We start from the raw sequence: 144,179 nt of genomic DNA, 5'->3' as shown, positions 1-144,179 counted from the left end.
TCCTAGGACCATGCCAGAGTAAGGAATCTGTCAGGGGAAAAAAAAACCCAAACGTATGATCTTCAAAGGTGGATTGCACCCTGTATTGCCTTTGGAAGCAAAAGCCTCATTGGTTCCTCATCTGATTCTAATTTTCAAGACCAGGTTGGATGGCAGCCTGAGCTGGTGGGGGGCAGCCCTGCCCATGGCAGGGGGTGTGGCTGGGTGGGCTTTGAGGTTCCTTCCAACCCAAACCATTCTGTCATTGTATGATTCTATGATTCTAAATATGTGATCATCTCAGTTCTTAGTCTGAAGGCCAAAAAGATCACCCTGTAGAGAGGCTGCTTGCTTCTGCATTGAGTATGTTGGCCTTTTATCCACCTCATCCACTACTGCTGTAGCCAATCTCCTCCAGAAAGAGAGGAAACATGGAACATGGCCTCTTGTCCAAACCTTTCCTATTCCCACCAGCTAAAATGAGCTTCAAGGGAAGACACAAAGGACCAGGAGGAGCTGGGAATTAATTAATCTTTTATTCCAACCTGGCAGGAGCCACATTCAAAGGAGAATTTTGTCAGGGAATCTGTTTCTGAAGATCTACTTATGTTTTCATGGTTAATTTTGGTATGGAAGTTTAAGTCTTAAGCTATTTCTGACAATTTCATACTGCACTATTGAAGCTTTGGAAGTTAAACATGCCAGCAAGGGACATGATAGCTAGCAGGACTATTGTTTGCCAAATTATCTTATTCAGGGAAAAACAGTTTACATCAGAACCTAAAATCAGGCCATCTTTGAAAGTTCTTTAGCTCTTGCTCTATTTTCCTGACTGATGTCATGTTCTTCTATTTTTGAGTTGACAAACACTCTCACAACAAAGATTTTGATGTCACAAACAGAAAGTGATTCTAGGGGGAGAGAGAGAGAGATGAAGCAGGAGCAAATTCTCTCTTTAAAATTAATATAATAATGATAATAATAATCTTTTTCAGTAAACACCTCTGATAAGAAAAAGTCTGAAGAAAAGCAGAGAAAGGAAGAGATATACAAGTCCCAGAACTGTCACTGAGCACTCAGTTTGTTTTAAAGCCTCCAAACAAGACATAAGTGGGTCTCTTACCCTGCAGCTATGGCTGCCCCCAAAAAAACTCCAAGCCAAATCAATGAATGTTCCTCTTTCTTCTGCGGAATTCGATCCAGAACATGGTCTTAAATACTACATCAGTGCAATTCCCACAAAAGACAAGTTCGAGTTCTGACCTTTCGCTTTATTTTTAAACACACTTCTTTTATTTATTTATTTATTTATTTACTTACTTATTTATTGCATTTAAACATGTAAGAAGCTATGGTTTAAAAGGGAAAAAAAAAGTCCAAATGCTTGATGAAATGGCAGCAGGGAATCATCAATTGCCTCTGCTTCATCTTGATGCATTTAATGTCACAGAATCACAGAATGGCCCGGGTTGGAAGGGACCTCAAGGATCATGAAGTACCGTCCTCCCTGACACTGGCAGGGCCACCAACCTCCCCATTTAATACTAGACCAGGCTGCCCAGGGCCCCATCCAATCTGGCCTTGAACACCTCCAGGGACGGGGCATCCACAACCTCTCTGGGCAGCCTGTTCCAGCACCTCACCACTCTCTTGATAAAGAACTTTTCCCTGACATCCAACCTAAATCTTCCCTCCCTCAACTTAAAACCATTTCCCCTTGTCCTGTTGTTATCTACCCTTTCAAAGAGTTGACTCCCCTCCTGTTTGTAGGCTCCCTTTAGGTACTGAAAGGCTGCAATGAGGTCACCCCACAGCCTTCTTTTCTGCAGGCTGAACAAGCCCAGCTCCCTCAGCCTGTCTTCATAGGGGAGGTGCTCCAGTCCCCTGATCATCTTTGTGGCCCTCCTCTGGACCCTCTCCAACAGCTCCCTGTCTTTCTTGTACTGGGGGCTCCACACTTGAACTCAGTACTCCAGATGGGGCCTCACAAGAGCAGAGTAGAGGGGGACAGTCACCTCCCTGTCCCTGCTGGCCACCCCTCTTCTGATGGAGCCCAGCCCATGTCCTTACTGTATTGGTGAGATATACCACAGTTTGCTTTCAGAGGGCTGATCACACCAATTCACTATTTCATTAGTATGAATGTCTCCGAAAATGGCAGAATTGAAAGAAAAGAGAAAAGAATGCAAACTATGAAATTAGGACAGATTTATGACCTGCCTCTAGTCAAGAGAATACATAAGATAAATCAGGGAGAATAGAAAGATGCTATTTGTGGTTCTGAAGGTGGGCAAAAGAAGACGTTCATTGAAGTGCCTTGATAGAAAAGGAGATTTTGCAAAGAAAACTTCTTAAACATCAAAAGATAAAGGGCACAAATCAGGCTTAGCAAGCAAGTCTTTGAAATGGTACCAACCTCCAAGTCAGCAAAATATGCATAGATACAACAGCACAGGGTTCGCTCATACTTCTGAAAAGTTACTTTCACAGATGAGGCTGCATGCCACTATTAACAATTCTTTTTTTTCTTTTTTTTTTTTCTTTTTTTCAGTGTGTGTTTCTAAAAATAAAGCCGTAAAGCAGAAAATCCTAACGTTGAGAGAAAGCAGTAGGACTTTGCCTCCAACGCCTATCAAGAATCCAAGGTCAAAGATATCAGCTTGCTTACATATACTGGTGCACACCCAGTGACTGCAGATGACACTGTGATTCCAGCATGTAATCGAATGCATGTGCTGTTTAAATGATTGATTCTCAGAAGTGGGTATTATATGGAACTCTGCTGAGTGTAACAACCTGTATCCTAGGTGAACTGCATGAGGCCAAAGTCAGGGCACCTTCCTTGCAGTGCCGGACAGGAGGGTGTGTCAGTGCTAGAAAGCAGAGCCTGACTAGACAGTAGGGGAAGGAGAGCTGCAGGGCAGGTTGTCTTGCTCAGCTGCTTTGGGACCAGATGGCAACCAAAGAGGTAATACTTTTGAAACCACCACACCCAGCCAGGTGCATATAAATCTGCAACACTGGCTTCCAGGAGACAATAGGAGAGAAAGAAAACACAAATTCATTACCATCTTGCAGGGGACAATGAGAACAGGTAGGCTTGGTGAAGTGATGAAGCGTGTTTTCCAGAGTGATCATAGAATCACAGAATCACAGCATGGTTTGGGTTGGAAGGGACCTCAAAGCCCACCCAGCTCCACCCCATGCCACGGGCAGGGCTGCTACCCCACCAGCTCAGGCTGCCCAGGGCCTCATCTAACTTGGCCTTGAGTGCCACCAGGGATGGGGCATCACAGCTTCTCTGGGCAGCTGTGCCAGTGCCTCACTGCCCTCTGCATGGAAAATTTCTCTGACATCTAACCTAAATCTGTCCTCTTTTAGGTTAAAACTGTTCCCCCTTGTCCTATCACTATGAGTGTAAAAAGTTGGTTGCCACCCGAGCAGAACCCTGGTGTGGGAAGAGCACAGCCACCTTTAGGGAGGTGTTTATGGAAACCATCCACAAACCCAAGGGGCTGGAGAGGGAGACTTGTTGTCTTTCCTGTTTTAAAAAGAAAAAGTTATTATAATTCTTCTTTTGCTCCCTCTAATGAAGTCTGCATAAGGGAGGGACAGAAGGAAGATATTTGCCTATTAAAAATAAATGATTCAGATGTGAATTTTTGAGACTTGCAACATATGGCTGGAAAACTTCTCAAGGAAAAAAATACCCTCCTGAGACCAGATTTCCTTTTGATAGGAATATAAGCAAGGATGTGCTCACTGGGGGCCTCTTACACAGCCCTAGTCAAAACAGATGCCCGGCTGCCCACCAGCAGCAGGGACAGCTGACTCTTCCTTTTATCATTGATTGGGTTTGGGCATTCGGGATTGGGCAGGGAGAGCCTCTGCCTTCCAGTGGCACATTAGGGAACATGCAGCACACTCTCTGCAGAGGGTCCCTTTTACTGCATCCTTTGGTTTGCTGAGGAGAGCACCAAGGTTTGAATCAGATTCAAAGCACCCTTAATGATGCAGCCAGGGAACTGACCAAGTTCAGAATTAAAACTTCTGAATACCAAAAGAGATGAATTGAAGGGTTTGGGCATGGAGGACTGCAGCAGGACGCACCCGGAAGGATCAAAGCCTTAGTATGGGTTTTGGCTTGGATGTTGGCCTGCCATTCTATCAGCTCTTAGTGCAGGTGGGGGAAGGTGGCAGCAGGACCCACCTGGGGAAGCAGATGCAGCCCTGCATTTCAGCAATGCAGGAGTGGATATGGGGTTACCCCAGCAGCTGTAACAAGTTAATTATTTTCCAAACACAGCGAAGCACAGGGAAAGGAAGGGTGGCATAAAGCCCTCTGGCTGTATGAGCTAGTTACACACAATTCTTTGAAAAGAAAAGATAGATGAGAGGTCTCATGCTGGGTCAGATTGCCCTAGCGTGCTCTCTCGGGGATGACAATTAATCTGTTATTGGCACACACACACAGACAAGAAAGTAGAAAAGGAAAAGAAAAATAAAAGGAAAAAGAATCAGGACACAGGGAGGAGGAAGATGGGAGGGCACCAAAGGCATTCTGTGCCACACTCCTGGTCCTCTGCTGTGTGATGCCCAGCTGTGCTTGATGACAAGTAGACCTACAATGGGGATGGTTATGGGGATGTTTCAGTCCCAGGGACACAGGGATGGAGGTCTGCTTAGTGTGAACAGAGCACAGATCCCAAGCAACTCTTTGTGCTGCAGAATCCATAACAAGGACATTTCTATTGACCCCTGCTATTACACCTGAACTTACTGGACTATAAAGAACTGTCATTGCTTTGTGCCAGCTCTCTCTTGTGTGAGCTCTCTGCCACAGCAGCCAAACACTGAATTACCACCCATGTCCCTGGGCATTCGGGTTTTCAGTAGGGGTATCTAGAAGCCAGAATCTTGATTGGAAACCCTCCTTCTTTGAGGCATCTGGTAAACATTATCAGCTAGAGGTCTCCAGGCTTTGATTCAGGTCAGCTGGCATCAAAGGGGAATCAGGAGTGTTTGCTTTCCATTCCAGTGCTGAACAAAATAATCTGTTTTAAAGCTCCAGCCTCCACTTGCCCTTGATCAGAGGTCATTTCTCACAGGAGGAAACATAAGAGAGAAGGAAAGTTGTGCTGAGCAAAAGCTTCTGCTTTGTTCTAGTGTGTTATGGCTGGCACAAGTGGGCCTCCAGAAGAGGGAGTGACCACACCACCACTTGTTTAAATATTTTGAATAATAAAGATATTAGCTCAATAAATCTCTGGCAGCAAGAGTAGCATGGGTTCAGCATCTTCCCCTTTGAACTTTGAGTGGCTGTGACTAATGGTTAGTGATCTCAGAGGGAGAGCAAGAGCAGATCAGGACCAAGGCTGAGTTTTTTGTGAGAGGTTTGCTTTGGTTTGGCTTTTGCGTGTAACAGCCAATGCTGTCTGTTGTTTCCCAGCTGCTCCCTCCTAAAACCCAGGGTGGAGGCATGCTAAGAGTGAACGATTTTTGATGCTGTCCCATCTCAGCCTCTGTTTCAACCCAAGCATTTATCTTCCCAATTAGGTAATTCTGCATCTCTGGGGAAGTACATTCAGCCCTGTGGAAGGGCTGCAGAGCACAGTGACACTTTTCTGTAGCTTAGATGAAGGCAGCAAAACATAAGGCATGAGCGAGCTGGGACCATTCAGCCTGAAAAGAGAAGGCTCTGGGGAGACCTCAGAGCTGCCTTTCAGTATCAAAAGGGGAACTATAGGAAGGAAGCAGACAGACTCTTAAGCAGGGTCTGTTGTGATAGGATAAGGGGAAATGGTTTCTAACTAAAGGAGGGGAGATTTAGATTGGACATGAGAAAGAAGTTTACTACAGTAAGGGCGATGAGACACTGGAACAGGTTGCCCAGAGAAATGCTGGATGCCCTGTCCATGGAAACCTTAAAGGCCAGGCTGGACAGTGGACCCCTTGGAGCAACCTGATGGAGCTGTAGATGTCCTTGTTCACTGCAAGGGACTAGGTGACATATAAGGGTTCCCTTCCAACTCAGATGATTCTGTGATCCTATGATAAGGTGTACCTTACATGCTAGGTGAGCCTCCTGCTCACTTTATGAGCTCTCCAACAATTAATACAGCAGGACAACGGGACACATAGGACCTCTGGACGTAAGCCTGATTTCTGCACTGAGAATGGGCATGCTGTTTGCTGTGGGTATATAATCCACTAAATTCACCTTCTTTCCTGTCCTATACAAAATGTTCCTCAGCTGATTTCATCCTGTGAGGAGGTTGTGATCTTTTGTGAGCATTTGGGAATGCTGCTAACTGAAATGCATCACACCAACTATTAGCAGGCTGTTATTCCTATTGCTGCTACTCCCCTGTGTGAACACTTACTCAGGTTTGTCAGGATCACGAGCTTAGTGGCAGTGCCAGCTGAGGCTTCCATCTCAGCACAGCCCCATCCCCACCAGTGGGGTCAGCACCACTGCAGAAATCACTGCTTCACTAGGTTCTTGTTAATTCATTTATATCACACACAGAAGTGTTTTGGCTGTGGTGAAAGGATTAGGAGTAAAAAACACAACTTGCTCCAAAGCGTTCTATTCAAATGCAGTACATTTCAGGATGCGACCATTTGATGAATAACCCTTTTGTCATTGACCTAGCAAGCAAATGGAACAGCCAGATGCAAGCTGGGGCTGAAGATTTACTGCTTTCCAGTACCTCACCAACTGCTTTATTCCATCACACATTATCCACTCAAGGCCTTTCCCATCCTTGTCTCTCACAGCCAATCCTCCAGAACCTCCAGCCTCTTCACATCCTCCATTGCCCCCTATTCCTTTCCCATAGCATGGTAAACTGCACAACAGCCCAGCGGTGGACATGGCTTTGGTGTGCTGACTTGATGGTCCTCATAGATCCTTCTAACTCAGGATATTCCATGATTCTATGGTTCTGTTTCACTGCCTTCATCCCTTGCTCCTGCATGTGGATTCACGTATCTTTCTGGTTTTCAGCTCCAAAGAGCTGGAAAGATAAAAATGCGGTGAAACAATAATTGCTTTTTCTCTTTTAAACTGAGACACATGGATTGTTCTGGTTTGCTTTTTTTTGTTTCAATAATTTACTACCTTTGGGTAGACAGTTGTGATTTACTGCTGGTGTCATGGCAGCTGTGCAAGCCTTTGTGCAGTTGTAGCTATTGGTTTGGAGTCGTTCCTGTCCATGTAGCTTTCTCTGCTAAGCACATGGGAATTATGTCCTGTCAGTACAACTGCATCCATGCCAAGGGCTGTCCTGGCTTAATTATAACAGTTGCATTTGAAGCACTACACAAAGCCATTCAGGTAAGCCCCCCATGTGTCAGGTGAGAGCAAAACAGGGCTGTCCCACTGAATGAGGATGCTCTCTGGTACTCTATTAATTTCCAACCCACAATAGCCCATGAGTGAGGCCTGGGCAGTTACTATTCATCAGCACCTGACCTGGTATTTTCCTACAGGAATCCTTAATGCAGCATGTCAGTGAATTCTTCCATTCTATGTCCATCTTTCAGATTCTTTTTCCCTTCCTATCAATCCTTGATTGCATTCACTGTAGGCTTACCACGACCTGCATAGCATTGGCCTAAGTTCAGTCCTACAGCTTTGTGTAGTGATTAGTAGTGATTAGAGACTCAAAGACATAAACACAGCTCAAGAACCAAGTTTCATTGTTCTGCTAAGGAGGTAAGAAGCTAGAGGAGATAATTTTCATTTTTTGAGCTATCTGAAATAATAATCACCATAGGTCACACCAACAGAGCAAGTAGTTGTTAACATTTGCTGTTCCATTCTCCAGACATGTGCTGCATTTGTTTTCCTGATATGAAATATTTCTCTTAATGCTTGCTTTCGCCTTCTGACTACCAACCACTGTCTCTTTCATTCCCCCTCCTTCTTTTTTTTTTTTTTTTTCAGAAAAACATGCATCTCACAGCCCTGGAATTTGATCCTGGAAACAGAAGACGTGGCTTGCAGAAGTACATAAGATTTTGTGATTTTCTTGCAAGTGAGAGAAGGTCTCTCTGGTGATGGTGGACTGACAGAAAGCAGCAGTCTCATTAGGTGACAGGGATCACAACTCAGAATTTGCCAACCAGAATGCTCCATCTCAAAAAGGACCAAACTTCTTCATAGCCCTGTTATTGACAGGCAGAATGGAGATTTTAGTATTTATTTGTCCCAGTCTTCCTGTGCGGCTAAGGTGGTTACTATCCCAGGTGAGAGCCGAGGTTTCAGTACAAGGTATTGGGGTAGATGCCTCAACTTTTCCAGTATTAAAGCTCAATGGAGAAAATTGTGAGCTTAATCTAGAGGACCCCAGTTGGACTCCTGTGCCCTAAACATGGAACTACAAAAAGTAATTATCTCCAAATATGGGAATCTTCTTATTTTATTATTATTATTTCCAATGTGGGCACGCAGAGTTGAAGAGGGGAAAGGGAAACTGCCTTCAAGATATAGATGGCTGGGATCCATGGTTTGCTCCAGTTGATGTGTGGGAGATACTGTGCGTAAACAAATACACTGTCTTCCCTTTGGCTCTACCAGTGGGAACAGCAAGACCCAAATGCAAAAGAACAGGGAGCTAGATGGATCCTTCTGTTCTGTGTAGGTGAATGCTGGGATAGCATATTTGAGTTGGGAGAATGATGTTTGTCCTGCATCAGAACAGTCCAGGTGGTCACCACCGCACCACAATGCGGTATCAGTCCACATATATCAGTGAACAAATGCACCTATTTCACAAAGGTGTCATCTGACCTTCCATCCTCCCCATAATTAATCACAGACACAACAGTGCTGCCTGGTTGATGATTTATCTGCCTATCTATTTACTTAATTAGAGAGAATGAACCATAAGTAGCAGTTACAAAAGTATTACTGACACATGGCTCTGTTAATCATCTTGCACTGTGTTCTAGCATAACTGTGAGCTGTAATACTAAAAAAAGAGTCCAAAGAAACACAGGCCTTAAAAAATCTCTCTATAAGTAGAATGAAGGTTAGAAATCATCAGCATCTCAGCACCAGAATAACCTGATTATCTCTTGAGTAGCCCAATCTGTGGATAGGATGGAAATCAAAATTTGGGTTACCATTAGCAGTTTGGAGGGGGCAAAGCCTAAAGGTCCAGTTGAACTGCCAAAGCAATGTGTTAGGCTGAGAAAAACTATCACCTCGAGTGATAATGTTTTCTTTATCTTGTTCTTCCACACAGCCTTTTAGTAACTCTGTCTCAAGCCTGCAGCATTGCATGGGGTTGTAGTGGCCAAAGTGCAGGCACTTACTCTTGTTGAAATTCATCCCATTAGCCTTCGTTAACTCCATTCACCACCACACTCTATGCCTGGCCATCCAGCCAGCTCTTTACCCAGCAAAGAGTGTACCTGTCCAAGCCACAGGCTGCCAGCTTCTCCAGGAGAATACTGTGGGAGACAGTGTCAAAGGCATTGCTGAAGACTAGGTAGACTCTGTCAACAGCCTTTCCCTCATCCATCAGACAGGTCACTTGACCATAGAAAGAGATCAGGTTGGTAAAGCAGGACCTTTCATGAGCCTTTCATGAACTCATGCTGGCCAGGCTTGATCCTCCAGCTGTCCCACACGTGCTGTGTGATCTTACTCAAGATGATATGCTCCATAACCATTCCTGGCACTGAGGTCAGGCTGACAAGTCTGTAGTTCCTCAGATCCTCCTTATGACCCTTCCTGTAGATGGGAATCACACTGACAAATCTCCAGTCCTCTCCAGTTGACCAGGAACTCTGATAGATGGTGGAAAGTGGCTGAGCTATCACCTTCACCAGCTCCCTCAGGTGGATCCCATCTAGCCCCATGGAGTTGTGGCATTCCAGGTAGAGTAGCAGGTCTCTCATGGTATCTACTTGAACTTGGCTGTACCCAGTCAATGCTAACAGCATTTCAGAGGAGGAAAATATCATTGATGTGAGGTAAATGCCATAAATAACATCATGGGTCTGACAGTTCTTGGCTACTCAAACCAGTGGATGGAGGCTACAAGCAGATTTTGGTCACAGCTTCATAGTTGCAACCTCATTGAGGTTTACACTGATGAACTAAGCAAGTAAGTCCCACCTTGCACAGAGCAAATTCAACAGTCTATTGCCACCACAAACTCTTTCGTGTGCGGTCATACGTGTAAGACATTCATTCAAACAGGCCACAGTATACTTGCTTGGGCAGGTCTTCTGGCCTCACATTGTTCTCTTTCATTGGAAGGGCTCAATAGCCCTAAAACCTGAACAATATCTACTGCGTGTGTCCAAGGAGGGAGTGGAAGGAAGCAAAATAATTAATGGTGTGCTCTCACAGGCTGGTTCTTGCCAAGAAGGTGGTGAGGAGGGGCAGGACTCACTTCGAGGAGATAGTAATTTGAGTATGAAAGAAATCCAGTTGAAGCTAAATAAATCCTCCCTATCAGGAAAAAAAAATGGATTAAGGAGAAATGGAAGAGCAGTAGGAAGGGTGAAATTATTAGGAAATAAATTAGTAGTGGTGAAAGAAAAGGCCAAGGGCTTTTGTTTAGGAGAAGTGTCAGTGATTGGAGTGGGTATAGGGCAGAGAAGACCCCTCGGAGCCACTGCTGCTTCTCACTGCATCTGCAGCAGGAAAGGGGATGAACAACAACGCTCTCAAGCTGATGGTGAAGGAGTGAGGAGCATGAGTGGCCTTGCGGGACAGGAAAGGATGCTTGTGTACTGGGATGCATGTCAGGCACTTACCAGGGAGGGATGGAGGCAGATTTGATTTCTAACATGGATTTGAAGGTATTTAAACCACTGGGAAGCAACTGCGCAACATTTCCATGACAGACAACAGGTCTATGACTTCTTTATCAGAAACTGCATGCTCCAGGTATTTAAAATGCTGAGCACAACCACAGTTAAACGCATTCAGGACCACATAACTTCCTTTATCTTCACTATGCCACTGCTGTATGTCACACGCTCACCTACATAAAGGCAGTAATGAGAAATAATGTGATTCATAGGAAATCCTGTGAAAATACACTCACCCTTCCCTGGCACTTCAAGGATGACACCTGTCAAGACACCTCCACCCGTACCTGCCACTGGCAACCTCTACCATGTGGATCACTGATGGTGCAAGTGTCTCAAGTAGCCCTACATTATCAGCCAAACTGTGGTTGGGCAGCTGCAGCTGTGGGGCACTGAGACACAGGAATGGGCTTCTCTTATCATTCAAGAAAACTGCGCTCATAGATAAAGCTGAAGTGTCACGGGCAATTCCCAGTCACTACAAGCATCTTCAGGGGTCAAAGAGAGCACTACAGGGACTTATACCTTAAATTGGTTGGCCACAGGATGCTCACAAGCCCAGCAATAATAAAGGCTGGGCTTGGCAGGGGCAGATGTGTGCAAGGGTTGTTTTGCAATTTCTTCTTCATTGAAAGCATAGCTTAACACACAGTAAGATATGCTAGTAGTAGTTCCTTCTTGTGCTTGCACCTGTGAGCACTTAAACAGTTTGTTGGATGGAGGCCACAAAGAAAATATTTACTGGGATGAAAGAAGAGAAGGAGTAAGAGCAGGTGATCAAAGCAAGGCCTCAAGCAAGGGTTAGCATCAAGCATTTGTTCTGCAGCCAGGCTTTTCCCAAGAGTATACTGAAGGGGTGGAGCACTGCAGCCAGGCACAGCCTCCCTGGGTTGTTGCTGCAGCCACCTCAGCCACCTCGCAGGCACCAAACAGAGCAGTGGGGCTGAGAAGCTTGAATACAAAGCTAATGCAAGCTGAAGGCACGTCAGCTATGCCCTCACTCAAGATCACCACAAGAAAATCCTATTCAGAGTTAACCCCATAAAAATCAGGAAAACTTAATAGCTCGTGTCAAAATTGGTCTCACTTCAGGAAAATTCCTTCTGCCTTTGTAAACACAGCTGAGTCTCCACTTTTCTCCTTGCTATCAGCAATGTACTCCTCCTGCTATATGAAGATATCCAAACAATCTCTCTTTGTACTATCATTTTTATACTTTCCCCTTTGGTCTGTTTCAGTCACACTCCATTCAGCACATCACAAAGCAGTGCTCAGAGCATGCGTTAAAGGCACAGGGATTTTAGTTCAAGACTCTTATGGGAAATACAAAATAGCATGCAATCCAGGGTAAGAGAAAGCCCCTCTTTCATCATGATCACAAAGAGATAAAATTCTGATACTATTTCCATGGCAAAAACCTCAACTTTCTAGACGAACCTGATGGCACAAGTTCATTTCAACATAAAATATTGCATTTGGAATCTTGCATAAAATATTCCATTTAACATCTTAAAACCATCATTGCTTGAAAAACTGTAGCTTCTTCCACAACACAAAAACATTACTACTGAAGAAAGCTGAAGTCCCAGAAGCTGGGGACCAGAGATGCCCAAGCTTGCAGAGAACTAGAACTTCCACTGCACACAAGGATAAGGTGGACATACGAGAAACTGTGGGTGCCCCATCCCTGGAGGCACTCAGGGCCAGGCTGACTAGGGCCCCAGGCAGCCTGATCCAACAGCCCTGCCCACCGCAGGGGTTGGGGATTGGGTGGGCTTTGAGGTCCCCCTCCAATCCAAACCACTCTGATTGACAGTGAAATTTGTTTTTGCCTTTCCTTGGGACCCTCTATAACTAACTTCCATTCACTCTCGCACCCAGAGGGGATCAATCCCTGTCAGAAGCATCAACCTGAGGACAACTGAAGATGGGCAGCTTTCTGCATCCCATTCTTCCAGGCTTTACATCAATGAACAGAAATCCCTGTTCAGTTGACTACAGCTGACATGAAAGGTTTTTGGATTAGGACTTCGTAGAGGACAATCCAGAAGCAAGTATTCAAAACATTTCCATCCAGAAGCCTCTCTCAGGCAACTTGCCACGTTTACCAGTGGCCAAGAGACAACAGCAGCTTCTGCTGGCCCCCCACAAATGAGGAACAGAGCATCTACTACTGTGTCACATGAGAAATCCCCACTTCTAGCAGTCAATGCTGTCAGCTTGTCCAAGAAGCTGAGCTGTCACATAAGCGCAGGCTCTATTCTGAGGTTTTGGAATGCCTCCATAATTTATACATGGAGGTGTTGGGATTTCAGAGGGCAGCTGAGGGAGTCAGTGCTACACATTTCTATTCATTGGGATGTTTTGCACTCAAGTCTTTGTGTTTTAGAAGACTGAGGGGATGACACGTCTTGTATTTCCCTAGGCGGAATTACATTTGGCATAGGTTCGTGGTGCATCCAGCCTGAATTTCTCCCAGAAGCAGATCCTAAAAAGCAACACCAGCAGTATTAGCTTTAATGGGTAGATGAGCTAGGCCAGACCCTTCAAACCAATCCAGCTTTAGTCTAGTAAATTCCCATGTGTTAAGCCAACCCCAGCTTTTTCCTAATTATAATCACTAGATGAATAGAAACCTCTGTAAAACTAATTGTCATGCTGCTGGCATAACCCAGTCCCTATTAAAACAAAAAGGAGATGATGATGACATGGCACACGCATTGCTAGGTTGAGAGGGACAAAAACTGTGTGCTTACCAAGGGTATTACCTGAACAGCAGCGTGGGCTCTGAGAATGATATATGACATTTTAGACACGTGTGAGTCCCTGCATGCTGCAGGGAAACAACAGCTCCTCTGAGACTTGGGGAAAGGGATTTATTTGCCTCCCCGTGCTTCAGCTTACAATAGTACACCATTAATTCAGTTTTGAATGACTTTGAAGACAGCACGCAGTTACTGCCCAATTTGATCAAACAAGTTCTCTGGTTAAAAGAGCTGTAGTCATTCCCACCTGGGAGCAACGATGGGCATGGGGAGCAGCTAACCACTTTCAGGCTGTGGGGCTGAGACTGTACTGCTCTGTTCCAGCTGCCAGATTTCCTTAAAGGAGGTATTTTTTTCCCTTTTCTGGTTTAGACTGAGATTTGGCTCCTGTGCATGCATCCCAGTGCAGAAGCAGCCCTCCAGCCCCACACCTTGGTAAGACATAGAAGAGGGAAGAAGAACAGCTGTGCAGGGAGGAACATCAATTTTTTCATCATGCTCAATTTCAAAAGAACAGTGGAAGGAATTTTTTCCCCCCATAGGAAGATAAAAAGAGCCTAGAAATAAGTACTGATTATTGGCTCTATTTGCACTCATTGCTGGAAATAATTCTGAATTATAAACGTACTTAGAGCAGATTGTGCATGAATAAAAGCAGCACTGTCCAAGAAGGATTCCAAAGGAAAAGGTTTGGTTTGGCTTCCATGTTACACTCACAGCTTAAATAGATCTCCATTGGGATTCAACCTTATTATTTTTTTTAATGCTAGAAACAAGAAAATGCATAAAATTCATGAGGCTTAAGAATTAAGACAGGTTTTTCTCATAGTAAATGTTACTGACGCCAGTCCAGAGAGCTGGAGAACAGCTCTGAGGAAGGGTTAAGGAGAGGTTTTTATAGCCAGACATAAGGACAGAGGTGGGAGGAGAGCAGTGCTGCCGTTTAGCTCACTGCAGTCAGCTGCAACACTTGGCTTCATGGACATCCATGCTCACGCTGAAAGCACAATTGCTAACATTCCTTGCTGACGTGCAGTTTTCTTTGGATCAGGGCAGAGGTGCTCAAGTGAAATTAAGCTAGCAGTTTAATTCTGCTACTGCACCGTGCCTGTGTTACAAGCCGACATCGTCTGGAACTGTCAATATGAAACCTCTAATTTACTTCAGAGCCAAAAGCAAAAAAATAATGTATAAAAGAAAAAAAATAACACAGCAGGAGGGGTGTAGAATGGCACACTGCAATGCCTTGCATTACAAGCACATATCTGCAAAATTTTAATAAGAATGCCTCACTCTCAGTGCTGATTTTACACAAAAGTAGGATGGCTCTAGAAATAAAAGAGAACCACGTGTGCTTTTTTTCTGATTCCCTTAGTTGCATTAGACATGCAAACTACATGCAAAATGTATCTGCTGTTTCAGACAAACACAGAAAAGACAACAAAGCAATCCTGCCTGCAGCAGGCACTGGGTGCTGATTTGAAACTTATTCCTGAGGCAGGAAGGAGAAGGACTCAGACTTCCCGCAGCACTTGAGACACAAGATTGAAGAAAACAGAGGCAGCCACACCAAAAACACCACACAGCATCCTGGCCAGCCAGCTCCAGGTAACACTGCTGCTGGTTTGCTCACCCATGGCTCGTGTTCACAGAATCACAGAATGGCCAGGGTTAGAAGAGACCTCAAGGATCACGGATCTCCAACCCCCCTGCCACGTGCAGGGCCACCAACCTTCACATTAGAGGTTGGACAAGATGATTTTAAAGATCTGTTGCAGCATTAATGATTCTATGACTCTACGTGTTAGCTGACTGCTGGCATGATCTGGCTCTGTGGGGCTTTGCTGCTGTGTTGTACATCTTAAATTACACACACAGTGCTCTGCAACAGGAGAGGAGCAATCAAAGTGAGTTATTTCTGGGTGAGCAGAAAGCGTCCCTTTTGTCTCAGTGCAGTACTTAGTGCAGGCCACATTCCACCACCATCCTTAGGGAAGTAAAAAATGACCAGAATAGGGACCATTTGTGAGTAAAGTATTTCTCAACAAGTCTGAGGATGTAGGTTTTCAGCCCACATCTTTAATTATTTCAATGCGTCTTTAATCAAAATGCATAGCTACAGTGCCTTTCTCTTTGCTGATAGCTGCTCTCTTAGATACACAGAAAAGCAATTAATTAGTGCAAATTTTAGAACAGAAATAGTTACGCAGATATCTGAGAAGATGCTAAAAACGTCAGGAGAAAAGTAAGATAAATGTCAATGCTATTAAAAACAAATGTCTACTTAACGCAACATTTACCTAAATGCTGGCTGGGAAAACATTAAATGCAGAATGGTAAGTCCTGCTGTAGCACAATTACAGGCTCAAAGGGCAAACTCCACCCCTGCACTGGGAGGCAGCCCAAGATGAAAATCTCACTCAAAACCTAGATGTTATCTGTGTTAGTCTGCTTCACAAAGATGGATCTTATCCAACAAACCACGGTTCTGCAAACAACCCACTTCCCTTCACCAGGGCTGAATTTAACTTTCTGATGGTTCTCTCCATATCTACAGCCGTGCTTCACCAAATCTTATGTGTTGGTGAAATGTTGGGTTTGCGCTCTCTTCTCCGTCTGCCAGATCTCCCATTCACTTCCCATTCACTCCTCCATGAGAACCAGCCCCCACAGACCTGCTGCCTTGATCTCTAAATACCAACCCGATGCTGGGCAGCAATAAATGAGCATTTCCCACATTCTCACAGTTTATCAGATAATCCAGATGGCTCCTCCGGTGAGCTGACTTACTCATCGCCTCGGCAGCCTCCAGTCTGTGTGCACATCTGCAAGCATTATCAGTAATGATTTTATCTTTCCTAGCAAGCTATTGGTGCAAGCATTAAGCAGCAGAAAGGCAGCAAACGATCCCCGAGGAGTCCTGCTAAGCACTCTACCTCTGATAGGATTCCCTCCATCCACCTCCATGTGGAGATCCATCAGTGTCAAAGCCACTTTCTGTTGGATATTGCTCATTTCATCTCTTGATCAGGACGTGAAGGAATTGCACTCAAATGACTACTGCATCTTTTATAGGTCAGGCTTATAATCACAGTAAAACACGTCAAGCCATTTTGACAAGATCTGTTTTCCTTAAGCTCAGGTAGATGGACCTGAGTCCATCTCAGGTTAACATAGTGGCAATCCTTTAATTCTTTATTAAAGAGCCTTATTTAAGTTGTTCCATTATTTAACTTTGGATCAATGTCAAGACTTGTATTTACCACCATCACTCCATCCTCACAACATGTTAACAAACAAGCTTTCTTCCACTTACTAGCTAAAACACAAGACTTAGAGGTCCAAAGAGCTTGCCCCTCTAACTCTTTCATACCCATTTCTTGGATTTGAATCTAAAATGACACTGCAGCTGTCATGCAACTTCTAGTTGCTCTGTCAAAGGAAAATACCTCACTTTCTTCTTCTGTGATATCTCTCCCATTTGCTAGAATATCACAGAATCACAGAATGTCCTGGGTTGAAAAGGACCACAATGATCATATGGTTTCAACCCCCCTGCTATGTGCAGGGTCACCAACCACCAGACCAGGCTGCCCAGAGCCACATCCAGCCTGGCCTTGAATGCCTCCAGGGATGGGGCATCCACAGCCTCCTTGGGCAACCTGTTCCAGTGTGTCACCACCCTCTGTGTGAAAAACCTCCTCCTAATATCTAACCTAAATCTTAGTTTAAAACCATTATGCAATATACAAAACCATTATCCAACATGCAAAATTCTGTACTTTAGTGTGGGCTTGAATGCCAATCTCAAGAGAATCCAATCATGGGTGAGTCAGCATTTCCACCTGAGAAGTTGCTGGGAGGTGGCTCCAGCACTGCCCAGCCTCAGGAATAATGTCTGCTTTAGAACATCTGAAAGCATTTCTGGCTGAACTTCTTTGACATTTGTATGATGGCGTAAAAAGAAGTCTGAAGATCTTTATGCCTCTTTTCAATTACAATAATAGTTTTTTTAAAAAAAAGCTTTGCTTTTCTTAGTTTGGGTTACAAGCAAGACCTTAGATTACTGATCACTTCCTGATTTGAGCTGACTGATTTACTCACCCCAAAAAGCTGTGCTGGCAGGGATCACTGTGACACCAGATCATGCACATGACACCTGCTTCACACACATGGTGAGGAATCTGGCAGAAAGCGACGAGTGTCCCCACATGCACCAGCAGCTCTCCTAAGACCACAGCGGTTCTATAGCCTGGCAGGACCCTGGCACTGCTCACACTGATGAGCACATGCATGACTGATGTGAAGAATAATTGCTATCTGCATTATTCACCTCTGCCATGTGAAAACGGTGGCAGGCCAGTGATTCTGGAATAACAATAGAGGAAATTCGAGATGCTGATAAGTGCTGACCCCTCGGGGGGTCAGGGTGCACAGCTCATTCTGGTTTTCCAACCCGACCCCTCTGTTGAACCCAACCCAACTTCTGACAAGGTAACACAGCAACCTGATTGTCTGTGAAGCAAGAAGTAAAACCTCATGTTCCTTACGGAGGGCAGGAGGAGATATTTGCGCACAGTAAAGGCTGCATTTGTGTAGTAGCCAAGATACGATCAACTAATACCAAAGCAGAATGCTTTCCCTTGGTATCCCAGCACCATCTAACCCGCCCTGATTTCCTGTTGTTCCTTGCAGCAGGCTGCAGCCAGCACTAAGCACACCCTTCAGCGCATGGGAGAACTCCTGCCCTTCTCACTGAGCCTGATATGTGAACATAAAAATGTTCAGAAAGAGCTGAGAGAAAAGCGTGCTGAAGTTTGTGTGCTGAAGATACAGCTGGCAAGGCACCCTCCATCCCCCACTGCATTTAGAACCCAGCGCAGGCTTTACTGGAACCACTCTCACTGTGACGGAAATCATGCTGTCAGTATAAAAGATGAAACTGCAATTTCAACAACAAATGAATGCCTGCTTCTGTGCAAAAACACAATCCTAGAAAGCTACAAAAACACATTCTGAAACAAGAGCCCTTTCATTTGGCTGTGCCACGGCCTGCTGCTCCGTCCCGCTAACAGCCCTGTGCCAGCAGAGAAGGGCTGAGGGAGGCAGCTCCCAGGAAGGCTTCTTGCGGGCTGATGCTGAGGTGTTTGCTCAGCACATTTCTGTGGCTCTGGGACATGGCCAGCAGCCCCGAGCCTCCTGAGAGCCCAGCAGATGAAGTCATGTTGGCCGGATGCTCCAGCAGGAAAATGGATGGCGTGCATGGGGGGTGGGGAGCTTGGACACGTTCAGCATTACCGCATGAAAAAGGAGGGGAAAGATACTCAATTTTCAGCAATTCTGCACACGAACACCACAGCTGCTGTTGCCCATGATAGCATTTGAAGGGCCGAGCCATATCACACGGGGAGAATGTGGGCTCTCAGATCAGTGCAGCAGAGTCTCAGCAGCGACACTTCAAAAGCAGGCCGGGGTGAGCTATCGATAACTGCACAGCAATCATGAAAGAGGCCAGTATTTTAAGGCTCTCGGGTTTGGGAGCTCAGCTACTTACAGGAAATAGATTTGCAGCCCTTTCTAGAAAAACCTGCACCAGTCGCCTGGTAATTGCAATCTTTGCATTGACCTGCCCCTGACCTCCCACACCATCCTTCTGCATTCGTCTCTGCTCTCCAGGGAGGGACCTGGGCCCAGCAGTGCCTCATGGTTCTGGGGCTCACATCGCAATTGGTGCAGTGGACAGCTTTCTTCTCAGGCTGCGGGTGAAATCCCTTTCCATTCGCATGTGTTTTTAATCACTGTTTCTTTACACACACGTCCTTCTCAAAAATACATCATTCCCCTGCCGACAGCACAGCAGATAGCACTGCTGGATGGGTACAGCTCATTTCTTTCTTCGAAGTTTCTTTTCCTTCAAATTTCTTATTTTTAACTCTTGCTTTGTTCTTCCTTCTGTATGTATGGAATGAAAGCTGAATAACACTTACTACATGCCAGTTATCTGCTGTGTCTTACATACAGCCACTTCTGGATGAAGGGGAAAACTGCAGAGGGAGCATTTTTGGATGCAAAGCCCCTATGAGGTAACACTCCAGAGTTTCTCTCTGCACAAAATAAGCAGCTGTAGTAGTGAATAATTCACTCATACTTCCACTGTCCCCATGCATCAGAGGATGTGGCAGGATGAAACTTCATCAGCAAAAATAGCTGAGGCTCGGGCACTCCAGCTGCAGATAAGACAACCAAGTATCTCTGTTGTTAAACATCCCGCTGCCTCGCGCCGCATTGATTTCAGTTCATGCTGAGTGTAGCGGCAAAACTCCCGCGCTAATGAACTTAATGGGAGTCTCACAATTGGATGCGATGGGCTGGGATTTCACTCAGGCTCTTCAGTTGTAAAATCACTTTTCTGCTCACCTCTGAGCTCAAGGACTGTGCCCGCTACGCCCAGCAAGGAGGACCTGGGGCTGAGCCAATATCCCTTCCCGTTAATGGAAAGCTCCCACTAACTTTAATGAGGACGGAGATGGATGGTTAGTGGATGAGGACGTTTTATTTGATAAAAGACAACACAGCTCCACAGCCGCTTACATTGCCTTTTTAACCCCTCATTCACTTTTTCCTCATCTCCCACGTTGATCTCACTTGTTGCCTATCAGGATTTTACACGACTGGGGGAAAACAGCCTCCCAGCACCATTTTAGTCTTTACTCCTCCCTCTAATAATTTGCATTTAGTGTGATTAGAAACTGTTGAGGAAATCAGAATAGCAACACAAGTATTCAGCAGAGAAAAATAAAAACATGCAAAAATAGACTAGAAAAAGCCCTACCTTACTGTAGTTGAGAATATGGCACAGCCTCAGTTATGAACGCTGCTTTGAGCAATCTCTCAGCTTTAAAGTAATGTCTTTATTAGAAGGAGACATTAGTAACAACAGCTGTCACTGCAGAGTTGTGCTTAAGGTAAAAGGATTACTTTTGTACCAGCACCAATCAATAGATCTGATCTAAAGCTCTCTCCTTTCTGTGCGAGTATCACTGCAGATTCATTCTTCCTCCTGATCTTTCCAATCACATCCCTGTCCTCCTCACTGCATCAAAAACCTCACCTTTTCCTTATACTATTTACATTATGCTCTATTCTTCTTTGGCTTTCCTGCCTTCAAGCCCTGACATCTCCATTATTTTAACTTCTTTATTTTTTGGAGGTTCCAAGTGTGGTCTTGGAGCAATGTATTCAAATGGAAATGAATAATCACTAGCTTAACAGAAGTCATTAATCCCCTGTACATACACTCCTGCATGAATCTATTAATTCTCATTTCCAACTTTTCAGAGTTAAAGCATTTGATATAGTACACACTACCTATTCTTTTTAATTAAAAAATGCTCCCACTGTTGAAGGGGGGTGAAATATTTCATCAGCCAGCATCACTCGCAGTTGTCATGGAGAAAATTTCTGGGTTTGTCTGACACACACTAAAACAATGAACATCAGCTGAAGTTTCTCAGTTCATATTAAATGTCATTTGTGCCAGAAGCAGAATTAATTCCCTTGCATCTTCACAATATATATCTACAGAGAGAACTGCACAGTTCAGATTTATATTGAATACCCTCTGCATTCTTCTTCACCATCTGAAGTGACTCTGCAGTCAACAGTGAAAATAAATGATTAACAACAATGCTAATTATCTGCATGACAGCAAATCAGCAACCTATAGGAAACAATTTTGCAACAAGTGCAACTTCAAGTGAGTGGATGCACGTTCATTATTGCAACTCATCACCTGGAAGGCAAATCTTGCAATGAACTTGTGTGGCTGAGGGATACACCTCTATGCAGTGCTGAAAAAGGAAGAGACCTGCTATGGGATCTAGCAGTCTCACACAGTAAGCACATGGGTACAAGAGAAGGCCATGCTAGTGAAAGCATCAGGGATAGAGCACAGACACTTGAGGTCATCAAACATAGATGCCTATTTCACACAGATGAGGCAACCTGTCCAGAAGAGCTTGGTCGTGGAGCAGCAGTGCTACAGCAACTCACATTTTGCAGCCCAGAATAGAAAGCTGATGATTGCTTTGAGACTTCTAAGCTTTTAGGTCACTTTGAACAAGCTTCTTTTCTGTGTGTGCAACTCAAGCCATTCCCCAGAGGCCTGATACCATCGCCTTGCTGGAATCAGATTGCAAGGGAAACTTGGGTCATCAAGGAACAACATCTAATAACAAAGTCATCTCTGACAGTCCCAGGGGACCTCAGTGTAGGAGGCTGTGAATCACTGAAGACGTGGGAAAATGGTAGCAAAAGGAAGGAAAAAAGACCAGTTTGCAAGAGAAAAAACAGGTATAAATGAGCTGATCCCTGCATGAAAATTCATTCCTTTTAAGTAGCCACACTCTGATACCACGCTTTTGATAGCAAAATTTCTACAACGAATTCTGAAGCAACTAGTGCCATATTAAGGTGTGAATCCAGGTAGTTCCAGGAGGAACCGCCCTGAAGCTGCAAACTTTGGCTAGGATCATAACAAAGATAAAATCAACAGGAGATAAATAAAAAACATCATTCATAATATATATTTTTAGTTCGTTCTTACATCAGTAACATTTTCACTATTCTAATGCAACTAGTGACTACTCTGATGAAAAAAAACCACCAAGAAAATAAGAGTATTCTTTTCTTCTCCAATCTGAGGTCTGTATGTTCAGAAGCAGCCTGATAATCTTTAAATTCTTGATAGTAAGATGTTTTTGTCTAATAATAACATCTATCATTTAGAACACTCTCCTCTAGAGGATAAAATAGCATTAGGAAAGGGAGCACTGGAGTTGGAGGGCTGAATTTTAATACCTAGAAAATCTGGAAAAAGCCATAGTGGTTCTATAGCTTAAAGTCTAGCAAGTCAGATTCAGTTAAAGAATGCTGCAACAGTTTATGGCAAGTAAGCATGAAATCCTCTTTTATATGATATTTTCTTTGCAGATTTGGCACCATCTCCACTTTTTATCCTTTCTACCCAATTGGTGAATATACTTCATGTATGATTGTTTAGAAAACATCAGCATGCGGCTCTGGGAGCTTCTCTGGCACAGATGCCTGTATTCCTGATCCCCTCTATCATCTAAAGTTAAGCCTCTTAAAAATTATAAAGGTAAGTGCCCTATTACTTTTGATATCAAACAGAAGTCAGTAAGAAATTAACTGTACTGGAGTTAGATCCCAAGCCAACTACTTTGATGTTTCCATTCAATTTCAACCTGCCTTGGTGTAAACCTTAGAAAATTTGCAAAGTAAATGCTGATGCTTTCTTGCAGTTACTGCATAAATGTTGTGAGGCTCTTTGCAATTTTTTTTTCCCCACATTATAGTTCACATCCACTGCCCATTAAAAAACTGAAACATTACCTAACAAAATTGAAGCATTACCAATCAGACAAAGGATGTCAATCTGGATGAAGCATTTTAAGGAGAACAGCCACACTCAGGGTGGTTCAGCTAGAAGTCTACAAAAACATGTCAAGAAAAGAAAATTGTACTCAATCATGAAAAAAAAAAAAAAATAAATCCAACCTACTGAAGGCAAGGAGAAAGTTTATAACAATTACATTCTCCTGCTTTTATAAATCCACCACGGTGGATTTCAGTGCTTTTCAGGCCTTGCATTTCCCTAGCATAGCTATACTGGTAGGCACGCTCTTACAAAGGGATGGTAACAGGAGGCTGAGCACAGCCATTAAAACCTCTGCACTGAGGAGAGCCAATTCAGAAATGGCATACACTGTATTTTACTTCTCCTCACCAACTTCTACGCATCATCTGCTTCCAATCCAACTCATATCCATGTGGGTCACAATTCTGCTCTCACGCTGCCTGTAAATCCTTTGTCTTCTAGATGCTAATAGCAGGCAACACATCCATCCGGTTATGGCAGTGGAAAATCAGGTTCCCTGGCTGGGTATGACTACAGGTACAGTAGTTTTTCATGCCCAATGTGAAAGACCGGTGCAAGGAGAAGCAGGATCAAAGTCTTCTTCTGTGTAGCAGCTGTAGAAGTCGGAATAAACTTGGACAAACATCAGGGCTGTCAGAGGGATCAGAGAAACTGAAGGGCTGTGCAAGCAAAACGTGGGAAGGTGGAATAACAGAGGACTTTTAATGTAATTACCGGCACAACTGCAACTGTTCCAGTGCTGGCTCTCTGCAGAAAGCACTGAGCTCATTCAGGATTAGTCATTGGTGTGCAGTCTAGGGCAAGTCTGAACACAGGTTCAAACATAATCAAACCTTTCCCCAGTGACCACAATGCTGCAGAAAGTCGTATGTGGATTTTGCTCAAATTTGAAGAAATTTTCTAAATGGAGGAAAGCATGTGTGTGTACACATCTGGGACAGTGGGAATTTCCTAGATGTCTTCATTTCCTTCTGCGGGAGCAGAGACTGATTGAATATTCAAGCCTACTGCTGTTTATATCCAATCTGTATCTCAAGAGGAAAAGCACGAACTGCTTCCCAATGAAGCAGCCTCCCGCATGAGCCCACGTCACCTGTGCTCTTAGCAAATGCCTGGTGCAACCACTTGAGCATTCCCCTGCATGCTGGTGCCAGAACACAGATCACTGCGTCCACGTGGGCTGGCATGCTCCTAACAGCTTCATCTGTCACCAATCCTTTCACCATACTTCACTTCCGTGGCTCCTTGGTGTATGCTCTGTCTGCTCTCCATCATTATTGCACAGAACACTGCAATTATTTGGGCTGCTCTCTTCAGTTTGAGCTGTTTCTTCCTTTTGTATGTGGGCTGAGGGCATTTTTTTTTTTCCTTCTTAATTAAAGGTTTTTGTTTACAGTATCAGTTTCCTGAATGAAGATTTATGGCTGACCCCATAATTATAATAGCCTCAATAAACTGCACAAACTGTCATTTACAGTTACAATACAGTGTTAGAAGTTATTTATACATCAGCATAGCATCTCTGCTATGTAAAACTACGCATCAGTGCACTTGGAGAATATCAGATCTCACTTTTGTGAGAGCTAGTGCTGAACTGCAGCTCTCCTGAAGGACTCCCTCCCATTTCATATCTTCAGGACCAGCAAATAACCAGTAGGTTAAGGAGAGGAAACTCATGCAAGCAGAAAGAGAGGAGTGAGCTCTGAACTCTGAACACCTTTCTCCCAAAAAATACAAACAACTTTAAGAATTTAAAAGCTCCTATTTTGGCAAGCATGCTTCGAGACAATTGAGACAAACATGCAGATATACAGACCATGTCCTATTCTCCCCCTGTATCAGAGCTGCAGCTTCTTCACCTGTTTGGGCACCAACTAGCACCTAACAGTGCCAACATATGCACTGAAACCCTCAAGTCAGGTTGAAGATTTGGGCTGGAATTCTATCATTCAGTGAACCACCTTTGTGAGTGATGAGAATAGGTCTGCTCTAGCAATTCAGCCTTGCTGTGCCCACAACACAAGCACAAGTCAGGGAAGTGGGCCTGCTTCCTAGCAGGGACAAGTGAGGACTAGAGCAATCTTTTCCTGTCCATTATGTAAGCTCTAAATATTAATGATGAAAAAGGAGGGATTGTCCAGACTATCAAAAAAAGGAAGGAGGAGCTGAAAAACTTGGCAAACTTCAGGGCAAAGGAGATAAAATAGAGGGAAGGAGAAAAAGTGGACTGGGAGAGAAATGGGGCAGGAAGCTGGAACAGAAGAACAAGAGAAGCAGGATTACTGGAAGCTCAAACCACCTCAAATGAAAGCAGTGCCAGACTAACCACACCAACTACATTAGAGAACACAGAAAAAGTTAGTCCTCTAACTCATCATAAAAATAAAATCATTGCAGAAACAGAAAAATAAGAAAAAAAATTAAGCTAGATGACTGCATGATGCTCTATCCTCAAAGATTCAGAACTGCATTTATTGTGCAAAGCCCGGTTTTGGGTATGTTTCTGAAGGTGGTCAGTTGTATTTTTCAGAAGTTCTACTGCCACTGAAGAATTAACATTCTGTTAATGCTGAAGAAAGCAGTCTTTCCCTTTCATTGGTAATTAGAGCAGTTCCTGCCATGGCAGCATGTAACAAGCATCTCCATTCTTACAGTTTTAAAATGATTCACAAGCGTTTAAAAAGTGTTTTGATTTAAACCAGAAGTGAACTTGTTCCCTTTTTGTTTCCTTTCTGAAGACTGGCCAGAGTTCATTCCATTAGCATGAAGTGCTTCAAAGAACCAGCATTAAGTAGGAAAGCACCGTCAGTTCTTATTTACCTCCCCACAGGATCGCACCATTCATCACGAACGGCACTATTTCTCATTAAGCCAACATTCAGTGAGAACTCCATCGTTCCAGGCGGTCCACAAAGTTTCAGAGCAGCCAAGGAGACTTTCCAGGAAGCAACAGGAACGTCAAAGACAGATGCGTGTGTACATTCAAAGAAAAGGGGGGAATAAGAAGACAAAACAAACCAACCTAAATCCGATGTTAATTCAGGGATTTGAAGGTATCAAAGATGACAATTTAAAACATTTCACCACCAAGACCGGCACTCTGATAAACATTCATCACGAAGCAAAGGACTGAGATTGGTAACTTTTGAAATGTGCTCAGACTTCTCCCTTTTGCACAAGAGTCTGCACCAAAGAGCACCCACAGGCTGGCAACATGGGTGCATAATAAAATGCATCAGAACTAACAGTTTAGAGGAATGATAATTTTTTAAAAACTATCTTGAACTTTACAGCATTATGATTTCCTGGAGAGAAGCCAGAGTACTGGCACATGTGATCAAAGCTGCCTATTAGCACAAGAAACAACTCCCTGCCTTGTAACACAGTACAGCCAAACACTGACAGTGTTGGCAGCCACTGCTCAGCTAGCCAGGGCAAAGCAATGGGTTAGAAGGCTCCTCGGTAGTACCCACCTCATACTAGTAAGTGCTGGTTGCATTATGGCCATCTGTTCTAACATAACCACAGTTAATTCTGCAGCAGAGACAGGTTATGCCAGCAAGATCAGGCTGATGCTGGTGCTAAGGCAGGTAAACACTAAGCATCACACTTTTCGCTGGGATGCAAACATAAAGAGATTTGCAGTAGGAAAACAGCCACAAATACCAGCATTCTTTGCTTTAATTAGGACCTTAACACCTACCTTGTCTCCTGCAATGTTCATTTCTAATTCCTGGAATACTTCTGAATAATCATACATTAAAAATAATAATAATAAAAAAAAGGATTAAGATTCACTTTCACAAATTAGCTGCCAGCATTCAAATTGGAAAGAAACATTCTTGAGAAACCTTCAGATTCTTGTCTTGTGATCCCAGAAGCCTGTTTACACCACCTGTCTGCTACTGCCCTTACCCTTGACTCCTGCTTTGCTATATTATCATCTATAGATTTAGTATTCCAAACATACCAGTTGCCCACAATTGAAGAGTTTCTTTGCCTTAGAAATTATAATTGCACTGAATGCACTACTGGTTCTGCGACATAAGAAGGAATAAAAAAAAATAAAAATCATCAGGATTATTTTAACTTTACAGAGTTGAACTCAGGTGAAAAGCTAAGTCAGTAACCCAAGATACCCACTAATTAATTACCATTTGGATGAATGCATCCTATCTGATGGAAATCAAAATTAAATAATAGTAATAACATAGCCCATTATTCACCACTGCAGTTTCAATTACAGTTGGGAGACTAATTTCAGTTAAGGCACTGTGTGGACTGGCTCACTACCAAAGAGATGCTTCTGAGTAAAAAGCTCAGAAGCAAATCCTGGTTTGAAAACTGAAGCAAAAAACATCTCTTTATAAGTATTCCCTGTAAAAATAAAAAACTTGCTCACCTTGTCCCCTAGTCAAAAAAGTCCCCAAACCACAGTTGTCCCCCTTGAAGATCACCACTGTTTTAGAGACTACAACACTGAGAATAACAATTTTATCCTAGTATACATAGTGTTTTCTCAGTAGAATACTGATATTTTTTGCCTTGATAGTGACCAATACCTTCACGATGCTCAAGAACCACACCATGTTCTGCTTCATCAATAACAGATGTTTGAGCAGTAACAACAGATTCAACTTGTGACACATGAATATGTTAACCTTTCTAATACTTCATGCACAAGTGCCATCTGATGTCAAGCCAAATTCATTTCAGGAAAGAGAAGAAAACACTTCTTACCTCTAACTTTCCCCTCATAACTGTGGACTCCCACTACTGAAGATAATCTGTCAATTTAAAGATTCTTTTTTTTTCTTTTATCTCTTTAACCTCCCACTCCTAAGCCATTTAAATATTACCACATATGAAAGAAAAAGCAAGGAAAAACTTGTCTAATATGAGAAGGGTTACATACCACTTCTTTTAGTCAGCTTCTGTATGAGATTGGGTAGATACCCCAAACAACAACAGAGGAGACAAAAAGCTATTTTATAACAGGAAAAGAAACATTAAGTAAACATGCAAGAAAAACTTGCATTCCAAATTATAAAAGAAGCATAGGGTTCCAGAACAATGGAAAGGACCAGAAAACATTATGGCTTAAAGCATGTCATCTAGATGTCATATTTCACATTAAGTCATTTCAGGCCCATAAATGTTCTCTGTATATAAGTTACATCCAACAACCATAGATATGAATATACAACTGAACAGACAACCTACTGCTTTTGCAAGACAACAGCACAAGAACATATAAAAATGCAAGATGCTTCTACCATATACTAAAACTGGAGCACATTTGGGTTGAAACTGCAGTATGAAATGTGCTTACAGCGAGAGCAGGGCTGGTCTCTTCTCACTGGTGACAGGATGAGGGGAAATGGCCACCCAAGTTCCACCAGAGTATGCTTAGGTTGGATATCAGGAAACACTTCCTTTACAGAAAGGGTTGCTAAGCACTGGAATAGGCTCCCCAGGGAGGTGGTTGAGTCACCATCCCTGGATGTGTTTAAAAACCATTTGGATGTGGTGCTCAGGGACATGATTTAGCAGAGGGCTAAATATGGATAATACGGTTAGGTTGTGGTTGGACTCGATCTTTAAGGTCTTTTCAATCTGTGCAATTCTATGATTCTATGTTCTATGATTCTATCTTTTCTACAACATTATTGCACAACTGATTTACTTGTTACTGAAAAGCCTAATCCACCTAGGAGCAACTAATGAAAGGAACGGTACAGTTTACCTGTGTCCTTCTTTTACCATGAGACCTTTTATTCACACGGTCCAGGTGATCTGTAGTACCAGTGGGGACTGGGCACTCTGCACTCTTGCTGCTTTATGCTTTTCCACTTCTTAAAAAAAGAAAGTACCTCATTTTGTTAGGACTGGAAAGGCTCACAGTTCCTACTGTAATTGTAAGGAGCTGAAAGTCACTTCTTCAATACACCTTTCACAGATTACTGGTATAAATATGTTAACAAGTTTCCATTTGAAAATGAGTCATCCTATGCTACTGGAGGAGGAACGCAGAACTCAACAGATTTTGGGGAGATTGCACATGTTTCCTTACTTCCAAACTGCAGAATAGATCTGCTTAAGACCAAGAAGGAACAAATGCCCTTCCAGTTATGTAGCAGCTTTTGCCAAATAAAATGTCAGACCAAATCCAAAAGAAGCATGGTCCCTTTTCTAGATTTTTTTTTAATGTTTTTGTTTGTAGTTAAGGCAAGGTTTGCTTCATTCTTATAGGTAAAATTGTAAAATGGTTTTAAACATTTCACCTTTGTCGTAACAAAACTCATCACTTTAAGCACAGATCTCTTATTTGCCTTTAGTGAAACCATTACATTAGGACATTTGTTTTACACTACAGGAAAGCTACAGTAAAGGCCTGAAAGCATAGCTGTCAACTACTGACTGCTACCTTAATTTCTGAGACAAAAAAAATTGACTAGAGAATACTAAATAGAATTATTCAAGACCATGATTTTTAGTCCATTCATACAGCTCACATTCATGTTAATTACCCAACCACCTTTTCTCTCCTCTCCCCAAAAGCAAAGGCAAAGCAAAGCCTTTGCTTTTACAGCACAGCAGGACCACACGAGCTTACCCAGCATGCTCTCTGTTTACTCGTAGTTTAATCCTTCAGTAATCTGCCTGCAACTAGTGTGACTACTTTCAAAACTCAATCGGTCAGCTGTGGCTATCTGGAACCAAACTGTGTCATATTTTGCTGACAGGCACCTTAAATCAGCTGAAAGCTGCACTGCTTTATTTACAGTTTCTGTTGTACTCCTCTGCAAGAATTCCAGTTTAAGACTCAGCATCGTGCCATAAGTTTACGCTTTTTCCAATTTGGAGCTGGCAAGTAACTGTCTGGCTTGGGAGCTAAGAAAAAGCTTGTGTGCATTCATCTGCAAGAGAGAGTAAATCCTAAAGCTCTCTGATTTTTATTTTTTTGCCAAGTATCAGCATGGGTAACAGCAGCATGGCAGTGGAGGCACTGACAAACAGCATCAGTTCCCAGCTATATACAGTTGCAAAGTGGCTAAATAAGAGTAGCAAAATGCCCCCTCTAAATCTTCTCTCAAAAAATAAAAGACTAGTGATAGCCAGGACCTCCTCCCTGCCTCTCCGGAAACTTCAGTCTGCAAGAGTGAATAGCAAAAAAGCAGGGACCAAGAAGGACAGCAACCACAGCATTCTAAGTAAAACAGCCTTAAGAAAGGACCGGTACAGCCTGGAAGGATGTGCAAGTTCAGAAGTGACAGGATTTGACCACCTTTTTGTACTGTGTGCTTGGTGATATCACAGTGGTCAGGATAATCTGAAGAGGGAGCTCACTGACGAAAACCTGGAGCTAAAAGGAAAAGCATGGATCTCAAATTCCTGCTGCTACAAAGGAAGTACAGCAACTACTACAGATTCAGAAAACTCATTCACTGTCCTATGTAAACAGTATCAATGCAAGAAAACATTCAACAACTGTACAAATGTAATACCTCAAAACAAAACAGATGCACCTATATGAACCAGGTATGACAAAAAAAGCCAGGCTAAATATCATTAAGAAAAATCACCACTTCATCAGACATTATTTGAGCTTTTAATGAAAACTGCAGAAGAAACTCAGGTAACCACAATTCCTATAATCTCACAACAAAAAACACCCCCTAATTCCATGTTTTGACAAAGAGGCTTTAAGTAGTCAAAAAACAAAGATTTCAGTTTTGTCAAAAGATAGGAAGCATAGGTATAAAATGAGAAAATGAGAAAACAAAAACCCATGTAATACTGTCCTTTATTAAACTGTTATCACTGAAGATTTTTAATGCTTAAGGCCCAGTCCAGAAAATGAGGTCAAAAAGGCAGTAAAACTTGCAGAAACCTATCTTAATTAGCAAAGACTGGGAACTGAAGACCTATTAATGAGCCTGCTGAATAGACTGCATGTTGATTAAATACAGAGTGGGCAAAAACAAGATGAAGCTTGTTTAAAAAAAAAAAATTCAAGCTAGTTGTTCATACTGCTGGGTCATAAATTAACTAACTGCTTCCAAACAAAATACTTCAATGGTTGGTGCCTCAATATTAAGAAGCTGTTCACAAGGCAAGAGGTGGAAGAAGAAAAAAAATAAAAGGATTGTAAACCCCTTGAAATATCAAGCACATGGCAAAAATTCTGGAACAAGAAATACAATGAATGTTTCAGAAAAATGAACATGGGGCACAAAACAGTAACTGTAGTCGTTAGTTTACTGAAATTCTTAACATCTTTGCCATATTCAAGGTACATGCTTACATTTAGCTAAATGAAGAACTAGATATTAGACAGCAAAAGACCTATGGTCTCTGCAGAACTCACTTCAAAGGCTAGGAAGAAACCAACTGTGATGTCCTGGCAAGAAGACTGTAATCAAGGGACACTTCTTGACAACTCTGTAATGAAAACTCTTCTGCTCCTAGAACCTAGCCATGGGTATGTTCTTGCCAGGATGAAGAGTGATTGTTCTAGTCTGCACTAAATCACTACTTTCCTTCATGAGGCTGGACCATGCAGAATTTTCAGTGCCCAATTTTTGTTTACCCACATACAGAAAAATACAGCTGTTAATTCATACACAGTTCTTATTTCTGTGAGATCATCTGGATTAGAAGAGTGGTGGGTGAATAACACGTGTATAAGTCACGAAGTTGTATGTTGGTTGCTCTGAAAGGAATGCCTCAATTTACTTCCATGGAAACTACAACAGATACAAAGAGCACAGTAACACTATTTGATAGAACAAATTCTCAAAACACTTTTTCAACAGAGTCATCACCGCCAGCTATGCATTTTTACCAATGATGAAGAAGAGCCTGCACACCACAGTCACAAAAATCTGCATGGCCATCCAGAACATGGCTTGTCTTTGATGTTGCTGTCACCTCTGCTGAAACGCACCATTCGTCGCCTCACTGTGCTCACATCCACTGTCTGGTCTCCATAAAGTTCCAGCAAATGTTGATGAATGTCAATGGATGCCATTTTTTTTCTGCATGGAAGAATTCAATGAGACACCTTTGTTTCATACATAGTTTCATGTCAGACACCATTGTGTCGGAGTGCCCCTCTGCTGCCACCTGTCACACAGCAACAAAATGTTACAGGACATTGGTGGGAAGGTTCAGCCTCTACTGCCACCCCACCAACATTCACCTCTGACATCATAAGATGAAATAGGAGGGATTACTTTGAGAGCTGGTGCCCGCTCTGCCTACTCTGGAGTTGCGTACATATCACTACTGGCTGAAATACAAAATCTGTAAGGAAGAGTTAATAGCAAAAAGGTACCATAAAAGAGCTCCATCTTGCAGTTTTCATTAAAGCTATAAACAAATCACAGAGACAATCAACGTGGAGCTCATCAGACATTGCCTCATATCAAACTGAACTCTGCAGTTGCAAATATTTTCTTCACAGGCCACACGCATTCCAAGACAGACAAATTCAGAATTTACTCTATTTGACCTTTCTAAAACCACACCAGGACTACCACCCAAGGATAAACCCAGTACTCCATCATGACATAATACCTTTTTTATTACAATATCCAAAAAACTGAGTACGCAAGATTTTGAGATCTCAAGATCCCTTCTTCAATCTCAGGAGTGTGCCATCTAAAGTCTGTATATTTAAACCATAAAGGAGTTTAAATGTAAAGAAAAGAGAAAAAAAGCATTTTCTTCATAAACATTCTGCGTGTCTCTTCCTACCAATCACACCATCCTCTGTAAAACCTGAAGATTCCTTTCTGTAAAGCAAATATATATATAGTGTTGGTAGCCCACCCCACCCTGTCCCCTGATCAGTTTTTATTAATCTTCTGTATTAGTGTCAACAATCAGCTACAGATACATATTACTTTGAGAATTAAATACATAATTGTTTAATTCAAACAAGCAGAAGGGCAAGAGGAAAAAAGCATTATGTGGATGGCACATTTGGGTGTAGATTACCAGAACATTCAGTCTTTACAATTCAATGATTCTCTCTTTAGTAATCAACTTTCAAATAAAATTTCTCTTTGTTGCAATTACAGACCAAAATACACTAGATAGTTTTCTTTTACTACAATCTTACCATAGTAGTTTAAGAAGTACTATTACAAAACGCTTTAATTAGTGTACTCTTTGCAAAGAGTCAGAGAGGCAATGTAATAGCAGAGTACAGTGTAAAGAGTGCTTCTAGGAACTAGGAGTTTTTGTAATATACTACCTGGTAAGCAATATAGCTACAGAACTCACAGCCACAACTGTTATGTCTACTATATCTCACTTACTTAGCTGCAGCCTCAGTGCATTCAAACTGTGCCCGATGTCTCTTAATGAAGAGTTCTGTCTGTCTGCGTGAGCAATTTGAACAGGTTAACACTGGATTGAATTGCAAACCCCCCTCCTTTATCCGAGCTAAGTATGTAAACGTACACAGAAGAGGGGAGTTTAGAACTCGGACATGGAAGTGAGTGCTTACAATGGCCACAAAGGTGAACTTCTCAACCTGAAGGGAGGTGATCTGAGATTAACAGAACTGAAACACAAAAGTAGGCAAACGAAAAAGGACAAATAACAACCAACAGAGCAAACACGTTAGAAAGAGCCTACTCTTTAAGCCTGTTTCGGATATTGCTCTGCTCTATAAAAGTGATTTTAGGACCTAAGGCTTGGAAGTTAGAAGAGGCCTGGGTGGCCAAGTCCATCTTCATCGTCACTGAAGTGCTTTCACAAGATATAGCTTTTCCCCGTGTTCACTGGTGAAGATGGGAGCCTTTTTGTAGTGTTCCACCAACTCATCCATAGTATTAAAGCGACGCTGCCCAATACAATAGACATTGTCCACGAGCTGCACCTTGAAATGTTTGTTCTTCCCCGATGCCTTTAGAGATACTGAGAAGTCACTGGGCTGTTGAGAAGAATTCAAAGAGAAAAAAGAGTTACATAAAAGCGAACAAAAAGAAGGCACAGTATGGTGGTTTCAGGAACAAACTGAAATACAGTTGACAACGTAATTTGTGCTAGTCTTTGTTCCACAGCTCAGTGCCTTAGCTACTTAAGAAACCCAATAGTCTATTATTCAATAAATAATTGCCATCGTTATTAACGTGCACGGTTAAGTCATTTAAGTGAAGCTCCCCAGATGCATAGTCTGAAGCTGCCAATTACATGACTAAATTGCAAATATTATCTTAACTCCTCCATGCAGAAGCACGAGAATGTCAAGGAGAAGAGAAAAACTTTCATCATTTTGGTTTCTTTGCTTGAGAGCCCTGGAGAAAGCTATTATTGTCGTACTGCTTGGGTGAGATGAAGCAAACTCCCCGTATCATTTCTTTAATTATTTTTTTTATTATTATTTTTTGAGCTGTGACCACTAGAGGGCCATTCTTACATTGTATTGCAAAGGAAAAAAAAAAATCAGAAAAGATGTCTTTTTATCTTCATCCCCACATGTATGGGAAATGTCTTCTACCGCACACACCTTTCTCTTAATAAGATAAAGCTACAAAACAAAAATATAGTACAAACCACACCATCAGACACCAGCCATGAAAGACAAATTTAAACACTAATTAAATCATCCAGAATAGAGCAATTTTGCATGATAAACCTTGATAAATCTTTTAGTCTTGGTGAGTGGCTGCTTTGAGAAGGCTGCAATCAGAACAGGCAGGACATGAGCTCACTACCCATCCTACACCAAACACAGCTGGCAGCATTGAGAACCAGATCACTGCTTTCACTCAAAAAAGCAAAACCCACGAGGGAGCACTCGGTTCACAGTATCATGGACAAGTTCTGTCCCAGCACAGCTGCAGCACAGCGGGGGAGTGGGAACCTCCCAGTGTCAACACAGGCACCAGCTCTGCTTTGGGAAGATGTGCTGGGTGTCTTGTACACACTGGAGTATCTATCCAAAGTGATCCATTTTCTTTTCCTGGAGCAATGTGGGTCTCTGCCACACATATCCTCCACAGCCTGTGCTGTCCCAAATCCTGTACCCTGAATCCCACCTGTTTTAGTATTGATACCTTCTCTTTCCATCCTACTTCATTCACACTGCTAAAAAACAATTAATAACCTGGCAGCATCTAGCTGAACCTCCTGGATCTGCATAACCTCAGCATACAGGGCTGTGCCAGTCAGCCCTGGCACAGAGTCTGTACTTCAGCAGACATCTTCCTAGTCCTAATGAACAGTCAAAGGGTAATGAAAAATCTGGAGCTGAAGCATAGGTCTTCACAAGCACAGCTCTGAACATGTCCCAGGGAGCTGGACTTGCTGCAGAGAAGCTCAAGGCATGAGCTTGAGCCACCTTGCAGCTCCACAGAATCCTTCAAAGGGACAGCATGGGGACAAGTACTACAGGACAGGCTGCTCGAGGTGCAGAAAACAAGATCAAGTCTTGCTGAGCAAATTCTGAGGCTTCTGACAGTAAGTCTCTGTTAAGTGAAAACATCTTTTGTTTTTAGAAATAGGAAAAGTCTTTATGACAAAGGTTAAAAATGGAAATCATCACTTTGTGTTTCACAAAGTTTTAATGCTTTTCTAACAAAGCACACTTGTTTACAGCACATCAATATAATGAGTTTTCAAAGTTCCTGGTACTTGCTAAGAATCATCACCTTCAGCAGGATGCAGTACTGACAGAGATGCTGGTTCTGGACCTCTGTCCCAAGCACTGGCCATACTTAGTCATGAAGTGGTCTACACAACACCATAAATAAGTTTCCCATCACTTTAGTTAGGAACTTTCATGAGTGGTCATTTTTCTGAACTACGGTCCATTTTTTCAGCCTCAGAGCTGCTCATTAGTTTCCTGCATAAAGAGGAGACATCAGTATTGCTTATCTTCTCCAGAATATATGTTACAAAGTTTACCCCTTTCATGATCTAATTCAGTTACAAAAATAGCGGAAAGGCTGATCTAACTCTTTTGAGAGCCACCATCCGGTGCACGGAGATGGAAGAGCTTGAACAGCTGTTGCAGAAACCCTGAAACCCTTTATTGGCCTCAGATTAATAAATTCACCAGGATGCAAGAACAAACAGCATGATCAACCAGACTTACAGCTACTTTTATTTTGGTATTTCCCCACTGTATCCAACATGCAAGATGGTTTAAAAAAATCATTTTAAAAATATATCTGCAGATTAATTAGAGCTCTTAACATTACTGCTCTAAAGTATGCTGGTTTGATGCAGCTTGAATTGGTTCCCTGCTGTCCTCCTTGGATTTGCTCCAACTCTGTTTATTTTATTTACTATTTAAGCTGTTTTATTTCAACTGCTGGCCATTTTTTCCTCCCTTGTCCCTCTTAAATTAATTGCTGTATTTGTATGTTTGCACGCTAACTTTTCCAGGAATAAAAGCCTCACATGCCAGTAAACAAAGGCATATCAGAAGTAAACTTTAATCTCAGAAACCTACAGAGTCATTGATGACTCTGCCACAGAATCACAGAGCATAGCTTCATGGCAGGGAACCTTTGAATATTTCTGTGCTGCCATAATTGGGAAGGCCTCAATCTGAAGTCAAATCCATTCCTAAAAATGAAAATTGAAGATCGGCTGTTACGCATTTGCAGTTCCTCAGTCCCCGTGTAAAATTCTTCAAAATTACTTCAGAAGCTGTTAATTCTTTCTTAATGACTGACACGACTGTGCCTACAGCTCATGGCAGATATACATGCAGGAACATGTTCCTTCAGTTTTATTTCTTTCATCATCAAAACAGACTGAAAACTTTGTCATAAAGACAAGCTACGAAGCAATATGAGGGAAAACAAGGCAAATCAGGATAGAAAGTTCCCTCTTTAAAATCCCCATTTGACGAAAGTGCAGGACCCTTTTACTTTAAGTGGCATTGCTGGGAAAAATAACTCCCCTGAAAGCCTTTTACTGATCCCACAACTTAGCTTTTTATTTCAATCCAGCTTCACCCAGCACTACCTCTCCTCTCTAGATGATTTTGTCATTTTTCAGGTTATTCTGTGAGCCCAATCTAGGGCTTCCCAATTCCTTCAAGTTCCAAGCTCAGGTTTCCCCTGTTCTTCCCTTCTACTCAGCTACCTCAGCAACAACAACAAAAAACCCAACACATCACAACTCAAAGGTCTGTGGTTAGGCTGGAAAGAACAATCTGGCAGGGTTAAAATTCCTTTATCTCATCCTATTGAGATACACGCAAATCTTCTATGTGACAACCAACATGCTCTCAAATCAACTTTAGGCAGGTCAGAAACGTGAATTCTCTCCAATGGTCTTCAAGTACAGCCCTAATAAAACTCCTATTCTTCCATTTAAAATAACCCACTAGGCTATTTCCTGAAGCCTGTTCTCAAGGCTAAACTTACTCCTTCTCTTACTGTAGCTGTCAATTACAGCATGTCACAGAATACGACGTGCTGCAGTTTCTGGACAGTTGCCACATTTAATAGCTTCTATCCAAAGGATTAAAACTCAAGAAAAATATGGGACACCCTGAGAGCTACAGAATTAGCACCTCAAAAAGCGTACAAGCTTTGCCTCCTTCCTCTGTTGGCACAATTTCTGGGCAAAGAACAGAGGAGCTAAATGAAGCCTCAGAGAACTGGCAAAAGTCCAGCCACACCTACAATCCTCAATCACTGTAATGCACCTGCATTTTGTGGCATCCCCCGATACCAACCCCTGCCACCCCAGGGAACAGTATTAAATTGATTGCCATGGGACTATTGGCATAACATCCTAATGAATAACTGCTCTTGGAATGGTTCAATGAAGTCACATCCCTCATTCTTGCTAATAAATGTGATTGGTCTGGAAAAAATAGCTGCCTCTCTGCTTCATGTGAGGACTGAACTTGTAAAGCAGCTTTTCTAACTAGATATGCTCCACTTCAGTCTCCTCATTCACAGCTCCAAAAACTAAGGTTACAGTATCTAGGTGCAATGGAGTTTGCAAAATCTATCAGCCAGTAAGTGTGCCTGTTACATAAACTATGGGTTTAAATGGTTCAAACAGGTTTATGATGCTAAGAATAGTATTTCGTAATTAATGAAGCTAATCAGACGCTTAGCTACCCAACAGGGTTCATCTCAGGGTATTCTCCATGTGGCAGCACCCATCCAGTTGAAGTGTAACTGAGGATAGAATTTGTAGCTAAGGGAATCTAGCTGTGAGACCAACATTTGATAATCAAATTAAGAGAAATATCGTAAAATACTACATCTAGTGCAGTTTTAAATGACAGTTTCCTGAATAAAGTGAATGCAGAATAACACAAAAACTCCTCACCTATGCAAATAGAGCTCTACATAGCTCAATAATAAGCACAGATCTCAAAGAAAGATAAGGAAAACTTTTCCAAGGGAGACTTCCCGTAATTATACTGATAGAAGGCTACAAAAGCACTTAAAACAGCTCAGAGATGAAGCACGAGATTACCAGGACAACTCAGTGTTTTATCTGTGGGGCTTTATTAGAATGGAATAACCCTTATACCTTCAGTTTCAGCAGGCAGATTCATAACACAGTGCAAAGGCATGTGCTGCCTAGTACAAAAATGAGTGAAATGGGAGAGTTAACAACTCTGCTCAGCCTGGCCTCTCCCATCAAGACCTTTGGCTCTCATGCTGCAGAAGCTCTTGATGACTTTTAGGCACAGCTTGAACAGCCTCTGCAGTTGTGTGTGTGAAAAATGGCAACAGTCATGAATTTAGGAGTTATTTCTAAAATCTTTGTTCTACAATAAGCTTGAAACATATCTTTGTTATTGCTTTCCTTTGATGCTATCAGGTATGCTCACTAGCTTTTTAGATAATTCCTGGTACTTGAAAAAAAGAAAACAAACTAGTAATCCCCAGTGTTTTTATAATTAACATGTATAAACAAATTATGTGAGTATATGATATTTGAGTAAATTTTCTGGGATAGATACTGGATACTAGATACAGATACTAGATACTGGATTACTTTTCCAGTGTTAGATGCTGGAAATAACTTAAAAACTGTACTCTGAATGAATCTTCTGCTTTAGAAGCAACAACTTCCTCAGTAACAACAGAGAGAGTGAATTTGGAAATGCTTTGAATACAAGTGTGTTTAGTGTTATGATGACATATTAAATTAAAAGGTCCTTTCAAGCAAATTAGTTTTACTCAAGATTTAGACTCTAAGAGCAAGGAAATGAACTGTAACACAGTGGGCAGTGTGACACGGTATGCACTGAGAAACTGGTGCATATTCTTGAATTTTAAAATAATGCATTAAGTTTCAAACTGCCCTGCTGGCACCTTCCCAGGATGCAGAAGATGACTAATAAGTACCAGTCAGGATAACCCAAAATGCAGCATTCTGTTCAAAAAGCAAGCTTCCATCTGCTCAGACCGACCGTGGCTATTCTGCATCCAACGTACCCTTCTGCCCCTGGCAGACAGGATGCAAGGCAGAGGGGACATCTGCACAATTAATTTAATGATTACCATCATCCTCTGGTAGCTTTCTGTATTTTGGAAAACTGTATGATCTACCTCAGTCTTGTCTCCTGTTGACCAAGCAACTTGATTTTGGCAACCCCTGTTTATAAATCATGTTTTCAAACTATTTTTCTATCTTCTTCGGGTTTATTTTCATTAAATATCTGTTTTCCTTCCTGGTCCCCTCTGGTTTATTTGCATTTGTCTTCCTTTCGTGATTATACTTAAATAGAAGCAGAAATAGGAACTTAAAAATAGAGCTTTGAACAAAGTAGTCTGACAGTTTCATGTCTGCTGCACAGAAAAATCAATCGAGAAAAGATGCCTGAAACTTACTCAGACAATTTTCTGTAACCACAAAAAATATTATGGAATATTACACAACTGTACTTTATCAATAATGTCAAAATTTCAGAGAATAAAGAGACATCAATCTAACTTCAACAATAATAATGCACTACCAATGCTTTTCAGAAATTAAAATGCAAGGTTTAATTTGTATTTAGAATATCCTAGAGACTTAACAACTCCCCTGGCTTTTTCTACTTGTTTTTTTCTACTGTCACTAAAAGCCTCTGTTCATCTCCCTCACCAAGTGATAATGTGTCAGCCAATTCCAAATTTCAGGCAGTATATTAAAAATGCCAACTTGTACTACTGACTAGTAAGTGAAATCACTTACGTAAGGAACAGGACAGGGGAACAGTTTTTCTTCAGTTCCACAGGCTATTGTGAATGCAGACTACCACCAGTTCTAAGCAGAAGTGATGTATGCAACCAACACAGTCTCCTGAGGACATGCTGGAGTCAAGAATTTGACCCTTCTTTAAATTAAGTTTAAAGCAGTTCACACTGCTTTAATTTTCATTTGCAATCCACATTAACAAATCAGCTTAATTCACAATACAGAAAAAATGTGAGACAAGTGTTTCACAGAGATAGATGCCTGGAGCTGACTGTTTTTTTTAAATAGTACTGTACTCTCAACTTAAAAGACCAAGCTGACACAACCATATGGATTTTGAATTTTAATACCTGAACTAACAATACTTGGATGGAAGTCTGTACTAAACAGTTTATCCTCATGGAATAATGGTCCTACAGTTGAAGCAACAAATGCAGAAAAACCCTGATGAGAAATCAAGATTCACCTTTTTGTAATGTTTCAAACGTGACTGGGGAATTATTAAAACCTGCCACCTTTTAAAAATCACAGTGACGTGATAATTAAATTCAGAGCACCCTAATGATGCTTTCTCTGGCCTCAACATTTGTGAAAGGCCTTTCAGTGTAATTTCAAATCTGAACTTCCAGATTTATAATAATCCCTAATCAGCATTACTCATATCCCCTCTGATGTCACCAAGGCTCGATTTCCAAGTAATATGAGCCACTGACTTGATCTTTTTTGTTGTGCATTATAATCTTAACAGTTAGATACAATAATTTCATCCTACTACAACCTAAACAATCTAAGTAGAAGTACATTAGATTAGAAATTCAATCAATAATTTAAATGATCTAATTTAAAGAATCTGTTATTAACCTATGTTAATTAAAGGCAAAACAAAACTGACTAATGCAAACATCCCACTTTAAATTGGCTTTAAATTAATGTCTGAGCTTCTAATTCACAAGATTTTTTTTTTTCCTTGTAGTGCTACAAACTTGAGAAGGGTTGCATATGAGGACATACATGAAATGTCAGACAGAAGCTTGAAATATCTAGCTACTTGTCTGCTAATTAAAAAACCCTGGATAATACAGTCCGCAGTCATTAAATTTCAGTGTAAATGTAAATGTCACTGTATTTCTGTAAGAGATTGATTCTCACAGAAGGTACACGGATCAGTTTGTAGCACTAAAGCACTGCTTGTTTGTTTAGGGGTGAAGAGTCCTTCTCTGGGGTACAGCAATTATGAGCTTCCACACTTGCTAAACCATACATCACATGTTTTAATATAAAGACCACGGTGCTGAGTATCACTTACCGAAGATTCACTATCTCTAACAAGGAAGTCTCCTTCCACTCCCCTCTCGTTTAGGGCACATTCTGCTTGATGTCGGGTAACATTCCCATAATACCACTCTCTTCCAGCAAATCGTCCGGTAGAAGATGGTCCCGTGTAGCTTATCTGAGGTGGATGGGAAGTGTTAATGGTAGGACCATCGCTAATGATTACTACATAGTTTTTAGGAACAAGACCAATTTGCCCTCTGGAATTTTTACATTTCCACCATTCTGGGTCGTTTTCTGGCTTTTCAATGACTTCCATTGTTTCCCCCTTTTCAAAATTGAGCTCTTCTTCTGTGACGGAGCTGAATGGATACAGTGTCTGAACAACGTGGAGTACTTTGGTGCCCTGGCCGTTACTCATGGAAGCGCCTTTCCTCAAGCTCAGAAAGCTCGGTGAATCTGCTGTGGCCTCCTCAACTTCCTCCACCACATAGTTCGAAGGAAACCAGCCAATCTGTCCATTGTAGCTCCCCCTCCACCAGCCATCACTGCACTTCTCCATGACAATGACCCGAGACCCTTTAACAAGGGACAGTTCATCCTCTCTCTCCGCCAAATAGGCAAATTTGACGTAGGCAGGAATGTTGAGGTCATAGATGCGGTCTGCGCTGCTGCCATTGGAAGGGTACTCTGCATCTGTGCTGGGAGTGGGCGAGGCGTCTCGTGCGCTCGTCTTTCTTTTTGTTTTTCCTAAGCCTGTTCAATAAAGACAGAAGCGGAAAGTGGTCACTCAACATCCTTCCCACACTGCTGACAATGTAGCAATGCATGCCTACGTCACTTCAAATCTCATCTCTCAATAAGGGAGATCTCTCTCTCTGACGATGGAGACTGTCAGAACAGCAACACCTTTAAGAGATGATCTTTGACATCTTGCTTAAACACCATTATGTACGGCACTATCATCACTCTCTTCCCTTCCCAATAGTACCAGAATCTTAACACACTTAAAAACACCGGTTTCTTCACCACGGAAACTTCCATAAATCTCAAGAAGGTTTGCACAATTATATCTCCTAAAAATCCAGTTAACCTATCATGCATTTTCATTTTAGTGACGATTTTAATTTGACTCAAGTAAAACATGAGAAAGAAGTATGCAAAAAATAAACCAGCAGAGGGATAAAACCTTAGTTTCTCTACAGATAACATTCTGCTCTCTTCATTCTTCACTTCATTACCCAGGCAGCTACAGCTGCAACCATTTCCAGCTGCAAGCCCTCTTGTGAAACCTGCACCTCCTCCACCCAAGTTTTGCCATGTACCACAGAAGCTCTGACCTCACAATGAGGAAGATTATTGGAGTACATTTCCCTAAAACCCCCAAATTCTGCTGTACTGTCATGGCTTCAATTACAGAATTAAATACAATATACAAAAGCAACAACAGTACCATTACATTCTTTTCTGGGGTGTAATGTAGAGGAAAAGCTGCAACAAAAAGATAAAGTTAATAAGTAGCCATCTATTCTAAAATTCAGCTATAAAAGTTCTGAAGATAACACAAAAGATGAAATCTCAAAGGTAAGCAACACCCAAAATATCATGCATTGGACAGAATGCAAAAAAAAAAAACCAAAAAACATAAAAATCACAGATTTTGCACTTTTCTCCATGCATCTAGATCCTTGGTGGGAGGAGAGAGATTCACTTCAGACACTATGAATACATACTGATTATGGGAAAATGAATGAAAAAAATGAGACTTTGTTCTTGTTTCTTTAAATAGTCCTATTAGAAGGAGAAACACGCAATTTCATTTTAACAATTCAAACACTTTAGCTGGGCCATGGCAGCACTGAAAAATCTGAGTATTATAGTATATATATATATATAGACACACACACACAATATATTAAACAGAATAACTCAATCGAAAAGGGCCTACAGAGATCCAAGTCCAACTGCCTGACCACTTCAGGGCTAACGTACAAGAATTCAAAACTATGCTTAGTGCAGCTATCTGGCATACTTTGCAGGTTTAGCTGAACAGCACACAAACAGTGCAGAGGTAACCACATCACATGCAAGAAGAGTTAAAGACGTTAATTTCTGCAGCCTTAACATCTAGGAAGATTGCAGAAAATTCCGATGAACCTAAGTGTTTCCTGACCTTCTCGAGCAGCTCCTTGCTTCCTGTTGGAGCTTGCTTACATCCTAATGTAATTCTAAGTACTTAATTTGAACTGAGAGCCTGTGGCTGCCCTTTCAGACAAAATGACAGAGACCAGCTTATTGTGCAGGGGGAGACAATTGCAGGAAAGCAGTGCTTCTATGCCAAGCAAGCTTTAATCAAAAGTTGGCTGGGGCTGATCTCCGCCAAGATTACTGGAATTTTTCATCAGTGTAGAGATCATTTTCAACCAAAAGGCAAGGATGTATATAGTATGAGAATTAAGGAGCATTAAGTTAGGATAATATAAACAAACACAACTTAAGGGTCATTTAGTTAGAAAATCCTCGTTACAACTTCATGCAGAACAAACAACTGTATCTCAGCGGATTCATCCTACAATAAGCCTTACAGTAAGATGGAACCTTCTCAATTAAAAGCCCAGGTTTTGTTATGCTTTGTAAGGGAGATATAAAGCACTGTGCCTTGGATTAGAGCAGAACTAATAAAATTGAGAAAAGGAGCAGCTGATGAAGCAGCTGACCAGAATACAACTGGTTAAAAAGAGCACTGAGATAATGGAAAATAGAGGGATGCAATGTGATAAGAGAAATGTCATAAACAGAAACATCTACAGAAAAAAAAAAAAAAAGACAAAACTTGCCAACAAACCATCGTGAAAACACATTTGTAAAAACAAATAAAACAACCACCATCTGAAGTCTAACGAAGGTGAGTAAAGATTTTGGAAAAGGTTATCATGCAGGCACTTTCTTTTACTTGGAGTTTCTGCATCTTTTCCCACAGATTTTCCAATGCTGTGCTTGACATTTCAAGCATTCCTTTCCATCCTCCCCGTTCAAAACAAACCATGACAGTGCAGGAAAAGTCAGATATGTGGCTGGTTTTCTTTATCAGTAAAGGCAAATACACGGACTTCCTCACTTTGAGCTCTAATATTTAATGTAACTGAATTTTTTAAGGATGATTACAAGCTACCAATGAACCTTTCAGAATACCAGTGACATGCACCAAAGCTCTGGTCTCCAAACAGCTTAAGGTAAGGAAGTACTCAGAGAGCCACCTGCAGCCAAGCTCAGTGAAGTGTATGCACAACATTATCTACCAGTCATTGTAATGTGAGGTTTTAATATCAGTGACTGTATCTCTATGGGAGAAGAGGATACAAGTTGTTCCAAGAGCAGAACCAGGGAAATCTGTTCCTGTTTTTCTCCTTGCACCTCCTGCTGCACCATTCCTCCCTGCCTCTGCCAGCTCCTGCAGCACCCTCAGCTACAGCCCCCCCTTATCAGATGACTGCTTTTGCATCTCAGTTTCTTTTCACACCTGTGAAGCCTGGTCTATCTCCCAACCACGTGCTGCCCTCCCTGGCCAGCTTTGGCTGCCTGCCTGGTGATGCCCATCTTGCTTGGGCTCCCACAAGGTAGGTATGCACTGGGATCACTGGGGTTCCTCTCAAGTGGGGGAACATGACAGTGTCCCTCCTAGATCCTGAACTGCAGAGAAATAGCTCCTTTACCTCCACTAGTCTGTCAGGTTTGCCTGAAATTGGCAGTTACCAAGGGTAGACAGATGGGTGGACAATGACAGCTGACTGTGACAGCACGACTTTGCGCAAGCCTCATTTCCTTAGGAAACAGTCTAAAAATATAATTTAGTAGGATGTCTGGTCATAGCTAAGGAACAATTAAGTGAGAATTGTGAAATTTATAACACACGTCTATAACAAAAATCACAACTCCATTAAAAAGCCTACAATCTACAGAAGTTATATCTAAAAGAGTAAATACTGCACAGTTCTATCTGCTACTGTAAGAATTTTTCATGTATTACTATTTATAAGTGTACTGCCCTATTCCTACTGCCAACCCAAATGAAGTCCACATAAGGAGTTTTGTAGGAAACGGAACATTTGGGCACAATTGGAAGAGCTGAATACACTTGTTACTGTAGCTGTAATTTCAGCACTCTGTCTCCATTCCACTAGTAGGTATGTTTGCATTGAAAAGCAACCGCACGTTCACAGTTCAACTCATTGGTTACAGTTCATCTAAAGCCATAATCCTTTGCTACACAACTAATCGTTGTGAAGAGAATTCCAAAACCATGGATTAGCTTTCAAGTGAGTGGAAAAAGAGTGGGAGCACATGGAATGCAAAGCAGCAGAAAGCCTCTTTCATCTTATGGTGCCTGGTATGAACAGAGTTCTTTCCTAACTTACACTTGGCCCATGCTAAATTATTTCATTTTTATCTCTTACTAAGTTGCCAAGTAATGTGAGTGGGTTTAATATTTGGTTGGATGTGTTGCTGGAAAAAATAAACAATACAAAAAAAAAATCCCAGCCACTGGTTAGTATATCATTTCCAGAGAACAAAAGCAATCCACTGCAAACCTTTCTTTTCTCTACAGGGAAAGAAATCCTTTGGCCCTGACTAAGTACCACCAGGGAAACCTAGAAATGTGCCTCTCAGCTTACCTTCCCTCTTCCAACGTCTCAGTTGCAGCTTTCAGCCCAGATTATATTCTAAGCAGCAGCACTAAAGAAGACCCGTTTCCTCTGAATTTTTGCTTCCTGTCTCTGAAATTCTCATTGTGAAAGCACCCTTCCACCCTCTTTCACTTCCAGTTTCTCCCTGTTGCAACACCATGGGTCCTCCAGCCCCAACCCACGCTTTGCAACAGGGGAATTTCCTCCTGTTAACCCCCGTGGCCCAATGCTTTGGCACTGCCACTGCCACTTCCCCAACCCTCCTCTGCTGCTCCTGGCCAAGCACCCTGCCCAAAGCCTTGCTGGCTGGCAGAAAGCAGAGGTGCTCCATACCTGAGTAGTCCAGCCTTCTCCTGTTAAAACCAACGGGAGGATTTATCTTTCTTCCTGCCCCCACTGAAGGGGCTAAAACCAGGCTGCTTGGCTAGGAAAACTACTGGTGCTTGGGATAGAAAAGTTTAACAATGTTTAAAACTTAATTAATTATCAAATACTTAGAATACATAACCTTTCTGAAAACTTATGTTGTATTTGCTAATTGCAATTTTTGTTTTTCAGCATCTTTGCCCGACAAAAGCCCATTTACTAAGTAGATATTAGTTTCAGTAAGACTTATTTACTAACTTTCATGCCCCGCAAGCTGGAGTCAACTTTCTGCATTTAAACTGCTTTTCCTCATCCCCAGAGCTGAAAAGAGCAGACTCACTGATGTGGCTGTGTAATGGATCTCCACAGGCTTATCAATACTCCATATTATTTTGTTGAGTTCTTTTTAAGAACATGCATTTATGCATATTAAAAATTTCAGTCAATTCACAAAGCCCGTTTCTGAAAAAAATTTGGCAAATGAAACTAGTGCCATCTACATTCTTACAACCTACTTTTTCTAAAACCTTTTCTGATTTCAATACACATATCATGGGCAAAAATATATTCAGTAGCTTACTTACGATCAAATCAACTTCATGGGATTAAAAAAAACCTCACAAATCTAAACAAAGGCCTTTAAGAAAAAAGCAACAATAGAGGAATATTGTATCAAGTAGAGGCAACACTGAACAGTTTCCAAACAGAACTCCTCAATCCAGAACTCCTTGAAAGAGACATCACTAAATATGCTACATATGATCATTTGAAAAACCATCAGAAACTTTTATTAAAATACTGAAAGCAATAAGGGATGAATTTCTTTTTTTCCAGTTCTGGTTCCACAGCAACTTATTTCTAATCTACAAAAGAAAAAAAAACCACAACAGAAACAAATCAAGAATGCACTGCCTCAAAACAACTGAGTTCTCAGAAACTACTTCCTTCACATGATTAGATTTTTACTAAATGTCAGTCTTCAAATATCTTGTACCAATCACAGACTGGCAAGGCCCTCTGTGTCCTTCAGGCCCACCCCATCTCCAGCAGGGCCACCCAGAGCAGGGTTTCCAGGGCCATGGCCAGGCTGCTGGAGATCCCCAAGGAGGAGACCTTACAGCCTCTGGGCAGCCTGTGCCAGTGCTCTGCCACCAAAGATTAAGTAATCACACGTGTACCCCAAAAATCAACACGTTATGCAAGGCTCTGTCAAAAGCTGCTCATTAACTGGCATAATTTTAGTGGGATCAATACAATCTCCCACTGATTTTGATGCATCAGCCAAACATCAAAATTCTCCTTGGTTCCCTGCTGTCATCAGTACTAGTGTTAAGTTACCAAAGCTGTGGTTTGCATGGCCGGATAAGTTGGTGATCTCATGTGATTGGAGCTATTTCTCAACTTGCTAATTTGGACTTCATGACGTCTTTTAGAAAGATGTTTAATTTCAACATCCTCACTCACAGCTATTCAATATCAAACTGACTAAAACATAAAAAATAAAGTATGAAAAGAAAAGGAAAAAACGAGCCATTCTGGAAGATGGCCCTTCAGCTACTGCCTTAAATCATACCCACTCCACCACAGCTCCACGTAGGATATTAAAACATAGGATTTTAAACACTAGGCAGGACAATTTGAAAAGATGATGGCTGCTCTGAAAGAAATGCTCCCTGTGTTAAAATGGTGGCCCACAGTTTCAGAGGTGGATGTTGGTGGGACGGCAGTAGAGGCTGAACTTTCTCACCAATATTCCTTTGCACATTGTTGCTGTGTAACAGATGGCAGCAGAGGGGCAGCTTGACAGAATGGTGTCTGACACACAAGTGCATATGAAGCAAAGGTGTGTTACTGAATTCCTCCATGCAGAAAAAATGGCACTCACTGACATACATCAATGTCTCCTGAATATTTATGGAGACCAAACAGTGGATGTGAGCAGAGCAGTGGGTGGTGTATTTCAGCAGTGGTGACAGTGACATCAAAGACTAGCCACTGTCTGGATGGTTATGCAGGCTTTTGTGACCATGTCATGCAGACTTCTTGTTTAGTGCTGGCAAAAATACATAGCTAATGGTGGTAACTCTGTATATTTAAGAGGAAAAGAAACACTTTAAGAAAGAATCACTGGCTTTCCAAATAATCAGTTACTGAAATTTCTACATGTTGCCAGTAATTCTCTGAATTTAAGATTTTTTTAAAAAAAGTTTACTTGTAAAATTCTTCATACATCTTTAAAGGTATTTCAATGTGTGTGCTCTCCTTTCAGAATAAAATACTTTAAACAGTACTGCTTGCTTTATTGTTAAAAACTAATCACAGAAGCCACCACCAACAAATATGAGAACTGTACATGTTTTATGAAAGTATTTTCATTTTAATCCAATTTTTTTTTTTTAAATAATGCTTTTCTTGAAAAATAAACATATTATAACTCAAATTGAAACTGGGCCAGAAAGAGCTGAAAAATGTACTATTCAGGCAAAACACGGATGAGGCTGAATAATTCAACTAAGACCAATGTGTGAACAGAATTCCTGGTATAAATACTTAGAAAACAGCTAACAAATACTTCAATATACTGACAGAGTTAGTAAAATACTCTTGAGAAGACATTTCAGTCAACTTCAGTGATTAAAAAGTTAAGAAATCATACTCAAATATAAAACCAGGGCAAATCTTCCAATTAAATCCTTGAAGGTACCAGAGACTGCCACTCAATTTACTAACTAAATATTATGTATTAAATGTAGCAGAAGGGACCAAATTTATCAAACCCCATTTTTGTTTATTCAACATTTTAGCTTATTTTAAAGGTACTTAAAATGATTTCTGTGCATTTTAAGAGGACTGCAATTCCATGTGGTTTCACACACGTGGAGTAAAAACAATTGCCCTTTTCTGTTTACCAAATAATTTATTCATCTCCTTTGACTAAGGGCCTGAATAAGTACATGTTAATGCATACAGCTAATAAGTATGCAAAATGTACAGTGCCTTCCTTAAACAAAAAACGAATTATACTAAGAAAGAAGTAATTTTCAGGAAAATTCTTAAGAAAAAAGATTTAAATAAAATACTTAATTTATCCAAAACAAAAGAAGTAAATATGTAACTTTTTGACAGCTGGAATACGCAGATCACACATTTATGCAGCTTTATGTTAGTATTTTATATAAAAATTTAAACTAGCTTGTTTTTGCATCAGTATTAAAAGGGCATTCAGGAGGCTGAAGTTTCTTATATTGCACAGAAAGAAAAAACAAGCCTGGGCATTTTCAGCCTGCAACCTCCCACCCCTTCTTCACTGCCTCCACACCTCCACAATAGATTTCTGAAAGAACCCTCAAAGGCTAAGCGTCCATACAGAATACTTGGTTCTTCAGAAGATCTCCATTCACATCACTCCTCTAAGGACACTGCTGTAAATTCCAGAAAACTTTCACCTGAATTTGTGATACAGAAATGAAGTCTTACAGTTGTAACAGTGTTGTAGGTTTGTAGGTTTCCTTTTTTCTTTTTTCTTTTTTTTTTTTTTTGCATGCTCTTTAAGAAGCTCAATATGAAGAAAGGCCTCTCTAGGAAAAAAAAAAATCAGAAAATGGAAACTCTTCTTTAAATGTCGAAGTAAAATTCTGACATTTCTAAAACCAGGCTGCTTTATCACTAGCTTTTTTTTTTTTTTCCCCTGCAAATACAGGAAGAAGTACTGTCAAAGTTTCCCATATAGCAACCACTATTTGGTACAGAGACTTCCATAAGAAATGAACTCAACAACTGCATTAAAAACAACTACTACGCTAATTCCTGTAATTTAGATATTGTTAAACGTGCTTATCTCTTACCAGGAAAAGTACATTCAAATTTCACTGCCAGATAATCAATTTCCTGTACCAAGAGCATTGCAGAGCCAAGAGGTTTAGATGAAAGATGTTCTGCATGGAGTTACATAGAATTTTTCAAAGGCACCAAACACAGGAGGCAAAGGCTTCCATCAGTACTCTCGTCTATTTTCCTACTCCAGTGCAAAAGCAAGATACAAGAAATCTCACCTGGCAAAATTGAAAGAGCCCTGGGATTTTAAATCCCATACAGAGTATAAAAAGCATACAAAATGGATGGACTTTCTCAAAGTCATCTGGATCCGTGGTTCCAATTTCTGTCTATAAATTCAAAGGACAATACACTTTACATATTCTCTTTACTTTCAAACAGAAATAGTTTAAAAATGTTTCCACCCACATTGTAATCTTATTACCCCACTGAGTTTTGCAGCATGCCATGATAAGTAAAAATAACCCAAGGCAACCTTAACATTCTAAGAAAACATTAAAATAAGAGTTGTGTCTTCCCAAATCTAATTAAAAGCAAACAGTCATGTTTACTGTTGAAATGACTGTCAAGGAAAGCCATCTTTGCCACTAGGAATCCTATTCCTTAAAAAGTGATAGACACTGTCTTTGGCATAGCAGGTTTTTAAATCATTGGATGCCTGCATACATTGTTAGCGTTGAGATTCCTGCTCAATGCTATACACCACAAAATGAATCATCTTTGAGACTCGGGCAAGGAATGGAAATCTCCTCTTGTACATGCTAAGACAAAACAAATTGATTTTTGGCATGAGTACTAATTCAGAAGTTTTGTTTGTGGAGCTGTGAAAACTGATTAAGCCTGAAGAAACTGAGAGACCCTGGAAGATGAAATGCTCAACAGCCAGCTTGGAGGGGTGGGGAGGGAATCACCGAAGAGATCCAGTGATATTGAAAGAGCTATTTGGGGATGCACACAGGAGGAAATACTTGCATCTGAATCAGAGGAAATCCTCCTACACTGCTTTCAGTAGAAAGAGCAACCATTGCCATGTCAATACAGAAGAACAGTTCATCCTCTGAGTCACCAAAATTTTTCAGAAGTGGTATCACCAAGAGCACTGTGTGTACTTCTTCTGCCAGCCATGTTACTTCAGTGCATGTGTGGGTCACAGCTGTGTACAGCAAGCCAAGTACGGGCTGCAAGAGGGTTCAGGAAAACCCAATGGCAGCGGGATGACCTCCTGAACAGGAAACTACAGAAGTACTTAGTACTGAAAATGAGACATCCGAGGCCAAACACAAATGCATGTTAAAACATCAGAAGCTAATCAAGAAGCAAAACCAAGACCCTCAGACTGCAACAGCTGAGGGCAGTAATACCACCAAAGAAAGCACCACACGCAGCCATGCACAGTTCAGGTGATCGTCATATCTTTGCAAAGTGTGGTTACGACTAAAACAAAGGACTGTTCTGCAGTACAGAAGTGTCAAACCGCACCTCCAAGCACAAGCACACAGGCCGAGAAGGGGGAGGGGAAGACCCCATTACACAAAGCCTCCAGTACAAAGAAAGCGTTCTTTCTAAACAAGCAAAGGTTTCTTTATACCCTCATCCTTGCAACATTTCACTGCAACTAGATTAGAAAAAAGCTGCTGAAAGGTAGGACGCATCCTGGTTCCCATCTTTTTTTGTTTGGTTGGTTTGTTTTTTTTCTCCCAAGTTATTAAAGCAGCGAACCCTTTAAATAATCCATCCCAATAAATAATTCGCATAGAAGAAACTTTCAACAGAATGTAATACGTGCAACTAAAAATTGAAGTAACAGCCAAGCTGTGTTCCAGGTGCCAGCTGGAGCTCAGGGGCACTGCAAGAAGCAGCAGGTTCTGCTTTCACGACCGCCGTTTCTGACTTCACACCTAGGATCAGATAAAAAGGCCTACGGTACACATCCGGCACCGCAAGCCTTTATTGAGAACAAGCAGCAGCATTACCAAATGATGCTTGGTGTTTTTTTTCCCCATAGCCTGCTTCGCTATTTCAACATACTTTTTTTTTTTTCCTTTTTAGCACAAGTTCTTTTAGAAATTATAACATAGTATTTTCGAGGTCTAATTTTAGTTCCTCAGAACACAGACAATTTGTTTAATACTTTTATGCCTAGTAAGCTTTGTCCAGTAAAAGTTACATAAACTTTAACATATACAATACAATATGCCCATAACCATAAGCATGCAACTTTCTTTTGCATATCCTGGGTTATTACTTTATCATACATAATGTAAAACCAATGCAGAATGATTAAATTCTTCTGCTATTATTCATATATATATATATATATAAAATCAACATTCATATAGCAGGCCCTTCTTTGTCAACAGCATCTTCCTGTATTACGTTCCACAGACAGAAATACTGCTATTAAATGTCTCTAGACCTTCAAAGATCATCAGTGGACTGCAAAAAGCAGATTAACCCAGATCTAGGTTATGATGACGATCATAAGGCAGATATATTTCCAGGAAGTAGAAAAGCAGTTGAATTCCTTGTTATACCACTCCAGTGGCATTAGCACCACTACTTACTAAACCTGAATGCTATAGATGAGAACAGAAGAAACGTACTCCCAGTGTTATTAAATCCCTGAGAGCATATTCTCCTTCTGTCTTCTTGGCATCTGCTAACAGCAATCCACTATCAGACTGACTTATTATTGCTCTGAAGACACTAAAAATGCAGTTGTTGAACCACCCAAGAAAACATGCCTAAACAGTTACTATCAGCTTTTGTTACCACCACAAAATCACATTCCTCAATTTCATCATCAGTGAAGAATGAAGACTTTTGCCATCCTTATTTTGAGCATGGCAACTTAAAAAGAGGATGTGGAACAGTAGAGAAGTGCTTTTGCTGAGCAGATGCAACTATGAAATAAACCATATTAACTTAATTAAAGATTCTGGAAAGCTTAGGATCAATTTGTACTGCATATGAGAACTTTGACTAACTCCTCTATATAAACATGAGCTAAATTTCAGTATAGATGTTGCGTATAAGTGCCAACATATAGGTCCTCCAAGACACACAACACACATATCACTATTGTCATACCTACAATTTTTGATAAACTAGAAAGCTTAGAAGAAACATGAAGCAATATAGGAAAAATATTTTAACTTCTGTTGTATTCCTAGAGGAGGATTTTACTGTTAATTTCAGCTAGAGATATTTCACAGAAATTATGGAATCATTTAAGTTTGAAAGGTCCCTTAGGATCATCAAGTCAGCTATCCACATAACGCTACCCAAGTCCACTGCTAATCCATGTCTCTTAGTGCCAAGTCCAAACCTCTCTTAAACACCCCCCAGGGACTGGGACTCCATGGGCAGCCTGTTCCAATGTCTGACCACTCTTTACATGAAAAAAATTCTTTCTGGCATCCAATCCAAACCTCCCCTGGCACATCTTGAGGCCATTACCTCATACCTTATCACGTGTCACCTGAGAAAAGACCAACACTCTCTTCACTACAACCTCCTCTCAGACAGTTGTGGAGAGATAAGGCCTCCCCTCAGCCTCCTCCACTTTAGATTCAACAACCCCAATTCCCTCACTTCTCGTAAGTCATTTTCTAGACCCTTCACCAGCTTCACTACTCTTCTCCACACACACTTGAGCAACTCAATACCCTTCTTGTGGTGAATGGCCCAAAACTGGACACAGCACTTGAGGTGCAGTCTTGCTAGTTCTGAATACAGATGGAAAATCAATTTATTTGGCCTTCTGACCACACTATTTTTGATGCATGTTCAGATGCCGCTGGCCTTCTTGGCCACCTGGGTACGGTTGCTGACTTGTGTTCAGCCAGCTGCCAAACAGCACCCCCAGGTTCTTTTCTGCCAGGCATCTTTCCATCCGCTCTTCCCCAGGCCAATACCACTTTATGGGTTTGTTGTGACCCAAGGGCAGCAGCCAGCATTTATCCTTGCTGAATGCCACAGAACTGGATGCAGCCCATCAGTCCGGCCCACGCAGATCCCCCTGCAGAGCCTTCCTATGCTCAAGCAGCTCAATGCTCCTGCCCAACTTAATGCTGTCCTCAAACTTACTGAGGACACAACTGACCCTCTCATCTAGATCACTGATAAAGAAGATAAACAAGACAGGCCCCAGTACTGAGCCCTAGGGAACACCACTCGTGACCGCAGCAAATCTGATTTAATTCCATTCACAACAACCCTCTGAGCCCAGTCATCCAGCCTGTTCCCCACCTAGCAAACAGTACATCCATGCGAGCCACAAGCAGGCAGTTTCTCTGGCTGAAGCCTGTGGGAAATAGCACAAATGCTTGGCGAAACAAAAGACTTCCTATCATTCTTTCTTTGAAATCTTTATATACGATTTAACACTGTGAGAAGTAGCTACACACTGTAGAAAATTCAGAACATTCTTCTATGAAAAACAAAAAAAAGCTACAGAACCTAAGCAGATTTAATAAATGACTATCATTTCTTACAGGTCTGCAATAAGGAAGTTCAACAACACTGGAAACTCAAAGTTCTAATGAGATAAAAATAATTCACATTGCCTTACAAGGCAGGGGTATTTTATTAAAATGCACTCCATAACGTTTAAGAGATTGTGACATACATCAATGACTTTATTATACAGTAAGAATGTATTTATTCTTATAGCCACTATTTTTTTATTCAGTAATAAATTTAACACCCAGAAGGTGTCCAGAAAACACTGAATTTGACAACAACTAATTAAGAACAAATAAAAATATTTTCAAAATGGTACTTGATCATCCTGTCATATTACCAATTTAATGTGCTTTCTGCAGTAGTAAAGCTAATAGACCTATGACAGTTTGCAGATAAATGAACAAGAATTTATTAAGCCAAGTTTATGGAAGACAATTTATAGCCAAAACTGTGACAGAACTACTATGCATATTTCTCATGATTACATTTTTTTAAAATAGTGCTGTAAAGAACTGGGAAAATTTCAGGCAAAAAACACAGTAAGAGTCAAAGTAAGCAAATTTCACTGGTGAAATATTTAAGTAATAATCTGATTTCAGCTCTCAGGAAAAGATTTAGGTGTGATGCTATCAATGTCAGAACACCACCGTGAACAAAGAAGAGCTTTCTGTTAGTACACAGCTCTTAAATCTAGCAGAAAGAGTTACACAAAGTGACAGCCAGATGGAAGCTAGAACAAATCATGTAGGGCAACAAATTTTTACATGAGATCTAACTACAGATGGAGGAGATGCTTTCTGGAACCTTGCAATCAGGAAGGGTCAAACTTCTGAAAGGTGTTTTGGCCTAAAACTCTGCAGCCTACCTGGCTGATCACAAAGAACAGACGATGGTTGTCAGAAGGTAGACATGGGAATAATCAAACACACAAAAAAGTAGGCATGTGCTCATGGCAAAACGTTTGGCTGCTTCTGGCATTTCTAAGAACTGGATAGAAAAAAAATGTGTGACATAACAGAACTACCTGAGTTCTTTTTTTCAAATCCTCAAAGCCAAAACAAGAAATAAAGCCCACTAACCCACACACAAAAATAAGACTGATGACTTCTTTGCAGAATGAGTTTTCATGACCATATTATGCAGAGAGAGGTTAGTAATGATTTAGCTTTGGAGTTGAAACGTATCAAAAAAGAGTAAGCAGAGCCTCACAACCCACAGTGTTTTCCAATACTGAAGAAACAATACACTAGAAATTCTCTATTTCAGCTTTTTACTAAAGCTAGTGTTTAAAGAAAAAAGAACCAGCTTTCCCTCTAGTTACTGGAAAGACATGGTAGAATGTATAAATTTGCTCTCGCATGGGAAAACATTAAGTATAAAAGTGGGAATAAAAGCTTTTCATATAAATGTACATAAACATATGAAAGGAAAAATACATGGGAGAGAGGAAAGGTGTAAAACCAATGATTTCTGGAAACAATAACATACAAGCAGTCAGGAACCAAAGCAAAGATCTACAGATTGATCAAGTTAAACAACTCAGAGGTTCATAAACACAGGACATTGTTTCTCTACACTCAACACTTTTAAGTAACTCTAGAGGAACAGCGATGCAAATAAGGACTGTTTTCTCTCCATCTCATTTGACATTTCCTTTCCATGTGGAATGTCCAGCATAACAAGTGAACTGCATTTGAAAAAGTTACTGAAATGTTTTACTGATGTATTAAAGCTTAATAAAGAAGAAATGTGAGGAGTCTTGTAAAGCTTGAATACTTCCGTGACATCTCATCAAGTTATCTGCCATCACTATCAGCACTCATCTCTAGACAGTTTCTTTTGTTCCTACATTGTTTGTAAACATCTCTTGTACTTTTAATGTCTGCTAATAAACTTTTTCTTTCTTTTGTTGGATAACTGCTAAAAATATCAGAAACTGAAGCGTCTTTAAAGGTTTTCTGTTTTGTTGTTGTTGTTTTTTTTAATGCAATTGTTTATTAAAGGGAGTAAGATGGGACACCTTTAAGAAACTACCAGCACAAAGTACTGGTTGAAAAGCAGAAGTGACTGTCAGAAAATCACAGACAAATGAAGCACCAGCACAGTGCTTCAAGACCACTCTCACCACTCACTGTTCGCACTGTCTCAGGAGCCATACTGGTGGTAGGAAAATGACTTGTAAAGTAATGAAAAAACGTAGGACTTTTATTTTTGTTACAGATACAAGCATATTCTTAAATATTTTTGCTTTCTTTGGATAATATTTCTATGCAGGAAGACAGAGTTGAAGAAGCAGGCATACCACTTTTGCTGCAGAAGCAGGATCCTTTGGTCATGGATGCAGAGATCTCAGAGGCAGCTCTGGGGCATTACTGACAAGCATCCATTCAGATCCTGCCAGCACCAGGATCCCAACACGTGGGAAAAACTATTACAGAAGATCTCTGCTTGAGAGATGTATGCTGGAGGTCTTTCATTTAGCACTTAACTGAAATGTATAAAAAAATATCGTCCCCGCAAAAGAACCACTGTTCTGAGGAAACTATTTTAAACTTCATTATAATGGATAAAGATGAAATTTTAATCACAGGCCTGGAAAACTGGCTTTTGCCTAAAGAATAGTAATAATTACCAGATTTCATTCAATATGAGCAAACAGAAGACTGTAATTTAAAATGGCTAAATTGCCATTAGCTTTTTACTTTCAGTATCACTCAGTTAAGACAAAAAAGGCAACGAGAAGTTGAATCATTGAAAATACTTAGTAGGTGGCCTAAACTCTAGATTTCCTTCGTTAAAAACAGTCAGTTGTAGCTGTGAGTCTAGGAAAGTTCAGTTGAGAAAAAGAGATTTAAGAATACAGAAATGGTATCGAACAGAAAGGTGACAAAACCAGACAGATATCAGCACAAAAATAACAAGTCTTGAAATCTCTCAAAGTCGCTTCAGGAAAGCAAGAAGTTCCGGAAAAATTCCCAGGTGAAAGGACTAAAAGAGGATACAGAACAACAGAGTAAGCCCTTAAAAGGAAGAAAAGAAAGTTAATGGTGCAGAGAAGACTATTGTTTTGCAAAAAGAGTAAGACAATACAAGAGCATACTTCAGAAGTTAGTGGAGGTCATCTGGGACTTGAGGTGAGCTTGTTTTCGGTCCAGAAGTAACTGATTTAATGAACATACGCTAACAAGTGTTAATCAGCCTTTTAATTTGCATTCAATGCATTTAAAAGAGCTGGCTCTGAACATGTTTTATTTGCCAATGTTCTTTTTTGCAAACTACAATGGAAATTCCAGAAGATCAACATCGTGCTGAAAATAGGCAACTATCTTGGAATAGCAAGCTGCACGTTCCAGGTACATACAAGCTCATTAACCTCCTTTGAACCCCAAGCCAAACAACAGGAAAGCTGATGAGATTCAATTAAAAATTATTAAAGGTCTGAAATTCAATTAACGACAGTCAACAGTTTTAGGAAATCAGTTTTCATCAAAAAAGCACGAGTTCATCTTCTGATGAGATTAAAAATTTTCTTGATAGAGGCAACAGCAAATAGGTAATGAAGCTTCCACAGCATACTTGTTTTTTTCTACACGACATACCATCGTACTAACTGGTACCATAAGCTTTCATTAGAACACACATTACATGGATGAAGAACTACTCAGCTGCTGCACCTTCAACAGTGAACTATGGCGACTTAATTAAATAGTTACGGTATCGATTAAATAAGAGACAGGGAGAAGCAGATCTCCATTGGATCAACAGCTTGCTGGACTGCTGCAGTAGGTGGATCCAGGCACAACTCTGTGGTCACTCTCTTTAAAGCCCATTACCCTTGCCACAGAAAGCAGCTAAGGACCTGCAATTTCTCTCTGGCGATTCCGTAAGATTTACGATTAATACATAACATTGATTATTAAGTCTTTTTCTTTCACACCCCTCCTCCCCCAACCACTACTACTATGGTGATAGCTTCCAATTTGAGGTTTAAGGGCTAACACTCATGACCACCAATTCCCATCTGTGGTGGGTTACGAGCTTTTAATTTAGACCTTAGAAGATTTTTCTTATTTCTATAAAGAGAACACGAGTATCAAATAAATAAATATGATCACATTCTTGCTGCTTACTCAGCACAAAGCATCCTCCAAGTTAGGACCCACCCTCTCCTTGTTCTGAATGGGAAACTACTATATAAGACATGCAAAGCTTAAAGACAAAATTATACTGAGGAACTCTAACTGAGGACAGGTAAATAGAAAGTTGTACACAGGTCTGGTACACAGGACAAGCTTAAGCATCACCACACTGAACAGTTCATATTACTTAAACCATGAAAAAAAAAATACTCAAGCATCTGCATTTTTGCATGTGAGAGGTTGCCAGATCTAACTTCAGCTGATCTTTGGGTTATCTATGGCTTTGGCAGATTCTTATCACCACAGGAAGGAGGAGCATAAATGAGCACAAGAGATGCTTGAACACTTAGCAGATACATGTGGTCACTCCAAAAGAGAAACCTGGGTTTTGTCATGTGCTATTTACTGACTCAACAGAAGTATCCACAGATAAAATTAGAAGATATACAGAAAACTGACACATTGCAGCTATTGTCCTTTAGAACTGTGAAGTGTGTCGAGGTCCGAAAGACACAACAAGAGGGAAGGTTCGTACACAAAACCACCAAGCCTTCCTCATGTTTTTTTTTGGTCACCACCGTAGTGCAGTGAAAAACCTCACAGCACACAGCTTTTGTGAGGGTCACGGAGGTAACCTTGACCATATGTGAGGACACCAGTTTCTTCCCTGTATTTCTGTTGGATGTAAAAAGTTAGTTTATTTAGATAAGTGCTTTCCACATTTTACACAAACACTTGATGCATTATCACAACAGAAATGCAATTTTTTCATGAAATAATTTTAGACTATATATGTATATATATATAAACAAAGTCTATGTAAAGGAGCTTAAAATTATAATTTGGATTTTGATCTTAACTAGTTCATTTATCTTGGAAAATATTCTTCATACAGATCTTTGAAGAGGCATACTAACATTTTCTGGCATTTCAATCCAAGAAAAACTGCAGTTTTAAACATTATCCCTTTACATTTGGTTATAACCTTGTTTGACTGCCTGTCATTCTGCTAACCTCAATTTCCACATTCTTTATTGCTGCTCAGCAGTGAATAACTGAGTAATGAGAAAGGGACAAAGAGCTGTTAGACACAACGCTTGCACAGAACACCTGAAATACAACTACATGAGCAATGATCATGACACTTCTAAGAGAATTTCTTTGTTTTCTAACAAGTTTAATCTCAAACTCTGATTTTTCTGTTGAGTTGGTATTTTCTACAGAAAACTGAAGCAGAATGAGTTTCCCCTACATAAGAGGTTGCAAATCATAGGTAAAAACCCAAACAACAAGTAAAAACACTCCCAAAACACCTCCACACATATTGTTCTGTTCACTACATTCAAAAGCACCAACTAGCAATTTTTTGAGCTCCTATAAGCAATCTGACCATTTATCACTATGTTTAACTTAACCAACCATATGCAAAACCCTTTATTTTTCAATAAATTAAGTCACTAAAATCATTGCAAAAATAACAAAAAACCCTCATTTAATCTGACTTCCAAATACATTTCTTCCAAATGCAAAGTTTTTCAAAGTTACGTTACTTGATGATACACTTGTGAAAAAAAAAAATGCAAACATAAAACACAGAGCACATACTAAGCTTGTAAGCAGAAGAATCATCACATAAGACAACAGAAGCATAACCTCTTAACACTGCACACAGCCACACCACATAACCCTATTTATGAAGTGACTGAACTTTGCTATCATAGCAATGCTGAACAACCCATTTACACCCTCGTATTTCTGAGAGGATCTGGCATAAGAGGAGAGGACTCAGCAGTTCCTAACTCAGTGAAAACACTGATCTTCAAAATTCTTCACTGAAAATACATAACCTCTGGAACAAAAGTAAAACTTTACTTTCCTTTATATGATGTGAGAAAAATAGGTTACACACCATCCTCTCCTACCCCCATTCTCTCCCTCCTCCCCTCTCTCAGTCATTATCTAACACATCCCTGAAAGAAAATCAAAAAAAAAGCACACAGAAGTATTTACACATGTTCCCAATCTGAAGCACATCAAGCGTATTAGACTTCAGGAACAGAAAAGGACTTACCCAACGTGTCTTTCAGATTTTTAACCAGAGAACCTTTCTTCAAGCTGTTTTTTCGCTCCACATAATTTGATGGCACATATCCCGTTTTGTTGGCCGCGTTTCTTACCCTCCACCATGTTTTGGAATCATCTAATAGCCAAAGACGCTCATTTTTCTTGATGTCAAGTTCTTGGTCCTGCTGTGCAGTGTAATCCCACTTTGCAATAACAATAACTTCTTCTGTCATCTTTCATGGAGTCCTTCTGTAACAAAATATTAAAACACATTCACCAATCAATTATTTTCTGTAAGTCTTGCTCAAATTTTTCAAGCAGTTCTGAAATATGCAAGAAAGGGGAAGTGAAAATGAGGAAGTGCCATAGAGAAAATAAATCTCAGGACGGTAATCCCTTCTTTAGAAATAAGGAAAGTCAGTGACCTTTGTTGCTTTTTCAGCAACTGAAGTATGAAAACATCTTGATAATAAAGTATAGTCATAAAGTTGCCTCTGTATGTATATGAAATATTATTCAGATATACATTAATGCAGTAGAAGTTATAAAACCCATTTAGTTTTTTACATTTAGCATTATAAAACTATGCTGAAGTTAGCACTCAAAGTTCTGATTTGAGAAAAAAAAATAGCAGTGTTTCCTTCCATCCTGGTTATGATACTTAGTACATAAATTCTATACTCACACTCGTATAGACAGATTACTTGCAAGTTTTCTGCATTTGAACAGTTATCCATCTATACTAAAAAGTTAGAAATGCTTCAGAAAGTAACATAATTCAGTGAGGAAATCTCTGCCATCAAGAGGGTACTGCTCCCATAAGCCTTGGTGCAGAATATACCATAAGGGAGCACATAAAAATAGTTTATGAAGAAGCATTTGCTTTGTCTTTGCTGCCAGGACAAGACCAGCTTACTCCAGTCCTCACTGGGTGGAAAATAACAGCCATTGCATTCTGGATTTTCCTCAGTTTCTTCCCTTCACTGTACTTCTCCAGAGTGAAGATCTAGCAATCCTTTTTACTTATCCTTGTAGCACAAACTATCTTCTCAGAAGCTATCTGCCAGTTGCACAAAGACAACCACATGCCTCCACATTTTTCTACACATCAGGTAATTACCAGAAACAACGTAGCTCCGTGACAGCCAGCAAATACAACAGCGAGTAATGTCAGTACCACCGACGTTCTAATATATTATAATGCTAAACAAAACAGAGTTAATTTTATCCTCTACATTAGAATCATAGAATCACACGGGGGGGGGGAAAACTTGAAGATTATCAAGTTCAACAATCAACCTGACCTACTGAGTCCCACGTCCTGTCAAATACTTCCAGGAATGGCATCCCTGGAAGTGCAACTGAATCGGTGGAAGTCCTGGAGCACCTCTGCTGAGGGAGCCGAGTCTGTTCAGCCTGAAGAAGAGCAGGCCCAAGCCCATCAACACCTATAAAAACCTGAAGGGATGGCACAGCTAGGGTCATTTCAGTGGTGCTCAGTGCCAGGACTGTGCCATAGGCACAACCTGGCACAAAAGAAAGGTTCCTCCTGAACACCAGGAGCACTTCTGCACGGTGTGGGTGACGGAGCACTGTACAGGATCCCAGAGCTGTGGCATCACCTTCCTGGGGATCTCTAGAAGCCACCTGGCCACAGCCTTGGGGCCAGAGGGATCCAGAGTGCCATAACAGAGATTTTAAACACCATTACCTCACTCAGAAATTGCTCTGTTCAGCACACAAGCTATCCATACCACTTCATTCAGAAAGGGTTCCACCTGCAATCTGTAAGCGTGCATGCTTTCTCCATTTCCAAAGAGAAAATGCAGAGGAACATAAAGTAGTTGAAAACTTAATTTGAATATAGGCGTACAAAGCTGACAGCCCCAAGATGAATTCAGAAAGTTGTGATGTTCTGAACAACAAAGAAGAATAAGAATTCTGACAGTTCAAAACGCCTGCGATATACGCAGGTAGAATTGGTATTACAAGAAAAGTCATTATACCTTTAAAAAAATTCCTCCCCATAAAACAGCAATCCTGTCTGACACTGACAAAGACATAGGAGAGCCCGAGCTTCAGAACGCAATCTCCAATAAACCACCCTGCTTTCCAACTCACATGAAATGGGCAGATAGCCTACAAATCGATATGCTGATGTAGCCAGGGGGAGACTGCAAACAAGCATGTTCTGGATGCCAGTGTTGTCAATATAATCTCTCTTCAATTTAGATCGGTTCATTTTATGCCAGCAATTGTAAAATGGTCAATTCACGCTATTCCTGGGGATATGGAGAGCATGAAGAAATAGGACACTATCAGTTAGTTGGCTGATGGTGTCAGTACGTGCAGTTTCCAATTCTAAAAAGGTTTTACAACACAAACAGGTTAAAATTATCTACCTGTATTACAAGCTGTTAATTGAAAATCACAGAATCACAAGGTTGAAAAGGAGCTACATGATCATCTAGTCCAACCATCCTCCTCCACCATTACTACTCACTAAGCTGCTAGTAAATAACACAACTAGGCATAATATTTGACTAATGACTGATAGAGAACTAATAAGATCTTCTCATTCCTCTAAATCTAAGGAAAGAAAAAAAAAAAAGCAGTCCCTCATGGTAAAAGTCATCAAGCTTTTGTCCAAAGTGCTGTACAGGGACAGAGGCATGGGAAGAATAACATACAAACGTATGTCAGGGCTGATGACCTAACTGTGTGGTCCTTGGAAATTCCCTCAGGACAGGGAGCCTGAGCTACCTGATTTCCACAATTCCAGCCTGTTGTTACATAATATTGCCACTCTGAATGAGAAATGGTCTCATGACCCCAGCAGACCCTCGTGTTACAGTTTTTGCAGAAATATAGGGCATCCAAGGTTCTCAGATGGCACGCTCATACAGAGCCCAGTGCACTGCTACACTACAGAGTTTTTGCTTAATGTCAATGGCACAAGCATTCCTATCCAACAGAAGACTTCTTTTTTTTTTAAATAAAGAGTTAAAATGTACCATACATCTGCAGTTAAACTGTTAATCTGTCTACATAAAGCTGTACAGAAGTGTACAAAGATTTTTTTTTTCTTTTTTTTTTTCTTTTTTTTTTTTTTTAATGTGAGGGATCAGGTTTGGACTTCTTAAGATTATTTCCTTATAGTTAATTCATTCAAGTGGCTCTATGAAGGACAATACAGTTCTTCCTGTGACATTTGCAGAGCTAACATTTCCTTGTATGTGAATAAGGACACATTTGTTCTACAGGAGGGAGGCAGTAGAATTAAGTTTTGAAATGTTTCTGCCACATAGCAGAAAACAAAGGATTAGAAGCAATGACATAAATAGATCTGCAGAAAACATAAGGAATCAAAACCATTACAATTTTCCGAAGCATTCAAGCATCCCATATAAATTCAACATGCATTCAGATTGTGAAAATTCCTAAGCATATTGCTTTTAGACTGCACAATCAAAAATACTGCAGTTCCTGCAGACTCTCTGTTAACATGACTCTTCCGTATCAAGAAAACCCATTTCTGCTAAAAGAGCACAAGCCTGTGACATGTTCCTGCTCATAAAGTTCAAAAGTCCTAACACTGAAAGACCAAACCTTCTCCTCACATCAGATATAAGAGCATCTCACAGCTTGAAAAGCACCAAGGAAAAGCTTTGAAAGAATTCTGCAAGCTTTGGGGCGTATCCATACTTTCAGCCTCTCTTCTGCAAGCATTTCCTTCACTGCTAGCAGTGTCAGTAAGCTGATTTGTTTGACCGGTACTATATATGCAAAAATGCTGTAACTAATCAGTTACAAACCACAAAAGTCATATGCTTTTACTGTGTGAATATTAACAGACCATAAAAGTTAAAGCCAAGCTTGTTTACCAGTCAAAGTCTTTTAGAGATTGTATCAGACCATATCTAATAATAAAAATGAGTGGTAAATGGCAATGCTTCCAACTGAATGGAAACATACATACTGTTCAGGCTTACACTCTGAAACTCAAGTGCCACCAGGCAAGCTTTAGTTGCCAAAGCGTCCAAAAATAAAAGTTATTCTCCAAAACACAGGCTGTTTAAGCTTGATTTCTCCTGAAAATATGTGATTCTATGAAACACTACAAAGGTTGGAAAAGACCTATGAGATCATCTAGTCCAACTGCCTACTGCCGTCAGTGTTTCCCCACTAAACAACATCTCTTAGTACAACATCTGAATGTTTCTCAAACATCTCTGGGGTCAGTAACTCAACCACCTCTGTAAGCAGCCTGTACCAGTGCCTGACCATTCTTTCAGAGAAGAAATGTTTCCTAATGTCCAACCTGGTATTTTCTTCTGGGAGATCATAGCTAGTAGTTAAGTAAGGAGAAAGTGAAAACAGAACTGAAAGCATTGCTCTGCAGGAGAAATTCAGTGTTAAGTACTGCCTAGAACGGTAAGTGGTTTTATTATGGTGACCTCAAGCAACTCCACTGTGATGGCAGTCTCATTAGTGTTATCAGTACTACTATGGAAGTTCCAGGGCATCTCTCTACTGCCTTCTGTATCTAAGGTTCATGGAGGCAGCAGTTAACTTGAAAGTAATATCTGCACTGTGTTTCACCAGAACATCCACTACCAGATAAAACCAAAATAACTCAAAAGTGAAACACTAGCAGCACAATGTCTTGTGATTCTAAAAGTGCTGCAGATCTTTAAATGAAGACAAGACTTGAAGTGTAAACGTCACAGAAAATGTCTTTAGGTGGAAATTTATTTTGAAAGAGTTATTTAGCTAGAAGTAAAAGAGCAGCTTTTGGCTACATCAAAATACACGCCTTGGAGAGGAAAAACAAGAAAGGAGATGGAAAAAAATGACTTACTGAGAGTGAATTTCTCATTCATGCATAAAACAACAGTTACCAAAACTTTTACTCTGTTCCAAAATACTGGTTTTTTAAATCATTTTCCAGAAAAACCACACCAAGGAACACCTGTGTGCAAGGACTGGATTGAGCTTAGATGTTTCAGCCACTTTGCTCCTCCACCCAGCTGATGGTTCTCTGTTAGAAGACAAGTCCTATCTTTAGCAAGAGCTGCACTACTCCAGAAGCCCACGTGCAAATGTTCTCACACAAATACACCCTTTGGGGAGAGAAAATGGAAATTGTGCCAGGCTAGGAAGGAAGCGAAGGGAAGTCAGTTACAGACTGCACTGAAAGGCTGCTCAAACAGGTGAGGGACATCAGGTAACTCTACAACGAAACAATGCAAACAATATTTCAGAATATTTATGTAGGTTTAAACTTTATTTGCTCCCACAAACTTGTAAACCTGGTAGTGATTTTTCATACACAATCAATTACTTGCTCAGTTGACAGTACCTACAATATAAAACTTCCCAATGTTGTTACACAGATCTCATTTTCTATTGAGATCACCAAGTCTCATCAGAAATGTTTCTTTCCAGGGATAACACATTTCTTCCATAAATACAGACACTTCCAGCATGCTGTCTAATCTAAGAGCTTCTCCTGCAAACTGACACCAGCTCCATGTCCCACCAGCTGAATGCCCTGTCCTTACAAACAGCAAAGAAGCAGCTCCTCTTGCCTGCAGGAATAAGGGTCATGGCCATGCCAAGAATGAGCTTAGAGCAGACAGTGCACAGGGGAAACAACGCAGAGCTTTGAAGACTCTCTAAGCAAAGTACTTGCTCTCCCTATTCACCATTTATTTAGCAAAATGAAACGTTGCTGAAAAAATGACTGACAGTAATGCCTGAAGTTTAATCCCTCACCAAGGGAACAAGCAAAAATTCTATTAATAGGAGGTGACAGTGCACATAACATACTTCTGGAATTGGATGTATTCCTAAGACACACTGAAAGAAAGGTAATAACTTAATTGATATGGAGGTTTTTAAGTGACACTGATGTACATAAGATGTAATTACTATACAGTATTTAGTTTATTCTCTTGGGAGAACAAAAAGATAGCTAATGACATAGAAGAGCTTCCTCTATGAACTGAGGGCTGAACAACCTCTCCTCCATACACCAAACTTCAAAAATCAAACCGGGCTTCGAGCTCTGCAGCCTGGGCTGCTGAAGGCCCTGCCACCTGCTGTTACCTAACTTCACCTTTCACAGGCTACAGCAAATGGGAAGCATATGGCCTTCTACAGCAACATAGCTGTGGAAAACAAAAATAAAAAGTCTTTCTCCATCAGGGCCACTTTCACAGTGAGTGAATGGGATTACTGAATTCAGTGATTAATGAAATAATTTATTAATCCCTTCATCTGAAATGTGCTTGAAGGTCTGAAATTTTTCTATTGGTGAAGATGCAGTCTATGCTTCTGATTCGGGTCTGATGGTTTGTTTCCACTTACAGATGTTTTAATTGCTGTTTGTGCATGGTTGTTTGTTTGTTTTAATTGTTTTTACTATTATTTTTAAATGCACTTGGAAGAATAGTTTTGACATGCGGAAAAGAAAATCTCTTTAAAAAGAATAAACAATTTGCTTTATTTATAGCTAACAGCAGCCCTTTGTTGTAACTGGTAAAAGCCCTTCCATGGTCCATTGCAACAGCTCTTTGCAGACAAATGAGAGTGGATCACATAAAGGTCACCTTTTCTAACTGCTTCTGCAGTTCAACACTTTGATATGGCAAATAATGTATCAATCAATCTCAGGGGACATATTTATTTGGAAAGAGGTCAGTACACCAAAAACTATAATACGGATATTCCTCCCATCTCCACCTTTAAAGAAAGTATCAACTAAATAACTGTAGTGACCAAAGATTCATTGTCTGGCTATGCAATTTTAAGGTGTCAAACAGATACCTACATAGAAAAACCTGCAACAGGATAGAAAAGAAATCATGATAAAGGTTCAGTTCTGACGCTCTGATAGAACTCAGCTCAGCAACCTTCAATGTTAACCTTTAAATTCAAGAGCTGACACTGATCATTGAACAACAGACACAATTGGAAATTTAAAATTGATGGATGCATTCTATTTATCAAAGGGAAAGTGTTCAAGCTGAGCCCTCCCTGCAAAGATCTCTTTTCTTGTTTTCATATCAGTGACTAAGGAATAAAACACTTTTGAATGCTTGTGGATCTATGTACTTAATGAAAGTATTATCATATAACCACACACAATAATATCTGTAGTAAATATATGTATATAAATAATCTCATATGCATACCTATATCTCTCACATGCATACATTTCACTGGGAACCAGATACAGTATTCCTAGAATACTATCTGAACACATAGTATATGAGAACAAAAACTACACCCAAAATTTAAGGGGGCTGCAGACTGAGAATAGAAGACATATATACACACAAGCTCAACATTGTACACTCTACTGGTATTAGAACTAAAACACACATCTGGATGTCCTAAAATTGCTGACTTTTAATAGCAAGTATGGCAATTAATTTGGAGTACTTCAAAATAACTTCTCATTAGGATACAGTGACTACTGAGCTAGAAGTGAGTAATCACACTGTGCTATATCTAACTGAGTGTGCAAATTGTATCTAGTCCCAAACAATAGAAGATGACGTTGATATTAAAAAGGTCGGTTTTCAAAAGCTGAAAACAGTGATGAGTGGAAGTTGTGAGGAATAAGTGTGAACAAAAATGTAAATAAGTTATTAACTATGAAAGAAGAATGTTTTATTACATTTCCTAAACCACTCTCACCATTTTGCATTTATGAAAGAAGCAATATATGGTTAAAAGGATATCCTGTTTAAAAAAAAAAAAGAGCAGCAAAGAGCACTAGAGAATTGCTGCATTTCCTCCTCCCTCTGATTCTTCTTTGCTTTTTCTCTCTCTTTTTTTTTTTTTAAAAAAAAAGAAAAACCTGATAGAGACAAGCACAAGCCAGGAAATGCAAACTGAAGTATCAAAAGGCACTAATTAGGAACTATAAAACACTATTAAAGTGTGTCTGACATAAATTAAACATTACCAATAGAATATGTATAAAATACAAAATTAAGATTCTTGTAAGAAAAAGTGTTCAATATCTGTTTCTGCACTAAGGGATTATCTTACAGTGACAACTATTTTCTGTTCTGTCATTAACTAGGATTGTAAAAATAACGAGTATAATTAAACACTTAATCTTCAAATGCACCGTAAGTTAGCAGAGTTGCCCACAAAGCTTTTACTGTTTTCAGTATCGACTCTGAGCAAAATTTGGAGCTACAAGGAAGTTTTGGAGAATTACAGCTGTGCCACTAATCTGAAAGTGTAAATGGAATGTCCTTGGTAACACTGCTAAGTAGTCAGCCTAGCTCCAACTCTAGAAAAATGAAGGAGAAACAAAGAACTCTCCATCTTCCCCCCCCCAAAAAAACCCACTACACACACACACACACACACACACACACACACAAAACAAAACAACAAAAAACCCACAGCCTGCTAACAGATGATGGATGAATAGGATAATTGATAAAAGGGTTTCCAAGAGGATATGAATGATGATATAAACTATGCGTTGTTTTTTTTTTTTAATAAATATTTTTCATTTCATCTCTTGGTAGATGCACAGACCTAAATCAAAGTCTGCATCCATGAAGAACGAATTAACCACCAGCTGAGTGGCAAATCCAAGGATCAACTTCCCAGGAAAGTTTTGCAGAGAACAGGAATGTTTCTAGCTGGTTCCAACACATTTGCTCTCAGGCACAACAGTACTCAGTTTCCTCTTGAGTCACTTTGAAAACACACAGAGTAATTACAGATAAATATTTGAGGAAGAGCGATACAACCTGGTGGACTGGTTAATTACATTCAAGATTCTTTGGCCTGTATACATCAAAGGTCCACTCCAGGTCAACTCTAAAGGCATTATGTGTACCTTTTCTTTTTTCCCCAATGACAGTTCTTACCGAAATAGAAGTGAGTTATGCAACTTCAAAACCAGCAAAGGATTAATCTTAATCAACTAGTAACTTAAAACTACACTAGCTATGTAATGTTATCTTGATGCTATCAAGAAGCCTGCCCCCACACATCTCAAACACTTTCTCATCATCTTCTAATGTTTAATGACACAATGTTGTGAGGTTTTGGTTTTTTGTTTCTTCAAACGGATGCCTTTAACATATTCTTTGATTCTCTCTGCTCTACAATATATCTGGCATTTCAATCTCCTAATACAACTGCAGCTACACTGTAGTGTCTTACATCTTGAGTTCCAAAACTACAAACAGGAAACCTCAAGACTAGTTTGGTGGTAACGAATTTCTGCTTAGCTCCAATAGAGCAAAAAGTTAAGTTTGTTTTCTGTCTTACAAGTGGTTTAGAAGTCTTAAAAAAAAAAAAAAAATGTGCAAAGGACTAAAGAAGAAAAAAAATAAAAACACACAAAATGTTCCTTCCTGCCAAGGAGTCAACACAGTTTTTTTAAACCATTAAAAAAAAACAACTCACATACATTCAAATAAAAACTTGCATAAAAACATGTTGTGTGGGAAGCTTTTTACAAATATTTTCATGAAGGCTATCCCATGAATTAACCTGTTCAGGTCAAGTTCGCAGGGACGGATTCGAGTCATCTCTTAACAAGTGAACTCACTATTTAGGAAGGAGAACGGTTCTGATGTCAAAGCATGCATCGTACAAGCACGTACCCGTGGCCCTAATGATACCTCTGACTGAGTTAGCCACCACTGTGCTAGGTTCCAGCCCTCCAGGACTCACCCGAGCACCAAGGTGTTACCCAATGTTTGCTGGGTTGGCTGAAAGGCCAATGAGGAGCACGGTGGATACTGACAGGGTACACTCATTCATGCCTTGCCTCCTCTGTCCGTTCTTGTAGGCCAGTCACATCAAGGTCACGCTGCCCACTTCTCAGACCAACACTGCTTTGCCGTTTGAACAACATGGTGTCAGAAGTTGATGTCGACAAGAAAAGGAAATAGTACTTCCACAACAGTAAGTCTCCAGAATGTATTACTAGATAAGAATAACATGGCTACCATTTATTTGAAAAAGCAGATTAAAGTGTTACTTTAGCAGACATCCTCTCTAATGGTAGAATAATCCTCCGTAATGTTACAAGACAGGCTGCTACAGCAACAATGAACACACACTTGAATTCTAGCCTCCTGCTAATATATGCAATAATGCCCTAATTGTACATGACATTCACTCAGTTTCATGCTGTAACCTTCATACCATCTTCACAATTTCAGATTTTTTCTTCTCCAATTAGTGGTACTGCTATGACCTAAAATGTCCTGGTCTGAGGCATTTCAAGATAACCAATGTGATACTCTTACAAACACACTGTCTTTCTTATTTACATAAGTACTCATCTGTCTAAGGAAGTTAAGTTTTTTAAAAATCTTTTGATGTCTTACTTAAAAAGAAAGATATTTCTATACTCTTTCTGGAACAGCATGCCTATTATCAAGAAGGCAGTGTTCATTTTTAGCTTCTGACAGATGATTTAAATTTATAATTTCAAAGGACAAAAAGCTGATATTCTGCAGGAGCAAGCTGGTATTATATTAATGCATGTTAAAGTTTAGCAGCACTAGTTCACAGCCTTATAACTTACCTCAGCTTAAAATAAAATGATAAAAGTTATGGAGAAAGCATTCTCACAGGTCTTAGGCTAAACTGGAACAGAAAGTGCAAAGGGTTTACAATAAAAATTGGTCTGAAGTGCTTTCCTACACATAGGATTACTATTAAGTAATTGCCCAAGGACAATCTTCAGGGATTTAAAACAAGCAAACCTCAGACCAAACAAACAAACAAAAAAACATATTTCAGCTTGTCATTTTTGCATTTCTCCCCTTTTTTTCTTCAGAAATTTGTATTTACTTGTATTGTTAATGCATTTGGAAATCAAGACAAAGATTAACAAATAATACTGGCAACTGTCTAGAGGACAGAAAATGCTGAGAGAATTCTGTAGTTAGACGGCTTGGCTTTTTATTAGTACTTCATCCAACACAGATGGTATTTTTGGAAGAAGGTATTTCTCCATATCTTGAACACTACACATAATTGCATCTTTTCCTGTCACTCTTATTATACACTTACCAGAAAACGCAATGAGATTAAGTTATCTCTGGTCTTAGTCTGTTGCAAAAGGAAAAAAAAAACAACAAAACACAATGTCTGATAATGAAACACTTCCAACAGCAGGTAGCCAGCTCACATCATTTCCTACCCATCGCTTCCGCTCACTCCACCTTGCCTTCAGAGCCCAGTCCACCACCTCCTCCTGTGAGGCCTAGACATGGCAAGCTGTATGGCCATCTCCTCTACTCCCCAAAGTGATCTGTACAGATGCAACTGGTCTGTGACTTTTTCCATGATTAGTTGAGAACTTGCACATCTTTTTTTGCATGCACTGTCATCAACAACAATTTCTTTTCTGCAGTCTGGATAGCAAAGATGAAACCTATGATCAACAGAGAAGACATCTTCAGACCTTTAGCTGCAAGCAGCACAAGGTGGGTTTGGATGAGAGACCTTTTCTGGCTGCAGTGTAAACCAACCAGAACCCAACCTCTGCTTCGCACCTGGGTAAATATAACAACAGACACACGAGAAAGGAAGAAAAAAAAACAACAGCTTTTCCTGAATTCTTTTAAAAGCACTTTTAGAGAAGATGATGCTGAGCTAATAATCAGCTCAAATGCACTCAAGAAAACTTCCAGGGAAAAGAAAGAAAAACAATTCAAGACCATATCTCTCCTCTAAAACAGCTGCAGCGATGAATGACCTGATCTCAGTGTTGCTTTAGGGTTGATGCTACTAAGTCAGAAATACGAGGCTTAATGACTAGTGGTGTTTCCTTGGACTGTTTACTCCCCATTCTTCCCAGCAGACCAGACTTAAGCCTAGCTGCTTAAGCCATTTGGAGACGTAAGAAAACCAAAGTCAAGAAAGAAGATGGGAAAATTCTAGAAGAACGCAACACCTATGAAGTATACAGACAAGACAAAATGGCAAACCATTTCACACTGACCAGCAGGCTCTTACAAAAGTAGTGATAAGAGTCCAACACACAAAATCACAGAGAAACAAATGCCCTAAGTTGATATCTAGGTAGCATTATCTATGTGATAGATTGATGAAACACGCTCTGTGTAAAGCAAGCTTACTGCTACTCATTCACTGATGGTCTCACTTTCACTTCAGCCATCCTTCTTGCCTTGAAATTAAAACTCAGCCATTCATGACATGGTGAATGTTGTAAGATTTTATAAAGGAGGCATTCTTGAATTTCATGAAGGATTCAAAAAGTGTTTGCATAATCTGTTTTCATTGTATCTTTTCTTTCCCTAGCTCAAACATTCAGCAGTGTGTATGAGTTATATTTCATTAGAAGTGCTGGTACATTTATGCACTGTATAAGCAAAGAACAGTCTTCAAACATAAGAAGCATAACCTTGATCTTACACAGAAGGACAAAGCTCAGAATCACAGTAGATTGCTACACTTTACAGCTAATCCCTTGAAACACTGCTACCTACTTTTGCAGGGATTTCACTTTAAACTGTCTGAAAATAAAATTGAACTGTTGACCTTTTGTTCCCCAACAGAAAAATCATATATTCTTCATATATTTTTTTTTAAACTACAAAGAGGAAGAGATGCTTGTTCAGTTCAAAAGTGCATTTATTCCCACCAATCAAGACTGTTTAAGGAAAAAAAGAGGGCACTGTTTATTTCTAGACAATATTCACTTGACACTTTTCAGCAATTTATCCATCACATTACAAATTTAATTTACTGCATGACAGTAGAAAATTCTGAAAAATACATATATTAAAAATTGCTTTAACTCTCTACTTCACAGAGACCTAAGCACTTAAAGACCCTGTTTGGACTCTGTTCCTATAAACTTTCCAATTTACTGTTTTTTCAAATACCAAATAAATTCTTACACTTACGGATTATTTACTAGGTCACTTGGAATAGAATTTATACTCTACATTGAAAGATGCATGTGTGTGGAAAGGTGAAGGGGAAAAAACGCTTCTCTATTTAAAAATCTCTTAGGACAAAATGTCATGCAGAAGTTTACCCGAACTCAGGGTAACCCTAACAACTACTGACAAAATCAAAGAGGGGGTCTCTTAAGCAAAAAACCACTTTCCAGAAGTGGTGTCTTTGAATGCTACAGGTAAAAATAAGCACCAGACATTCTTGCCTCTGTGCTTGTGCGTGTAATCAAAGAAGCAGCTTGAAAGATGCAGTGCTTGATTCAGTTAGATTTAGTTACGTTTATTTCTATTTAAATTTATGCACCTTCCTGATGAAAATCACACTGGAGATGGTCACTCAAAGCCACCTTTTTAGTTTTCCGATAGGACGCATGCCTAGAGGAGGTGCAATTGAAAATGAAGATATTTTCCAGCATCTTCTATTGATATGTAACAGCCTCACAAATCACTTACTGGTGAAATCAATGACTGCTGCACTAATGCTACACAATTTGAAAAGCAGGAGCCAAGATAAGAAACAGTCACCCAAGTCTCCCCCCTGAAGTCATCTATTCCCCTTTAATCTAACAAACTTCTCAGAGTCAAACACCTCTTAACACCCCCAAAACACAAATGCAGATGAAACTCTCTAAAGCTTTACCTTTCCCAATAAAATGGGTCTCAAGTCAATCTATCCTACCGATCTTCAAAATCATTTACATTTAAGTCAAGACTGCGCTCTTGTCCTGGAATGTTGGCAGCATTCATTTCTTTTCACAAAATATTTCTTACGTATCTTCCTCCAGCTTGAGTGAGTGCCTTTCAGAAAAAAAGTAGTACTTGTGAATGCTCTACCACATGACTACAGCAGGAAGTCTGTTAATTCCCCTAAGGGGAGGGGTACGTGCCTATACCAAAAAGAAACACCATTCAGAGAATGGGACAGAGAAGAAGGATTTTATTTTTTTCTAATTTATGAGCGTTTCTGCAAAACACTCTCCACAGAACACAGATTTCCATAAGCACACGAAAAAGATGCACTTTATTCTGAACTCTTACCTCGCAGTTCAGCTGCTGTAACACTGCTCACCCAGATAAGGGTAAGTGAGGAAGTCATTGCATGGCTGTTAGCCCTAACATGATTTTCCACTGCACTAGAGCTGCTGCTCTGGAAAGTACGCTTCTGAAAGTAAACCTGAGTTTTCCCATAGAAACTGTTACCCAAAACCAAGAAAAAGTAAACTACTCTCAACTCCAGTGCTTCAACAAAAGTGATCTTTTCCCTAAATCCCCTTCTATCGTTTTATCTTCTGCCAGAAATTTCTCCACAGCCCCCACTTTTCTGCAAAAAAAAAAAAAAAAAAATCAGTCTGCAATAAGCAAATCAGTTCAAAATTAAACATTTGGCTTTGGCTGCTACATCATATTCCCTTTCATCTAAAAACGTTATGTACTTTCACACTGATGGGATGTTCTATCCTCACTCATGGACATGTTTTCTTCTTTTCTCACACTAGATAACAATAAAATGCATCAACAAGAGTGAAAGGGAAACAGTAGAGCCAAACAATTTCCAAACATGAAGAGAGACTGCGGGAATTAGTATCTGTACTTGAATCAAAATTAAATAAAAGAAAAACTAGTTCAAAGTCACACAGGTCTGAAATTTGGAAGTTTAGCTATAAGTTTTAGTCCTTCTAGATGAATACAAATAAAATAATTTATATTGGTACCAAGTTTCAGTAAAGTGACTATTGTTCCATATACAGTTTAAGCTGGGAGCCATACAAAATATTTAGTGTTTCGCAGCCTCTAACAGCACCTTAATATTGCTAGTATTAAAAACTCAAGAACAAAACACCACAGCTCTGTTTTAAGGAATGTTAAAACAACAGTAGACCATTTCTTCATTACCTATATGAGATCTTATAGAGAAGCCAGAAGCATTATCAAATTTGCACTGGGCCACACCGATTAGCTTTCCAAGAAAATTCATATGCTAACACTAGAATTGTGAATAAGTGACTGAAAGAAGTGACAAGAAATAATTCCCCTAGTTCACCAAAAAAACCCATATTACATGTATGAAGTTTATTCACAAATTATCTCAAGGTGATGGAACAGAAAGGTGAGAGGAGAGAAGATACAAACATCTCCTGTCCACCCAAAATCATACAATCCTTAGAGTTGGAAGGGACCTTTAAATGTCATCTGTTTCAGCTTCACTGCAATGAACAGGGACATGCACAGCTTGATCAGGTTGCCCAGGACCTGATCCAGCCTTGCCTCTAGAGACAGGGCATTCACCACATCTCCTGGTGAACTTTGGGATGAACAGGAAAATAAGTTATCCTTTCCTGGGTCACAGAGCCTGTAAATGCTTCAAATGACTAATACCAAGCATTTCCAGTTTATTTGCTCTTGTGCTCCTTGTTGAGAATTAAGCTCTGAGGAATAGGTCTTGCAGTAAAGTGTTAATTGATGCCGCGTTCCTGGTTCTCCACTGTGTAATACATTTAGGTTCAAAAATTCTCAACCCTGAAAACAAGTTTTAGTTCCACAAAGGTAAGTAGTCCTGTGCATTGCATCAAATGTTGCCTTCCTTGTTTTTACTCTTATTTTTTAAGGACTGTACAGAATGAGCCAAGACTCAGGAGGCAGAGATGTCCAGCCAGCACTTATGGGCCAGAATCTGTTCCTTAGCCTGCTTCATGCCATCACCTTCCTCAGCTTCTCTTAAACCACAGCCAGAGAGCTGGTTGCAGCAACCCACTGATAGCACTGTTTCCACTTTTTTCTCCCCAAGAATAGCAGCAGCTGTTCCTCACACAAGCAGACATAAGCCCACCACATGTATGTGACCACCACCATCTCCCCCGCCATTTTGGCCGCGTGGTGAAGGTAACACATGGGAAAAAGGTACAATTTATAGATCCTGAAATTTCCCTCCCTTTCAGAAAGTATTTCAGAGCAACTGTGTATCCCAACAGTGCCTGGAGCATAAGTCAGCATTTGGGAATGCAAGCTGCTGTTATTTCACTGATGGTAAGGTTCAAGGTCTAAAGAGCACCACTGTCAAAACCTTGCTTACAAAGTTGTTGAAAAAAAACAGTTTTATAAATATATATACACGTGTTATATAAATACGTATATTATACACATATATTGTATATTATATACATACACACACACGTAAGTATAAATAAAAACTTGTTCTAGTGAAAACATCTGAGTAAATCTTACACAACTTCTTGTATTTGAGATATATGCTTTACCCTACAACATGCTCCATCTTTATCATTACAACGCAGTACTCACTCCAGCCATGATGGAACAGATCTTTCCAAATCTTATCTAAATTCAGAGCTGGTATTAAATGGTGTTCAACAGTTTTCAGGGAGAATAAAGAGATGAAAACCAATGCTTGCTCTGTTTAATCCTGAAAGACAAATTCAGGAATCACACAAAGATGGTCTAACCCACACCTCAGCAGCATTTTCTGGGATGGTACCTGGTTACTAATGGTATGAAACAACTCAGCTCATCAGGGAGCATTCTAAGCACCAACAGACAATAAGATGAATGATTCTGGTACAAGATGGATAGAGAATTCCAAATCAGCTTCTTGGGAAAATGCAGATCCCCCACCTACCAGTTGCTTCAGGCAAAGGATCTCTCTGACATCGCTTCCTGCAGCCACAGGCACCAGCAGAAAACGCTCAGCTTGCATACAGGAACACATCAGGTAAGATATCAGTATTTCCCACCACAAAATAATACCAGACTATAGGTACATTTATTTATTTAAGTTAGTGAGAAGATGTGCAACAAATGGCAAGAGGGAAAAGAAGTGCTAAGAAGAAATGCAAAGACTCAGACTAGCATGAAAAAAAAAAATTGCAAGTCACAAAGACAGCAGCAGCATGCCTGCTAGGAGGACCAAGCATGCAGCTGCTGTGTCCAAAATCAAGAGCAGGATAAGTAAAAGACATGAGGGGAAAAGGGTAGGAGAACAGGTAACAAATGACCTGAACATAGGCTCTATTATGGGGAACGACTGAGAACAGCTGATGCAGGAAACAGCCTCCAAATAAAGGAGGGATAAAATGAGAGCTGCAGGGGATCCCTGAAACAAAAGAGCATGGAGAGAAAGAGCACAAAGGAGTGTAAAATCCAAGACATTGCAAGGAGCTATGATGTCTTAATATTAGACTCACAAACTTAAGGTCAGGGAGAGAAAAAAAACGAATTTAAAAGGTTTACTTCCATATGCGTGGAATTCTATGCCTCATATTACTATAGGCTTAAACAAAATACGACAGGACAAGCTCATTTTTCTCAGTTCACTCTGCTTAGCACAATTCAGGCTTTGTCAGCACAGTGCCAATAGTAGTTGTAATCCGAGATTAATTAAGCAAGTTATCAGATACAGAATTCCATAGCAAATCTATGACAGTGATTTTTTTAAAATATTTTGTTTTGTAAAATCTACCAATTCTAGCAGTTACTAAGAATGCCTCTTCAACACACAAAAGATCATGAACTGCAAACAGTCTCATCCCATTCATCAAAAGTAAAGCAAGTAAAGTTTTTTAATATCATAATGCATTCAATATAACATATACATTTAAATATTCAAATGATATGTATTTTCATATGGAATATGTTAAGAGCACTATTGAAAACGTGGGCATTTACAATTTTAGCTGCATTCTATTAACTTACACCCTGATTGTAACACAAACAATGGATCATTTTAAGTTCCCTCAGAACCTTCAAAACAGAAGAATTGTCTTCCAGCAATTATGAAATAGAGAAACAATTCTGCAACTGATTTTATAACCAGGACTTATGCCAATGCTGGCCTGCACTCCTCATTCTGTAAAGCCCTAAGTCAAGCCCCCAAACTATTAAGCTGTGAAACAAACCTGGCATCCCTGAGAAAGATGACGGGAGGGCATCTTCAGGAAAAGTTTGCAAGCAGAAGATAACAGCAGCTCCTTCCTGGGGCAGGACAGAGCTATTAGGGTAGCTAGTGCTTGGTAACGTCAGCCTTGGCTGCCTGGCTAATCTATTTCCTCCTCCAGGAGGGCAGTGGATTACTAAACTGCCCCTGTGCTGATACAGCCTTATCACACTGCACAATGTGCTGGAACAGGGGTTGCTTAAAATCCACACATTCCAAGCTCTCCAGCTGACTCTCCTGGATATACGCCTTCATATGCAACACTTACCTAACAAAGTTTTTCAGCAAATCAGGAACTCTTCCATTAATGTAGACTGACTGCATGAACTATCATCAAGGGATTCTCAAGATGGTATTCTAAACCACATCAGCTGTCTCTGAGAAAAGAGGTGTGTATTCCACTCTAACTGAAACCAGCTCAACGAAGGAATATGTTCATTTAGTAACTCAGGAAATATGGGTTCAGCTAGCTTGACAGCATTCCATTTAGCACTGGTCAAGACACAAGGCTTGGTCAGCAGGTCTTTTGTTATCATTTTATAAACAAAGAGGCACAAGCTTCATCTTAGTTTATTTGTACGTACACATATATACTCATACACATTAATAATATGTAGTTCAATTCATAGCTGTATTCAAGAGCTGAGAAATACAGTTAGCAGGCAAAGTCCTTTTTTGGCTTAGAAAACTGACACGTTGGATAAAAGTACAGCTGAAGTCCATACAGACCACCAAACCACAAAACAACTTCCACCTGGGAAGATGCTGTCATCTTTTTGTTTTCACTAAGCTGAAGGTACACATATTGATGAAAGCTGGGCTGTGCTCTCTGTGGCACAGAAATCATATGGATAGCAGTTACAGTGAGTCACAAATGTCATCTGTGGGCTATAATAGATTTGGTTTGTAGGTAGCAGTAGAAGTTAAGTTGAATCTGAAGCAGTCAGGAAAAAAGGAAAAAAAATAGACAAACGATTCTTAATCTACTTTGATATTATTAGTAAAGAAAAGCATGCTTACATTTTCATGTAAACAATCACAATTTGATTACAATAAGAAAAAAATTAATCAAAATTGGAAAAAAATATTTAATTTAGTGAAAATCTATCATGCACCACATCAACATCTGGGGGGTATACTGCTGGTTATGTGGACACGAGAGCAGAAGGGAAAGCATTCCTCTCTAATATTCATTACCATCATTTAGAAAGTATTGTATCACCAGCACAAGATAATCAGCAGTGTTCTATAAAACTAATAGCTATACTGAGCTTCCATAAATATTTTAAGAAATATTAAAAGCTATACTCAAAGGCTTAAAATCAACACTTTAGACACATATGATAACTGACATAAATACATGATTATTCTTCTTGGGAAAAGAATGTAGAAATCTGCTCAGTCCATACTTTTCATTCATCTAATTACCATCAGAACAAAAACTCCCCATGAAACCACCTCATATGGTACGTTAAGAATAGGAACTATTCTCCTCGGTTTTCAACTCCTCAAAAATCCATTAACAAGTGCAAACATGCTGAGCCACAAAAAAAACAACCCAGCACTTTCATACAGCATTGCAGACAGTTGCATCAGTTGAAATCAGTGTGGTGCTTTTACCTCTTTAAATGAAGACGACTGCTCTTTCAGAAGCTGTCAGTGAGTCTCCTGCCTTGCAACACGTGTGCATTTGCATAGCAGCTGTCTGAATACCTCTGCAGACCAGGCTCTCCACGAAGTGTCCTAATACTGTAACCACTGACATCTGATCTCAGTTTGGCAAATTTACTGAGCACGAAAAGACCGTGATAACTGAGCTTCATCTGCTTACCTCTCTAATTTCTTCAGACTATCTACCTTCTCTGTACCTATCTACCTTCCTGCATATCCAAACAGTACATTTCAGGAAGGTATATATGAAGGCAAGCTTATTCTCAAAAAAAAAAAAAATTATACTAGTAAAGAATATTTCCCAAAACAAATTATCTAGACATTACTACTAGAAGGTAGATATTAATAGTGCAACCACTTTTGAAAGCATTTTGCTGTGAAATACAAGATGCAATTTTTTATTTATTTTTACAAAGAAACTAAGTGAAAGAGTAACAAGTTCAAAATCATAGAATAATATTAAATGCAATATCACATTCTATAATAGTCAAATGCTTTTAGGATAGTTTTGAGTTTACAGCAATTGAATGACTACAATAAATTGCCAGAATATTGTACATTCTACCTTCAAACTACTGTAACTACAGAAATGATAGAAAGGTTTTAACAACAAAAAAGGTACCTTTCTGTACAGCTCTTTTTTTGAAAAGAAAGAAAGAGAAACAAACAACTCAAAGTGTGCAGTTAGATAAAAGATAACCATTTGACACACACAAGTTACGCCACAGTTCACAGATTCAACTAAATCCTGTGAGAACCCAATACTGCCTGAAGTTTGGTGAGATACAAAGACCATTTTCAGTGTCACTTGTGAACGTTTAACAACCACATTTGCTTTTCTAAGAGCAAAATATTTACTAGGTTCTGATTCGATGAAGCACTTCAAGCACAAGCTTTACTGAAGCTACATATAAGCGTTAATTTCCTTTTTGGAAAGGCATTAGAATGTTCCACGTTTTGCAGAATCAGTTTTACCAAACTCAATACAGTCCATCAGAAACATGCACAACGGTATGCACGTGCATACAAGGGACAGAGATGTTAAATAATAATAAAGAAATGAGATTTAATTTTCCTACTGAAATCAAGTGTTGCCTGACTGGACAGAGCAAGTATTCTGTATACCTACACTTAAAAGGGTGAAGGAAGCAACTGAGATGTCCAAAGACAAAAAAAAGGCTGCTCTTCTCCTCCTCTTAGCAAGCTATTGTCTTTTTGGGAACTATATAAAACCTTCATCTGCAGTAAAAATGTTTGCTCTGGGTGTTCCTGATGTTTGTTTGGTCTTGTTTTTTAAGTTTTCATTTTAAAGGGTAGAAGAAAAAAAGATTTTTGACTCAGAAACAGCTTGAATTAAAAGCACGCTAAAGCCAGACTCCAAATACCTATTTCTTTCAAAAAAAGTGATGAAGCTTTTGTTTTATTGATTTTTTTTTTTTTAATAGAAAATTTAAGTGAAAGCTATGATGAAAGACACCAAAAGACAGTAATTTTATATTACATATTTGAAACAAATACAAGGCCCGGGCCATGGTTAACAAGCTGAATTTTGAGCAGAAATTTCAGTAGAAAAATTATAATCATTTTACTACGATTAAGTTCCTCGTTAGATGAATCATTATTGTTTTGGGGATTGCATATTTGTCTTCTATTTACATCAATGGCCATTTCAAGAGCTTTTTTACTTTATCTGCTACCTACATGCACCAAAAAAATACCTAAAAACAAAAAACAATCAACAAACCAACCACTCGCTCTTAAAATTTATTACAAAAGATTTCTCACTGTTGTTCAAAAAATAATTACAGAGTGTTCAAGGCTACACATTCTGATCTGCTGGGAAGGCCAGAGTTATAAAATCATCTTTGAATGTAGTGGATAGATATAAATTAACCTTTAAATGTAGTGCAAAAGTCAACCCACCTCAAAGTGCTTCAGAATTTTCTTTTCTATTACCTTGAAAGAAACCCAATCATTTCCAAATACATTTCCAATAACATAGGTGATAAATTTAAGACTGGATTGCACTCGTAATTCTAACTGATTAATCTCCATTTTATTGACATTAATTTGTTTAATGTCTGATAACACTTCACTGAACAGCCATTTAACAGAACTCAGCAAAATCAAGACACGTGAAGACTTCATGCATTGCTTTTCATCTGAGGACTACAAAATGTCAATAATGAGCCATCATAACTTCATTCTGAAGAAGGTAATTTTATTTTAGTTTGTAAACAGAGAACCTGAATAAGAAATAGTAAATTTGTATGGTAAAGTTCCCTTTTCTGTGCTGTAGTCAGTACAAAGTTCTAAGTTCATTAAATGTTCTGCCTTTTTCCTTTTTTTTTTTTTTAAACAGTTGTAATGAGGTTTCATTTCATTAAAAGTTATTAAAAGAAAAAACAACAAGGTACATATACCAAGCACATGGGCAGATCTGCCACAAGATAGAAACTATCAGCTCTGTAATGTCAATTCAGTCTTCAGAAACAGTTCAGGAAGTTACTCTGTATATAATGAATGCAATTCTGATCTAGGCTCCCCAAAAATAAATAATAAAACAAAGAACCAATCACCACAAATATACAGACCTTCTTTCATTTCACTAATTACTAAGTTATTAGTTAGTTTTCAGAAATCAAAGAATAACACTGAGGCTGCTAAACCAAAGGCTAGGAATTACTATTATGCCTCCATACCTCCCACAGCAATACACTTCATCTACATCTTCTCTAGGATAAGTGTCCTAAGCCAAAGCAGTAGGTAGCAAACAGGAGGTAGGAGCCAAAAAACAGTTATAGCAGTAGTCAGCACATAATTAATAATTTGATCCTATCTTTCTACCTTTTCATGGAGCATAGGAAGTTCCGCACCAATGTGCACAAGAACTTCTTTACAGTGAGGGTGACGGAGCACTGGAACAGGCTGCCCAGGGAGGTTGTGGAGTCTCCTTCTCTGGAGATATTCAAGACCTGCCTGGATGCCTACTTGTGCAACCTGGTGTAAGGAACCTGCTTTGGCAGGGGGGTTGGACTCTATCTCTGGAGGTCCCTTCCAACCCCTACAATTCTGTGATTCAAGCAAGAGCTAGAACTAGTTTGTCTCAGATCACAGAAAGAAGATGATATGCTATTTAATAAATGATCCAGCAGCCTCAAGAAAATTACAGGCATCACACCACATGAAAGCACAACCAAGCAATATATCCAGTTAGCTCCTTATCTTTAGATATAAAAATAAGGCCTGAATCACTCACCTTTGGCACACCGTTAAAAGGATCCAGGCGGTGAAAGGCAGGACTCCCCAACAAAGTTATGTACACAACTATCTGAAATAACAAACAACACAGTTTTAGCACTAAAGTTAGACCTTTAGACAATTTGGTTTTCATTCTACTAAATCTCTTAAGAGATTATGAAGAGAAGGCAGAATGACTTCAGCTTGATCCATCTCTTCACTGTAAGTTGAATCTGCATTTATATATTTTCTGGATGGATATCAGTATGCCGCAGAACATCCAAACTACCCAGGGAACAAGCCCAGCCACCACAATACAAAGAAAAATTAGTGAATAAGCCCAACCAAAAATTCAACACTTCTAGAAATTGCATTTGAGCTGCTACAGTTGTTGCTCCTTTCACTTTCACACTAGCAAGTTTAACTCGCATCTTCCTAAAGGAAAACACAATCACACATGGAGAACTGAGCATGGAAGCAAAAACCCAGGCAGCAGTCTGAGGGACAGATAATTTCTACTCATTGGGTACTGGAAAAGTTGTCCCTGGCCTATGATGTGTGATTCAGGGCCCACCAACACAAGTCAGAGTGAACTCTGAAGCTGGCAAGGAGAATTCTCGTTAGGGAGGTTCTGTCTGGATGTGTAGAAGAGCTCCCCACAAGGCTGGCTGGGCACAGCAACATCTTCTGCCTGTGTCTCAAAGTTCACCTCAACAAGGTACCAGTTCTGGCCTTAACCCCGCTCCAACCTTCAGAGGGCTTCTCCAACAAGACCTGCTGTATTAAGTGCCTAGTATTAAACGTGGAGGTTGGTGGCCCTGCATGTGGAAAGGGGGTTAGAGATTCATGATCCTTGAGGTCCCCCTTCCAATCCCTGGCCATTCTGTGATTCTGTGAAGTGTTACTAGCCATAAAGTAGTATTTCAGAAGAGATCTCAGATTATTTCAACAGTTTGTTTCTATTTTCTAATGAGACTTCCAGCTCCGAAGTAAGTCTGACAAATTCAGGTTGTGTAAATTTGTTAAGCTCCAAATCAAACCAAAGGAAAAAATTCCGAGCATCTTCCTGTCCTGCAACCCCTAGCTAATAACAACATTATTACAATCTTACTCATTCAAAGGCCACTCATGCACAAATGTTTGTGTTCAAAATCTTCCCTGAAAGAATTCAAATCTGTTTCCATACTACAAAAGTATCCTACAAAGAAATTCAATTAAAGAGAGCAATTCATCTAATTCATCTTAATAAAAGGGGAGGGGAAAAAAAGTACTGAAGAAAGTATTGTACGTATGTTCCAAAGACATTTGAAAGCAAGGTTTGGACTTCCACGGTTTACAAGGAGAGAAGGGGAGCTGATGAATCCCTAAACTGATAAACACTGAGGCTAGAAGAAACAGTTTGTACTCCCCAGCTACTCTGAAATTTCAAGTTAAGTAGGATGCTGCTCCTGACACACAAGGAAGGCGAAAAAAAAAAAACAGAAGAGGCCAAATTATGATGAAGTATTGTTCACTGCATGAATGAAAATACATCTGTAATGGCAGAGAGCTGATGCAATGGGAGAAAGACATACCACCTGCCATCCCTTCTTTTGTGCTCAAGTACAAGCCAAAATGCCCAGTACACTGCAGCCACACTCTTTACAACACTAAGTTTTCAGTAAATAGACAACTACATTTTGCTGAATCAATTCTCCTGTCCAGTTACTGTATTCTTAATCTCCACAAACCATTATTCTCTATGAGAACTGCTCCACACTCTAAATTACAGGACAGATTTCAAGATACATTATAAAGGGAAACAATACTTCAATGAAGCAACATTAAAAACCCTAAGGCAAGGTAGATCTCTTTTCCTGACAGCTAAACGTTTTCAGAGTCATAGCATCATTAAGCTTAAAAAAAAGACTTTAAGATCATCTAGTCCAACCATCAACCAATCATGCCCATTAAACCACGCCCCAAACTGCCACATCTACACGTTTCTTGAATACCTGCAGGTATGGTGACTCCATCTCCCCAGGCAGCCTGTTCCAATGCTTGACTACTCTTCCAGAGAAAGAATTTTTCCTAATATCCCACTTGAACCTTCCCTAGTGCAAGGCCATTAAGGCCATTACCTCTCTTCCTATCGCTAGCAACCCGGAGGATGAAATCAACTTCCACCTGCCCACAAAATCTTTCAGGTTCTCATGGACAGCAATAAACCTCCTCTTCTCCAGATTAAACAATCCCCATTTCTTTTTGTAGGCCATGTTTCTCTCCTACAAAAAAACTGCTATCACAAGAGGAAAAATAAAAGAAAGCAAAAGTTACTTTATTTTGTTACAAGATCTTATAAATAGTACTCTTACAACCCTCTCACCCCACAAATGATCTACTGTCTATTAAAATCCACAAATAAAGTAGTCCATCAAACAGCTGACATTGCTTCAGGGGATTTGGGGGTTCTGTTCTTTAAAGAAAAACTCAACACTCCAAGCAACTGCTCCCAACTTCACAAATGTGCATCAGTGTTTACAACTTGCCTTGAAAAGTGAGCAGAAATACAGGACTGTTGACCATCAATACCTGAAAAATGAACCCTGTATTTACCAGTTAGAGAGAAAGCACAGCTGGGGAAAGTAAAAGTCCAACTTGTATGTAAATATATAATAAAAAAATGAGTTATGAAAGTATTTTAATAAAACTATTTTGTACAGAAAGATAGGCTTCATTTGCACAGCCCAATTAACAGATATTAGAAGCAACTCCAAACAAATGAAGAGTCAAAGGAGGAAAATACACAAGAAAATCTCATTCCTACCAACACTTTGCCTGAAATAAAGCTCAGATGCACAGACACAACAGCGCAAGATGCATTCAGGTCTTTCCTTTCTGGGCTCAATTCCTTTGCATTTTGACCTCTAATTCTGTTTTTCTCCTGGTAGAAGTCTTCATTTTACTACACAACAGCCAGAAAATATTTATGCTCTGACTTTCATTAACAATCATTCCCCAAGAAGTACGAATCTATTTCTATCATACCTCCCCCACCAAGAGCTTCACTGGCAACACTGCAACTTGCCAAGTACCTCAAACTCAGGGTAAAAACCTGGGCCACAAAAAATTCACTTATGCATCAAATACATTCCTTGAAACAGTACTTCAGTTAGGCAATTCTGAGATCTTCCTTCTCACACATGGTGAATGGAAACAGTGGTTACGGTTTGAGATGGCATGCATCTGAACCACAGGCTTTGCATCACAAGTGGGGTTTTTTGCCATGGTGTTCTAACAGCCAAACTCTAGAAGGCCATATCTGCTGAGAAAGCCAGGGCGGGTCATGAATATTTAGGCTTTGAAAATACAAAATCATTTCCTGTAACCTCCAAAAGGCTTCAAAAATACATGGGCAAATAGTCACTGGGTGATACTCACAGTCCACCCACAAGACAAACTGCCACACATGAGGAAACTCTGGAAATGAGTCTACATTTTCCAAAGGGCTTCAAGTAAGGCAGGCAGCCACTGTCATGGCCGTCCAGCAGCAGCACAGCACCCAAGGCATAATCAGTGCTTCAGACTCAATACTTTTTGGTATTATAACCATACGCAGGTCATAATTCAATTCAGCTCCAGGCCACACCTGGAGGAATGTGTTCAGTTCTGGGACCACCAGTAGAGACCTGGATATATGGGAGAGAGACCAATATACAGCCATTGAGATGATGAAGGGACTGGAGTATCCCTCCTATGAGGCGATGCTTGGAAACCTGAGACTGTTCAGCCTGGGGAGGACAAGGCTCAAGGAAATCTCATCAGTGCCTGTAAACACTTGAGGGGAAGGTGCACAGAGGACGGAACACTTCTATGTTCTGAGTGACGGAGCACTGGCACAGACTGCTCAGAGAGGTTGTGCAGACTCCTCCTTAAAGATCTCCAGCAGCTACTTGACCATGGGCCTAGGCATCCTGCTCCAGGTGGTCCTGATAGACACAGGGGGCCTTGCCAGCCTCAACCAGTCTGTGATTTTATAGTACCAGACTATTTCAAGTGTCCCAATGCTTATATATGCAGAATGCCAAGGCCTCTTGCAAGTCACGACCATCTTTACAACCTACAATTACCATTAGGTCCAGAACAAAGGTATGGAAGATGACAATAAGGAACAGGAAACACAGAATACAGGATTTAGGTGAACAAGTGATTACAAACATGCAAGGTAGAAAGATAAATCTGTCTGTTTCAATTGCATTGGTTTGCTAGACCAAAACCTCTCAAACGTAAGAATTGCTGAAGTCCCACAGTGAAAAAGCACTTCTGAGTTGTCAAAAATGGATTTGAACATGGTGCTTTCAAACAAATACCAAAAGACAAGGATCAGGAGCATCTAACAAAATGTGCGCCTTAAATTTAACTGCATCATCTTAGAAGATTACAACACTCAGAATAAACCCGTGCTCTGATGATTATCTGAAAATGATTATCTGAAAAGTAACCTCCAAAGTTATTAACCATCTTCCCTTTCATTAATAGCTGTGATGTGCCCCAATTTCTTTATCCCCATGACTGAAATCCAAATTCAGCCTTACAATGACTATTTGCAATGACAATTCTCTCAGGCTCCCTTCCCAATATCCAACCACTTTCTATTTAAATTCTGACAAGAAAGAGCTAAAATAATCTCTTTGATACTTAATATGCTAATACACAAAAATGACCTGACCATAAACCTGCACTGCACAGGCTGGGAATTTCAACTCAAATGATAAGTCATTCAAGTGACTCTGATAACTATGATAAAATTCAACAATTGACGTATTGCTGGTGACCTTCTGGAGAACAAATGAAAAGCACCACATTAATACAAATTCTCCTGCTGAGAAGATCATACTGGCAATCTGCCAGTTCATTACACCATCTAGCTCCACTTCAACATTAAATATTGCCTTCCTTTGTAATTGACTGAAATACACTAGAGCAATTGCAGGTAACCACTTTGGGCTATTAAAGTATTCCATTAAGAGTTCTCCATTAGGCAGATATTTCAAATGAAGTTACATCAAAATATGCTACGCTCAAAATATTTTAACTGTACAGACAATTGGGCAAGCACAACCCAGTGCCATGCAGCAGCAGACAGATCAGCAAAAAGCACTTCGAAGCTCAATGCCTGCCTGAATTTGCTCGAAACAAAAAGAAACCCAACGTGTATTCAAAGTGCTAGTACATCCTTAGTATTTCAACCTCCTAGCTGCATATCCTCACATAACTCATTTACTATTACTATATTTGAACCTAAGAAGATGCTAAAACGCATAACTATCGTGTAACTGAGATAAATCCATTCATTTATTGAATACTACAAATACAGTAAGTAGTAAAACACTTAGAGAAATCAGAAAGCAAGACTTCACACACGCCTTTAAAGTTTCAGAAAGAGAAGCAAGTTGCCACATTGCATTACAATGTGTATGAGATCCTGAAACAAAGAAATCTAATCTAAGCTTTTCTTCTTTAAGTTTGTTGTTTCTTGAATGCAACTAAGCAAGTGAAATAGGGCAAAAGAATAGGTTCACTGCCTTGCATGCAGGAAAATTTAAGCCTTTAGCACCAGCTGCAAAAAATGAGACTAGCCCTTGAAGCAAAGGCAAACTTTGGTGTTTAAATGGGCCTTTTTAATGGTCCAGATCTGGAGCCACCCAAGGCTGTTAGGGTGCTCTCCTCACAACTAGTGGCCAGGCAGGAGCTTGTACGTATCTGTCCTCTGTGCACTTTATGTGCAAGTGCTGCAGTACACCTCCTGTCCATGTCAAGGAGGAAGCAATTAGGCATTTAGTTATCACTGGTCACTCAAATAACTTTTTTTCTTCCCTCCATATACACAGTTTTTCTTCCTTATTTTGGGTGTGTCCAGGAGGGACACAAGCAGCAAAAACATACAGCGGGTCACACCTCACCCCACCACAATCAAAGAGGTTGGCTGACTTAAATTCTCATTTAAATCCTGCAGTCAGATCCATATCCTCTGCAGACATGGTATGTTTCTAAAAAAAATATACATACATACATATATATATATATATATATATATATATCTTGATATCTTACATATATATCTTGGATATATCCAAGAACAATTTTTACATCTATTTGCACAACCATTAACTCCCAATCCATTACTGAAACAGGAGTTCATTTTCTGAATAGTACTAATGTTTATTTGAACTACCACACTCCCCCCCCCAAAAAAAGAACTTCCAATATTGGCTTCCTCTGTAGCTGCAAAATATGCATGAATAAGATGTTTTTAATTTTGCAGAAAAAAAATGAGGGCTGTTGAATCTATCTATCTATTAATGATTGCACCTGCTTGTCTACAACATACATTCTATAGAATCACATTTTTTTGTTACAGGGTATTTGTACTTTTTTTTTTTTTTTTTTTTAACATTTTCTCTGCTAGAAGATTCCCTCAAAAGTTATTAAAATTCCCTGATGTTGATAATAAATTACTAACTGAACTCATAGTAATGTGCAAAACATTTTTAAAGTTCCCATCTTAAGCAGGAATTTCCATCTTACTACTTAATAATATTGACATAATTTAAATCTGATGCCACAAACTTTCAGGTAAAACAAACACTGAAGTTGAGATGGGGAAAATCATGAATATAAGGACAGGAAGCATCATCCCAGCTAGGCAACAAATGCTTTGAGGAGACATCTAACATTCCACCCCCAAAATAATAAACCACACTCACCTGCCTTTGACACATAGCAAAGCATTAAAATAAATGCTACCCATGTCCAGTCCTTTGTTGTACACCTTCCTCATTTTACAAGGGTACTATGCCATTAAAACAGTACTCATTTTGCTCAGCATTCCCATTCAAAAGCAATCCCTGAAAAGAAGAGCAATCAGACTCCATTTTATCTTCATTCCACTGTTTTTTCTATTTATAACATTAAATAGGAGCTCAGAACCGTTCTAATTTTCCTTATTTAAGAATTTGCATTCTGACTACGTAAATGCACGCATGCACATCCCAAAAGACCACACAGAAAAAGCAACAGAGGTCTTGATTAATGCTTAGGGCAGCTCTATAGGCATCTCGTGAACATTTCCAAAGGTACTCTAAAGACCTGAATCATCAGTTATAATTGCAGATAAGCAAGCAGAAACCTAACCACACCTAAGGATGTTCTTGAACTCTGTATCATAGTATCTTTGAGGAAGGAAAGGATCAGACTTCAAACTTTACGCAGTATTTAACTTAGCAGGCTCCTCAGGTCACATTCTGAACACGAGGTAATTATTTTTCTTTCCTCAATAGCACACCTTAAAAATCAGATCTGTAGTTTGAATAGTAAGAAATATCTTAGTTCCTTCTAACTTCAGTTAGTTCCTTCATAACTTCCTTCAACGCTTCAGAATCCAGAAAGTAGCTTTTTAAACATGCAGTGTAACAATTTGCTCCATTAGAACTTAAGCCTCTGATTTATATTTTTATTTCAACTTACTGTTTCTGAAAACCACACGGTCTTTTCCATGAGGTAAAATTAGTTTTGAGTTGTTCAGCATCAGCATGGCTATTAATAATTGACTAGTCCAAGCAGCTCCCCAGCAGATCTATTTCTCCTGTTACATATTTGCCATGTAATGTTCTATGTGTCAAAATACATATACAACCAACTGAATCATACCAATTCTTCCAGACATCTCTAAGTCAGAGCTTTTAATTCAATACTTGGGGATTTCAAGGCTGCAGAAGATGCCTACAAACAGCACATCAATATAGTCATTAGAGCAATCTAGTGATCTGCACATCTAAGGAAAAATGCCTGCCTCTGCTGGAAAAAGGCATTCACGGATGCGATTTGGAGAAGTGAAAAACCACAGATTCCAATAAATTAGCTACCACAGAGGATGCAACATTTAGTCACAGGCACATTATCAGAGCAACATGAAGCAGAGGCTCCCAGTTACCACTCTTGGCTAGGAATACGTTTCAACTAAGTAAATCAATCTCCCATCTAGGCAAACAGACAAGATTTGTTCTGGGTAAGGCATAACAGAAAATGGACTGTAACAAGGGCTACAGAGAGCCTTCAGGTCACTATCATGGTAGAACAAAACAAGGCACGCTTAGCAATTCAAAGTTAAACTGTAAAACTTAGAGCTCCTGTTCTGATAAATGATTCATTCTTTATTAATCCAAAGACAATCTTTCCTATTTTCATGTGTGTGTATGAACAGTTGCTTGTCTGGCTGTAACAGTATTCTCTACCTTTGGAAGCAGTGCCACTAACAACATACAGACAAGGTAATGTTAATTCAGATATGGCAAGGTCAGTGTTTGTGTTTGGCACTGCTAGACAGACGTAGGGAACTGGAAGATGTGCTCAGAGCAAATTCTGACCAACACCTTCACAGAAAACACTGTCAGAAACTTCTTGACAGCTCTCAAATAGCCCAGTGGCAGCTCAGTGCATTATGCTGATAGAATCACAGAATGGTTTGGGTTGGAAGCGACTTCAAAGCCCATCCAGTTCAGGGCTGCTCCCCAACAACTCAGGCTGCCCAGGGCCCCATCCAACCTGGCCTTCAAATGCTCCAGGGATGGGACACCATGGCTTCTCTGGGCAGCCTGTGCTGGGGCCTCATCACTGTCAATGTGAAGAATTTCTTATTAATATACCATCTAAATCTATCCTCTTTCAATTTAGAAGAAGGCCTGGCCTCAACAGTTCCCTGCTATAAAACATCCTGGAGGATGTTTGAGTTTTGGCTCCCTGCGTTCCTCCAGGTCTTGCCTGGATTGACCAAGAAACTTGCTTTAGGTGAACAGCAAGAACAGAAACTTTCACACAGCCACCATAGTTACAGACCCTTCTGTTGTTGCCATCTGAAGGATAATTACATATTCCAAGATCTCTTAATGCCCAAACAGAATTTGGCAACAATTTAGCTTGTGATGTTTTCAGCACCAATTTTCTCCCTTTCACATCTTGCACACATCTGATGGTGTTTCATTCTACTTTAATCCCACCAGTTCAGTGAAAAAGACTACAAATGAAAATGCAATGGAAATATTGCAGGCCTTGCAACAATAGCCAAAAAACAGGATTTCCTACAGCAGCTGTCAAATTAATGACATCTTCAAAGCTATCTAAATACAGTATCTGGGCAGAAATCCAATTATGTCATTCCTCTCTGAACACCCCAAAAGAGAGTCCTACTGGGGTTAGAAGTGGAAATAATTGTAAGTGCAGATTAGCTACATAAGCAGCTTCACACTTGAAATCAGAACAAGGGAACAAAAACCTGAACACATGACATTTATCTGGACACAAGGGAGGGGAAAAAAAGAACCGCCAGACATCTGGCAAAAGGTCAACGCCAATTACATTGTCCAAATTTGTCCCCCAAGGTAATAGCTCCCAGGTTTGCTTCTTCAAAATAAGGGGTATAAGCAGTAATTCAAAGATTTCTACTTACTTCCAGATCCTCAATTACTCCCTGTATTACTTTTTTTTTCCCCAAAACTCTTCACGTACTTCATAAACAGACTGTATATATCAAACTACAAATTAAGATTGTTAATACAAAGCACAGTTACAAATAACTGTAAATATTTTCCACAGACTTTTAGAAAGCTACTGGTAGGCAGCACAACTGAGAGTTCTGCTATTATAAGACTGCATGTGCTATGACTACTATGAGCGTGCACTTCCTGAAAGCACAAACTAAATTTATCTCAAGTCTACATAACAAAAATAATAACAGTATTCCCCCTCTGTTTAAATACTGAAGCTTGGAATATCATTGGTCATGGTTGCTTTAATTCAAGGCTCTGATTTCTTTCTGCTGTTTTTGTTAACCTATTCTAGCTACCAATTTCCCTTTCACTGTGGAAGTCCCTGTTACTGCCTAATTCTGCGACATTTGCAGTTTGCTGAATCTCACCACAGAATTCATTTTATTTGTGGTTTTATAACACGCAGCTATCAAACAGCCTTTTTAGTCAACGAAGTAAAAAAGAGGCAGAGTTGTTTCTTTTTTTATATAAGTATATTAAAATAATTGCTTCTGAAAATATAGATAAGTAGAGGTTTATCTGTTTTTCAAATGAAACTGTTAAAGAAACTGGCTACTAAATTATCTAAAAAAAGAAAGTGCCATATGACACAAATATGAATTGTTATTAACTGAATTCTAACTAGGAACCTTTATCTCTATTACAGACAGATAAATAAACTTCTAAATAAATAGAATGAATAATGCTGAAATACACCAGACTGATTTAGACAGTTTCTAATCCTGATCAGTCTGGACACCAGTGTGAACACTTTTAAAGGTAAGGCTGTAATTCACCAAGTGCTTCTGCTACCAAAACAATATCAAATTCAGAAGAAAGGAAAGCATTCATTATGAACAGCCTCTCCTACAAAGAAAGGTTGAAGGAACTGGGCTTGTGTAGCTAGGAAAAGAGAAGGCTCTGGGGAGACCTCAGAGTGGCCTTCCAGTATTTGAAGGGAACGCATGAACAGGAGGGGGAACAGCTGTTTAGGAGGATGGATAGTGATAGGACAAGGGGGAATGGTCTTAAACTGAGACAGGGGAGGCTTAGGTTAGATGTTAGGAGGAAGTTTTTCACACAGAGGGTGGTGACACACTGGAACAGGTTGCCCAAGGAGGCTGTGGATGCCCCATCCCTGGAGGCATTCAAGGCCAGGCTGGATGTGGCTCTGGGCAGCCTGGTCTGCTGGTTGGCGACCCTGCACATAGCAGGGGGGTTGAAACTAGATGATCATTGTGGTCCTTTTCAACCCAAGCCATTCTATGATTCTACGATCTTTAGGAATACACATTCTGGGATGTGCTCGTTACACCATGACTCAAACAACCAACTGAAGGTTAGTTTTGGTTTTGTTCTCCCCTAAGCATAGTCCTGAGATTTTCAGAAGTTTGAAAATATCAAGTTGCCTTTATCAGAATCTCCTAAATACCTGAGTCCACAGCTAATTCAAAAAAGTAATTCAAAGAAATGGGTAATGCACAAATATTGTGCATAAATACACTTCAATTATTATCTTGCAATGAAAAAACCTTATTTAAAAATAAATTCCAGTTGGATCATGGAGTCAATGAGACTGTCAAAAACAGCAAAGCCTAGAGATGAAATTTCTCCAGCTTCAAATTTATCTGTTTATCCGAAGAGCAAGGATATACTCAAGGAATCCATTTATTGCCAGTTCTTTATTACAAGAGATTTAATTTTTGTGTTTGCTCTCTATTGCACACAGAGCAGCAGTATCACGAATCCTGCTCTGCCATATATGTACTGCAAATCCAATTACTACTCTATTAGGTCTCATTTAGGTCCCATACAGCGCGACAATAAACTGAACAAAATGAGTATCAGCATGCTTTTCAACCATCTTTACAGTATGATATAGGTGGCAATCACAGCTTAATAACATTTCATTTATAATAAAGGCAGCTCTGAATTTTCTCCATCTGCCACATGTTTCAGGGAGACTTTAGAAATACCTACGGACCAACACCCAATGGATTCAATATCTCCTGCAAAGGCGTCACGGTTTGGTTTTATTATTTGTCCCTGTGATGTGATTTTTAAGTAAGCTCTTATTGTATCTGTATATAAAAAATCCTCTTTGCTAGAACTCTCAGATGTTCTGAATACTTCACCACTTCACTGGAGTTAATTTATGGATATACTGTAATCATGTACCCTTCCGCTTTCATTCGTGTACTTGTCAAATATGTCTCACCATCCAGCAACTCAACATTGATAGATGCCCAGATACTCTGTCTTCCAAGAATTCAAAAAAAAAAACCCACAAAAAAAAAAGTCCTCAGCACCTTTTAGTAGTAAGCACTCAACTCAGAGTTCTTCCAAGGATGACTAAGCATCTTATTGAACAGCTCGTTCTTTAGTGGCTGACCTGACTAAATCATCTTCCTCGTGCAGGCCAGAAATAAAAACGTCACCCTGACATTTACACACGTTCTGTTGTTAAAACACACAAGCCTAGTAAACATATACTGTCCACTTTCAAAACTAGTCCCCTATCTGGATGTTTTGTTTCCAAAGCTGAAAAGTTCAACCTTTCAAAAACTAGCTTTTAAATATTTCAATCATCTTGTTGAACAATTTCAGTAGTAACTATTAAATTTTGTCTTTTATATGCCTACTACCAATACTGAGCAGCAGTAGGAGAAACTATTTCAGGCTGAGGGACAGGGAATCTTAAGGTATGTCAAGACTTGTGCTCTAGTTCTGCAATTAGAATGAAAAGATTTGGGCTACAGCTTTTTCAACAGAGAGTGTAAAGGCAGTGACACTTTTGATTCCCTTGTTCCTCCTCCCTGCCCCCCCCAACTGGAAATGGTCAAAATACACGGGGGAAAAAAAAAAAGCCTTTGCCTTTTATTCCAACATTACTCAATTATGTGGTCTTTTCTATTGTATATTCATGCTTTTTTTTCCTATACGTTCTTCAAAATGCCTTCCCCTCCACTGTCTATCTCTTGTGCTCAAGCTGAATCCTTCCTATTCCTTCCCTTGGGCACCTAGAACTGCAAGCAGGCCACAACAGGCAATCTTCCTACAAGAATGGAAGACCAGAGACCCCAAATTATCACTTCATTCCACTTGCAGCTTTGAGCAAATCATACAATCATAAAATCCTTAGAGTTGGAAGGGACCTCTGAAGGTCATCTAGTCCAAATCCCTGGCAATGAACAGGGACACCACAGCTAGATCAGGCTGCCCAGGCCTTACCCAACCTCACCCTAAAAGACTCAAAGGACAGGGCATGAACCACATAACTGGGCAACCTGCTCCAGAGAACAGACCTTAAGGAACACAGACTTCACCTACAAAAATACAAAGTTGTTAACTTCATCACCCAAACATATTCACCTGAAAATGTAGAAGAAGCTGAAAACACAAAATTAAAAGTACTTCTATATTTAAATAATTTTGAAAACTCTGGTTTCCTTCTAAGCAGGTGGAATAATTTCCCTCCCATCTTCATTTTATCACTCCTTCAGTAGCCTACAATGGTAAATGCTGATCCTGCACAAGAGTTCACTCTCTTCAGAAGTTACAACCTCAGACCATACAAGAGCACAAACATCTCCTGGGTAACACAAAGCCTATTCCCACCTATAAGCAGCAGTTGCAGAAATCCATTACAGATTACTGAAGCACACACGCACAATTCCGGGTTTCAGAATCACTTACGGCAACTTTCCATTGCAATCTGTAATATCACAGATGCCACAAGTACTTTCCTCCTGACAAAAATAAAGGAACAGTTCTCAGTAAAAATCAAGAATGTTCCAAGACAGAGGTTAAATACAGACCACAGTACCTAAATTACAGTTACTGTATTTTTGAAGCACTAAATACTTTAAGAAAGCAGTGAAACGAGCTACAAGTTCTTAAGCACATTTGACACACAGTATCAAAAAATTATAGAAGATAACAGTTCAAGAAGAGGCAGCTCATACAAAAAAGAATCAAAACTCTGACGATGGTCCAGCAATCAGAAGTAAACCTACCACAATGAAGTAATTCTAAGGACCAAAAGAACAATACATCGCCTAACACTGGTTCTCCCACCTCATGAAGTACACATTTATTCAGTCCTTTGCCAAAAACCAATTCTCACCTTATCTTTTACTAAATTGTTGTACTCCATTTTCATGCGCAAACCTATTTGCTCAACTAAAATTGCCTTACTCTTCCTGCTAATGGGTATTAATAATCTCAAGAAGGCTAAAACAATATTCAGCATTTCAAAAATACACCTGGAGCAAAGCAAATCAGGCTTACTATTTTTCTATCATCTCACTGTGTGAGATGTAAAGAAAGTAGGAGAACAGGAATAAAGCAACCCTCAAAAATGCATAACCACCAGAACTCCCTGACATGGACTTGGATGGCTGTTACTGATCAGTACTACACTTCTGAACAAGACAGTGCTACAATTATAAGCTAGACAGCAAGATGTTAAACACTTTGCATAATTTATGTTGCTGAAGCCAGTTTTAGCTTTGCCACTTAAAAGAAAAGTAAGTTGATTGAAAATTCCTTCCGGTTGAATAAAGCTTCACATTCCTGAAGGAAGCCTCAAAGCAAGGCAACACTGTTTCTTCATCAATCTTTTTAATATACCCACAGGCAGAAAAATTCTTCTTCCAATCAATGCTTTTCCAAAACTCCCAGAGGCAGCAGAACTGCTGGGCCTGCAACTGAAAGAACAGTTATGCTAGTGAGCAGCAGAGTACATCAGCTGACACATGATCTTAAGAAGTTCTTGGCACCTATTGCTCAAATTTATGCTGTCAACTTGAAGAGTGAACCACATGACTACCGAACACACATCTGCAAACTGTGAAGGTATCCTGCAAACTCATTTAAGAGCATTACCAAAAACCAGAATGAGACCGCAGGGGCCCCAAAAAAATCAGTCACAGACTTTCTGTAGCCCTCAGTAGGGTGGGAGTTACCCCAGAGCTTGAAAGACTGACTCTAATTACCACCAAGTGCTTAAAACAACTATTTTTTAAATCAAAAAAAAAAACCAAAACCCTCTATAATTACAGTTTCATAGAGAAGTTAGAGAACTAAGAGTACTTGCACACTGAATGCCTCTTGGCAGTGGGATTTCTGCTTCAGTTCTACAGAGTTTTGCCAAACAGCACCGAAAGTGTAAACCAGAGTACAAAATCTACAGCAGATATATTCTGGTTGCTAGACCATGCTATCACATCCTCATTACTGCCATTACCTGTAATATCTAGATCAAAGCTTGAATGGGCATGCAATCACTTCTTAATTTTATTGCAGTAAGATCTGCCAAATTGCTTCTTGCTGATGTCTTCAAAAATGAGTGCTTGGATAGCAGATTTAGTCTTGTAATAAGCAACTGGTAAAGATCCCACGCCTCACATATGATAGAGTGGGAGACTGGTGTGAAAACTGAGATAAGAAGGTAAGAGTGACACAAAAACTGAGGGAGAAACAAGACAAGAGCAGCAAAATTTAAGATAAACACTGAAGATGATGCAGATTTTACACAATTAACGACTCCTTGTATAGGCAGGCAAAGAAAATACATAAAGAAGAAAAATACATAAAGAAACACTGCGGTTCAGTTTTGTTAATTAAGCTGATGACAAACTAATGTTGTTTATAAGCAATTTTAAAAATCTAACAGAACAATCTGACAGAAAGTAAGGGCTGGTAATAGTCTAAGCAAGGATTTCCCTTTTGATACACTGATACTTCAGAACTAATAAATTTAAGGACATTTTATAGGAAACGCCAACCACCTACTCTGAATATTGTGCAAAAACATCACAGATTTTATTTAAAGTTTTGTGTTTGGCAGCTTGAAATTTAATCCTGAAAAACAAAGTAAAATACTAATGAATTCAAGACAGCTCTTCAGAAGATAAAGGACTGTGGAGATTTTGCTGTTGTTAATTGTAATCCAAGTTAAAGGCACAAGATGAAAAAGTTCCATATACAGGGACTCTTCACACATCTGAATAAATGAACACTTAGCAATTTTCAGAGTTTCTTAGAAAGGTTATCATGCACAACATTTCTAGAAGAAGTGAGAGAAGAGTTTTCAAATTAAGATACAAAAGAATAAAATAAAGACTTCCTAACATACCCGCAGCACATAAGCGGTCCTCTTAAGCCATTTCACAGCTAGCATTTCCATCCAGGTGGAAATCTGAGAATGGCATCTCAAAGAAGGACCTACTTGCCACATAAGGAACACCATGCTGCATGTCAGTCCCCATTTTTTTTTACTCAGAAGGTGGTGACATACCAGAACAGGTTGCCCAAGGAGGTTGTGGATGCCCCATCCCTGGAGGCATTCAAGGCCAGGCTGGATGTGGCTCTGGGCAGCCTGGTCTGCTGGTTGGCCACCCTGCACATAGCAGGGGGGTTGAAACTAGATGATCATCGTGGTCCTTTTCAACCCAGGCCATTCTGTGATTCTATGATATCTGAATAGGATTCCCTGAGCCAGGACAATGAGCTGTATAAAGCGAGAGAATGCGCAGTGTATGCCTCCAAAGAGGCCCTCACTGTCCTGTGAGAGCTGCACCTTCCTGCTCCTCAATCCTCATCAAAGTGATGTATTAATTCACACAGGTTTAACAAATCGATTACGTTCCAGGAAAAGGAAAAAGTTTTTCCTTTGGGACACCACCAGAGCTAAGAGCAGCAGAATTGCTGGTAGCTACGCACACATGCACAACTATTGCCTTACATCAGTAACCACCAGCCCCTCACAGCCCACATCCTGACTGCAGCCAGAATGCACTAAACGTGCTTTCATCCGAGGTCAGAAATGGCAATTACCTGGCACGCAGCACTGAGCTATGGAGATGACTGAATGCACAATGGTAAACGCAGCATCAAAAGCCTTTGAGTTTTGTACAAAATGGAAGTACACAAAGGCTGCGGGCTGGAAACAGTTATGAACAGTTGTTGTATCAAGGTACAACAGTTAAAAAAAAAATGGTGGGGAGGATTTACCAGAGTAACTTAATTTCCCCAGCGAACGATCTCTTATTGAGGCAGGAAGACAGAATTAGTTTTTAACAAATTCTACTAGTTAAGCAACTTTTGAGGCAAAACACTAATCATCCAAATTATGTAGGTCACAATCCATTTTTTTCTCCCTCTTTTTATAGAAACAAAGTTTTGAATTTCATTGTCTTCAATTCTGTAGAAGAGGTGTCAAAGCGATCTTAATTACGAGCTACTTTATTTGCTTACTCTTCACAAGATTGAAATGCTTTTTCTAAGCAAAACCATATTCCCCAAACATCTTTTCTGCATTTAAAAAGTTTTCATAGAGTTTCAAAGATTAAAAAAACCTTGGGACAGAATCTCCAGAAAAGCTCCCTAAGCTTTTAGTAACCAAGAACAGCTTAAGAAAGCTAGACTTGAAATACAATCAATACAGAACCTTCTAAGGGGACGCATATAAGAACAAGCATTCAATAATACGTAAGAATTACGTTTGGTCATTAAGGTCTGAAAGAGAAGTTAACTCATAAAAATGGTTTAAAATGAATGACTGAATTCAGTAACAGTGCAAAAGGAAGCACAGGGCCCAGCTCCATGTCTCTTAGCATCTGCAAGAACAAATACAGCCAAGTTAAACTGATAGTCCTACTGAAATTAGTGTGCATTTTGGCACGTAAATGACATCTACACCTTGCTGCATTAGGGCAGCAGCTCAGACTTAAGCATGCAAACCCTCAAGCTGAATTTACTTCAAAGCCTCCCCCCTCATCTGCCTACAGAGCTCAGCAACAGACAAAATTGAGAATGTGGTTTTCATTCATTTCTTCCAGGCACTCTAAAATTCATACACGCACCTCACAGTGGCTTGAAATCTGGTGTGCCATATGGCAGCACATTTGTCATTTCCAGAAATATGTTGAATATGGGTTCCAGAGATATAAAACCCCAATAAAAAAAAAAAAAAAAACCACTCCTGAAGCCAACAGACTCTATTCAAACGCCACCAACTTCGCATTGCGCACAATTGGAGAGCTCAGGCTTTGATCAGGCTTCAAAGAACCTCTTCGTTCACCCCAGAAAAGAAATCTAACACATTAGTTTGTAGAGGCTCATTTCCCTACTGTTTTACAACTATATGAAGCTATTTACACTTGCCTTAAGTGAGACCAAAGATGAAATAATACATAAACATCGATACTCGGATTATACAGATGTGTCATACTTGTGGCACCAAGTCAGTGATTTACAAACTGCAAAATAGCAGAGGATTGGGATGAAGAATTAATGGCTATTTCAGCATGAACCAACTGAAGAAGAACTAATTGTGTCTTCCCAGTCCTGCATACAAAGTTTAATGGTGCACATTATGAAGTAACACAGAAACAATTGCAGAACAATTAGCAAAGAGATTATTTTTTTTAAACCTGAAAAAAAGAAATAAGTCCATCTTGCTGGCTGAAATAACCACACAGGCTCTAAACCAAGCAATTTAAGGTGAGCTTTCAAAAAAAATTGATTGAGCTGAACTAAACATCTGCTGTTGCCAAAGTGATCAAGTCCTGCGCCATAGGTACAAAGCAACTAATTCATCTTCCTACTACAACTGCTACTTCACACGGACGTCTGTTTTCCACTGCTGGCATTCTGTGATGAAATTATCCTTTTTCTTAAAATAGATACAGATATACATTCAGATACAGACATAGATTGGCAAGCAGTGATCGAATTACACTCCACGACTGGAATGACTTTTTTCTTTCCTTTCTTCCATCAAGGTTACTATCGCAGATCACGGTATTTTCCAATATAGACAAAAAGAAACAGAAAATCATTTTTTATTTTTTTTTCCTGCTGGCACACTCAGTTTTCACTTTCTTCTTTCTCCTTATGTTGCCTCTTAACAATAAGCTGCCTTAGCAAACACCTTTTTACCCCAAAGCTGAAAAGGAGCAGAGAGGAATAACCACTGACAAGAAGCACTAAGGGGATGGTACTTAGTTTTGAAATACCCAAATTAACACAAATCTTAGTGCAGACAGGTGGATCCTAAAGTCTTTGAAGAGCTTCCTGTGTGCATATTCCACAGTAAAATTTGTTTTGGAAACAGGGGAGCTACATAATTTCTCCAAGACATGGAGGTGCTGGAAAGACAAAGCAAGTACAAGTGATTCTGTAATCAGTCATCCAGACCTCCTGTAAGGTTTCCATACATAAGAAAGAAGGGAAGGATGCTACCAAACAAGAGCATTTCCACTCCAAATGGGAGAAAACGCTTGTGAGCACCTGAAACAATATACAGAAGCAGTAAGCAAGATATTTAACGCTGCACAGTCACTGTTCCTGTATACTCATCCATCATGTTCATCCGAACCAGGATCTGCTCAGCCACTCCAGCTGACAGGCGTTTCCAGCTACCCAGAGACAAGGTTGCTGCATACGTGCAACTGACATCTCCTAACAATGACAGTGTACATACTCCTTGCTGCTAGAGGCAGCGTGATTTGAGAACACCGGTGCTTTTCCCCAGGCATAATGAGCACATTGCTGCCAGCTGCTGATGTAGCCATCCAAGGAAACCATTCCTGGAAAAGCAAGAAAAGGTGTGGGCTGAGTTGCAAAGACAATAATGTAGAAACTAAAGGAGGCAGACAGGTCCTCTGTAAGAAAAGAAATGAAGAAGAAAAATCACTGTGTCTGCTAAGGTTGAGTAGACCTCTCCCCCTCAGCCAGTATCTGGGCTTTTTAGGTATAGTGAGATTGCAGGTGGGATGAAAAGCAGCTTTCAGATATTAAAGCAATGTTTTACCATGTCCAGCAGACAAGTAAGGCATGCTAGGTTTCCTGAAATTTTTAAGATTTATTCCAAGGCAGAACAAAAACAAACAAGACCTCTACACTTTATACAACTGTCTATGTGTTTTGCGTGTTGCGTGGAAACCACCTGCTGATGTTGCTAGAACAATTCAAGAACTCAAGACTGCATTTGACAGGTTTAGGCCTGCTGCAAAGAAAGGAAAATCCCACTTGGAAAGTGTAAATGAAAGAACAACTTCAGCCTGATACATGGAGGCATTCAGGATAACGCATAAGAAATTGTTTTAATTCTTCTCGCGGGCAAACATGGTAACAATCGGTTTGAAGTTCAGTGTGTATCGTGTTCTGAAATCTAGAGTATGAGGAACAGAGAAGAAGTCAGGGAACAAAGTCACAAACAAGCTACCATCCTCCCAGTGCTATGCCCACACTGTCAGCAACAATTGCTCCAAGTCCCACTGTTCACGCAGGCACAGTCACACAGCTAGACCCAACTAGTTAACCACACTGTTACCTAGGTTGGCTCCTGGCAGGTCTAGAAGTCAGTAGTGTCTATACTAAGGTACTCCAACAAAACTACATAAGGATAACAAGACAAAGCCTTATAAAACAAGATGTAAGATAAAAGTTCTAAATCTAGTATTAACATGTAATGAATACATTAGTACTGTACCCTTCTACAGTAGGCAAATTATTGCCTTCCTTTTACAGTGGGGTTCTAGTCTGTAGGAGCTCCCTACCTTGAAGCAAAGCTAAGAGCCACTGTCAATGACATGATCAGAGTCATGGCCAACAATCTAGGGTTCACCTGGGTCCTAACAACCCATCTTAGCCAGAAGTATCTAAAAAAGGAATTCTCACAACATTGCAACTAAAACATTAAAAAACAGAACTGTTTCTCAGCTACGTATATTCTTTTAATCACTGTTTTCTTTCTCAGGTGTTTTTTCTCACCCAAGTCCCATCTCTAAGTCACTTAGAAAGTGAACCAAATATATTCACGTGTAAGCGGTTTAAGTATCACAACTCAGGTTTATTACATTTTTGGAAGAGTTCAACTGGTGGCTTTGAACTGAAGCAGAGAACCAAACCAGAGCTCTGCAAGTAATAATATACTCCTTGGGGATCTAAGATTAAAATGGTAACAATCCTTCAGCTGAAGCACAGCCAGAAGAGTCGAGATGGGAAATGAAGGCATAAACAATAAAAATGTACAAGTTCACTTCCTGGATCCAATGTTAGCAAACTATTAAAACTTCAAGGTACATGCCAGTTAAGCTATTTTCCTTTCTTACTTACAGCTTTAGCCTCTGAGGTATTCTATGCAATTTTTTAAGCCCTCTGCATATTTTAATTTTATACTTAAAGATCTTCCTGCGTTCTGAGACAATCCCTATTTTTTGCTTTGATGCTTTTTTCCTTGGATGTTTTACAGATCAAGCTCTAAATTGAAGTTCAGCAGAAAAACGATCAGAGCACTGCATTTCAATAACAGAAGCATTGTAAACGTGGCCTTCAGTATATTAAACTCGTTGCTGGAAGCTACAGATGAAAATATATTACTCACCCCAGAAAACTCTCCATTGTTATAATTTGGTCATTTCACACACCAGTGATCAATCTCAGCTAGCACATTCTGTAAGTCCACACATAATGATAAAAAATTAGACCTAGTAGAGAAAAATTAAAGCCTTTCCTTCATGAACAAGTTTATTCACCTAGTAATTTTATTTAAAAAAAAAATATCACTTTTCTACTTTTTCTTGTTATGAATCTAAACTAACAAGTAAGTTGATGGTCAGCAGGTCAGCAACCTATATTTGCCTGCCCTGCAGAGGAACCTGACAGACACCAAGAAACATCTTCCAAAATAAAACAAATCATTATCATCATTTTATAGGCACGCCCAAAGGAAACTTTTTTTTTTTTTAAGCTGCAAAGACGTTTAATACTACTGAATGCAAATCACGAATCCCTCTTTTTACTCTCTTTAAGCTCAGGATTTCTATCCTCCTACCACTTTTCTTTACCTATCCTTAGAAACAAAGTTGCAGATCGGTGTTGTAAGAGCCTCAGAATCAGTAGCTGTCGCCAAGCACATTAAAGTGCATCTACAAGCTGAAAGCCCCAGGCTACGTTTCAGTATAAAAGAACAAAGTTCTGCAGAAATATTATTAAGAAGAGACTATCTAGCCACTGGAAAACAAATACTTTGGAATGACCATGTCTGCCATTCCCCTTACTCCCTACCACACTGAGATCTAGAGCTGACCTGGACAGAAACAATGATTTACCAAATCACTCCCAAACTCCAGGCCGTGTACATGCACAGATACAGGTAGAAAATGGAAGTGTGATACCTGGCAGAAGAATCTGTAAGACGCTGTGCGGCCACTCCCAGCCCAAACAGACAAAGCAAGCAGAGGACAGCATTTCCATGGCTAGCGTGGCACGACATGCTTAGAATAGCAAGCCAACATAGCAAGAACAAAAATATCCTCATCCAAACCCTATCTGCAGCTGTTAATTTAAAGGAATGACACAAAGGATATACGAGCCTCCACAGTAACTTCAGCAGGGACTGCCAGACACGGGGCTTCGTGACACACCAGCAGGATGCCACTCTGCTACTCAGAAAGAACATTTGTCTGAACACATGCATTTCTAAGGCAATGCCCAGCACTCATGTGGTACTGCAAAGGAAACAGGAGGGAGGTGGGGGGCAGGAGGCACACACAGATGCTCTGAAAGATGGATTAGGGCAAGGGGCTACAGGAGTTCTACAGGGGCCAGAAGTGAAGACAACATCCTACCACCATGCTTGCGCTGCAGCTGCGGAGCCACACAGGCTGCTCCCCAGGACTGCTCCAGAATGAAGTGTCCATTTCAGCTTTCTGCTAGCGTACAGCACTTTAACGCAATTCATTGAAAATGATGCGAAACCAAGGGAAAACATTACGATTTTTCTCAACGTGAAAATGCTTCTTTTTATTTGCAGAGAAGCATTTATTGACTGAAACGTGCGGGGAACCCACTTTCCAGCTGAGCCTGACCCAATATCCTAGTGTGATGCCAGAACACATTAAAGGAAGAAGAGTTGAAAACAATTCTACAGAAGTGTTGTAACCAAGGGTTCAGAAGCACAGATAAAATGTGCTTAGTTCAGAGACCTCGCCCACTGTATTTCTGTACATGATTTTCAACTGCAGTGCTTGAGACCAGCTCTTGCTTGTTTTAGACCTAAATGAGTGTAATTATACAAGTATAGGAGAGTTTTGTTTTGTTTACCTAAGACTTTTTTTTTTTTAATTGCTAAAACAGTTCTATCCTATGAATAGATTACAGACAACCCAAAAATACATCCACTCACTGTCAAGGCTGTTCCCAATCATAACAACGCACAAAACCCAGCAAAACGGAAAAGAAAGAAGTAAAAAGTCACAAAACTGAAAGACAACATGAGATTTGCCATAAGATTTGCTCCCTGCTTCGGATGAGAGCTGATGGGTGGCAGCTGAAGCTGCATGACAGTACATTTCGCATTCTTGGGTTCTGAACGGCTCACGGTGTACAAGCCCTGCCCTGGGCTTTCACAGACACCTCCTACATGAGCGCAGGAGACAGAGGTAGCACACAGCAGTCCTACAGTTACTCATTCCTAATTGCTCCTTTGTCAAAAACATCTCGTTCGTATAAAAAAAAACAATTTTTCAACTGCCAACTGCACCTGGAACTAGAAATGCCAAGTAGTTCTATAAACAGCTAATAGCAAGAAAGGCTTTGCAATAACCAGCTACTTGACAATTGTTTTACTGAAAAGGGTACACCTTCTCAGCCTGGTATTTGCATCTCTAAAACGTGTTTTCCACAGTTAGCTCAAGACATGAGCAGAAAATGTGGGTAATGATGAAAACATTTAAGTGTGCAAGCGTGACTACAGTTAAGATCCGATGGGTTTCATCTAAAATGCATTTCAACTCCATTTTTAAATATTACTCTTAAAACATGGCATATAGGGTAACTGTGGAAATGTTTTACGATTGACTGGAAATTAGGATTTCGATTTTTTACAGAAGCTTAGGAACAACTACAGTATTACTGGACTAGCGTGTAATACTCACATTCTGACATACTATAGGTGTGTGTGTACCATACAAGTATTATCCAAGTGATTCTGTTTTGAAATCTCCAAGTCTTTTGACCCGGACACAAAAAACAGAAACCATTTGGAATGAACACACTTGCTGCAACACAGCTTCCTCCTGGAGTTTTTATAACTGAAGTGGCCTGACAGTTCAGGTAGAGCACCTGTTGCTATATTATCAGAAAAATTACCCTTGACTCACCTGCATCCATTGTTTGTCGACATCCAACTCAGCATTTCAACCTTCAAAGAATGTAACACTGCAAATTACACTGCCTCCTTAGCAAGCACAGTATAATCTACTGAATACGAAGCTGCTTTTAATGTTGTGCATGCTTAGTCATAGTACGTATACCATTTCTGCAGAGTAAAACAATGTTCATTAATTCAGACACCACAATTTGCAGTCACACACAGTATCACCTTTCAGCTATGAGTACGTAGCCTGCATTATCCCAAAGGAATCCAACTGCCCAACCACCTGACCACTAAAATTATCCATCCAGAAGCAAGAAAATCAAAGAATAGAACAAAAATCACAAGAACAACCTGAGAATGTATTTATCACAGAAATTAAATCTACTTACACCATTAGACACCGTATTATAGTTGAAACATAAGTAAAGAATTTTAAAAATGGGTCATTTCAATTACCTGCATTAACACACATCTTGTTTCTTTCAAAACAGACATCATAATATTCATTACATTTGAGGGCTTTTCTTGCGTTGTATTTTTATATACAAAACTAATCTGTCCCTTCTTGCCCACGAGGAACTTCTTACATCCATTACCTTCAGCAGGCATTCTATCAACTCCTGCTTGATCCATTTCTGTTCTTTTATATCTCAGTACTACCATTCATTAAACATGGCTAACCTACCAGCAGTCCCACTGATTTCACATGACTTATTAGAGTAACGTCATACACAATGAATAGGTGTAAAGGCAGTAAAAATAAGCTGGCTATGTAACACTGCAGACAGAAGTTCTGCATGTAATTTAACATACTTGCCTGGACAAGTTGATAAATACATAGCTCAAAAATAGCTGACCAGTAGTCATTTTGGTTCTTGTTTGAGAAGACATGCTTACAGGCTTAGCGTTCTATTTTGTAGGTAGTGACATGCATTGCAGTAGGACCAACAGCAGCAGTTAAGCACATACCTGCACTTTCACAGGATCGCAGTAACAACAGGAAAATTGAGATGCAAAACCAAAGACGAAGAATCATAGAATGGCCTGGGTTGAAAAGGACCACAATGATCATCCAGTTTCAACCCCCCAGCTATGTGCGTGGTCAGCAACCACCAGACCAGGCTGCCCAGAGCCACATCCAGCCTGGCCTTGACGAAGCCACAACAACCTGCCTTCCTGACATTTCAGCAGATGAGGGGAATATCTGAGCTAAATAGACATGCAGGATCTCAGATCAGCAAAAATGGAAAAGATCGGAGTGGGACACAATCGTCAGTACAAGGCAGAGCTAATAGCAGAAGGCACACAAAGACCCTAATAACAACACTACTCAGACTGCAGCAGATCCCCATCACAGGAGGTCTGTAACATTTCAGTTCATTATGATTCCCCATGCATCCCTTAAGAGCCTCAGAGCTCATAAAAATGATGTGTCATATTTTGATACTCGTGCTAAACACAAGCTTTATTATTACCCACGTTTAAGCCCAATACAATCCACACAGTCCTTACTGAGATATCTGATTAAATTTCTAATATTCATGAACTGGATTTTTAATATTGAATGCTCAAAATGATTTAAGTCTTTTGCTGTAACAGAACATAAGTCATTCAGTGTCAAGTGGAAGGCAGATCCTTTATTATAGCATTAATTATTTGGGATATTAGCATTAACTTCTCTCTCTATTTGAATTAAATGGAATTCAAAACAGTGTGAATTTATGAATAGTCCACAATATAATTATTTCTGTTATCCTTGCAGCACCAGCAGAAACACAGCCAACAAACTTAAAGGCAGGATACCGATCATCATTTTTTTCTTTCAATCTTTCCTCTGAAAGACAGAAAAGGTGAAGCTCAGTATGTTTATACTCTACATGGCTTACATTCCCTTTTGATGTAAAAATCTACATATTTTTGTATTCAACGTGTAATGATTAAAGGAAAACAAATTTAAGCAAGATATACTGTAGCCCATTTCTTTTATGACTGGAACAAAAACATTCTTAATTAAAACCACAAACCTCCAAAAATAGCATGGACTTTCACAACATTTCAATATGCAAGTGGGAAAAATGCTATGTCTTAGCTGACAGGACCAAAGGCACTGCATCAACAGGATCCCACGAAGCTCTGGTAGGAAAGACTAAGGACATAAAAATGATACTTTTTTTCAGCAGCTAAATTGTGCTAATTTTTAATTAAGTTGTGGCACAGGCACAATCAGTGATGCTGACAAAAACAAAGCACAGTTCCAAATAAAAAGATAATTAAAAAAGAAGAAATCCACCACTCATTAAATCTGCTGCTGGACACCACCTGAGTCAGACAGTGATAGAATCTTAAGGATTACAATCCAACGCAATGCTCTCATACAAAATACAGAAAATCAGCATTTACAGGTTTGTATTCAACCTTACAAGACTTCTGGAGTCTGGTTAGACCGAAACCAGCTGTCCAACCGAAAGTGTAACTTTATGAATAAGCAGCAGCCAAGGCCAAAAATAGAACAAATAAAACATCTGTGCCACCATCCCCACTCCCAGCCCATCTCTACAGCTGCAAGCTCCCTGCCCTGCTCTCCATGGTAGAACTAACACAGAGGTGTTAGCACACCACTGATCGACAGCAGGAACAAAAGCTGAAAAAACAGTAAATAAAGTACCTGTTCTTGACCTAGAAAATACTGGACACTTGTCCTTCTGGGTTTCCTGAAGCTCTCACTAAAAACACTGAAAGAATTCAAAACAGGAATCTTTAAAGACTGCACAAAGGCTATGTATGTTTTTTTTCTTCTGTTTGTCTCACAAACTCTGTCTGAAATTACCAAGGAACTTTTCAAAAAACACCAAACCAAATTAAAAAAAAAAAAAGAAAAAGGCACACAGACAAGAAACAAAGCCTGAAGGGGCATCTGTTTTTCTACCTGAACAAACCAGCAATAGGTTTTGTGAAGCCAGGCGCAACATTCATTCAGCCCAAGCCCCCGGGTTCCCCGGCATGTCATCATTCCAGACCTGTCAAATTTGATAACACTCTTTGTATGTTTGGAGGCACACCATCCATTCAAGGAAATGAACATGTGATTTGTTGTCATGACAGCTATCACAACTCAGCACAAGAACATACCATATAGCCATGTATCTTTCCCTCCGCATTACAAGGTTTAAAAATACTTTCCTCGACGGCATCCACAACATCAGTAGGATGTCAAATCAGAAGTGGCTTCGTCTGGAGCAGCCCGTGGAAGCCAAGTTAGGACACACAATGGGTGTAGAAAAAAACAGATGTAATGAATACACTGCTATTATGAGAACAGGAAGGAAAAATACAGACATGGTATGCTACGCTGAAGGTGCTCCCAGTGCATTAAAACCAGGTCACGCAGATCAATACCTGGAATCCCTCTCCGTTGTTATCAGTGCCAGGCTTTGATAAACGGGAGGCTTAATTTATTGCTGTTCCTTAAAACGTTTGATTAGTCCAGAATGCCCTGAAGAAATTCAGAGTAACACACCAATTTAACCCTCCATGGGTAGAATAAGTACAAGTTGGATTTATTGTTTCTCTTCTGTCCTAAGCTTGCAAAGGGACTGTTTTACAATATAGTTAAGTGAAATTTAATCAGTATACAAAAAAAAGATTACTTTGTTCAAGTACTAAGATGATCAGATGGCTGGAGCACCTCTACTATAAGGAAAGATTCAGGGAACTGTGCTTGTTTAGCTAGGAAAAGAGAAGGCTCTGGGGAGATCTCATTGTGGCCTTCCAGTATTTGAAGGGAACGCATGAACAGGAGGGGGAACAGCTGTTTATGAGGGTGGATAGTGATAGGACAAGGGGGAATGGTCTTAAACTGAGACAGGGGAGGTTTAGGTTAGATATTAGGAGGAAGTTTTTCACACAGAGGGTGGTGACACACTGGAACAGGTTGCCCAAGGAGGTTGTGGATGCCCCATCCCTGGAGGCATTCAAGGCCAGGCTGGATGTGGCTCTGGGCAGCCTGGTCTGGTGGTTGGCCACCCTGCACATAGCAGGGGGTTGAAACTGGATGATCACTGTGGTCCTTTTCAACCCAGGCCATTCTAAGATTCTGTGATTCAACCTAAATTTGACAAGGATAAGTTAGAAAATTCTATATTTACACCCATACATTTAACTTATATTTGAATACTTAATCAACTCCACTCCTTTCCAAAAGCTGCCCGCCCTGCAGTGGTCTATTTTCATTCTGAAGGAGGATTTCTGTGCCCAGTGACTACTCTTTAATATAAGAAAGAAAAAGGGAAAAAAAAAAAAAAATCACATGAGAACTAAACTCATTTTTAACAGCTTACTCTCTTCCGTTTTCTTTAAAACACAAAAAAAGCACAAAAAAGGAAAACAAGATCCCACAAAGCATATTTTTTAAACACAGCACTGCAAGCAGCACACCCGCTCGCCCCAGCAATAGCAGAAAGTCCCTTTTTGCTAAACCTCCTTCCACTGTCTTGCAGTTTGTCTGCTATCCCAGACTTGCATCGAGCTGATCCAGCATAACCTGGACAAAGACAGCCAAAAGAGGCCTACAGCAGCTGCTGGCACCCTAGTAGGAAGGGACTCAGTGCACCTGCTTTGGGAAGAGAGGCACCAGCTGTAAGCAAACTGTGCTATCTGCTTTCATATCTCTGCAGTTTCTCCTTATTAAGGCCCCACACTGAACACGCTTCTAGAACACAGTAAAACTGTAAAGGGGCAGAAAGCAAAACTTGTCTTTCAACCAAAGAAATAATAAACACGTAATATAATAATTATCTTATCTATAGTAATCTCCCTGCTCAATTGATCCATTTTGGCTAAAACATCCAAACATGATCTGCACACATCCAAACACGAGGCTTTAGGCATCTGCTGACTTGAGAGATGAAGAGAACATCCTACCTGTCGAAACAGCACAACCTGCTGAAACATCACGGTAATGAGTTACCATCCAGCTATACTTGGGTTTCCAAAATCATTTTAAAAAAATATTTTAAAAAATCATATATATATATATAAAAATAAAGGAGACTATCTGCTTTTGTAAATGCATTAAATATACCAGGTTTTCTACAATAAAGTTTCAGCTATCCTTTACTGGTAGCGTATCTCAACATCTGTTTTCACACCGATCAATAGAACTGCACATACTCTGCAGACAATAACTTAAATGAGTTAAGAACGAGTGAACCTGGATTGAGTTTCTTCAGCTTAGACTAAAAACACAGCTATATTGCACTCATTTTGCACTACTCTGTCATTGTTATAAAAGAGAAGCAGGTTTTTTTTATTATTATTTTTTTTAATATAATTCAGGTATCTATCACAAGTCCCAATACATTCACCCCGCTGTCTGCTTCCCAGAGTAATCAATATTAGTTACAGGTCACCATATTAACACTCATTAATGAGATCAGGACCAAAAGCAGCACAACAAACCTTTAGAGTGAAAAAGCCTCTAAGCCACACAGGCAGTTCCTACCACTTTGAACAAACCCTGGATATAGCAGCACGTCTCAGCATCCTCTAACAGATGATTTTTTCAACATTAGTATTTCTGAAACCATCCTACAAAACCTGCAATAATTTTAAATGCAATGGGTTGCTATTCTTTAATCGAGATTTATTCTTTAGTACGTGAATTCCTAAAATTTACCATAAAAACATACCCTGCCAAGCCACCTTACTGCCCACAAAGCTATCTGAGCCGGTTTTAAAACATGAATTCACTTTGTTAACGGTGAGAGACGAACTCATTCTTTGTGTCACATGTACTCAACAAAAATAAAAACATTTTATATCTCAGTGCACTTCCAATTAACTCATTTCATTAGCATTTATGAAATAATTAAGAATCCTTATGATGGGGAATAAAAGATTACTCTAGGAAAAAAAAACAACAACTTTACACTTGGAAGAATCACTGAACCCACCAATGAACAGAGCAACAGTTTAATTGGACAGAACACAGATGACTAAGCTACGATTACTAATGGGTCTAATTGAATCTGCAAGAAAAAAAACTCAATGCAACTACTTAAAATAGAAAAAAGCTAAGTACACCTGGGCCAATCTTCATAACTTTGCAAAGCGAAACGAACAGAAGAGGCATTTTTCAAAAGGGAGAAGTCAGCAGGATCACATGCAGAATCTTTTTCAGAGAACTGTAACAGCCTGCTGGTTAAATTAATTGCATAGGCATCGTTTGTATGCTTTAAGAGGAAGAAACAATACTATCTGCCACGGCACAGGCACCATCCCCACTTCCTGTGAAGGCCTTCCAATCCGGGAACTGTTAAGGATACCTGACTTTCAGGGGCTGGAGAAGTCTCACCACGCGGAAGCTACTGTTTAGCAACATTTCTGTATGCCTAGTAAACACAAGGATAAAGCATACTGTCCAAAAGTTTATTATTTCAGCAGAAACAGACAGCAGCTTGCCTGCAGAGAGCTTCAGCTCTCCACACAGCCTCTCCAATGTGCAAGATGACCTACTTCATCTGAGCAGTGCATCCAGCACCTCACCGCACATCTGACCATGTCAACCCAGCAGCACCTCACTTTCATCCACACTTTCCTCCCACCATCTCCATTTTTGAGAGCACGGGAGAGAAGAATGGGAAGGAAACAACCATTGAGACATGCCAAGATCCCTGGCACAAACAGAAAGTATCTTCTAGAACATACGTAGCCTTCAGATTCAAGGACCTCTTGGGTTTGATTGTGAACCTGTCCCAAGCATAAAGTGAACAGCACTTGCTTCTGTGAGTCTGGAGCAGCTTTTATGCTCATGTACTGTGAAAAAGGAGATACCTGCAGGAGCTTTCTGCTGCTGCTCAAGGCAAAAACCAGCAAACTGCACTATCCGAACATCTCTTTCCCAGCTGCTAATGTTATAGTTACTACTGAGGAAAGCCAGGGGCACTGTGAGCAAGGGAATAACGTGTCAGCAGCCACACACACACACAAAAAGCAAAGCCTGGAAACAAAGCAGATGCTGCTGACCTTGCCCCTCTTCTTTAGCACACAGTAGATGCGAGGCGACACATAAGAGTGCAAACACCTTTCCTTAACGCTACCACACAGCTAGGCAAGAAACTAGGGAGAAAGCAGAGGAAGAAGAGAAAGGAACGAGCTTCCTTTTTAACACAGAAGCAAGGCAAAGGCTGGAGTTTTGAATTTATCATATATTTAACGGTGAGGGCATAACATAAGGAACTGTCCAGATAACCATGGACTAACTCTGCTTCTGTTTTTGGAGAATTTTGTAGACCGCTGTATTGCAACAACAATTGGAAATACTATCTTGCAGAGGCTCATACGGCTGCTAACTGTGCACAGACAGAACAACTGCAAGGAGAGCTGATGGTATAACGAGCCCAGATATGCTCCATGGCCTACATACAGATATTTGCTAATTACAACCGTAGTCTTAGCAGGTGCCTCCCATGTCTGCATTTATGCACTGCTCCTGAAAGCAACACGGTCTAGCTAAGTTTCAAGGAGAAAGTCAGATATGAGGACACGGCTGCTGATGCCAACCAGGGTGGGACACCCAACTTCGATTCCAGAGCTGAAAAATACCGGTATCTATGAGTTACAAAGTGATTTCGCTCCAGCTCTAGTCCTAAGAAGACACACACGGTACCACAAACATCTCCTCTGTGGTACTGACGCTGACAAGCAGGGGCAGAAACACTTTCAGAAAGGAGCCCTGCATGAGCTCTGCCCTTTTGGATGCCTCCATACCAAAGCCTGGCTCCAGATGACATAAGCCACGCACAGGATGGGCCATGGAGGTTTGTTTTTATAAAGGGCACCGGCGTGTTCCACGTGAGGAAACCGCACTTTCTCGGCAGCACACATCGCTTCACCGCACACAAAAAGGAACGGAGTTCGCTCAAGTTTTGAGCTAACAAAAGAGCACGGCAGCGCTAAGTTAATTCACAGAACAACTCCGATGCGCACAGCGAGCCATCAAGCTGTAAAAACCCCGAGCTAGCGGAGCCGAGGAAGCAAACTCCACAGAGGACCGGCCGTCACCCGCGCTCGGGCAGCTTCCTACACAGGGCACGGCCAGGGGAGGAAGGGCCAATTCCCACCCCAACCCCCCGAGACGCGCTTCCTGGGCACGCAACGTGTCATTCCAACTTTTTTTTTTTTTTTTCCTTTGCCGTTCGGGCGGCGCTGCTCGAGAAAACCCCCGGTTTTACCCCTCCGCAGGAGCTCGGCGGCCGCTTACCAGAATATTCCCCGCGGCCACCACCGGCGCAACCCGGGCCCGCATCGCCGCGCCCCGCACACCGCCCCCACCGGAAAACTTTCCGGCCGTGCCCCGGCTGCGAGGGACCCCTCCGTCTCCCCGAGCCAACTTCTCCTTTGTGCCGCCTTCCCCGCGCCGACACAAAGCGGCGGCTGTCAGGCTCCCGCCGGGCCCCCTTCCCTCGCCACCCCCCAGCCCCCCGGCCGCCACCTGCCCCCTCCCCGGGGAACCCCCCGCCCAGGTGCCCCCCGCCTCTCTCCTCCCTTCCCCCCCGTCGCCCTGCCCCCACCGGCCGCCCCCGACGGCCGCCACAAGTTTGCGGCGGCCCCGTCCCGCCCTCCCGCGGGGCGCGCTCACCTCGGCCCGGCCGGTGGGAGCGGGGCGGAGCGGAGCGGCGCGGGGAGGCTCCCAGCCCGGGCGGGCTCCGCTTCTTTGTCTCCTCGGCGGCGGTACCCGCTCGCTCGCTCGCTCCCCCCCCTCCGCTTCCCTCTTCCCTTCCACAGGCGGATGCGGGCTGCGTGCTCCGAGAGGGGCCGGCTCCCCCCCTTCCTCTTCCTCCTCCGGACGCGTCCAAGGCCCCGGCCCTCGGCGGCTCCGCTCCCTGCCTCCCTCAGCCGGCGGCGGCCCCGGCCCCTCCTCCGCCCGATCGACCGCCCGCCCACCCCCCCGCACAGCCCCCGCCCCCGCCCTGCCCTTCCTGCCGCTGCCGCTGCCGGGATCGCGCGGGAGGAGCTCCCCGGGCTCCCCCTCGCGCTCCGGGAGTGCCGCCGCTTCCTCCGCCCGCCCCCGCCCTTCCTTCCCCCACCTCCCGCCGCAGGAAGGCCCGGCCCGGCCGGGGGCTGGGGGTGCCTCCCAGATCTCCCGACCGCGAGATCCCAGGGAAAGTGTTCAAAGAAACGGGGGATGGTGGACCCGCTTGTGGTGGTGCTGCTGGTACCAGAGCTCTTACCTGCTGTCCGCATACAGAAGGCATGTGGCGTCGAAACTGCCCCCCTCAGCCCTTTATAGCTCAGTGGTGTGCCATGGGCAGCTGTGAGGCATGGCTGCATCTCAGCCCCCGTCGGCAGCCTTTGTGCTGAAGTTACAGAGCGGTTGGCTTTCTGCCCGTAGAAAAAAACCTTCTGCCACAGGATTGTGCCCTTCTGGAAAGCTGCTGTGCCTCCATGTGCACAGAATCATATAATAGTTTGGATTGGAAGGGACTTTTAAGATCACCCAGTTCCAACTCCCCTGCTATAGGCAGGGACACCTCCTCCTAAACCAGACTGCTCAAAGTTCCATCCAGCCTGGCCTTGAATGCTTTCAGGGAGAGGCTTCCACAACCTTGCTGGTCGTGAGTGATCAAAGCCAGCATTTCCCACAAGGGCTTCAAGATGACCTGCTAAAAGCTGGTCTTGGGAGTGAAATCAGTGGTGGGATGAAGGACCGACTCAACCTGTGGCCTCGTCACATCGTGGTGCAGGACCTAGTTTCAGCCGGGGCCCTGTGTCACAGAATAATAGAATAACTTGGGTTGGAAGGGACCTCACAGTTCACCCAGCCCCAACCCTTGCCATGGGCAGGGCTGCCCCCCACCAGCTCAGCTGCCCAGGGCACCATCCAACCTGGCCTTGAGCGCCTCCAGGGATGGGGCACCACAGCTTCTCTGGGCAGCTGTGTCAGCGCCTCACCTCCCCCTGAATAAAGAATTTCCTCCTAATATCTAACCTAAATCTCCCCTCTTCTAGTTTAAAACCATTCCCACTTGCCCAGTCACTATTAAACTGTGTAAAAAGTTGATCTCCCTCCTGTTCCCTTCAAATACTGGAAGGCTGCAATGAAATCTCCCTGGAGCCTACTCCACACTGAACAAGCCTGGCTCCCTCAACCTTTCCTAGTAGAGAGGTGCTCCAGACCTCTGACCATCTTCATGTCCCTCCTCTGGACTCACTCCAACAGCTCCATGTCCCTCCTGTGCTGAGGGCCCCAGACCTGGACACAATACTCCAGATGAGGCCTCACAGCGGCAGAGTAGTTGTGCTAACCCACGGTGGGTCTTTGTCCCACTGGGCGATAGGGAACGGGTAGGGTTTGTCCTTGTGGAGGCAGTCAGGGAGTTCAAAAAGGAAAAATCAATGCTGCTAGAGGGAGTCACTTTGAGACATTGTAAAACAATTGACTTTTCAACATAAACCTCTCTTAAAGAAGAGATTTGAGCTCTACCAGTGCTGGTTTAGGCTTTTACCAGCTCATTATTCATTATTAAATGCATAAACCCAAAGTAAATTTAGCAGTACCAACAAAATGTTGTCTTGTTTCCAGGGCTAATGTAGAACTTAATGGAGAGAACTTCATACCGATTTTCAACCAGTCACAAAAATACATATCCCAAGATTTTCATGTGTTTTGGTTTGAAATAGTTCAGAAATCTGTGAATAATTCCCTCTTCCCCTTGTGAACTTCTGCTGGTTCTTTCAGCACTTAATTGATGGTTTTGGAAGCCTTGGTTGCCTTTCACATGCCTGCTAGATAAAACTGAAAGGAAAATGTGGCCTCTTGTTTCTTCCAAGAAAGACTAAATGCGCACCACAGGGAGGAACAGAAAGCCCCTTTCTTTTCAACTCCCTTCGTGCACGCATTTGACTTTGATTTCGAGGAGTTGTAATCACCCTTTCTGAACCATAACCTGACCCTGGTTTTTGAGAGCTGGGAAATATTTGGGGTCTCAGGAACAGAAATCTACATTCTGCTGTGCAGCCTCTGCCTCACTGTAAGGTGAGGTCTTGCTCAAGCCTCCCTCTGGGCCTCGGCCTGCAGAAGCTTAGGCTGAATTTAGCTAGGTTTGCCTATTTAAGAACTTACAGATATGAGTCTCTTGTTCTTGGAATGAAATACTCCGCAGGAGGAATAATGGAGAGGTGATTTACTTTCACTCTTGTTTACATTCATAGCACGCAATTTGTTTTCTAGGGTTTCTTTTTTTTTCTTGGGTTCTGTCCCTTCTTGCCACACCCTGCAGATTTAATCACACAAAAATTTCCCATTTTGTCATTTGTTCTGCAGCACCACGGAGCTGAGGCTGTGTAGGGAGGACGACAGGACCACGCTGATGCTCTGGTCCACATGCAACCTCCAAAAGTGTGCAGCAACATGACAAGTGGGCAGTAGAGCTCAGAGCTTTGCAGGTATGAAAAAAAAAAAATGATGAAGCACACCTAGCTTTGGCAGATTAATGCTAATAGGATTTATGGAAGAAAAACGTTTGAAAAGCTTGGATTTGAATGAATTCATTGTCTTCTGACAAATGACCAATTTAAGGACTGTGAAGCATTCTGTTGATAAATATATTTAATTGCATTAAGAAAGATCCATTAAAGCTGGTTTTGCCAAAGTGTGGCTTATGGCAAACAGAAGATACTGTAGAAAGGGACTGGAGTGGTACGTTGAAGGGTGCTCTGATTGCCTGCTGAAAGTATCCTTTTGTTTCACCAGTAAAAGAGACCATAATGTTGCTTTGAGTAGTATTTCAAAATGTTGAGCCTACTGAAATATTAATGTACACTTTTTGAAATATCATAATTAGCTGTTATCTCTGGAATAACTGTTATTAAAAAGATCTGACTGCTTGTGATTCGAATGAGAATTACATTCTAAATATGAGAAGATGATAAATTTGGGGGGATATGTGCAGACATGAAAGCAGTACATGATGTGGTGGGCACGCTATTTCATATAAAGAAAGTAAATATGCAAAGCATGTACTTTTGCATATGCATTAGAGTGGTGCAGTCCTTAGAAACTATATACACAGGAGAGAACAGCATGAATATTTCTCCCAGCCTAAGGCTATAACTGTATAGTAAAAATAAAAGCAAAAATGGTTCAGAAATAGAAAGATGTTTCTTCATCTTGGTTAAAGAAACAGTATACCTTACACCACTCTTGGCATAGAGTTACATGCAAACGACCGGTCTAAAGGTTGTGTGACACTTATTTTGCAATGACTTAATAATAGCAGTAATTTGCACAAGAGGCTGAAAAAAAAAGCTTTTTTTTCCCCCTCATTTTGCTTTTGTTCCTTCCTTTGTCTTTCCTTCTTATATCACTCATTTTCCATGCTACCTGTGCTGCCCAGCAGAGTGCTATATTCCCCCTGACCAAAACTTGGCTGTAATCTCAACCACAGACTCCAATCTTACAGATCTAACACATGCAAATAAATTTACATCTCAGAGTGGCAAGGACATGATTGCCGTCTCTGAGACAAGGCTTCCTCCATGTTCTGTGCAAGCAGCTCACTCTTTACCTAGACACTTCAGTTTTTCTAATTGGCTGTTCATTCTGGACTCTGAGCTACTACATGCTCCCAAAGACCAGTGTGAGGACATCAGAAGGAGAAATGTTGTGTTAAAATCTGGAAAACGGTGTTGTTCAGTTGGGACATGGACAGCAAAGGCATTCTGCTTCTCTGTGTTAGTTCATTGCAGAGAAAATATATGTAAATGTAAATACATACTTTTTAGAAATTACTACTCCTCCTCCCAATACCTTCTTTAAAAGGAATCTGTGACTTAATGAACTCCATATATACAAGTGATGTTGTAATACTATGTCACTAAGAGATAGAGATGTAAAGGCACATGAGGTATTTGAGGAAAAAAACAAAGTGGCTTCTACTTCTAATCTTAAGAAAAGGTTCATTTTTATAACATCTTTCAGAAAAATTCCCAGCTTACACTTAAAGTCACTGTATTTTCTCTCTCTCTCTCTCACAAACAAACAAATAAATAAATAAATAATCACCTACTTAAAAAAGGGTTTCTGTTGCTACATACTCTCTGCTTAAATCATATGCTTGATTCCCCTGCACATGAAGGGAAATTACATGAACGCTACCAATGGGGGATGGATCCCAAATACTCAATTAGTTACTGCTGAGTCACTTAAGTATATATGCACAATGATTCTGATTCAGCCTGACAGTAACACAGCTGCTTTTCTCACTTGCTACATGACTGCTGCATCTTCAATGACATTTACAAAAAATCATTGAGGGGAAGAACGTGTTCTCAGAGCTGAAAATACATCCAAATTCTTCTATTGAATGGGCCAAAACTACCCAAAGGTGCTGTAAAACTGCAGCTAAATCTATCACCAGATCGTATTTTATTTGACAAATTCTATTGTTATCTTTTGTAGACAGTTGCTAAGAATCAGTGTATTTCTGCAAGGAAAACAATCCAGTGCTGTGGGCTTTGGAAATGTCAGGGCCCTTGATTCTCCTGTTTATTTAAAAGTGGAAGTGCGCTGAGGGATGTATTTTGAACTCTATTCAAAGGTTAAAACTGATCTTTCATATAGTTCTGAAATTCAAAATATTGCTGCTGCTAAATGGCTTGACTCTGCAGCGTAATCTCTGCTTTGCATTTAAATACCAAATCCTATTGGGGCTGGCTGCTAAGCAGGCTGTGGAGACGTGGTCACTGCATCTCCCAGCCACTTCTCTAGCTAGGAGTACAACCTCGATGTGTGGCAGGGCGGTGTGAGATCTGAGCGAGAGCCGCGCAGGGCGTGGAGCGTGCTGCCAAGGTGGGTGATGTTGGCAGTTAAATTACCCATGCTGGACTTTGCTCAGGCCTGCAAGCTGATAGTCCCTTCCTCAAGGGGAAAAGCACATGGGGAGAGGCAACAGAAGCGAAACAGAGCAGGTTACACCTTACTCAGAGGGCAGCGGGCTGCATGAGTGTCTTACAGATTGCACAGCTGTTTGTTTCTTTGCGAGGAGCTTTTATTTCTCAGTGCATATGGGTGTTTATCCTTCTGATGAAGGGTGAGGCTTATCTTGGTGAGCCTTTGCCAAGCTCTCACTGCAGCTTCCTCAGGAACCACTGGCCACAGTCTTGAAGGACCAACTCCAGGTGCAAGGGTTGACTTCACCACTGGAGCTCAAGCCAGTGTCAGAGTCTCACAAGTTCACAGTGCTCTCTTTGACTACAGAGAAGGAAGCAAAATAGGTCCTTATCAGCCTTCTCATGTCTTTTATAAACAGTGACCTTAGTGCGGGGTGACCTCATTGCAGCCTTTCAGTACCTAAAGGGAGCCTACAAACAGGAGGGTAATCAACTCTTTGAAAGGGTGAGTGACAGCAGGACAAGGGGAAATGGTTTTAAGCTGAGGGAAGGGAGATTTAGGTTGGACGTCAGGGGGAAATTCTTTACGGAGAGAGTGGTGAGGTGCTGGAACAGGCTGCCCAGGGAGGTTGTGGATGCCCCATCCCTGGAGGTGTTCAAGGCCAGATTGGATGGGGCCCTGGGCAGTCTGGTCTAGCATTAGGTGGAATGGTTGGTGGCCCTGCGTGTGGCAGGGGGGTTGGAGATTCATGATCCTTGAGGTCCCTTCCAACCCTGGCCATTCTGTGATTCTGTGATTCTGTGATTCTGTGATGGCTAATCATAGCCGGCTGCCTTTGAAAAATGTATGACCAGTTGCTATAGTACTGCCATCAACATACGTAACACCTGGTATCTCCTAAAGCACCAAGAAGGATAAGGTTATGCAGGAAGCTCCACTTTCAGAAAATGTTTTCACCCTCCATAGCTGCCAGGAGAAACCTGAAAGTCTGATTCCTATCAACTTAGAAACTTGTCATTAAAGAAAAATCAATGTGCATTTAAATCGGGACTTATTAGTTTTGTGGTTTGTGTCCTGGCCGAACTTTTGAATGCTTCAGCTGGCAATTCTGAATCAGGTGAGAAACTAAAAGGGGTTTTCTGCTATTACATGCTGGCGTGAAGTTTAGATTCATGCAGCATTTCGTATTTGAATGTGTAATGCAGATTGGTACCAGTCAGTACATGAGATTCTAGTCTGTCGTCTACACAAGATCTTTGGCCTACACAGATCAAACATCACCTACAGCCTACACAGGTCATCACCATGTCTTCTTTGTCTGGTTCAGAAAACATGAAGCTGCAGTCTGTATTTTACATTTCAATCTAGAATTAAGACAAAAAGGTGATCGGTGTGAAGTGATTGTGGAAAGTATGATTTTCCCTGCATATACATGATCTGCAACAGAAGGAGCTAAAACATAATGGATGAACCAAGATGGAACCTGCTTCTGATGGAAAACTTCAGGATGTTTTTAAAATTCTTTCTTCATCTTACAAAATTTATGTTCTCCACGCTTAACAAATGAGGACATCCTTGTTTTCTGATAAGAAACGTATTTTAAAAGATCGGAGGAAGACAAAATAATAAAAATGTACCTCCTGCCACATCTTTTGTCAAGGATGTTTTTGAGCAGGCTTTGTTACACAGGGGAACACTCAAGGTGAATGTAACTAGATGTGACTTTAAAGTCATCATCTGGGTATACAAGATGATATACCACTGTTTCCAGTAGAACTGGTAGGTAATTATTGTAAAATACTCTGTACTCCAGTATTTGGCTGTCACTCAGCAAATAACCCCAGTCACCACTGTGGAATTAATTGAATAGTAGTACATCAGTACAATCAATTGCTGCCGCAACTAATTAAAATTAGAATTAGCTGAAAGAAAAATAGTATAAGGAGCGAACATGACTGAGAGAAAAATTGTCCTGTGACTCCATCAGTTATAATTTAAATTGCTGAACGCTTATTCATAATAGAAAAACTGAATACAAGGCAGCAGTGTAAAAAACACTGATCAAATACAAATAATACAGAAAAGAAATCAGAAAACACTCAATTGTTAAGCTGATAAATGCAGTTTGTTAACTGAAATGAAGATAAAGCAAGATTTATTTTGAATTTTGATTGTATTTTAAGTAGACCTTATTCTCTGTACAGTTCATTATTTTAAGGAAAGAAAAAGCTTATTTTTAGTTGTCACAGAAGAGCTGATAAGATAATCAGGTTGCAGGATATGGTTATAGGTTTCTTTTTTTTTTTTTTCTTCTTTTTTAGCTTTAAACCAATCCATTTTTCAACAGCTACTGCAAAGACAACAGCCTGGCAATAGCAAATGGTTGAGCATATCTAACCTCAGATCTGCTCCACCACCATTCTTTTAGCTGATCTCTATTACGTACAGGTATTGTCTAGAGACAAGGGAAATAATTCAGAAATCAGTGTTCGTGGCTTTGTTTTCTATCTGTCACTGTCACCAAAGTGCTCTATAGCTTTACCTTAGTTGGTGAAGCTCGGGCAATTTAGCACTCCTGTGTTTTATGTGATTATAGTTCACCAGGATGATGGAGGGCTAATTTGTAGATGTAAAGCATGGCGGGCACTGCATACAGGTGGTACATTTCAGTGCTGTGACTCAGTCATGGCTCTGTCAATTCTGATTTAGTTGAAAATTCCAGCACTCAACTGATATGAATCAGGTGCCTTTTATTTATTTTTTTTAATATGGGGTGGATCTGTTGAATTTATGGTTTTGTCACTCATTAGGCAAACACTTGTGTCGTGCTAATGTAAGTTAAGGCGTATTTATCTGCGGTGTACGAACTTACATGGGCATATGAAACAAAAAGAATCTGGATGTGCATCTGAGCCGATGTCATCTCCCAAACGAGGAGGAGAAGCTGACAGCATTCTTCAGAACAAATCCTGCTGCTGGCAAGAAATAGGCGGCGCCAGGCAAACGGTCCTCATAGCTCTGCAAATTCCTGGTTTGAAATGTCACCACTCTCACAGCCAAACCCCTCTTCAGCAGAGATTGCGGGGTCTGCCAGCAGGCAGGAGGGATGTAAAGCATGTGGCCAGACACTGTGCTGCTGCCATCCTCAGAACACCAGAAAGAAAATCATAGAATCATATGATCATAGAACGGCTTGGGTTGGAAGGTACCTCTAAGATCATCTAGTTCCAGCCCCCTGCTGCGGGCAGGGTTGCCACCCACTGGATCAGGCACTAGATGTGGTTGCTGTGGTCCAGTGTGTTGAGGAGATGTTTAATCTAGTACTGGCAGGTTCTATTCTGAGTTTTAAATTACCTACCCATCAACATTTAAATGCATGTGGTGTCACAAATGTTCATGTGGTGCCTTTCTCTTGATCTGCTGGAAGGCTTTCTTCAGAGCTCGCCACTACAGCATCCTGCTGCCCTCCTGGGGCTTGGTTGGTGAGGTCCCTAGCTTGCAGGGCAAACAATGGAGCAATTTTAACTTGCAGTTCATCTGCTTTATGTCAACACCAGTAGGTTCTGACAGGTCAGTCAGACAACAGCCCATGTGCTCTCCCTGAACCCCACAAAGCAGTAGGTTCATTCACCCAGAGGGAAACCTGCAGAGAACCAGAGGTCCTTCTCTCCCTCAGCCTCATCACATCTCTGTCAGCATGGCTGCAGCCAGTTGCCAACTCCAGAAGCTCCGTGGGAGGGTGGGTGGGATAAACACTAACGGGGAGTGGTTGCATTCTCCCCATTCCTGCCCCAAACCTCCCAGTCACTGGGCCTTCTCCACCAAAATACCCACAGGAGAGGAATTCCTGAGATTTAGCCAAGCCAGAGGGAATGTGTTGTGCCTTTGGGTCTGGATGACATTGTTCATGGAGACCTACAGATGTTACAGACCAGGCGGTTCTTTGCTCAGTGCAGTATACCCATGGTAGGACAGCGTGCATTGGCGACATCCTCTCCTACTGAGTGCCTAACACTGTGCTACCATGTACCTCAATGTCTGCAACTTTGAAACTGTTTACAGGAAATTGGCTTTCACTGATTTCATCTGCTCTTGCAGTTTCGCCGTGAGTCACACAATATGGTGTGTACTTTTTGCTTTTTACTTAGAGACCAAACAACCCAAATCCCATCTTTAGTTAGGTCTTGACTTTCTTCAGAGAAAAAAAAAAAGGCAACAAATAGTTTATTGCTCTCAAAACTAAACATGCGTACTCCTAAGCTTTTTTCTTTCTTTCTTTCCTTTTTTTTTCACTAGGAGATAAATAAAAATAATCATCACATTTTAACTCTGCTCATTTGGGGTCATGAGCTACGAATACCAGTGGCTGATGGCCTGGTATTCATATCTCTGAACCTTCCAAGTGTTTCTATGTGGGCACCCAAAAACTGCATTACCTCTGCTCAGAAAAACGAATGGTGCTTCAGCTCCTCGCAGATGCTTTGTGAGGCTTGATGATCTTGCTTTGAGATTCAAGAAGGGAAAGCACTGAAGTAATGTAATGCTGTGTTTTCTCACGTGCTTCTGAACACCTAGGACCAAAGAAGAAACACAAAGCAGGGCCAGAGGGGACTACTGTGGGAGGATTCTAAAATCTGGCTGCCTTCAAGCCCAGCATTTCACTTTCAGCCTTCGACCTGCAGCGCAGAAATGAAGTCAGCCTCACACTCTTCTGCCAAAACCGAGTTTGTTGAGAGCACCGATTACAGTGAAAAACCTCAAACACTTGCAGAGGGAACCCTTTTGCTTTTTGATACGCTGGAGCCAGGAAGTCACTAAGTGAGTACAGCCCTCTGAGTGCTGACACTCTGAAAAGCAAAATCAGTCTTGTTTTTCAGAATAGCACACTCAGGTCCACAGGCCAGGCTAACGGAAGGGTAAGTTATTTTCCTCACAATTTAGCTAAAAGTGGCATAATTGTGACCATTACTTTATCAAAGTTGTTACCTTTGCAGTTGTAAACAAGAAGGACTTGCCAATTTTCCACTCAATGGGAAAATTCTGTGTGCTTTGATAGCAATACACCAGAGACAGCACATAATGGAAATGCTATCGTGGAGTGCCAGCTCAAAAAGAGAGGAAAATGGCTGAAGAATTAACTGTCAAACAACTTCTCTTTTTTTCTTTTTACTTTTTTTTCCTTTTTTCTTTTTCTTTTTTTTTCTTCTTTCTCTCTTTTTTTTTTTTTTTATTGCTTTTTCCTTTTTTTCTTTTCACTTCTTCATTTTATTCTTCTTCTTCTTCATAAGTCTATTTAGCAACATTTATGGAAAATGATTTGTGTCTCAAATAGGCCTATGTATCTCTTTTGCTATCATTCAAGATTAGACCTAGCAAATCTACCTGACTTTTCAGCTGTAATCTCAAGATGCTTCCAGCTTATGTCTTTTATTTGTGTTAATTAAATATGATAGACTTGTGTACAGGCAAAAATCATGGAATTAAAGGTACTATATCAGACTCAGCAGTTTGGGGAATATATGTGCCGGTGGATTTCTCTCAGATAAATGGATGTTGTTTTTGTGTATCTCTGCTTGTGTGTCCTCACCTGGCAGCCCCTTTCCTTCTGGCAGGCAGGTATGCCATAGACCAGTTAGCTCTCTGCTCCCTATGTACATTGATACAAAAAAAGGAAGCTGTGTGCTCCTTTTGGAGCTGTGTTTTGTCCCAGTTCTTTTCCTGCAACAGTGCAGATCTGCGTGTGTTCAGCTTTCTTTACTAAAGAGACCTCTTTAAATCAGATTAATTATTTGCTGACCAGCAATTGATTATCTGCAACAAATGCAGACTTTACTCTAGACATTTGTGGTTTCCCTGGGGCTAATTCCTAGATTAAATCATAAATGTTTATACTCTGGTATGAAAAGTTTATTCAAAGCTAGGAGGGAATGCATCTAGTATGGACATATCCCCCAGTAGCTGCTATCTAGGCCGTATGTCACTACTTGGACAGCTGCCTATGTTCAGGAAAACACTCATGCATCTTTTTTTTAATAAAGTTGTGCCAACATTCTTCACTCTACAGAGCCTCAGTGTGAGGTTGCAGATGCAGCCACCAAAACAGTCGGCTCCAGAGAAAGAGGGGATGGCTCATGCCTCCATCCTTCTGTCCCAGTCCACAGCCTTCTCACAGCAACACAGGGCCCTCCCCACTGACTCGCTAGTGAGACCCAGACATGACATCAGGACTGGGGATGGTCCCAGGCACGTGCCGTGTGTCCTGGAGTCAGACAGGAAGATGTGGAGCTGCCATGTTGGGTGTTGGCACTGTAACAGCACACAACCTGCTGTTAGTCACGCTGGCCTTTCATCACATCCAGCCCTAAGCAAGTCATTGAGCTCCATTCATGCAATCAGGAAGCCAAAGCAATGTCACATAGAGTCACTGCCCCCATACTGTCCCTTCTGAATGGCCACGGGAGTGCTGTGAGCCATCCTAGCCAACCCTTCACAAACCATTGCATGGCTGCTGGCAGCAAGATGTTCGTCTGTCATCTGTGACTGACTGGAGAACCAACCTTCCCATTCTCCCCAGTTTTCTGGAACATTTGCTGTGTTATCTGAGCAGCTATCTAATTTCTTCAGATTCAATTGACAGTTTTATTTAGACAAGGAAAAACCTAGCACAAATATCTTATTTTACAGATTCTCCTGTATTACGAACAAATCCTTTATGTACTTTTGCTGGAAGTGGATTTAATGAAGAAACATCATCCTTTGGGAGCAGCATTTTGTTGGTAAAAATGAAAAGTAAAAAACAGGTGCAGAAAGGGAGGTAGAGTCTTTATCTCCAAATTATTGGAAGATCACTTAGAGAAGAGGGAGGCTGGGGGCAGGATTAGCAAATGAATTTCTCTAAGTTCTCTGGTACAAAGAAGTGGAAGGAATGTGACTGATCCTAAGTCTGTGTAGAGAAGGGAAGGATGGAGGAAGTAACCTTGCCCTCTGCTTGCTTAATGCTTGCTTTACTCCTTTCCATGCCCTGACCCTGTCAAACAGGAATCCCAGGCTAACTCCACCTGCTCAGAAGACTCAGTGTGCCAGAGCATCACTGGAAGATCGAACTTCTCCTGCAAAGTTTGTTTTCTGCTGTTTCATGTTCTTCTTAGTGTTCCTTTTACAGAGAATAGGACATGTCCCCATCCAAATGCTTTGACAAATGAATTTAATAACACTTCCATTCATTTACTGCTTGCTAAGTGAGCAGTGTAATCATTATGTCTGATAAGGTGGTCAAGGGAGTTGTTCACATGCAGGCAGACTTAGAAGAAATAGTTCATACACAGGAAGAAATCTTGTTATTTTTTAGGCATTTTTCTTCCTATTCCACATGATGCAGTGCTGCCATTTAGAATATAAATGACTAATCAAATACAATTACAGATTTCTGTATTCACTTTTATTGAGTCTGAGGAAATAAAATGTATCTGCTATAAAACAGAACCATAAACTACAGATAGATCTCTCACAGCTCAGGCAGGTAAAGAGAGGAGACATCTCATCATTTGATATATGTCTTGGAAGTATGCATCTCTTATTCATACATAGAAAAATTGTGCTGCAGGTTTTTAAGTACTCACTAGTTCAGATATTAGGATGATGAACCATGTATAAAATGCTAGACTTATTGCTTAGGAGAAACACATACACATCAAAAACTTAGGATTGGTAGAGAACCAGCTGAACTAGACTTGTGAGCTCTATAGGTGAGGCTATAAGAATGGCTCATATTGTTCACATGACTTTAAATTGCAGCCCCAGTCAAAGCCGTATTTTGTTATGCTTTCCTATACAGTATCACCTATATCTACAGCAGCACATAAGCAGTAATAATACAACTGTTGGGGTAAAAACTAAAGAACAACCATCTCCTCATAAGAAAGTCCTCGTGGGAGGAAGAGCCACATTCATAGGCAGAATGCAGTGTCAGGTTTGGCAGATTGGTTGGTGGATGTATTTGAGGCTGTGAAGAGGAAGGGACAGTGAATACATCCTTACTGTAGTGATCGCATTACAGCCTAAAACACACAGGTAGGAGGACCACAACAACCCTCATCTGTAGTACCCATGTAACTCATCATCTTAGTCTGAAACACTCAGTCAAACCACAACATTTTGAGAAACAGAGGCTATTTAAGTATCCGTGTCTTTACAGCCAAAGAAAAAAAAGTACTCTAAAATAAATGCAGCACATGGCCACTCATAATGGACAAACATTCCTTTTTGGAAGAATTTCCCAAACCAACCATTACATTCAGTACATTTTTCCCTATTTGCTCTGGGCTCCTAAAGAAAGGGTAGAGCTCAGGGGAGGACAGGATAACTGAGGAAATGAGATACAAAAGCTGCAGAAATTGAATTTCCTCAGTTATTCTTCCATAAGCTGTATAAACTTTCCTTACTGAAAGAAATGCTCTGAAGCCCACAAGTTCTTGCATTTTCTGTGTGACTCTACTAGTTAACTTTGCCTATGTTGTGACCATCCAAAAGTCTCAGAGCTACACAAAAGATAGAAAATACAAAACCCTTCCAAACGTTCTGCAAATATCAGATTCTTCAAACAAACAAACCAACAAACTCTGGCTACAAATGATTTTAAATATATAAAGAAAGAGGACTTGGGTCTTTTGGGTGACTTTACTGTCTCTTTCAAAGCATTGCTTGAATCTTCCTGTGCTGGGCCACATGTAAATGGCAAAGAAAATAGTGAGGAAAATGTTTTGGATACTTAAGCAAGAAAACATCAGCCTAAATATCAGTAATAGCAGCACTAATATAGTATTTTTCATACATACACTTCTGCTCATTTCTAGAGTTTCCCATGAGGCAGGGGCAGTTTATACAGAGCTACATTTAGGACAAAGAAATTATGGCATATAGAAGTTAGGAGTGTTGCCTTTGATCAGGAAGCAATTCATTACTGGAGATAAAATTCACCACAAAGCTCCTGATTCCACTGCTCCCATCCACTGTCTCAACAGGATGATAAACCATTTTTACATTCATCAAATAAGAATTAAAATTCTTTTGCTTCAGGTGCTTTTGACAGTTTGGATGTGGACAAAAAATAAACTCAGCCTTCAATTTCTTACCTTATCTATAATCTAAATAATATCCATCCCTTAACTACTAACCCCACGTATGTGTTATACAGCAGCGAGGGGACTAATAGCATTAGATCTTGACAAGCAGAGATGGGTAATGTCTTAGCTCCTTGCTCCACCAGAGCCAGGCTTCGGAGAGTTGGTTTTTAATCTCTTTCCTCTCTATTAAATGAACAGCTCAAATGAGATGAATTGCTTCGAAAGCATTAATTTATTTTTTCTCCATGAGACTCCTTTATAAAGATCTACTTTCCAGCCCTGAAAGAAGAAGGAAAAAAAAAAATCCAAATAACAGCAAACAACAAACAGTAAAGCAGGAGCTGTGATTTATTCAGTCTGGTCCCTTTCGAGGGATACAACAGCTGCAGTCTGCCAGGAAAGCATCTCAGAGTGCTGGAGAATCAGTGCTGCACTCAAACTGAAGAAGCGTGGAGAATTTAGAGCCAAATTAGCTCTTTTCATTCAAAGGAAAGACAATGAATCATCACTTGTTTACACACAGTCTGTCTTACCCTGCTCTGTGCAGAGGAAGTGCTCTCACCCACATATTGCTCCACCTGCCCTGTTCTTGTTCAGATTTCATTCTCAGATGTCCTTATCATCATCAACAATAACAGGAACATGGGTTTGCAGTATTTAAACTGATTCATCAAGAGTGTCAATTAAAAAAAAAAATATACACCTTAAGGTTGACCTGCTAGAAGAAAGAGTATAAAACTTGTCATCCATATAGATTTTTCTCTTTGTTCATCTTATGCTTGTCAGCGTGGCCTTCAGCTCTACATCCCTGGAGTTAATTACCTTTAACAGAATTTTGCTGTCCCCTCACTTTTACTGTGAAGTATAAACTCTTTCATCATAAATTATAACCTCCATAAACTGAACCACAGAACTAAGATTATGATTATTGCTACCGCCGATAATGAAAAACTTATCTACCATACTGGAACAAATCCCACAGCCTTTTAAGTTTCCTGCATGAATAATCTGTTATGTCCCCAGTTTAAACCTTTACTAACAATGTCTCCCAGTTTGGAGAGCCTTGAGAGTTTAGCAGGCTAGTTTTAATTTACTGCAGCCTGAAGATCTTTACAAGACCAGGAAAAAGAAGGCTCTTTGTCTAAACAGCAGGGAAGAGACAGCTGCAGGCCCATTACCTGCCATGTTAGCAATTGCTGCACTGGCTGATGATGGTCACAGGGGCTAAAGCTCCTTCCACGCTGCTGTTCTCTCTCTCCTTCCCTCACATTATCCCTTCTCAATGACTGAAAACAATATTTTCAATAATATGTTGCCATTGGAAATAAGTGATACACAGTGGAAGAAAAGATGAAAGTGACTTGAAAAATAAAACAAAATAATCGATTCATTTACAGCGTGATGAGATTTCATAGAATCATAGAATCATTGCAGTTGGAAAAGATCTCTCACATCATCTATTTCAACCATCAGCCCACCCCCACCATGCCCACTGACCACATCCCTCAGTGCCACATCCACACGGTTTTGAGCACCTCCAGGGACGGTGACTGCACCACCTCCCTGGGCAGCCTGTGCCAATTTCTATTACTGTTGTTGGCTGCTTGCATACTTCTTCAGTCTCATCTACCAAGAATACACCATTGCTTGGATGATTTGGATTAGCATTGAGTTCTACAGTTAGAAGAGGTATATGCAACAACATCATTCACATACAGAAGCAGTTATAGTAACCTTATTATTATTTTTATTATTAATAATCTATAACGAGGCATTACTTCTAGTGAAAACTTGGAGAGTGTGCTAGAAAAGGTGGATATGCCATCTACCTAAATTTCTTAGATCTCGTTTAAGGAGGGACAAAATTGATGGGAAAATAGCTTTGGGAAAATGTATGAATAAAAGTAATATTTGAATAATTCATTTCTCTAAAATGGCCTCTGAAGCCTTTTTCCCATTTTAGTTGAAAAATGTACCATCTACTTGTGGCAGCCTATAGATGAGGACTGTATTAAAAGGTATTTAAATCAGAAAGTGATTCCAAAAATTTCCAACTTTCCATGCATCAGCGAGTATTTTTGACATAGCCTGATGCTGTAGGATTTTAATAAATATTCAATTTATTCAAGAGCTTATGTTATTTTTAGACTATTTGCTACCTATTATCAGGACATCACCTTTGAAAGAACAGAACTTCAAACAAGGAGAGACACCCAGCTCTCCCACAAGATTTCTGTGTTTGCAGGGTCTGTGGAAAAAAGAACACTTTGCATCAACTAGTCTAAAATGCAGATGTAATGGAAACAGATTGGAACAGAACTGTGTTTTTAAATAGAGATGTCCCCAGAGAGGGATGGTTCTTGGGACTGCAGTATTCCAACATCTGTGCTTGAGGACAGGGATCAGCAAACCTCAAAAGCTGCTCCTACAGATAGAGATTCACACATCCACATTTGGGGTGGGGGTTGAGCAGAGACATCCATAGGGTAAGAGCTACTTTCCCATGTTGAGTGGCAAATGCTACACCAACAACTGCAGCATCATCAGGGAAGGGAGGATCTCCGCTCTGTTCCTTCCCCACAGCTGTCCCCTAGCACGTAAGTGTCAAAAAATAAAGACCAGGTCTCCAAATATGGTCTTACACAAGAACTGCATTTTGAAAAATTTTTGAACAAACTCTATTAGAATTTCCCAAAGTAGAAGGACAACAGCGTTACAAAAATAAAGCGAGAAAGATGAATTGGAATAAAACATTTGGGTGGAAACGCTGAGTTGTTGCCATGACTAAAGGGAGCTAATTTATTTGCTTATACATTCTTTGTAATCTCATCTTCTCCCATGTGACTGCCAATGACTCATAGTTTGTTTACTGATGAAGAAAACATGCTTTCCGAAATCTGTGCATGAAGGCATCTTCTCCGGTCAGAGCACATTCCTCCCACGCACAGAAGCAGGGACAGCCTCACGGACACTGCTCAGCATCTCTGGGATCAGCAGGGTGGGGATACATGGAGAAGGGGCACTACACAGGTGCTGCCCATAGAGACCACTGAGGGTAGATAACACAGCTTGGGCTTATTTGCTTCTCCCCTAGTGTTTCCCAGCATCGGTGGTTTGGAGACTTTCTAGCCAGAAAAGTTGCATAGTAATGATGCTAGGAGAGCTGTAAGGCCAATAGCTCAAAGTCAGCTCTACTGTGCTTTGCTGCTCTAGGAGGATTCAACCTTCCTGCAGACCTTTATAGGCATGGATATCTTCTCATGATCAACTAGGCTGGGCCATTTGCTGTTTTTTCTGGTTGCACCAACAACTCTGCATGGGGCTGAACCAGAGAGAGAACTGCCTGATTCAATGGCACTGTAACGCACAAGGCAAACTACTTAACAATCCCAAAAGAAAACAAAATAAGGAAGTTTATAGTTTCTAGTTCACAGATTTCTATAAGCATGCTCCAGCTTCTATGCTCTACACTGAGACCAGTCCGCAGTACTTCTGGGCTTGATATATGCCAGCTCAGACACCACCATTGCAAAATACAGGTGGAGAGGCATTTGCCCTCTCCTCTCCTCTCCTCTCCTCTCCTCTCCTCTCCTCTCCTCTCCTCTCCTCTCCTCTCCTCTCCTCTCCTCTCCTCTCCTCTCCTCTCCTCTCCTCTCCTCTCCTCTCCTCTCCTCTCCTCTCCATCCCAATAAGAATGAGCAGGAACTGAAAGGGAAAGGTGTTCCTGGGATGCTTCTTCAAGTTTGTAGACAAAACAGAAAAATCTCCATTGATAGCAAAAAAACAAATGTGTAATTTTTGACAGAAATCCAGTAAGAATCACTGTATAATCTGCCAACATCTCTGGAATGAATGATGCTCTCTTGTAGGTGTGTCATGCAAAAAGCTGCTATTTGTTTGTCTTTCAGAGGGTTTTGCTAGACTGGCTCCAGGAGTTGCTGTTAGCCGTGCATGTTGCCCACATGCACAGCTGAGCACATCCCTCTCCTGCCCCACGCCACAGCCCAGCCTGCCATTGGAGGAGACAAACAGACACAGACATTAGATGCAGTGGCTTTGCATCACTTCAGGCCTGCACTTATTGAAAAGTAACAAATGATGATGAGATCATCAACTCACCCATTAATTAAAAAGGAGTGTTCCAATGCTGGCAGTAACTTAAGTGGATATGGAAGACCAGCCTAGGACTAACTACAAGGAAGCCAGAAGGTAATCACAAAATCATATCATCGACGAGGTTGGAAAAGACCTCCAAGATCATCCAATCCAACCATCAATCTATCACCATTTTTTCCCCACTAAACCATGTCCCTTAGTACAACATCTAAACATTCCTTGAACACCTCCAGAGATTATGACTCCACCAGCTGCCTGTGCAGCCCATTCCAGCACATGACCACTCTACTGGAGAAGAAATTTTTCCTAATATCCAACCTGAACCTCCTCTGGCACAACTTCATGCCATTCCTTCTATATCCTATCACTACTTATGTGGGAGAAGAGGTTGATCCCTACCTTGCCACAAACTCCCTTCAGGTAGGTGTAGAGGGCGATACAAGCCAGGATGCCATTGGCCTTCTTGGCCACCTGGGCACACTGCTGGCTTATGTTCAGCCAAGCACTGACCAATACCCCCAGCTCTGTTTCCTCTACACAGTCTTCCAGCCACTCTGCCCCAAGCCTGTAGCATTGCATGGGGTTGTTGTGGCCAAAGTTCAGCACGTGACACTTAAATATTAGTCATCTCACCATCTCACCAAGAGGTCTCTTAGAATGTGAGGCCAGGCTGCTGTCTGGAAAACAAGTGATGTGCTTCAGGCTCAGTCACAGCAAGTGCCTGAGTCCACACGTGCTGTCTGTAGTAGAACCTCAGACTATTAGCCTTTGGCAGCCCATTTCATGGTGTTGTCTCTTGGTTCCTTTAACTGTAACATCATAGATAAAGAGAAATCTCCAGGTTCAGAAGGATTTTTATTTTTTTTAACTTTGAATGTAGATGCTCTTTCAGCGGTGATGCCACTGTTAACATTTGTTGTACTGCAGCACTTAAATAGATCATTAACAATATTTTTAGTTAGAATCTCAGCCCAGACTGACCTTATGGCTGCTTTTCTTTTCTTTTTTTTTTTTTTTTTTCCACAGCTGCAAAAGCAGGAAGCCCCATTGAGCACAGCACTTCAGGAAGCACACACAGGGTACCAGCACATCCACTGCCTCTGAGAATGGCAACAGAGTGGTTTTATGACTATTCATCTCTAAGACTTTGCTTACATGAAGATTCAGATGGACATATAATTTGTCTATCTCTAACCTAAAATTCTCCAGGGTGATTGTTCAGCTCCTAAAATATTTAGATGCACACACCCACACATGGCCCATTTTTTTTTCAATAGGTTTGTATAGTTGTGTCCCTCATTTGCTTGTGCAGATTCTGTCACTGAATATTCAGATAATAAATGGACATACAAATACACAGATACACAGATACCAAACTCACTCTTTCCTCATCTTTAAGTGAAAACAAGAGAAATGTCAAAAGCATTTTATCACACCCCGAGTAGACAGCAGTCCATGCTTTTTAAAAGGAAAGTGGGCACAGGAAGAGTAAAAAATCCAGTTACCCCACCACTAGATGCATTAAGCCAAAAATAAGTAGTTCTAAAAATATATGTACTGAAGCTGTAAGTGGGAACTATTCATAGTGGACGGTCACATTCTTGACCCCAGTCTGTGCTGGTTATAAGATAACTACATGAATTCCCAAGTCGCATTGAAAAGTGCTGTACTGTACTGTAGAAACACTTGAAATTTAAGTCATGCTGACCATAAAGGAGTACTTCAGAATTTTATTTATTTGCTAATGCAAAAAAAAAAAACAAACAAACAAACAAACAAAAAAACCCAAAAAAACCCAAAAACAACAAAAAAATCCTATCATGTTTCTTGAGGATTAAGTTAGACTTTACCACGTTCTTACCAGACACCTTACATAAACTTGCATTACAGATGAAAATAATGTCATAATCAAGGTGCACACAGGGTCTGTTTGTGCATCTGCCAGAGCTGTGACTCATGTTAAGCTACAGTGTGAACATCTCACCACAGTTGTACCACCACAGGGGTACAAGTTATTACCTGCGAGAGATCTCCTGCCTTACAATGTGCTATTGCTCCCTCCATATACAAGAAGCAGGTTTTTCCAAATTCCTTCCTGTAATTTCACAGATGTCATCCTCATGGAACTCCTGCTCAGATGTTCACTTTCATCTCTTCATACTGACCACTTTCCAGTGGCACTCACATCTCTCTCAGAGGAATCCTCCCCCTCTCTTTGGCATTTTATTTCCCTCACACCTCAGCAGAAGTGATAGAGCTGCACTGTTATGTTTCAGAGCTGTTGAAGGAGGTTTTTCTCTGCTTCCCCTCGGATTGAGCACCCTGTGTCTCCACCAGCCATCTCTCCCCCAAAGTGCTATAAGGCCTTGCTCATGTCAGCCTGCTCCACACAGCCCCAGAGTGGAAGGAACTGTGATTTGTTTCACACCAAGAAGGCAGCAAATAGAGGAGGTCACAAGCTGAGCCTACTGTGCCATGGTGTTTGTGATGGGGCCTTTAGATGATGATGTGGATTTGGCTTTTAAATAGAACCACCTCTCTCTAGCAAACCCCAATGCAGGACACAGAGGATAGGAGCAATCTGGCAGACTTAAAAGGAACAAGAATCCATTGGGCTTTTGGTAGGGGTTTCTTACAGACTCATCATTTGTGGCCATGCGGTATTTCTAACTGTTGTCCCTGGAAAGTGATTTCACCACGCCCAAATAAAAACTGGCTGACATCATTTTAGACAGGATTTTTATCTGTCAGTAACTGTACTGATTTGTTTGTCCGCTGAGGGAATACGGTAGGAACTTTAACATCTAGCTGGTGTGAAGACAGACATTTGGAGCTCTCCTTGGAAGTAACTCCTGCTCCAGGCTCTCAACTCAGTTGGTTAAATGGAGATACTTGGAGCACTTTGAGATACTTGAGACAGGTCCCATCCTGTCTGGCCTCCAGCTCTGTGCTCCAGAGAGACATGGGATCCCTGTAGTTCCTGTGGCACATCCATCACTCCCCACCACGCATCTCATATCCTCTGGGGCCATCAGGCCATGTCTGTATGTGAGAGCTGAATGAAGTCTTACATTGCTGCTGATTATAATGGGACATTCAATACCTACATCACGCCTCCCTGATTAAACTGGCAAGCTGGATCTTCCCCATCTTAGTGTACTTTCCCTTTTCTCTGAGACATAAGAAATAATAGGCAATTCAATAAAATTTCCTTCAATAATATGGATGAATTTAGTCAGGGCAGCTAATTTAACAAATATTTTTTTTGCACGCTTTTTCATCAACACCTAAAATGTTATCAATACTTCTTAATTGCCAGCACTCCATCTTCATTTTTCTTTCTACAAAGAAGTTTGAAAATAGTTCTGTATTATTCTTATTTTGTAAGCATTTATTTCACATCCCTTTTTAGAAAGAGGTCTGTTTCCTCTTTGGTACAGTATTCATTTTATCTGGTGCCCCTTTGGCTATCCTTAACTCATTCTGTTTTCTTGCTGTTTTTGTATTTTCCTGTGGACTTTAATCGAGTCTGACAGGCAGTCTTTCTAAAGCACACAAGCAGTTTCTGTCTCCATTTTGTTTTCTCTATCAGAAGGATTGCAGACAGATATGCTGCAAATTAGGTTTCTTTTAGAGTTTTCCAACTTTCTTATAAACTCATATTTGTTTGATCATTCAAGTACTCCATTGCACCATGGTCACTAGTTTTATTAATAGCTTTCCAATTTGATTCCACACCTCTTTCCTCCTGTATTAAAGATCTAATTTAAAACCTCTGGTTATCAGTGGTTGTCCCTATACAGATATTTTTTGTTTTGGTTGTTTGAATTTGACTCACTGTGAGTAACAGCATCCAACTGCCCTAGTACTCTCACATATCTAATTCCCTTCCATTGGACAGAAATAACTCAAGGCTGACATCTTTGAAAGAATTTCAGCTGCATCAAACCCAAAAACACTAGGAACTCTACAACAGCTTTTCTGTATATAACTATGTGATACTGTTTAAAAAGGGTGCACTGGAGGTCAAGGAAGCATGGAAGTTAGCTTTTATTTGTAATTGGGTCCTCTGAGAATGCAGCCTGTCCTTTTATGCTTTTCACAGCATTGGGGTGAGAAAAAGAGATAAGAAGAGGGAGGAAAGAGGGAGAGAGAAAAAGGAGGAGACAGGAAGGAAGGAAGGGATGGAGAGAGGAAGAGAGGGAGAGAGGGACTGAAGAAGGAGGGAGGGAAGGAGGAAGGAAGAGAGGGATGGAGTGAGGGAAAGGAGGGAGGGAGGGAGGGAGGGAGGGAGGGAGGGAGGGAGGGAAGGAAGGAAGGAAGGAAGGAAGGAAGGAAGGAAGGAAGGAAGGAAGGAAGGAAGGAAGGAAGGAAGGAAGGAAGGAAGGAAGGAAGGAAGGAAGGAAGGAAGGAAGGAAGGAAGGAAGGAAGGAAGGAAGGAAGGAAGGAAGGAAGGAAGGAAGGAAGGAAGGAAGGAATTTTTGTGTGTCAGGACAACTCTAACAGTGAGGTTTTAAGAACTATTATGAAGCTTACATTAAAGTTAAAATGGCTGGCAGCACTGGTGCTCTTTATTGTCTGAATCATGATGCAGCTGTGCCCACAGCTAAGCCTTCTGGACCCAGTATTCCCAAGCTCTAAGTCTGTAAGCCCTGGGATTTCTCAGACTCCTTTTCCTCCAGCCAGGCTCGTGCCTTTCTACCACATGACCACCATACCTATTCTTTACTTCCCCTGTTAAAAACAGCCACATACTCCACTAGCCACTTTTCTTATCTGATTGCACCCTACTCTATCAGTATGGCTGATCCTTTCTGTGCCTGCCAAGGTATCCGTGCTGCAGGTGGCCTGATGCAAGTAGCTCACATGTTGGAAAAGAAGAAAATTAGGGGTTTGGTAGCTATGAAAACTAATAGCAGCTTTGTGCTGGGAGCCCTGGATAGAGGCAGTATGAAGATGAAAAGATAGGAAAACACCATCTTCTCACAGTAAATCAATATTGTTAATATAACTAAGACCTTCTCTAAGGGCGAGGGCACAAATTTCCGACATTAGCTGTTGTCATAACAAGTGGTCCCTACTGTTCTCATTTTTAAAATTGACCTTTTCATCTTTTCTTACTGCCATGGAGATCAATAATCTCATGCATGAGGAGAGTTACTGGTATCTGCAGGATGTCCAGAGGATAAAAAATAACACTGTGGTACTTACTGCACTGTCTGCCTGAGCACCCGCCTGCAAGTGTCCCAGAGCAACCTGGCTCAAGTTTTTTCTATGGTGCAGAGACAGAAGATAAGAAGAAAACTCATCATCATTCATTCTACATAATTAATCAGCTATGATAAAAGCTTGATGAAGCAACATTTGCAGTAATGCGGGCTTTAAAAATAGATTGTATAATTCCCTCCATGTTTTCAGTTTCAGTCTACATTCATGTGGAATGGTATGCAAATACATAATCACATCCCTTACTCCCACACACATGCACTTATTGGAAGGCTCGTTGACACATACAGGAATAAAACACGCATACCCATGCAAAAAACATACTTGAGTTGAGGTATTTAAGTATGATAAGAAATATTTACATTATTTTCATCATTCTTTTCAACTGCATATATGTTTACGTATTGTGCCTTCATAAGATATCATGTAAACGCAGTGATGTCCTTGTATTAAACTGCAGAGACGTGAGATGAACAGTGCTGGTGAGAGACACAATGTACGTGTTCAGGTGCTTCCCCATTACATACAAACATTCAAAAGATTTTTATCATCCTTTGGCATATATCACCAAATAATTGGTTCCAAGGCAATTGAAGTCTCTATTTATTAGATGATACATTTAAAAAAGGAGAAATGGGAAAGGAAGAGAAGGAACAATGCATAAAAATTAAAATGGGGGAAAAGAGGAAGTGTTTTCAGTGGAGCTCTTCATAATAAAAATTACAGTACATAGACAATCTATCATATAGATACATAGATATTGCTACATGATCATACACTGATATCTAAAATCTGTCCAATATGCATATATACACATCTGTAAATCCATATTTTCATATGCTTGCTCATAGCTGTGCAACAGTGTAGGTATATATATACATGGTGTTTAAATGCCGACCCAACCACACAACTTTCGCAAGGGGAAGAGAGCAGTGAGTCTGACACCAAAGTGCCAAGAAAACTGGGCAGGCAGCTTATGCAACGTGCCTGCAGCTCACCCTAAACATGAGGGCAGGTTTCTGCCAGCAGAGCCTCGCAGGCGGGTGTGCTGTGCGAGCAGCATCAGCCTAGGCAGAGTGGGGATAAAGTCACCGAAATCGCTGACATGGCTCCTCTGCTAGAAAAAGCCCTGCGGTGGCCCAAAAAAAAAAACCCTCAGCCAATTTCTTTCCTCATCGCATCCTAATATGCACTGCTGTCATGTCTTGGAAAAAATTCAGGGCTTTCTCCTGCAAGAAATAGCAGAAAGGAGGATAAATTGCTTTATCTTTGGCAGAAGTGGAGCAAGCCTTCTGTCATATCCCTGAAGCTGCTCCGAGGAGAGGATTTCCTTGCATGCATTCAGGCAATTATTTCACACTGAACGGGGAGCAGAAACATTTCTGTTTTGCGTCTGAGCCTCCTCTGGGGTCCTTTGTTGCAAATGCCCAGAGGCTGCTGCCTTGGGACTGGGTTGAGGGCTGTCCACTGCCTGCAGCCCCTGCCTCCCCGACGTCACACCTTCCTCATCCGTTCATAAAAAGACAGTGGGACAGCCAACAGAGACTCCCTCCACAGAGTGGCAATTCGATTTCTCAGCTACACTCAGCTTCTCTCTGAACTCCATAGTACTGCTGGCAGTCAAGCACAGCCCTTGGTACCAGGGATGACACTTTCATTAACTAGGGTACAACTGAATTTCAATTTGGTAGAGCGACAATTTGTTTTCCTATCTCTCTGCTTATATTTACAGGCATCAGATTTTCAGATTTATTGGAGCACACCCACAGTGAATACTGTTTTCTGCAACTTTTATTATTCTGGAGAATGGATCCCAGCAGAACATTAGAAAAATAAAACTGGACATGTAAACTTTATGGCCTGAATCCAGACAACTGTAATTGAAATAAATACTTGGATGGTTCAGTTCCACTTAAATGAAACTCATACTGATTGTGAGGGTGACACATTTTTATACATTTATATGTATATATATATGAGAAAATATGTAAAGATTTATCTCTGAATCTTCACCAAAATTTTCACATAACTTTGTAGCTTTGAAACATATTCATTTTTTACATTTTGTTATGTTCCCACGTAGCATGAACTTTCATAGAGTCATAGAATCCTTTGAGCTGGAAGGTATCTTTAAGTGCCATCTGTTTGAACTCTCCTGCAATGAACAGCTGGGTCAGGTTGCTCAGAGCTCTGTCCAGTCTGATCTTCAGAGTCTCCAGGGATGGGGCATCCACCACCTCTCAAGGCAACCTGTGCCAGTGCCTCACCACCCTTATTGTAAAAAATTTCTTCTTTATATCCAGTCTAAATCACAGAATCACAGAATTGCAGGGGTTGGAAGGAACCTCTTGAGGTCTCTGAGTCCAGCTCCCTTCTAAAGCAGGTTCCATCCAGCAAGTAACACAGGTAGACATCCAGACAGGTCTTGAATATCTCCATAAAAGGGACTCTACAACCTCTCTGGGCAGCCTGTTCCAGTGTTCCATCATTTTGCTAGTCCCTCTTTATGAATGAAAGGCTGCTCTCTGGTTTCCCTGCAACCTTCTCTTCTCCAGGCTGAACAGCTCCAGCTCTCTCAGCCTGTCCTCATAAGAAAGATGCTCCATCCCATGGATCATTTTTGTGGCCCTTCTCTGGATGCACTCCAGCAGGTCCACATCTCTCCTGTACTGAGGACTCCACATTTGGATGCAGCACTCCAGGTGAGGCCTCACCAGCACAGAATAGAGGTGCAGGATCACCTCTCTTGCCCTGCCGGCCTCGCTTCTTTTGATGCAACCCAGGATACAGTTGGCTTTCTAGACTGCGAGAGCACATTGCTGGTTCACATCCAGCTTACCATCCACCACTACTCCCAAGTCCTTTTTGGAAGGGCTGTGCTCCATCCTTACATCCTCCAGCTTGAACTGCCACAGCCCAGGTGCAAGACACTGCACATTAATTTATTGAACCTCATGAGGTTCACCTGGATCCACTGCTTGAGTCTGTTTTTACCTGAAGGACAGCATCTGACTGACTGCCACATTGTCTTTAAGCACAATAATTAGTTTCATGGTATGTTGAAAGCACTTGGGGCAGAGCTCAGGGAGGGGGGGAGGGTTTTGCTCTATTTTCATGGAATGAAAGTAGAGCAGATTTGTATGGCTGTGCACAGTTACAGGGATGGCAGCATTTTTGCCATGAGTAGTTCACGTGGGACAGGAGTGTGCTCAGCTTTGGCTGTTTCCAGGTGCTTTCTGCACCCACATGCACAAACCTAACTGCACGAAGAAACCAGATTTTTGGTAGAGAGCTGTGAGGAGTGAGAGGAAGTTTTAAAGAGCCTTATATATAAAATGGATGAAAGATTTCCCAAGACGTGAGGTTTTGTATGGGCATTTCTGAGCAGTCCTTTCACCCTGGTGAGGTAAAGGCATGCCATTGAAGCCCAGAAATAATACAATCCCTGCTCTGCACAGGCACAGCACCCACAAAACTCAAGCAGGACAGCACGAGACACAAAAAATGCGTGACTATAAAACATCAGCCAAGAGAGAAAAGACAGGTTTAGGAAACAATTAAGCTGCTTAAAAGCTTTGTGAGACTCTTGAGGGGGGGAAAAAAAAAAAAGAAAGAAAAATGTTCTTACAGCTCTCAGCGGGGGAGAGGAGTGAGGTTCATGCAGCTCTGTCTCACAGCGCTGTTCCACTGACATTTTGCAGATGTGAGCTCACCTTTGTTTAAGGTCAACTTTCCGGTGCTTGAAGTTGCTAATCCTGCTGAGTAGTCAGGCCCCAAATGAGCCTGATCCCGAAGGGAGCTGTCAAGCAGTGCTTCCCTGCTTAACTGATTAAGACCTGCTCCCAGTTTTTCACCGGCAATTGATGGATCTAGTAGTTGTCTTCCCCGCGCAAGGTAGATCAATTGACAAGAAAACTATTTAATGGCAAAGCTTCTAAATGCTTGTCTAAGTTCTTTTTTGCATTTTAATAGTGGAGACAAGTTATTCAATCAAGCATGACACTTTGCGCCACGGTGTCGAGTTGAAACATATCAGCCTCTCTGAAGAAAATGCTTCGGGTCGTATTGTGGACGGAACATCCTGAGACACATTTAATGTGACAGGCTATGTCATCCAATATCTATAAGTTTGGGTTGAAAGCAACCTTGTAGAGGTTCTCTAAAATGCCATCTGAGCTTGGAAGCACATAGA

At 40.7% G+C, this 144,179-nt stretch overlaps 1 protein-coding gene and 1 long non-coding RNA gene across 5 annotated transcripts; one reads left to right on the top strand and one right to left on the bottom strand.

The window, feature by feature from the left end:
- Window positions 1-30,633: 30,633 nt before the first annotated feature.
- On the bottom strand, window positions 30,634-116,561 carry NCK2 (NCK adaptor protein 2). Of its 4 annotated transcripts, none has more exons than XM_031605171.2 (5): window positions 116,271-116,561; window positions 83,919-83,990; window positions 61,062-61,303; window positions 41,534-42,255; window positions 30,634-33,988 (listed from the first exon to the last, which is right to left on the bottom strand). In XM_031605171.2, exons 3-5 carry the CDS (start codon window positions 61,285-61,287, stop codon window positions 33,794-33,796), a joined length of 1,143 nt encoding a protein of 380 aa, XP_031461031.1. In that variant the 5' UTR covers window positions 61,288-61,303; window positions 83,919-83,990; window positions 116,271-116,561; the 3' UTR covers window positions 30,634-33,793. The 4 variants fall into 4 exon arrangements, with proteins under 4 accessions (XP_031461031.1, XP_089984161.1, XP_089984163.1 ...); XM_090128035.1 differs by lacking the exon at window positions 116,271-116,561 and adding an exon at window positions 115,893-116,122; XM_090128037.1 differs by lacking the exon at window positions 83,919-83,990.
- Window positions 116,562-116,652: 91 nt separating this feature from the next.
- LOC116236516 (uncharacterized) lies at window positions 116,653-139,022 on the top strand. Its single transcript, XR_016460744.1, has 5 exons — window positions 116,653-116,882; window positions 118,956-119,077; window positions 126,099-126,439; window positions 134,554-135,181; window positions 135,788-139,022. It is a non-coding gene; the product is annotated as an uncharacterized LOC116236516 (long non-coding RNA).
- The last annotated feature ends 5,157 nt before the right edge of the window (window positions 139,023-144,179 follow it).

This window comes from Phasianus colchicus, chromosome 1 (genome assembly GCF_987193195.1).
Source record: "Phasianus colchicus chromosome 1, bPhaCol1.hap1.1, whole genome shotgun sequence".
Lineage (NCBI taxonomy): Eukaryota > Metazoa > Chordata > Aves > Galliformes > Phasianidae > Phasianus > Phasianus colchicus.
This window is presented reverse-complemented; position numbering and strand designations above follow the sequence as displayed.

Coding starts and splice junctions, on each gene's coding strand:
- NCK2 (XM_031605171.2), bottom strand. CDS start 61,287: ATGACAGAAGAAGTTATTGTTATTGCAAAGTGGGATTACACTGCACAG. Junction 42,256..61,061: donor AAATCTGAAAGACACGTTGG/GTAAGTCCTTTT, acceptor TTTATTGAACAG/GCTTAGGAAAAACAAAAAGA. Junction 33,989..41,533: donor TTAGAGATAGTGAATCTTCG/GTAAGTGATACT, acceptor TCTTCTCAACAG/CCCAGTGACTTCTCAGTATC.